The sequence below is a fragment of the Mustela putorius genome, unplaced genomic scaffold (assembly GCF_011764305.1).
Source record: "Mustela putorius furo isolate JIRA1106 unplaced genomic scaffold, ASM1176430v1.1 tig00537227_pilon_pilon_pilon, whole genome shotgun sequence".
Lineage (NCBI taxonomy): Eukaryota > Metazoa > Chordata > Mammalia > Carnivora > Mustelidae > Mustela > Mustela putorius.
In genome coordinates this window covers 6,312,801-6,448,695 of record NW_025422368.1, presented here as the reverse complement: position 1 = coordinate 6,448,695, position 135,895 = coordinate 6,312,801, and the positions used below count along the sequence as shown (strand labels likewise).

At 52.6% G+C, this 135,895-nt stretch overlaps 8 protein-coding genes across 23 annotated transcripts in view; 1 reads left to right on the top strand and 7 right to left on the bottom strand.

The window, feature by feature from the left end:
• The window catches only part of WNT10B (Wnt family member 10B), a 6,040-nt gene extending 937 nt beyond the window's left edge, over nucleotides 1-5,103 (bottom strand). Inside the window, exons 1-6 of one of the 2 annotated variants that reach the window (XM_004778900.3) lie at nucleotides 4,882-5,103; nucleotides 4,413-4,549; nucleotides 3,393-3,512; nucleotides 2,997-3,259; nucleotides 928-1,301; nucleotides 1-264 (exon numbers count right to left, since the gene is read on the bottom strand). The exon at nucleotides 1-264 is cut by the window's left edge and continues 937 nt beyond it. In XM_004778900.3, the coding sequence (XP_004778957.1) occupies nucleotides 1-264; nucleotides 928-1,301; nucleotides 2,997-3,259; nucleotides 3,393-3,466 (975 nt within the window). In that variant the 5' untranslated portion in view covers nucleotides 3,467-3,512; nucleotides 4,413-4,549; nucleotides 4,882-5,103. Of the gene's footprint in view, nucleotides 265-927; nucleotides 1,302-2,996; nucleotides 3,260-3,392; nucleotides 3,513-4,412; nucleotides 4,858-4,881 lie in introns of those variants that run through there. The other variant, XM_004778899.3, reaches the window with a different exon arrangement.
• Nucleotides 5,104-12,192: 7,089 nt separating this feature from the next.
• WNT1 (Wnt family member 1) lies at nucleotides 12,193-16,211 on the top strand. Its single transcript, XM_004778898.2, has 4 exons — nucleotides 12,193-12,296; nucleotides 13,016-13,269; nucleotides 13,997-14,262; nucleotides 14,762-16,211. The coding sequence occupies exons 1-4, from the start codon at nucleotides 12,193-12,195 to the stop codon at nucleotides 15,248-15,250; spliced, it is 1,113 nt and encodes a 370-aa protein (XP_004778955.1). The 3' UTR covers nucleotides 15,251-16,211.
• An 11,862-nt stretch (nucleotides 16,212-28,073) lies between these two features.
• DDN (dendrin) lies at nucleotides 28,074-30,905 on the bottom strand. The gene is made up of 2 exons (XM_004778890.3): nucleotides 30,658-30,905; nucleotides 28,074-30,239 (listed from the first exon to the last, which is right to left on the bottom strand). The coding sequence occupies exons 1-2, from the start codon at nucleotides 30,864-30,866 to the stop codon at nucleotides 28,337-28,339; spliced, it is 2,112 nt and encodes a 703-aa protein (XP_004778947.1). The 5' UTR covers nucleotides 30,867-30,905; the 3' UTR covers nucleotides 28,074-28,336.
• Nucleotides 30,906-33,984: 3,079 nt separating this feature from the next.
• On the bottom strand, nucleotides 33,985-47,894 carry PRKAG1 (protein kinase AMP-activated non-catalytic subunit gamma 1). Of its 4 annotated transcripts, none has more exons than XM_004778894.3 (13): nucleotides 47,775-47,878; nucleotides 47,434-47,541; nucleotides 43,470-43,518; nucleotides 37,048-37,157; nucleotides 36,766-36,847; nucleotides 36,609-36,667; nucleotides 36,420-36,465; nucleotides 36,279-36,333; nucleotides 35,882-36,008; nucleotides 35,409-35,574; nucleotides 35,218-35,255; nucleotides 34,813-34,959; nucleotides 33,985-34,676 (listed from the first exon to the last, which is right to left on the bottom strand). In XM_004778894.3, the coding sequence occupies exons 3-13, from the start codon at nucleotides 43,489-43,491 to the stop codon at nucleotides 34,572-34,574; spliced, it is 957 nt and encodes a 318-aa protein (XP_004778951.1). In that variant the 5' UTR covers nucleotides 43,492-43,518; nucleotides 47,434-47,541; nucleotides 47,775-47,878; the 3' UTR covers nucleotides 33,985-34,571. The 4 variants fall into 4 exon arrangements, with proteins under 4 accessions (XP_004778951.1, XP_044928941.1, XP_004778949.1 ...); XM_045073006.1 differs by having other exon boundaries at nucleotides 47,434-47,619; nucleotides 47,775-47,877; XM_004778892.3 differs by lacking the exon at nucleotides 47,434-47,541 and having other exon boundaries at nucleotides 47,775-47,894.
• Nucleotides 47,895-48,042: 148 nt separating this feature from the next.
• On the bottom strand, nucleotides 48,043-87,895 carry KMT2D (lysine methyltransferase 2D). The gene is made up of 56 exons (XM_045073007.1): nucleotides 86,700-87,895; nucleotides 82,338-82,423; nucleotides 81,964-82,090; nucleotides 81,558-81,781; nucleotides 81,324-81,433; nucleotides 80,981-81,143; nucleotides 80,554-80,719; nucleotides 80,339-80,453; nucleotides 80,043-80,200; nucleotides 79,710-79,855; nucleotides 77,991-79,583; nucleotides 76,789-77,897; nucleotides 76,208-76,321; nucleotides 75,745-75,855; nucleotides 75,015-75,119; nucleotides 73,824-74,005; nucleotides 73,492-73,656; nucleotides 73,291-73,400; nucleotides 73,142-73,189; nucleotides 72,252-72,473; nucleotides 71,885-72,004; nucleotides 71,691-71,795; nucleotides 71,334-71,464; nucleotides 71,104-71,251; nucleotides 70,841-70,906; nucleotides 70,571-70,681; nucleotides 70,202-70,339; nucleotides 70,013-70,097; nucleotides 69,524-69,765; nucleotides 69,352-69,425; nucleotides 69,092-69,142; nucleotides 67,151-68,962; nucleotides 66,855-67,037; nucleotides 66,635-66,771; nucleotides 64,526-66,411; nucleotides 63,037-63,160; nucleotides 62,801-62,885; nucleotides 62,628-62,694; nucleotides 62,282-62,514; nucleotides 61,108-62,184; nucleotides 59,197-60,933; nucleotides 58,921-59,061; nucleotides 58,658-58,825; nucleotides 58,342-58,501; nucleotides 57,637-57,712; nucleotides 57,287-57,462; nucleotides 57,058-57,188; nucleotides 56,269-56,401; nucleotides 56,066-56,193; nucleotides 54,777-55,917; nucleotides 53,798-53,934; nucleotides 53,574-53,704; nucleotides 51,646-51,931; nucleotides 51,344-51,417; nucleotides 51,108-51,216; nucleotides 48,043-50,949 (listed from the first exon to the last, which is right to left on the bottom strand). Exons 2-56 carry the CDS (start codon nucleotides 82,384-82,386, stop codon nucleotides 50,857-50,859), a joined length of 16,713 nt encoding a protein of 5,570 aa, XP_044928942.1. The 5' UTR covers nucleotides 82,387-82,423; nucleotides 86,700-87,895; the 3' UTR covers nucleotides 48,043-50,856.
• Nucleotides 87,896-91,633: 3,738 nt separating this feature from the next.
• Nucleotides 91,634-95,109, bottom strand: RHEBL1 (RHEB like 1). 3 transcript variants are annotated; one of them, XM_013049143.2, is made up of 8 exons: nucleotides 94,828-95,109; nucleotides 94,143-94,293; nucleotides 93,724-93,791; nucleotides 93,365-93,447; nucleotides 93,217-93,273; nucleotides 92,976-93,023; nucleotides 92,300-92,414; nucleotides 91,634-92,155 (listed from the first exon to the last, which is right to left on the bottom strand). In XM_013049143.2, exons 2-8 carry the CDS (start codon nucleotides 94,246-94,248, stop codon nucleotides 92,066-92,068), a joined length of 567 nt encoding a protein of 188 aa, XP_012904597.1. In that variant the 5' UTR covers nucleotides 94,249-94,293; nucleotides 94,828-95,109; the 3' UTR covers nucleotides 91,634-92,065. The 3 variants fall into 3 exon arrangements, with proteins under 3 accessions (XP_012904597.1, XP_012904596.1, XP_004778946.1); XM_013049142.2 differs by having other exon boundaries at nucleotides 94,143-94,214; XM_004778889.3 differs by having other exon boundaries at nucleotides 92,333-92,414; nucleotides 94,143-94,214; nucleotides 94,828-95,108.
• Nucleotides 95,110-109,913: 14,804 nt separating this feature from the next.
• Nucleotides 109,914-115,745, bottom strand: DHH (desert hedgehog signaling molecule). Its single transcript, XM_045073180.1, has 3 exons — nucleotides 114,209-115,745; nucleotides 111,259-111,520; nucleotides 109,914-110,979 (listed from the first exon to the last, which is right to left on the bottom strand). Exons 1-3 carry the CDS (start codon nucleotides 114,509-114,511, stop codon nucleotides 110,354-110,356), a joined length of 1,191 nt encoding a protein of 396 aa, XP_044929115.1. The 5' UTR covers nucleotides 114,512-115,745; the 3' UTR covers nucleotides 109,914-110,353.
• A 1,162-nt stretch (nucleotides 115,746-116,907) lies between these two features.
• On the bottom strand, nucleotides 116,908-130,172 carry LMBR1L (limb development membrane protein 1 like). 10 transcript variants are annotated; one of them, XM_004778884.3, is made up of 17 exons: nucleotides 129,768-130,168; nucleotides 126,308-126,392; nucleotides 125,210-125,240; nucleotides 124,047-124,186; nucleotides 123,749-123,852; nucleotides 122,777-122,903; nucleotides 121,757-121,825; nucleotides 121,551-121,615; nucleotides 121,161-121,233; nucleotides 120,986-121,069; nucleotides 120,814-120,890; nucleotides 119,955-120,032; nucleotides 119,735-119,808; nucleotides 119,408-119,498; nucleotides 119,240-119,306; nucleotides 117,709-117,870; nucleotides 116,908-117,505 (listed from the first exon to the last, which is right to left on the bottom strand). In XM_004778884.3, the coding sequence occupies exons 1-17, from the start codon at nucleotides 129,837-129,839 to the stop codon at nucleotides 117,438-117,440; spliced, it is 1,467 nt and encodes a 488-aa protein (XP_004778941.1). In that variant the 5' UTR covers nucleotides 129,840-130,168; the 3' UTR covers nucleotides 116,908-117,437. The 10 variants fall into 10 exon arrangements, with proteins under 10 accessions (XP_004778941.1, XP_004778940.1, XP_044929028.1 ...); XM_004778883.3 differs by having other exon boundaries at nucleotides 125,210-125,243; nucleotides 129,768-130,167; XM_045073093.1 differs by having other exon boundaries at nucleotides 120,978-121,233; nucleotides 125,210-125,243; nucleotides 129,768-130,169.
• Nucleotides 130,173-135,895: the final 5,723 nt, after the last annotated feature.

Genomic DNA, 135,895 nt, shown 5'->3' with positions numbered 1-135,895 from the left:
GCCCACGGTAGGGTCTCGCTCACAGAAGTCGGGAGACTTCTCAAAGTAAACCAGCTCTCCCGAAAGGCGACGGGGACGCAGGCGGGGTTGGAAGGCTCCGGAGTTGCGGTTGTGGATATCGATGAAGACGGCCCGACCTAGCCGCTCCCTCAGCGCTGCCCCCACCGCCCGGAACTCTGGGGCCGCCCTCCAGCAGGTCTTGAACTGGCAGCTGCCCGAAGTGCCGTGACACTTGCATTTCCGCTTCAGGTTTTCAGTTACCACCTAGAGCGCCGGGAGGTCGAGGGGGTTGGGGGGCGAGAGGTGAAGGGAAGGGCAGCAAAGGGGCAGGGCACAGGGGCACAGCAGAGGGGAGGGAACAGAGAGCACAGGGAGGGAGAAATAGAGGCGAGAATGATCATGGAATATCAGAAGAGAAAGGGCACTGCAGGGCTGGCTAACAGCTCAACTCCCTCATCTTCTGGTTGGAGGACTGAAGCCAGAGCAATTCAGAATGATTTGCCCATCTTTAATCCCTAGCCGGGAACAGAGACTCAGCTTAGACAACTAGATGTGAACAGAACTCAACTCCAGTTGTCCTGAGTCGCCATCCAGTCCTCTTTCCAGAGCAAGCACTAAAAATGAGCACCCTTCCTGCAGGAAGGCAGCTGTGATAATAGCTACCCTGTAATGAGCACCTGCCAAGGACGAGGCACTCTGCCCAGTGCCCTATTTGCTGGCTCACTCTTAATCACATCGTTAAGGTGGGTATCATTAGATTCTTTTTACAGATGCAAAACTGAGGTTAAGTGACTTGCTTGAGGTCACCTAGATGGGTGAGCGGCCATCCCCCACCGCGGCCCGTCCTCCTTTCTGCCTGCGAAGCCTCTCTCTTTCTAGCCAGGCCTCAAAAGCTAAGGAGACTCGGGACAAGTTGCACACACATACCTGTCGCCCCACCCTGTTGTTGTGGATTCGCATTCTTGCCTGGATGTCCCGGGGAGCTTCCCTGGAATCCAAGAAATCCCGAGAGAACTTCTCTCCAAAGTCCATGTCCTGGTTACAGCCACCCCATTCCCATGTGTCCTGGGGGCCGGGGCTGGGACCTAAGCCGGGGCCAGAGCTGGGCAGGGAGTGGGGGAAACTCTTGCCCCGGGACAGAGCCTGCAGCTGCAGCAGCTTGGCCCTCAGCCGGTCCTGCTCACCACTGCCCTTCCAGCCGCAGCCGCAGCTCGCTAGCCTGCCCAGGCTGCAGGCCGTTGCGACCGCGTGCATGACCCCTGCCGCCAGCATGGAGAAGGAAAAAGCACTCTCCCGAAAACCTGGGGATGAAAAGGGTGTGACGGAGGCATAAGGTTGACAGGCAGCTGGAGTGGGGAGGTGGAAGGAAATAAGCAGCCACCCTTCAATTCCGGGAATTCCTAACTGAATCCTGACCCTGTCATTTACCAGCTGCCTAATTTGGAAGAAAGTCACAGAGTAGGAAGGGAGCGGAAGCACGGAGCCTCAGTTTCCTCATTTATTAAGGGAGGGGCTGGCTGAGATTGATCTCTGAGCCCAAGCCTCGTTCTGTAAGTCTGGGATTTTCGGGTGCAGATGAAAGAACTAGCTGGAGGGCAAGAGCCCTGGGGTTGGCAGGTGACTGAGAGGGAGTCCCCGAGGTCTTTGAAGAAGTGATCACTGAGTTCTACATCTGAAAGCTTTAAAAATTCCCCAGCCCAGCAGGGAGCTTGGGTGGTGGGGTGGAAGCAGAGACTTTCAGGTTCTTTTTTTTTTTTTTTTTTTTTTAGGGCCCTTTAACAAACCTTGCTCCACCACCCCAAAACCCCAAAGCACTGGAGCTATGGCACTATCCTTCCCCTTTCCAGTTTCTGGTTTTCTATTTGCCCTTTAAGACTGCCCTTTATGTTTATTCTAACCTGCTATATTACTCTATAAAATGCTGGGGGGGGGGATGGGTGCAGGGTGATTTTCCCTGAGGCCCTCTTAAAATGTTGGTATCTTTGTTATGTTTTGGGGGTCACAGAGGCTCACGATGACAAGCTTTTCCCATGCTTCTCATTTGGGGGGCCCCTTACTTCCTTTTAGGTAGGGGCTTTCTTGAGCCCTGAGAGGATGAGACACAGCACCTCCTTAGGGTCCGGGCCTCTCCCACCCCAGGATGCAGGGTTTTTGGCCCAGCCTCCCAATCTCCCCCAACCTCAACCCTCCAGGGGTGAAGCTGTTTGCACATGTCTTGGGAATTCCCCCGCAGATGGCAGCTGCCTATTAACCCCGTAGTCCCTGAAGTACTGCCCCCACCCTCTAGCTGAGCCCAGAATGGATCTTTACTCCTCCAGGGAGGAAACACGGGCATGGCCTGGCAAGAGGCAATGATGCCTTCCAGACCATACCTCCCAGACCAGACCAGCAGTGACCTGTTCTTCGCCCCTCCAGCCGTTCCTCACCTGCTCAGATGAGAGCCACCTGGGGCCCCCACAGCACAGAGAAGGGGGCTGCTCCCCGGCTTCAAAGCCATCAGGGTCTTTGTTCCCAGCCTCTGCTCCTGGGAACCCCAGCAATTAGGGGAGTAGGTTTAACCCTTAAACGGTTGGGGGCGTCACCCCACCCCCGCTGAGGCTCTGGGGACACCAGCCTGGGCTTGTCCAAGGAGAGGGAGGGGGGAAGAAATTGGGGGAGGGAATGAGGGGGATGTTTGAAGCTTCCAGGGCTGGGGGCATCTCTGGCTCGCAGGTGCAACCCAGATGAGCCCGGTGGAAAAAAGAAAGGGGGGCCCTAGGGTAGGGGAACAGCGACCCAGCTGCCTTGCCGGCAGCACGCAGGTGGAAGTGAGGCGCAGGGACCCAGACGGGTGGCCAGGCTCAGCTCTGTGGCTCCTAGGTGTGTGTGGGGGGTGGGGGGAATTCCCGGAGAGAGGCCCCTCCTGGAGTCGTGAACCGGTCCCTTCCCGCCTCCGCTCGCCTCGGCCTGGCCCCCACCCCCGGCCCCAGCGGCGCAGACCCGCCGGCCCCGCTCACCGCGCTTGAGGATGGCGCTGTGGTGCGGCAGGCGGCCGCCGCCCTCGAGCGCGGAGCAGTTCCAGCGCTGGTCGCGCAGCTGGTGCTGACACTCGTGGACCGCGATGTGCAGGCCTTGAAGTGCGGATGCCGTCACGTCGGGGCTGCGCAGGCAGAGGCCCAGCTGCCGCTTGCTCAGGCCCGACAGCGTCAAGCACACGGTGTTGGCGGTCAGCGGCGGCTCGCCGGGCAGCTTCAGGCCCAGAATCTCATTGCTGAGGGCCCTGGGAACGCAGAAGGCGTTTCGGGGGTCTGTGGTCCAGGCCTCGCGCCCCCTCCGACTCCTCCCGTCCTAGGTCGGTGCTTTCAGCCTCCGGCTTTTTTTCGTGGCCAGGGTGACAGGGGGGATCTGCTCACCGACTGCACAACGCCAGGAACAGGAGACCCGCAAAGCCCGAGGGCGGAGGCCGCGGCCGGGGCTCCTCCGGCATGTCGAACCCTGGGCCCGAAGGCCCCGGTGGGCAGATCGATCAGGGCCTGCGGGACAAGGAGATTTGGGGGCTTCGGAATAGGATGGGCTGGCCCCGGGGCAACCAAGGATTCCTAACTCACCAGTGCGCTCTAGGAACCCTTCTCATCTCTCCCCAAGCAAAACAAGAAGAATCACCCCTAACTCTGGACCCTGGAGGAAGAGTCTGGTTGTCTCAGCTGGGGCTTAGGCAAGAGCCACTGGAGCTGGACCCAGCCAGACACAATGCCTGGCACACACACACACTCAAGTGCAAACTCAGACATAACTGACTCACAAACACCACTCCACCATCTTGCCACCGCTCCCTCTTTGAGGGCCCCACGACTGGCTTCCCTCACCCAACAGAGTGAGGCTCTCAGGGCTAGGGGGCGGGATTGGGGGGGCGGGATTAGAACAGGGTTCTGCACCACCTACAGATGGTGGGGTGTGGGGGAGGGTCACCTTCAGATGCCGTCGAGGGCAGGCAGTTTTGGTGAGAGGGGTGGAGGAATGGGTTCCCAATCCTGCTCTACCCACTTTTTCCGCAGTCGGGAGAGAGGGGAGGCTCCAGGTGCGCCAGACAGGGAGGAGACCTGGTTCCCGCCTGAAAAGGACCGCGGCGCAGGCTGAGTCCTCTTCCTCCTCGACCGCCTTTCCTAACTAGTGTTTCCCTCGTCTGCAATGCCCATCTGGTCCCCGCAGGTCCCAGGCTCATTCCCCACCCCTTTACTCCCTCGTTCAATGCCATTCTGATCTGGGGATATTCGTTTATTTGCTGTCTTTATCTCTGCCAATATCCCTGTCTCTCTCTGTGTCTCCATGCCCCAGTGGGCGGATGCGTGTCTGTCTGTCTGACTGACTATCCGTGTGCCTGTCTCGCCCCGTGTGCGTGTCCCTGCCCTCCCTGCTTTCCCGGCTCCGATTACCTGCTGCTCTGGTGCGAGGTGACTACCAGCAAGGTTGGGTCGCCTGGGCTCGGGCTTCTCAAACCGTGGGGAGACTGCGTCGGGTTCTGCCCCTTCGGCAGAGCCGCATTCTTCCAGGGCAGGGCCACTCCTCTTCGCTGCTTCCCCAGCGCCGCCGCAGCCGCCGGGAGGAAGGGAGGGAGGAAGGGAGGGAGTGATCGAGAAAGCTAGCGAGCGGTCTAGCAAGGAACTGGGGGCTCCGGCTCTACTCAACTCGTGCCGAGCTCATAGGCAGCTCTGCTGTGGCTGACAGAGCTGCGGCCCCTCCCCAAGCCCCGGGCATCCCCACCCCACTCCTTGCACCCCCCGCCTTGACCCGGGGGAGCGCAGGCGCTCCCCCTCCTCCCAGCCTACACACACACCCTCTCCCCCGACGCCTGGGTTCACGCTTGGCCCCACTGAAGGGGGTGGTGACCAGAGTGCCTCTCACCTGCTCTGGGTAGCCAAGTCTGCAAGGACGGTGCAGTGACCCAGACTAGGGAGACAGGACTCTGGTCCCACGTGGTCATTTCTCTTTGCCTCGGTTTCCCCACCAAGAGCTGGATGGCTGGTGAGTGCCTCTGACAAGATGAACACAAAGCAGGGAATCAGTTTCCCTCCCTGGACAATGTTGGGAAGAGCCCTCAGCGACAGAGCGCGCCTCAGAGCACTCAGAGCCAGCAGGAAAAGCTCCCTTCTGGGTGGCTTGGCCTCCTCCCACCTCTGAGCTCTGCGCCTGCCCCTTGGGAGGGGTCAGACTTGGCTTCAGAGTTCGGTCCTAGCAAAGGCTCGGGTAGCCCCAAAGATCTCCAGCTTTCTCCTATGCTTCCCTTGGCTTATAGGCATCCTTGCCCACAGAGTTCTCCTGCCCGATCCCGGGATCCCAGCTCTGCACTAGGAGTGGCCCAGATTTTTGCTCCAGGCTTTCAGACTTGCTTCACATGGAAAGAGGAGGGCCTTGGGATCCCAGACTGAGCCCAGCCTGAGGACAGCCAGGGAAAGTGTCTGATCTAGGGGTGCACAGACCAGAGCAAAACACCTTAGGGAGCTCCAGTGGCAGTGAAGGGGTTAGGCGTCACTGCGCTCCTGCCTGACTCACCCTCCCAGCTCTAACCACTGCGGGCTATTTTTGCCAGAGAGGGGCCCCAGGCTTCCCAGCCGCCCCCCGCCCCTGCCAGACCGCAGCCCAAGGCACGACTGGCCCCGCGCGCCCGAAGCTGGCACGTTGACTCAGAGACAGGCCCCCTGGGGAAGCAGAGCCACGGGGCCTGAAACCCACAGCCACAGTCATCTCTTCCTTGGTGGTGGCCTTGCAGCTCTTCTGGGGGCAGTCAGCCTTTGGCCTATGCTGCTGCAGGGCCTGCCCTGTGCTGCAGGGGGCGCTGCTGTCTAGGGGGCAGAGCAGTCCGAGATCAGTGACATCCGTGGTCATATTATTTATTGACCACCTTTATGCACCAGGTCTCCAGCGGGCTGGGAGGTAAAAAAAAAAAAAAAAAAAAAAAAAAAAAGCGCCATGGTTCCTAACACTGGACAGCTCTGGTGGCTTTTCTTTGCTTTCTCACCTCTGGGGCCAAGGAAGGAAGAGAAATAGCCCTAGAATTCCTGCCTCTCCTTCCTGTTCAGATGCCAAGACCCACACCATGTGTGGCTTTTGAGGCCACTAGAATCTGCAAGCTCTATCTCAGTAGCTTTCATCCTTACACCTGGATTCAGTGACCTTGTCCTCCCTCCTGCATGTCAGCCTGGGACTCCACTCAGTTCTCCGGAGGAAGGGGATGAGGTTTCCTATGCCTCTCTTCTCCCATGGACATTTGTATTTTTCCAGGTCTCTGGTTTTTTGTATTTCTCTCAGGTTTCTGATTGCTACTTCTGATTCTACCCTTGTCAGGCTATAGAACAGTCAGGTGTCAAGGAAGACCTAAGGTCAGAACAATCACCCTAGACTCCAACTTCTCCGTGGCTCCCGGGTTCCCCAGGCTGGTCTGTCACAAATCCAACGACCCACACTCCTGTTCCCTCTCCATGCAAAAGCCCAGCTCTGGGACAGGAGGCCACAGGCAGGCAGACTGGGTGGCCTGAACTGGCCCCCAGTGCCCTTGGCCCGACCGGCTGGCCTGAGCACTGACCCGCAGGCGGCTGGAGGGTGGTGGAGCAGGCGGGGTCTGGAGAGGGCTGTGGGTACACACCCATTGCCTAATACCCCAAGCACGCGGCCAGCTCCAGGAAAGGGGAGGGGCGGGAACCAGAGAGACCTTGACAGGGGTTGGGGCCATGACAGGAGGGGGAAAGTGAGGGGCTGTCATTACTTTGGGGAGGGAGTGGGAGCAAGCTGGTCCCTGTTCCCCTCAATGAGAAGATTGGAGGCTGCTTTCCCACCATGGGGATGTAGCAAGAACAAACAGAGACGAACACTGGGGCCCTGGAGGGCGGGGGTCAAAGAAAAGAGTGGGGGCCCTGGGAGATTGGGGGAATAGAGCAACTGAGGCGGCCACGAGAGCAGAGCAAAGGCTCGGAAGCCTCCTCCTCCCCTCATGTTTGCCTTGGCCCGGGGTCCCGGCTGACTCATCTATTGCTGAGCCGCTGATAGGGGCGGCCAAGCTCGGGGAACCCAAATTATAGGCCCGGGAGGGATGGATGCGCCCTCGGCGGTGAGCTCAGCTGCACTGCCCACCCTCCGCCTCTCACGCCTTCTGCTGCAGCACCACGGGCCACCACCCGGAGGCACCAAACAGTCTGCAGCCCCACTGCACTGGACTCCCTGGGGAAACCCCCAACAGTTAAACAGTTAGGCCCAACAAATCTGTGGGATTACCATAGACAGAACTTGGCCCCCTTCTCTACCAGAGGCTGATGTCTTCCCAGCACGAGGAGGGAGTGCCGCCTGCTGGTGCTTCAAAGGAAGGTAGGCCCTTCTGCACAGATTCTCAGTCCTGGTTCCCTGACTCCCCCTCACACTCCCAACAATAAGGTAAAGCCCCTTTCCCCTCCGACATCTTGCTCCTGTTCCCATTCCAGAGAGGTGGTTTGCTACTGATTTTCTACTTTGAGCCTTTAAAGTTCTCTGTGGTCAAAAGTGGTAGAAAAATAGAGCAAGGTAAAGGAGACAGGCAGCAGGATTCCATTTTATATAGGGGGAATGACAAAGAAAGTGAGGGAACCATTCTATGGAGCTATCTGAGGAAGGATCTTCCAGAACACAGAAAAGCAGGTGGAAGTATCCCGAGACAGGAACTTGCTTGGTATGTTCAGGGAATCAGCAAGTAGGCCAGTGTGGCCAAAGGAAGGAACCCACAGGGGAGAGAGTGCAAGCAGTGAAAGTTAGAGGACGAAGAAGGAGTAGGGTGAAATCATAGAGGGCTAAGTAGGCCACTGTAAAAAGCTCACCTTTTTTCTTTGACTGAGATGGGGAATCATTGGAAAATTCTGAGCAGAGGAATGAAGCGATCTGATTTGGGTTTTAGAAAGCATAGCTCTGGCTGCTATGTGGAGAAGAGAGTGTGGAGGGCAAAGGTAGGAGCAGGGAGTGCTGCCATGAGGCTAGTGCAGTAGTACAAGAGAAAGGGGATGGTGGCTTTGCCCAAGGATAAGAATGGGTCCAAGTTTGCATATATTTTAAATACAGAAGGACAGGATTTGTCCACGAACTTGACATGAAGTACTAGAGAACAGATGGATCAAGGATGACTCTAAGGTTCTTGTCCTGAGAAACCAAAAGGATGGAGGTGCCGTTTACTGAAATGGGACAACCAAAGAAAGAGCAGGTTAGGATGGGGGAAGAACCAGGCATTCCAGTTTTGACCATGTACATGCTTATTCAAGTGTTAGATGTGCAAGTCCAGAGTTCAGGGCCAGATGTATAAATTAGGGAGCGTGAGACTGAATAGTTCACCAAGAGAGTGAGTGTAGATTGAGAAGAAAGTCCAGATTGAATTACATTCTGAAGCTTAGAAATTGGTATAGAGGGTCGAACCAGGTAAGGAGACTGAGATGGTGAGCAGCTAGGGAGGTAGGAATGGTGTTCTAGAACCCAAGTGAGAAAGAAGGAGGAAGCGTTTGATTCTGTCTGCTGTTCCTGGAAAGCTGATTAGGCTGAAAACTAAGAATTGACTGTAGAGCAATCCAGAGGTCATGGATGATTTTGATAAGGAAGGGTAGCAGGTTCAAAGATGTGATCAGGGTGGAAAGAGAGAATAAAGAAAAGAAATTAGTGCTAGTGATTAAAGCAACCCTTTTGAGCTTTGCTGTAAAAGAGAGCAGAGAAATGGGGCAATTCTGGGAGGTAATGTGGAGTCAAATGAAGCTTTGGCAGTTTTAGATGGGAAATATTACAGCACTTGGCATGCTGATAGGTATGATCTGGTACAGAGGTAAATTGAAGATGCAGGAAAGAAACAGGAAAAACAACAGAGGGATGATTTGATCTAAACAGAAATTTGGGCCAGGTCACTCACAGTGTGACCCAGACTTAGAGACTTCCCCTCCCACTCTTCCCCACTACTCCTGGTGGGTGGAATGGTAGAACAGAGAATACTAGCTCTTTCTTTTCTTTCTTTCTCTCTTCCTTCCTTCCTTCCTTTCTTTTCTGTCACCAATGGCCACAGATGGGACTTCCTGTCTTCCAGTGCATCTCCACCCTCTAGGCGGTTTTATCAATCCATAGGCCAAAAAGACATGCTCCAGGTCCCAATGGGAATAAACTCCCAAGGGACAAAGGACAAGCTGCCCATCATTGTCTATTTACTTGAGCCATCTTGTACCCTCTCCAGGGTGTCCTCTGCAGAGATTACTGGCTTTTGGACCTGGGGAGGATGCTGGACCAATACACCTTGTCCTTCAGGGTTGAAATCTTGGAGGGACCAGGTACAGTGGATGGGGCAATAGGACTGGGAAGGATGTTGCCCTCAAAAACAACCTCCCTCAGGCTCCATCTGGGTTAATCAACATCTCATCTAAAATAGAATTGCCCCAGGAAGAATACTTAAACTCATCAGACACGTACTCCTTAGAGTGACTTCCCCACCTTGAAGGGGAAATTCTGAGACTTGGAACTTTTTTAGGATCAGACCTGGGTACATACTCATTTAGAAAGTACCCTGAAGGCAGAGGAGATGAAAAAGAGAAGATCCAAAAGGGAGACAGAAAAACCCTAAAGATCATTTTTATTTATCTGTCAATTTGGAGAAAGGCCCCCAGCTTTATGATTGCTGCACACTCAGAAATAGCTTGTAAGGTGGAAAGAACGTGGGCTTTGAGTCAAAATGATCTGGGTTTAATTCTAGATCTACCGTTTATTCATTTTTTAAGAAAAAATGTATTTATTTATTTTAGAGAGAGAGCGTGCACACAGGGAGAGGGGCAGAAGGAGAAGGAGAAGGAGAGGAGGAGAAGCAGACTCCCCACTGCATGTGGAGCCCACACAGGGCTCAATCTCACGACCCTGAGATCATGACCTGAGCAGAAATCAAGATGCTTAACCAACTGAGCCACCCAAGTTCCCCTGCCATGTATTCATTTTCTTTTTTTTTTTAAAGATTTTATTTATTTATTTGACAGAGAGAGATCACAGTAGGAGAGAGGAAGGGAAGAGATCACAGAGAGAGGAAGGGAAGCAGGCCCCCTGCTGAGCAGAGAGCCCGATGTGGGACTCGATCCCAGGATCCTGAGATCATGACCTGAGCCAAAGGCAGCGGCTTAACCACCTGAGCCACCCAGGCGCCCCCCATGTATTCATTTTCTAAAGATTTTACTTTTAAGTTATCTCTACACCCTATGGGGGGCTCCAATTTACAATCCCAAGGTCAACAAGAGTCACATGCTCCACCGAATGATCCAGCCAAGTGTCCCCATTTGGTCATTTATTAGCTGTGTGGACCTTGAACAATTTCTTAATCTACTTTTTCCTCTGTAAAGTGAGAGAAGAGAGAGACATAAAAAAGATCTTCCCTCTTTCCAGGGGCAATGTGTGTGTGCTGCTGGGGCATAATAACCAGGCTGGCAGTGCTTGCTATGCCCCACAGAGGGAACAGCTGCCACATCCTTAATAGGAGGCCAAGGTAGCCTTGAAACTGAGTTGGAGTCCCAGGGAGAAAAGAGAAAAGCATATAATGGATGAGACCCTTACAAGCATTTTGGGTATCTCAATGTAGTAAGAGTGGAAAGAGCCAGAGGTTTTGGAGGAAGATGGAAATTTGACAGAAAAATCCAGAAAGAAGCAGTCATATGGAGGCATAAGTTCTCTATTCTGGGCTCAGTTCAGCCAGCAGCTCTTCTCTTCCCAGCCCTCCCTCCTGCACCCCTACACGCACCTGTCATCTACTCCACTGCGCTTCCTGAGCCTAATCCTCAGAGACTCAGGCACACCGGGCCTTTTCTATCTTGATGCTGCCTTGGTTGCAGGCTCAGGCCCCTCCCCTAGTGACATGCACAGGTTGACACATGCTGAGGGTGACGCACCATAGGATGACACAAGGTATACATGGCGAGAGTGACACATATATGCATATTTAATCTCCCAGCACACACACACTCATCCACCCATCCACCCACCTCCACACACAGTTCCAGACACTCTATGCCTCAGTCAATCATCTGGGTCTTTCCTGAGGGTGGCTGCCACCTCCTTCCCCACAAATAGATGATGCGTTGTCCTAGGTGGTGGCTGTGACAAGATGACTCGATCGATTGATCCCTTCTGACATGAGCTAAATTCCAAGATTCCTTGGAAAGGTCCCTAACATCCCTCCTCGGAACAAGGAGTTTCCTTACATGAGGACACACATGGGTGTGCACCCTCACGACACACTCACACATTCTCATACGCATTCAGGTTTGCATTGTGCCACTTAAACACACACACACACACACACACACACACACACACAGTCACTTGTGCACGCCTTCCAGCCCACAAACAAACTGCCACTGTCCCCGGTTTCTCTCCACAGCAGGCTCTGTTTGGTGAACTTACCCCCAACCCACGCACCCCCTGGGATTTCACGACCCCAGCGGCACCCTCAGGCTCCCGCTGATCCTTCCCTGTCAAGCCGTCGGAGCGAGGTGGGGGGGGGTGTCCTGGGAAGGAGGCGTCTCCCCGGAGTCGCTGCCCAGAACGACAGCTTTCCTTTCCTTCCTCTACTCAGGAGTGGGGAGAGAGGGGACGCCAGCGGGGCCGGGCTGACGTCGAGGCACCCCACGGCCGGCGATGGCGAAGCGGCTGGGCTGCCGCAGACTCTCCCGGTAGCACACTATCGCCTCGCCCCCTGGCGGACGCTGGTCCCCGACGGGCTCCGGACGCGAAGAGGAGTGAGGCGGGCGCGCGTGGGAGGGCGTCCCAAGGGGAGGGGTCGGCGGCCAGTGCAGGCAGGGAGGCGGGAGCCACCGGGCAGGGGGCGGGGGTGAGCCCCGACGGCCAGCCCGTCAGCTCTCGGCTCAGACCGGCGGGAGCCACGGCCCCGCTCGCTGCTCATTGTCTGCGCCCCTGACCGGTGCGCCCTGGTGCCACAGTGTGGCCCGGCGGGGCAGCCTCCTATCGTCACTTCAGCCAGAGCCGCAACTATAAGAGGCGGTGCCGCCCGCCGTGGCTGCCACAGCCCACCAGCTGGGACCGCGAGCCATGCTGCCCGCCGCCCGCCCCCAGGGCTGTTAGAGCCAGACTGCGAACTCTCGCCACTGCCGCCACCGCCGCGTCCCGTCCCACCGTCGCGGGCAGCAGCCAAAGCCGCCCCAACTTCAGCACAGAGGCGGCGAGGCCGGGCAGGCCATGGGGCACTGGGCGCAGCTGCCCGGCTGGGTTTCTGCTGCGCTGTTGCTGGCGCTGGCCGCTCTGCCTGCAGCCCTGGCCGCCAACAGCAGTGGCCGATGGTGGTAAGTGAGCTGGTGAGGGGTCGCCACTTGTCCCGGGGCGCAGAGCCAGGGGCCAGCCCCAGTCCGCTCCCACGCTCTGGGATCCATCCGCAGACAGGCTCCCTCCACCGCACTGACTTGCCTCCGAGACACCGAGGGGCGCTCTGGAGCGCAGCTGCTCCAGAGAATCTAGTTCTGATGAGGTGGGTGAATGGTCCGCCCGCCGCGGCCCACGGTTCTCCAGGCAGGGAGCCCACTCCCATCTAGCACCGCCCTTCATCCGTGAGCCCCAGACCAGCCTCACGGTGGTAGCCACACCACAAGTTTCCCTGTCTCGGGCAGCGTAGGGCCAGGCCGGGGCTCAGAAAGGAGAGATGAAAAGGGTGGGACTCCTAAGCATTTCACCTCTTGGGTGGGCATGGATCCCAGGCCAGGATTCCCTCCCCACGCTGCCCTGAAGCCGTCCCTCAGAGCCAAGGTGAACACCTGGTCTTCATGTTTCCCATGCCTTCTCTGTCCAGTCCCCAGAGCCAGGGCCCCCAGTGGTCCTGAGCAAAACTAGGGACGCCCATTCTTTTCAGACTAGCTAGCCAGGGAGCCCGGAGTCTTTACCTCATCGCTGATGTCCTGTGGCTCTCCCAGGCAAATAGCCCCAGGAAGAGGACAGGGTAGACACGACTTTTTTGCTTAAGACGCAAGTCCCCTTGCAGAGCTTGAGCTCCTACCATGCACCTCACCAGGGGCATCGTGAACGTAGCCTCCTCCACGAACCTGCTGACCGACTCCAAGAGTCTACAACTGGTGCTGGAGCCCAGTCTTCAGCTGCTGAGCCGCAAACAGCGGCGGCTGATACGCCAGAACCCGGGGATCCTGCACAGCGTGAGCGGGGGACTGCAGAGCGCGGTGCGAGAGTGCAAGTGGCAGTTCCGCAACCGCCGCTGGAACTGCCCCACGGCTCCGGGGCCACACCTCTTCGGCAAGATCGTCAACCGAGGTGGGTACCCAGGAAAGAGACGCTTCCGGGGCCAGGGGAACGCAGGGTCACCCACAGGGCAGGGGCGGGCGAGTGTAGGGAAGATGTCCCGGGCGCCCACAGGTTACAAGATCAACCCGCCAAGAGCTTCATGCCCAGCGCCAGCTCTGGGCCAGACTCGTTCTGCCAGGCGTTTCCCAGCGGTGCACCTCGCGCGCGAAGCTGAACTTTTCTGCGCCACCGCCCGAGTAGAAGCAAGTTCTAAGTCGTGGACGCTGGCTGGCCCCCGCTTTCCCGGCCCCTCTGAAAGGCGCCCGGGAAGCTGATCTCTGCCAGAGCGTCTCGCCTCCAAGTCCAGCAAGGCTCGAATCGCTGACACGGGACCGAAAGTCTGGGCTGCGGAGAGAGGTCTTGACAGTGCAGAGTTCGTCCTCTCTCCTCTTCTCGGTTTTTCTTTCTTGAGCTGCCCCACTTCCACTGAGGAGCCAAGCGCGCCCCGAGTCTCAGAGTCTCAGGAGCGCGTGATCACAAGCGTGGTCAGGGTTGCGTGCCCACGCACGTGCTTTCTCTAGGAGCCCAGCTTCCCAGCGCAGCGGGCCGCCCGGCTCTCGGGACTCCAAGGGCGGAGTCGGGGCACCGGCCTCTAGGGTCCCGAACCCTCCATTGAGAAGGCTGGCCATCCCCCGCCCCCACCCCCCGACTCCCCTCGCGTTACCTTCTCGCTCATCCCCGCTCCCTTCCCTCACAGGCTGTCGGGAAACGGCGTTTATCTTCGCCATCACCTCCGCTGGGGTTACGCATTCAGTGGCACGCTCCTGCTCGGAGGGCTCCATCGAGTCTTGCACGTGCGACTACCGGCGGCGGGGTCCTGGGGGCCCCGATTGGCACTGGGGGGGCTGCAGCGACAACATCGACTTCGGCCGCCTCTTCGGCAGGGAGTTTGTGGACTCCGGGGAGAAGGGGCGGGACCTGCGCTTCCTCATGAACCTTCACAACAACGAGGCGGGCCGCACGGTGAGCAGGCTTCAGGGGTTCTGCCCGGAAGCGCAGTGGCGGGGATCTCCGAGTCCCTCAGCAGGGGCTGACCTCGAATCTGGGCAGTAACGGTGGGTGATAGGGCCAGGCGTCAGGGCAGGGAACCAGAAGAGGACGTCCGGAGGGTGCGGAAGTTTGGAAGGGAAGGCAGAGAATGGAAGAGAGTGCGCAGGTCAGGTAGAAGTGAAGAGGTTACAAGTCAGGCAGCCCGTGGGATGTATTGCCTACAGCCCCCTCCGGGTTAATAATTGAAAAAAAAAAAAAAATCGAGGCTTGGAGGCCGGGACCACGTCCGGCGTGGAGCGTGGAGTTGGGCCTGGTGTCCAAATCTCGGCGCGACGACTTCACGCTTCCCTTCCCCTTCCTTCCTTCCGCGCTTGCGGAGGTCCTGGCAGGGTCCGGGAGGGGGCAGTATCTGGAATAATGGCTCTGGCTGTGACAGTGTCGTGGGACCCACTTTCTACCCCTTTCCTCCCAGACCGTGTTCTCCGAGATGCGCCAGGAGTGCAAGTGCCACGGGATGTCGGGCTCGTGCACGGTGCGCACGTGCTGGATGCGGCTGCCCACGCTGCGCGCGGTGGGCGACGTGCTACGTGACAGATTCGATGGCGCCTCGCGCGTACTCTACGGCAACCGCGGCAGCAACCGCGCCTCGCGGGCAGAGCTGCTGCGCTTGGAACCCGAAGACCCCGCGCACAAGCCGCCCTCCCCCCACGACCTTGTCTACTTTGAGAAATCGCCCAATTTCTGCACGTACAGCGGACGCCTGGGGACAGCGGGCACGGCGGGGCGCGCCTGCAACAGCTCGTCGCCCGCGCTGGACGGCTGCGAGCTGCTCTGTTGTGGCCGGGGCCACCGCACGCGCACACAGCGCGTCACGGAGCGCTGCAACTGCACCTTTCACTGGTGCTGCCACGTCAGTTGCCGCAACTGCACGCACACGCGCGTACTGCACGAGTGTCTGTGAATCCACGGCGCGGACTCGCCTCCAAGAGCGCTGTCCTCTCGCCCGCCTCCAAACAGAACACCCACCCTCCCTTCGCACCCTCCGGGTCCCTCCAGCCGCACTCCCGGGGATTCCTACGTGCGCGATCATTTCCCCCACCTCCTCCTACCTGGGGACTCCTGAAACCACTTGCCTGGGCCGGCACGAACCCTCTTGCCATCCTGACGGACCTGCCCCGGACCTACCTCCCTCCCTCTCCCGGGAGACCCCTTGTTGCACTGCCCCCTGCTTGGCCAGGAGGAGAGAGAAGGATTCTGTTCCCTTCCCTGTGGGGGTCATCTTCTGACGGCCCCGTTGGACTTCCCCCACCGGGCCAGTGACCTCCTTGCCTCTCTCCATCTCCCCTTTAACCTCAGTTTTTCTCCAGGGCCCATAGTGCTCTTCCCATTCTCCTGCCAAGGGCCCAGACCCTGAACACACACCTGGGCATCAGGGCCTTTCTCCTCCCGGCCTATAGCTGAACCAGGAGGGGCCAGAGTGAGAGGGCAGCTGTGGTGATGTGGAAAACGAGGTTGGGGGGCCCAGGAGAAATACCCCCAATTCTCCCAGCCTCTGTCATGGAGCCATTGAACAGCTGTGAGCCATGCCTCTCTCGGCCACCTCCTACCCCTTCCTGTCCTGCCTCCTCATCAGTGTGTAAATAATTTGCACTGAATCGTGGATACAAAGCCACGAGTTTGGTTGTTGTAAATAAAACTATTTATTATGCTGGGTTCCAGCCTGGCTTGCAGAGACCACTTCCATCCACCCCAATTCAATCCCTCTCCCTTCTTCTCCCCTTTTGCTCTCCAGCCTCTTTTGGATCCCTCTTCCCCTCTCCCCAATTTCTCAAAGATGCTGTTGCCTACCGGAATCAGTATTTCCTTCCATTGTAGCTATTAGTGGCTCCTCGCCCCAACCAATGTAGTATCTTCCTCTGCAAAATAAAATCTCTATTTTTATCAATGACTTGGTGGCTTTTCCTTGAATCTAGAACACGGTATGGTTTACCTCTCTTAAACAAATAGGATCCCTTGTTGGGGGACTACTGTCATAGCCCTGCAAGAGGACCTTGGGATTCTGACCCTTGGATGACCTTAATGAGGCCATTGGGGGACCAGGTCTCCAGAAGAACCTTTCCAGGAGCCGAGAGACCCTGTAGGATTCTTCTTCCTATTGGAACACCAACTGGCTGTGTGATATCGGGCAAGTCCAAACAGCCTCAGTTTCTTCCCTCGCTAAACAGGGATCAAACAAACAAACAAACAAACAAACTCTGAGCCTGTCTTTCCTATCGGGAGTTGTGAAAATAGCCACAACTGATTGATAGCTATGACTGTGTTGTGAAAAGAAACCAAAGAAAGAGAAATCCAAGCAGAAAGGGTGCTGCTGTATAGTGTTTGGTCCCTGAAGCCTATCTGCTTCATCTGTGGTCAGGGTATGGAGCAGTGGGGAAGGTACTTCCCTCCCCAAGAGAAGGAAACACCTTATTAGACCCCAGCTCCCAACCTTGGGTTCAGGAGGATTCAGGTCACATAATGGGCTCTAGTTCTGAACCCAAAAGCTCAGAGTTGATGGTCAGGGAGCAGAAGGGAGCAGGAGGGCCAAGAATCCAAACAGAAGTTTGGGCTTAAACCCATGTAACCAAAAGGAAACCCAAGTGTGGTCCATAACCGAACCATTAAGTTAGCCATTCCCATAAAAAGCCTGAAAGAGGACTGTTACCAGTAATACAGATACCTCCGTGTGCATATTCACCAGAGAGGGCAGGAGTACTAAGCGCACCCACACCCTAAACCTTATCTCTAACCCTAATCCTCTCCCCAACCCTAGGTCTAGGTCTAACCTTAGCCTTAACCCTAACTTCAGACAAACACTAACCCCTTCCTAAGCTCTAATGCCTATCCCTAATGCCTATCCCTAATCTTAATACTTCTCCCCAGGGGAGGACATAAGGGCAGGGGGGAGCTATGAAATACCCGCCCCCCCCAGGGCAGCAACTGATCCCAGACAACTGGAGAATTTCCCCCTCTCCCCAGGACTCTTTTGCTGTTGTGGCCGCCTCCCACCTCCCCCTGGATATGTGAACTCTGACCCCTGTTGGCCTTTGGGGTATGTGTGGGGGTAGGGGAGTGGAGCCAGGATCTGCTCAAGCCTGCAAAAGACATCCCTTTCCCTTTTTCTGCATCTGCCAAGCCAGCACCAGCTCAGCTCTGATGGGCAGTTGGGGTGGGGGGGTGCGGGGATTGAAAACGTATTGATCCAGAGTAGAAGGCACCTCATAAGCCTTGGGTTTCCAGTAAAGAACCCCCTGCATAGAATGTCCAGTCTATAATCCAATGAATTATTAGGTCCCCGGGCTCCCAAAGCAAGAAGTTAATGGACTGCCAGAGGCAGGAGAGGGGGCTTGGGCCCCTGTTGGACAATGCCCAGAGTTGGGGAGAAGCAGCGGTTGGGGAGCTGAGGGCTTGGCAGCTGTCCTCGACCACTCTCACCTAACTCCGAACTCCAAGAGCTGGAACTCGTATCAGCTTTCAGGCCCACACGCGGGGGCCTCTGAGCAGAGCTGACATGCGGCAGCGGGAAGAAGGGTAAAGGGAAGCAATGATTCCTGGTCTGGCTCTACTTCGATTTTCAACAAATATGTTGTTTTCTCAGACTGCTACCTTGTCTATTGAACAGGGAGGGTTGTCAGTACAAGTCTTCTCCCTCCGGAAGGCGATGAGGTTCAGAGGAGATCATGTCCATGAAAATCCGGGTCATTTGAACACTGGCTGATGCCTCTTCTGTGCCAGGCATGTGCCAAATGCTGGGGATACGGGGCCCTAAGAGCCCACTGGGAGGAGTTTCCAATGTGGCCAGGGAATCAAGCACATCTATGCATATTGTTAGAATAATAGGGGGGTGCTGTGAAGGCTCGGCGGAGTAGAAAACCCTCTGCACACCCCTGAGGTTTAAGGACAGACCCCATAACCAAGTCTGCTGCGTGGAGGTCCTTCACTTCCAGGGCCTGGAAATTCATGGTGCATAGGGAAGTGCAGAATAAAGCCTGGCCCTCGAAGGGCCATGCACTAAGGAAAAAGTTGGGGAGACAAGCAAAAGGGGGATAGGATCTGCAAAACATTACATATAAGCTAATTCTCTCTCTCTCTCTCTTTTTTTTAAAGATTATTTATTTATTTATTTATTTGAGAGCGAGAGAGCATGAGCAGAGGGGAGGGGGAGAGGGAGAGGGAGAAACAGGCTTCCTGCTGAGCAGGGAACCCAAGAAGGGGCTCGATTGCAGGACCTTGGGATCAAGACCTGAGCCAAAGGCAGTTGCTTAACTGACTGAGCCACACAGGAGCCCCAAAGCAAATTCTTTTGATGTTCCAATCTTCTGTGCCATCCTCACGGAGGGTTGTGCCTAGAGAGGCTAGTGCTGGCGTGAATCGGCCCAATGCCCGGCTCTGCCCTATCTGCTCTGGTTATCCTTCCGCCCACCTTTGATCTTAGGTGCCAGGTGCCACACATCCAGTGGGACCCGAGGCTGCCAGGGACCCCGGATGCACGGTTGGCCTCAGCAAGTGAGGGAGGCACCAGTCCTGAAATATCCTGGGGGGGAGCGGAAAAGCTGAGAGGACTGAGATGGCAAGGCTGCACAGTCCCCAGGGGGTCAGCGAACCAGCACCACACACACACACACCCCACCACACGCACCCTGGAAAAACCCCGTCAGTGGGGCTGCAAATACCCCAGGGTCTAGCCCCCCCCCCCCCACCTCAGGCTGGCTCCGTCCTCCACTCCAGGCCAGAGGGAGAAAAATAACAAAATGAGGAGAAAATAAGCTGTTTGGCTGTGGTGTGAGCAGGAATATCCATACAGAGCTGCCCACCACTCACCCTTACTCACTCTTTCCACACCCAGCCGGGGCGCCCAGCAGGAGACAGACCACCCCCCGGCCCCCTCCCCCGTCTGGGCTAAAAGCAGACGCTGGTGAGCGAGCAGCAGGTTATAAATATGCCCGGGGAACTGCCGCCAACTCGCTCCCTTGTCATTCCCTGGGAGGGGATAGGGTGGGGTGGCTCCGAGGGAGGAGCCAGGGCTGCCCTGCTCCTGGGGCCCAGGAGGAAGTGGGGCTTCCAAGACGCTTCTGCACTTTTTTTTTTTTTTTTTTTTGCCCTTTTCAAAGCGAAGGAACCACCACCTCTTCATTTTTCCTGGACATTGGCTCATCTGCTCGGAGGTGGGGTTCCATTGCTTCCCCAGCCACAGTGGGGACCTCAGAAGGAGAGGGCCCAACGCCAACCTGGGTCATGGGGCAGCTCAGCACCCCTTCTCTTTCTCATACTCATACTCATTAACTCTCAGCAAAGCCAAAGTTCATTCATTCATTCAACGGGCACTCGCTAGGGGCTTGCTGAGCCTCAGGCCCCATGCATAAGCACACCAGCACCCCTGAGTGTCTCTGCATTCATTTGTGCACACACAGCAGCCCCATTCCCACATGTTCACATCAGCGCCAAGCCCCCCTATGGACTTCTGGACTTGAACCTGGCAGTATCACCAGGAAGGGTAAAGCTCCAGGCTCCCAGTTCTGCCTCAGCAGGTTGGCAGAGCCAGGCGGGATGTGGAGAACCAGGGCCCTCAAACATTCTTGCTCCCACTATTCCCTAGAGAAACGAAGGATCCTTTCTTGCCTCCCTGCCCAGCTATCTCCCAGGGTAGGCCAGGAAGAAAGAGCCACTCTCTGAGATGTTGAGGGGACACCTGCCCAGGCTGCCAGAGCCTCCTGCTTCCCAGCCACTTGCCAAGTAGGTGCCAAGTTGGGCAAAAGGGGGCAGTGCCACCCTGGGAAGCTTCCAGCTCTCCTCCCCCAGGGCTGAACCCCTCCCCTCTCCCTCCTCCCTATTAATCCTCGGAAGTGAAGGGGCCGTCCCTGGAGGCCCCTGGGCCCTATTGTGGCCCCTCGCCCTCCTCGGCTGGCGTCTAATTAACTCCTCCTGCCCCTGGTTTTGTGTGCCCCCCTTACCCCACCTTGTCGGCCCCGCCCCTCCGCTCGGCGGGCTCCCCCCCACGGACATTCCAGCCCGGCCGGGCTGGTGTGCTAGGGCAACCAGGGCCGGACCGAGGCCTAATCCTCCCGCCGCCTGGCCGGGCTGGGGGAGCCCCACTCACCTCCCCACTCTCTGGGGGCTGCCGGGCTCGGCTGCGGCGGAGACACACAATCAGGACAAAGGCGCAGCCCCCAGGGGGCTAACTCAGCCTTCACGCCCAGGTTGTGCGGCATTTGGGGAGTTTAATGAATTGTCCATCACGCCTTTCAGGGCCCGCCCGTCAGCCTGGATTAATCTTCGGAGCCCTGGTGGGGTAGGAGACACTAAGCCTGTATTTATTACTCTCCCATTGTCACTAATTGAGGTAATTATCTGTGACTCTGGCCTGGCCAACAATGCGGCATTCACTCCCGGGACCTCGATGGGCCTGGCTCCCACTCTCAGCACCAACCCTCCCTCCTCTCTTCTCCCAAACCCGCCAAGGGCTAAGTTGGGCCCTAGAGCATCTTGGGAAAGTGGACAATGTCCCACAATGCTTCACCTCTCAACCAGTGTCTCCCATAGCCATGACTATGGAGTTGCAGATAGGGAGAAGCCCGGTCCCCCCAAAGTGGATAGGAAAGGAAGGCAGCCTGGGACAGGTTTGGCTGGCAGAGCCCCAGGCCACACAGGGACATGTTTCTGAGATTTTGGTTTTCTCATCTCTGGACTGGTGACACCAGGGTCTCATAGGGCCCTTCTGCGTTCCACCTTTGTGTTCCTGTAGCCGTCAGATCTGCAAAATACTGGGAGGCCCTAATCCATACCAGGCATACTCTCGGGAGGTCCCTAGAGCCTCCAGAGCTGGCAGCATGGCTGTGGATGTGATGGGGGAGGTTGGGAGAGAGACTAGGAAAGGGCTGGTCAGGGAGATCAGAAAAGACAAAAGGAATCAGCCCAGGAGGGAACATCTAAGGGTCACACTAACGTGGCCATACAGTAACCTTAGGGAGAAACGTGGATTTGGGAGGGTGAGCGTGCCAAAGAGTAGATTTCATGTGGAGATGGCTTCCTAAGTCAAGGGCATTGGTCTGGGGAACAGGTGTGTGTATGTGTCTGTGTGTGCATCTCTGTGTGTGTATGTGTGTGTAAAAGAGAGAAAGATAGCAAAGGAAGATTTGGGTTTTTTTTTTTTTAAAGATTTTATTTATTTATTTGAGAGAGAGACAGTGAGAGAGAGCATGAGTGAGGAGAAGGTCAGAGAGCAAAGCAGACTCCCCGTGGAGCTGGGAGCCCGATGATCCCGGGACTCCGGGATCATGACCCGAACCAAAGGAAGTCGTCCAACCAACTGAGCCACCCAGGTGTCCCAGGAAGATTTGGGTTTTGATTAGGACTAGATGTTGAGCTCTTTGAGGGCAGGAACTATGTCTTGGTCCCTGTTGGTTTTCCAAGACCCTAACACTGTACCTGACACTGTAGGCACTGTCCAGGGAATGGATGGATAGATGAGGCCAGTTCTTACACTGGAGTTGGGGGTCTGTTGGCTCTTCTTTTCCATAGCTGCACTTAGCCTTTTTATTCTGTCTCAGCACTTGCTGGAAGGAAATGTCTAGACCATCCAGGGACAGTTCTTGAATGGGCACTCCTCCAACTGCGAACATTTTAAGGACCTTGGCAGAACGCAGCGCTACAGTTGGAACAGCGCCACCTTGTGGTGCCTCTTGGAAGAGCTCCTGGAGAGATTCCAGCAAAGGAAGCGGGGGTTATTCCCTATGCCAGGAGGGTGGGAACACAAGGCAGGAGACCCCTTCTCCTTCTGTACATCTGAGGCTGAATTGCTGTGCCAGTGTCCCTGTTACACGGTTTTATAATTTGTTCTTACCTTCTGCCAGCATTTACGGAAAGCCTGTTCCAGGTCAAGCCTGTAGGGGATATGGAGCTAAACCAAAGGCACTAGCCTTGAGCAACTCATGGTCCAGCAGGGGATTTCACAACGTAACAAGACCAGTGAAGGTCATAACCAGGCAGCAGAGAAAACAATGATATAGATGTTGAGGAGGCAACTGGGACATTCGCAGCTCAACAACTCTCTGACCCTTCTGTCTTCTTCAATTCCTTTCACTAAAGCTTAAACGTTTATCCTTGCTTTCCAGGCCGTTTCATGATTTAACCCACACACACTGTTCCCGAGTCCCTGCACCTCTGCATTCCCCAGTGCCTCTGTTCCCTGTGAAGCCTTCATGCTTTCCCACTTCTCTACCTTTGCCCATACCCTGGAATACGCCTCTACCCCATTTTCCCCATTGAAACCCATCTGGAATGTCCCTCCCTCCATCAGGCCCTTCTAATTTCCCTTGGCAAGATGGCCTTCCTGAAGCAGCATTTTGCAAGGCTTTGTTTAACAGCATATACAGGCCGTCCCGTAGAAGGTTATCTGTGTAAGTTACTTATCCTCTTACTAGGCTTCTACCTTCCTGAGGACATGGGTTCATGTTTTGTTCATCTTGGCATTCTTTGTGGCATGGAGCTAGGGACATCAGATGTCATCATTAAGAGAAGAAAGAGGGGTGCCTGGGTGGCTCTGTGGGTTAAAGCCTCTGCCTTCGGTTCAGGTCATGATCCCAAGGTCCTGGGATCGAGCCCCACATCGGGCTCTGTGCTCACCAGGGAGCCTGCTTCCTCCTCTCTCTCTCTCTGCCTGCCTCTCTGCCTACTTGTGACTTCTGTCTGTCAAATAAATAAATAAAATCTTTAAAAAAGAGAGAGAAGAAAGAGATGGCGGATGGTGGATAAATACATGAGTGAACGAATGGACGGATAAATGGCTGGCTGGATGACAGAGGGTTGGGAGATGGATGGATAAATGGATAGTGGGATGTATAGATGGGTGGATGCATGCTGGGATGAACAGAAGGGTGGAGGCATGCATGGATGGATAGACAGATGGATGAAGTAATTCTTCTTTAAAAGGGACTCATCAAGGGACGCCTGGGTGGCTCAGTTGGTTGAGCAGCTGCCTTCGGCTCAGGTCATGATCCCACATCGGGCTCCTTGCTCCGCAGGGAGCCTGCTTCTCCCTCTGCCTCTGCCTGCCATTCTGTCTGCCTGTGCTTGCTCTCTCCCCCTCTCTCCCTCTGATAGATAAATAAAATCTTTTAAAAAAATAAAAATAAATTTAAAAATTTAAAAAAGGGACTCATCAAAAGCTCTGTAGTATCAGGGGCTTCAAGGAAGGAAACCCACTCTATGTGAAGACATGGAGACGAGGGGCCAGTATCCAGACTGAGCCTTCCTACACTCAGTCTGGATGCACCTCAGTGACTCATCTCCCACTCCCCAAAGCCACCCATTGTCAGGGAACTGATCCTTCTCACAGGCTTGCCTAGATCCTCAGGAATGCCTTCATTAACATATATTATGTTGTACAGCCCACACTATAGTGATTTTGTGGGTTTCCTCTCCCATATCCCTTGCCCTGTCTCATACACACTCTAGACTGGAAGCTCCCTGAAAATAGGAGCCCTGTCTGAGTCCCTGGTGTGTCCCTAGGGCCTGGCATACAAGCTTAATGAAGGACTGACCAGATGAGTAACCGAGGGAGTGCTCCCCTTTCTCCACAGACACTCTCTACCCACTCCCTCTGTACTCATGTCCAGCCATCTCTCCTGGTCCTCTCTCCTCACACGCCCTATGCTCACTCCTGACCCTGGATCCCCTAAAGTCCCGGAATTATGGCCTGGTTCTTTGTTACCCATTTGCGGCTGATTGAGGGAAGTCCCAGGCCTCTCAGGAGACTGAAAGGAGAGGGAGTCCTTAGGCCCTCTAAAGCCGTATTAACCTGGCCCCATTCAGGACAGAAAAGGGCTTCCATGGAAAGAACCTGGCTGTTGGCAGGGTAGTGGCCTGTGCTAACCTGAGAGCTGCTGCCCCAAGTGGACCGCGCCCTCCTGCGTCGGCTGTCACTACACCTGACCTGTGAGGCTGTCCCAAGGTTGGGGGTGGTTGTGGCCTCCGTTTCTGAGAGGCTGGCCAGCTGGCAGACAAAGCCAGATTTAGAAGTCATTTTCACAGCAGGGTGCCTCCAGCCTCCCACCCACAGTGCCATGTAGGGCCAGTCTGAGATATGGCTCACCAAGGGCAGGCCCCCAGACCTACAGTCACTCCTCCTCTTCTCTCTGTCCCTTTCTCCCCAGATCTTTAGGAGCCAGTGCTGACTCTACCCTTAGGCAAAGATGTAAGATGTTCTGGGGAAGCAGGGTATGTTTCCTGTCACCCTAACTCCCCAAATGCTCCCTGTACACCATCCTATCATTCAAGGGACCGCGTCTCCACCCCAGGGCCCTTTTCTCCTCTTGACCTGGTCTCTGCTGCCTGCTCCTGCTCTTCCCAACCTCTACTTCTCTCCCTCTCCCCTTCTGTTCTTATATCCCCAGTACTAAAGAAATAGCTCTAGGCGCCTGGGTGGCTCAGTGGGTTAAGCCGCTGTCTTCGGCTCAGGTCATGATCTCAGGGTCCTGGGATCGAGTCCCGCATCGGGCTCTCTGCTTGGCAGGGAGCCTGCTTCCTCCTCTCTCTCTCTGCCTGCCTCTGTGCCTCTATGCCTACTTGTGATCTCTGTCAAATAAATAAATAAAATCTTTAAAAAAAAAAAAAAAAAAGAAATAGCTCTAGAGAAATAATAACCAGAGCTTAACCCTTGTATATCCCTTATTAAGCACCAGACATTTTTCTTTTCAAGTGCTCTTCATATTGAATGATTTAATCCTCCCAAGAAGTCTATGAATAAAAGCACTATTCATAACCCCATCCTGTAACTGAGGACACCAAGACACAGAGAGACTGAGTAACTTGCCCAAGGTCACACAGCTAGTGTGAGACAGAGGCAAGATCTAAACGCAGGCTGCCAAGCCCTAGAGTCCATACTCTAAACACAATGCTGCCCTATTTCACCGACAATGATAGCAGTGTGGGTGAACTCTTCGAAACTGACCTCTTGCTTGTTCAACCTCACAGAGGTTTTGGCTGTATGGCAGAGTCTCCCTCCACAGCGCCAGCCCCTCCACTACCCTCAGGGCTCACCTCTTCTACCAGCCTGGAGCCCCTGGGCTATAGCAAAATCCAGGCAGATGCCCTCACCACTGCCCTAGCCTTCCTCCGTCTTCCTCCTGGGCTCAAGTCCATTCTCTTCTCAAGCCCAGAAGTCCAGGGCACACACTCCTGAGGGAGCCAGGCTCGCCTCAGCCTGCCCTCAGTTTTCACACCTGTCATTATCTGAAGGTACCCTCAACTCCAGTCTAATCAGACTGGTAATTTCCTACACATACCCTGCTTCCCCACAACCATACCTCTGTTTATGCTCTTCCCTCTACTTGGAGCTCCTTTCCCCAAATTCTATCTCAGATGCCACCTCCTTCAGGGAGCCCTTCCTGATCTCATAAAATCCACACAATCTCCCTTGTTTGACTCCTGATAATACTTATCACTTCCTGCTCACTACTGCCATTATTGGTGTGTTTTCATCTTCATTCCTCTCTTTCCTGGAGCCCAACCCAGGGCCTGCTTCCTCTCAGGTCCTCAGTAAATGCTTAGTACTTAGAATTGGTAGTAGTTAGACTTGCAGGTGAAAGGTAGACAGACTTCAGCAAACTTTGATCTCTTCCCAAGGTGAACCTCACTTCCTTTACTTCCTCCAGCAAGAACTAACTTGATTGAAACGCCACATTGTGGGTCCCTGGCAGGTTCTGAGATGAACTCTCCAGGGTAATTTTGATCACTGCTGTCCCCTCAGGTTCAGAAGCCCAGAGAGACATCCCTACATACACACATACACACTGAACCAAGGTCAGCCTGCCCCAGCACAGGGTCCAGCCCAGGGACCTCCCAAACTTCTGTTCTCTCCTACCCCATCCTGACCTGTACCGGTCGGGAGTGACATCGAGATAACTGAAGACCAAAATCATAAATGGCTTGAGAATGGGGCTGGGCTCTGAACGCTGAGCGGGAGTTGGAGTGACTCGGTAGGGATGGGGGCAGAGGCGGCCGGCCAGGACTCTGGGACTGAGTCTGGGCGAAGCCCCCGCGCCTGCGAGTTGGCAGCTAAATTTACCCAGGCTGACTCAGCCCTTGCCCGGAATGGGGGGTGGGGGGAGTGCGCCGGGGCACTGGGAAGAGCCAGTGGGGGTGGGGTGGGGGGCAAGGAAGGAAAGTCCGACTGGGGGTGATAGGGTTGCGCTGGGAGTTTCCATCAAAGAAAGGAGTTCCCCCCCACACTAGCCCCCCACCAGGCGGGAAGAAACAGTGGAGTCCTGTGGGGAGACACAGGGGAGCGACTGGGCTGGTGAAAGGAAAGAGATGCCAAGGTTGGACAAAGGGAAGCTTAGATTTATTGAGCGCCTACTGTGTGCCAGGCACTGTGCAAGGCGCTTTACATACATTATCGCATAAAATCCTCACAACAACCCTGCGAGGTAGGTGTTTATAAACCCCCATTTGACAGATGAGGAAACTGAGGCTCAGGGAGGTGAAGTGATTTGGCCAAATTCACATGGCTAGTAAATAGAGACAGAACTGTCCAAGATTGGAGAGAAGAAAGACTTCAGTGTCTGGGTCCCAAGCCGGTTGGCGTGGGTGAGTACAAAGAGGGGCTCCGCGCGCTCCAGAGGCCTAGAGGCCAGAGGCCTGCTCCCGACCTAGCACGGCTGGAGGTGGCAAGGTGGGGGACCTGCGCGCAGAAACTGGGTATCAACTGGTTAACTAACAGTGCCCGGGTAGGGGGGACTCGAGAATTAGCTACTGGGGAAATCCGCGACCTGCGCGCGCCCCGTAGTGGCTACAGCGAGTATTACACCCCACACCTACAGGCTTTTTGGACCAACCTCCCCCTTCCACGACTGGCCAAGGTTTCTGGAATAGGCAGAGATGCAAGAAAGTTTCAGGGTTCTTCCAGACGAGTGATACCACCGGGGTGGGAAATCGTGGTAACGATTTAGAGCATCACTAAGGAACACTGGGGAGGAGGAAATGGGGGAAGGCCTAAAGAGGTCCCAAGCTGATTCACTGGCTGCCTTCCCTCCCCAGCTTGGACCACCACAGGCCAGGGACAGTGACAAGGCCACCATCCTGCTCTGCCTTGAGGAGCCCTCACCTACACTTAAGAGACTGGGATAGAAGCCCTTAAACTTGCTCAGATCTTTTGCAAATCCTGGACAGTCTCTTGAATATTGAGCATGAGTGCAGGTGACAATGAAGCCATCTGAGGGACACTTAGACTCTGTTAATTTATTCCTAATTCTCTTTCTTGGCCTGTGGAGGAGAGGGTGAAATAGAACCCAACCCACAGGACCCAAAGCATCAGGGATGAACTTATTCCAAGACAGGTGACTCCAAAGTGAGTCCTCTTCCTGTTTTGCTGGTTGTATCTGGATCCCTTCCTCTTCTGCCAAGGGTCTCTCCGTCACCTGGTTACCTCAGTGGGAAGCCTCTCCATCACTTTCTCCCTCCAAACCCCAAGATCCTGCCCTAAAGTTGCCCTATGACTATAACATCCCTGCTCCCCTACCTGATCCTGGCCAAGCCGCTCTGCTCTGCTCTGAACCCAGTGCATGAGCCCCTGCTGAAGACCTTACCCCAGTGCCCTGAATGGATCAGGTATTAAAGTCTATTGTTCATCCTCACCTGTCCTGAAAAAGAAGGAAAGAAAGAAAGAAAGAAAGAAAGAAAGAAAGAAAGAAGAAAAGGAAGGGAAGGGAAGGACAGGGGAGGGGAGGGGTGGGGAGGGAAGAAGTGGGAAGGGAAGGGAGGTGGAGGGAAGGGGAGGGGAGGGGAGGGGAGGAGAGGAAGGAAAGGAAAGGAAAGGAAAGGAAAGGAAAGGAAAGGAAAGGAAAGGAATAAATCGTGAATTGGCATATGTTCCCTTTCCTTTCATTTGGGCTGCTTCTATTTCAAGTATGGGAACGATTCTGGGGAAAGGGTAGAAGGAAGTCTGTGAGGAAAGAGGACCAGTGGGCCCAAGGATGGAAAAGTGGGGAACACAAATACAAGGAAGGGCCTGTCACTGCCGCTCCCTATTTCCCTGTGGGGTCCCCTTAGTGTCCCTCGTTCCGAAGAAGGCCTCCTCGGTTCGGCTGATGACATCTAGAATCTCTCGGATGCTGTCGCTCAGCTCTGCTGTCTTCCCGCCTTCCCCGGGCCGGGGTTGCTCATTTCGCCAGGAGGCGCCCGAGGCTTCTGTGTCGCTTCCATCAGAAGAGCCGCTATGGACGCTGAGCTCCGCAGCTTCGTCCGAGTCCGAGTCTGGGGCGGTGTGCCGGCGGATGCGGGATACGGCTTCCCGCAGGGCCCCGGCGTAGGGCCCTGGGGTCCGCGGCCAGCCCCGGCCAGCGCGCCGCGGGACCGCCGCCCCTTCCTCCGAGCCCTCGGCACCGACCGTGCCTCCTGAGGCCGCTGGGCCTGAGGCTGAGCGCTCTGGGCTACCCGACTGCGGAGGAGCGTCCTGAAGGTTTACTTCGCCAACAGGGAGCCCCAAGATGCGGGAGGCGCGCTCCTCCAAGGAGGAGTCCGCGGGCTTCCCGCCCTCAGCTTCGAACCCGTGCCCGCCACCGAGGTGGTGTGAAAGGCGACTGCTCAAGAGCCGTTTCTGGCAAGGGGAGGGAAAGGCCGCGGCTCCCTCGCCCTCCTCCTTGTTGGGCTTCGATTGATTAGGGGCATCCCCCACGACGCGCGGAACCCCATCAGGCAAAAGCTGTACATGCTGGGTTCGAGGGGTTGGGACATACTGTGACCGTATCACCACGCACGTGGCGTCAATGACAAAGACGCCTTCTCCACGAGCAGGGCCACGGGAACTGCGGGGTAGGGTGTGCGCGCGGCGTGTCCCCTTCCAACCCTCCAAGGTTCCAGGTCGAGCCCCCTCTCTATGACCCAGAGACTCTCTCCATCCCGTGCCTCCTGGAGCCCAGGGTCTGGGGAGGGTCTGGCTATGTCGGGGCGGCTGCTTTTTAAGGGAGGGAATCCAGCATTTGGGGAGCCAGCTCTGTTCCCTATTTTCTTTCCCTTCCCCGGAGCCCTTGAGATGGGGCCTGGACCTGGGAGCGGGACGCGGAGGGCTGGGAGTCGCAGCGGCCAAGCCCGCAGGAGCCGTCTCGGTGCTTGGGTTAACAGCAGCTTTGGCTTGGGAATGGCCGTCGCTACCACTAGTGGCCAGCCCCAAGCTTTTCTCCGCGGCCCCCTTGCCCAAGGACTCCAGCCTCGGCCCGGCTGTTCCACAGCCTGGGGATCCCCCCAAGAGACCCCGCCCCTGTCGGAGACCCCAAGCCCCGAGGACGTCCCGGTAGATCCGAGGATCCAGCCTCTTCTTTGTGCACCCTCCCTCTGTCCCGGCCGGAATCGGAGCAGAGGCTGCAGAGGCTGGCGCCTGGGAGGGCTCAGGGCCTCGCTTTGACCCCAAGGTCCTGTGGGGGCCTTCGTAAGAAGGTGGAGCCACGTAGGGTGGCGGGCGGTCCCAGCGTCGTCGCAGGGCTGTCCCGGCTGCGCCTCTCAGCAGCAGGTGAGCCTCGTAGCTGGGGGGCCCTGGCCTCCTACCTCCCCAGGGCCCCGCCCACGCCGCCCCTGGGTCGCTCTGCGGCTGCGCGGATGGACGGGGCGGTCGCCCCGCCGGCCCCAGGCGCTCGGGTCGTGAAGGAGCCGGGGGCCCTACAGGCTGGGCCACCCGAGGGGCGTTCCGAGGTTCCGGGCGGGGCCGACCGGGGGGGCTCCTTCGGGCCCCACCAGCCTTGCGCCTTTTTCGCTCGGTCTCCTTGGCCTCCCGCTCCTGCGATGCCGCTTTCCTTTTTTCTTGCTCCCGGGCTCGGGCCTCGGCCGGGGGCCCCGCCCGCCAGTTGGTCGCCTCCTGCAGCACCCTGGAGGCCCAGGGACGGCGGGGCGGCGGCTCAGGGGATCCCGGGCGCGGCCCACACCTGGGACAATGAGCAGGAACCCAGGTGAGCAGTTTGTGGGGGAAGGGAGCCGAGGCCCGGGGAGCTGGGAGCCCTGGAGACCATTTGGGGCAGCCGAGTGGAGGGGTGTGTGTGAGTGTGTGCCCGTGTGCACGTGCGTATATGTTAGGGCTGAAGTCGAAGGCGGACTCCTCACCATCCCTCCATGCACACTTTAACAGCGTCTGCCCCATCTCACCTCCTGCCCTTTCTCACACCCACTCCTGCCCCCCAAAACAATGCGGGAAGAGTCAGGCCCCAGGCCTCGGAATGGGGTAGGGGGAGGCGTGGGAAAGAGAAAGGGGACCAGTAGCACTAGCTGGTGCCTGCGGGGAGGTCCGGACCCCACTCCCCGCCCCACCACTCTCTTCCCAACACCCGTCTCCTCTCCTTCACTCACGTGCGGCTCTGGGGCCCTCGGGCCCAGTGGCTGGCTTGGAAGTCCATAGGCTGTCGAGGAGGGGCGCGGCGACTATAATGACAGGAAATAGTCTTCACTTCGATCACCAGCAGCTTGGATTTCTGCACCCAGAGGCAGCTGCCAGACTCCTCATCCTGGGGCTCCCGGGGGCTGTCGGGCCCCTCGGAGAAGAGCTGGCCATCCAGCATCCTGCCCCACCCCACCCCGGCCCCCCACCCTCCCACCCGCCCCGAGAGCCCCCTCCCAGCCCGAGGAGCCGGCGCCCACTGCAGAGCGACGGGCCCAGAGACTGGGGACTATATATACCCGGGCACACGTGTGTGCCTGTCTGTGTGTGTGTGCGCGCGCATGTGACACGGTGCGGCGCGGACGGCACAGCGCTGCTGCCTCCCCCATGTGCACGGCCGCCCCCTGGGGCCCGGGATTGGGCGCCCCTTCCCACTGTTCATGTCCCCCAAGCCTGATGGGACCTGCGCGAGTGGGCAGGGGACTTCTTATTTTTGCCAAGCTGATGCTGCCCTTCCCCCACCCCCATTTCTTCAACCTCCCGGCCGTTTTTAACCCTTCACTCTTCTGCTTGTGGGGTGCCCCACCACCAGGGTTCTGCCACTGACTTCCTGCCTCGGACTTCAGTTTCCCTAACAGGGAGGTGACAGGAATGGAACTCAAGGTCTCTGCCTGCCACCCTCTGCTGGTTTCCATGGGGTTGGGGTGCAGGGGGTCTATTTTTAGCGGCAGTGGCTGTTCGGGTGCAGAGAGATGAGTAACCAGCTTCCATGCGGTGGAGGGAGGAGGCGGTGGTTTTCACGCAGCTTTTATGTGACTCTGGGGGAGAGCTGCCTCCCCAAGCTCAGAAAGGGTGACCCCCCACACCTTTAACTCCTTGCCTTCTGAGTGTTGCAGCCCAGGGCTGCTGGTAGGACACAGGAGTCTGTCTTGGCCATCAACTGTCCCACGTTCCTATTCTAGATGTTTGTCCTTGGGCATGTATGGAGCCCTCTCCCCACAGCAGGCTCTCTCCCCCAATCCAGAAGCCAGGATCTGGGGGTCATACTGTTCTGTGCCCACACAGCTCTGCTCAGCCTTATGGAGGACAGACTAAGGTGCTTATGCATTTGCACTCTTTCAGAAGGGATGGAGGAGGAATGGTGTGCTCCCTTGGCAAAACCAGTACCCTAGCAACTGAAATGATAACGAGTGGCCCCCGCTTCCCAGCATAGAGCTGTCCATCATCACCACTACCACAATGCCTAGCTCACTTAGCCCCCACCTGAAGTTTTGCTCAAGATGCTCACCTTTTACACTCATTCTGCCCAGGGGCAGGGGGTGTTGCTTACATCCACATGCTCCCTCCCCCCAAGCCTACACCAGGTGTCCCCTGATTCACCATGGTAATGTTAGTGGCAGCACAGCCCACGCCAACCCTTCCATGCAGAGACTTAGCAACCATCCTGGCAACCATGGCAGCAGCTCCAGTGGAGGGGAGGGGAGACGGGAGGTGGGAGAAGAGTGTGTATGGCAATGGTTCCTGAGGAAGAAGGGATAATTTGCCTCTTTTGAGAGGAATAGTTAAGAATAGGCTATGAGGCTTTGTAATTTTGTTCCTTGTCTTTCTTTCTGCTCCATTCTCAGATTTTGAGACTGACTGGGCTTTAGGGGAGAATGGGAGAGGCAAAAAGATCATGCAGCCCTTTGGGTACAGACCCTTCCTTCTAAGAGGATGGGGCCTGGACGATTGTTGTGGCAGAGACTGACTTCATGAGAACCAGAGCAACCAAACCCAGGCTCCCTCCTCCCTAATATGAACCCTTAGAGATAACCCAAACAGCCCCTATGCCCTCCATTTGACCCTACTCCCTCCCCCACTTTTCACACCTACCAGCTGCACTCTGGTGGGGCTTTGCTTGAAGATGCTTCCTTCTACCCAGGTCCCACCAGAGTCCTAGGGCTTTTTAAAGCCCTTGCCTCCTCCCTAGACAAACCCTCAGTGATGGAATGTGACATAAGAAGACATCTGTCCTCTCCACCGTGCAGTCACCCCCACATGCATAAGTATACCCGAATTCTAATAACTTGGAAGCCTCCCTCCCCCAAGTCTGGGAATGTGCTGTGAGCTATGAAGAGGGGAATGCAGAAGCAGGGGCTTTCTCCAAAGCCAGGAAGGCAGCCCTGACAAGCTGCCTTGACACTTTTCCCCATGAGCCATGAGGAAGCCTACTTTGGAGGAACCGGTATGGTATGCCAGGATTCATCAGAGTTCTTAGGTAGGTAGGGGCTAGAAGTCCTCCAAGATTACTTCTGGTCTTGGACAGGAAATGGTTTCAAAACTGCAAGTCAGTGGTGAGACGGTACCCCAAATCTGGCTCAGGCCTCGGAAACTAGCAGTCTTTATGGTATTTGGTTTTGACTGTTTGGTTCACATGGTTTCAGCATTGGTGGAGTCTGCTCTCCACCCCCCACTTCATTCTCACCTTGGAAGAATGGTAAGGCATTTTGTAGGTTCAAAGACAGTTCCAGCTCAGCAAAATTCAAACAGAGTCCAACCTTCCCTAAGAAAAGTTGATGACAGTAGCACATCTCTCTGCCTAAAGGAGACCCTCAGTCTCTCTACTCAGATCTAACACTGTTAGGAGATTTTCCTGGGGTCTCAGCTATGGTTCAGGCAGAGGGGAAAGTAAGGTAATACGGAGAATTGCGGGGGAATAGGGTGGGAAACAGTTATGAATGGAAAGTTGGAAAGGCAGTAAGTCTAGTGTAGTGGTAAAGAGCAGGAGCTCTGGGGCCGGACTGTTTGGGTACAAATCCTAGCTCTACATTTTCCTAGCTGTGTGGCATTGGCTGGTTACTTAGCCTTTCTGCCTCAGTTTTCTTTTTTTTTTCAATCTGTAAAACTGGAATCATATCTACTATTTTCTGAGGCTTAAATGAATTAATAGATGTAAAGCACTAAGAATGGTGCCTGACACAGTTTTACATATATATGTGTGTGTATATATGTATGTGCCATTATTCCTGTTGCTAGTAATGGGTTGAAGAAGCCATATGAAGTAGAACGGTCGATGGGGCACCTGGGTGGCTCAGTTGGTTAAGTGTCTGCCTTTGGCTTAGTCATGATCCTGGGTCCCGGGATCGAGCCCCACACTGGACTCCCTGCTTGGCAGGGAGCCTGCTTCTCTCTCTCCCTCTGCGCACCATTCCCCTTGCTTTGCTTTCCCTCTGTCAAATAAATTTTAAAACATCTTAAAAAAAACATGTCGAACAGTTGGAACAGTAGTGTCTCTGAAGTGCAAGAATCAGACACTGCAATACCATGAAGAGGTTCCTGTCATTTTAATTAGGCTTGCCATGAAAAGTGATAGCCTCAGCTAATCGCTCTGCCTTCCTCCTCCACATAACCCCCCTCTCCCTTCATTTGCACATAGCACAGGAACCCAACGACCCTCCTCCCTACAATCCTCCCACCTCCCATTATGGGAAGAAATGTCACTAAATGGACTCAGCCTCCTCCATACAGCATGAAGCAGGATGAATAAAAATATCTTTAGGAAGAGTTTTGTTGTGCTATTATCTTAGGGTGGAGTCAGGGACAGAGAGAGAGGTGAGGTCTGGGGATCTCTTAGAGATCAGAATTGGCCTGAGGGGCACACAGCCCATCATTCACCCAGAAAGGGGGCTCCATCTAAGAGGTCAAGGGCTAGGATGGGCTAGGCTGTGTTAGGATACAGATAGCTAAAAATCCATTCTCCTTCCTCTCCCCCAACCCCCCGCACCCTCCCTAGCTCCCAAGCAGGGAACAGAGTCACAATTCTCAAGGTTTCATCCATGGTTGCTAGAACGTGGGGCAGGCAGTGAGTGGGGCATATCCCCTGGTGCTGCCTGACCCCTTCCCCAGCTCAGGGCTTCTCTCCTCCTGTGAGCACCAGGGCCTGCAGGATGTCAGACAGAGATACAATCCCTTTGACCACGTCATTCTCATCAACCACGACAAGTCGGTGAACCTGCATGGAGCAACAAGGGAGAAAAGGGATTTAGTGATAGCCTCAGTTAGGATGAACCCTGCAACCCTTACCCACCTTGCCAAACCCCACTCTCAAGCTGCACCCCCAGCTCCTTCTGAGTCACTGGCCTCCCTACCTCTGCTTCCACCAATCTGTTGATGATGGTCTCCAGAGTCTCATGCAGGTAGCACTTGAGGACTCCCTCAAAGTAATGGGAGCGATGCTGCAAGGCTTTGGTCACAGACACATCTAGGTTGTTGTAGGTCTTTTCTGCTGCCAGATTCTGGGGAGAGAGAGGAAGGTGCTTGCAGGGAAGCAAGGAAGTCAAGCCCCCAAACCCTGAGCCCACCCGACCATACCAGAGGGATTCAGGGCAGTTGTTAGCCACAAACCACACCCAACCTATTCCTTTTCAAACTGGATTTGAAAACTCAGAAGCTTCTAAAACCCTTAGGTCCCAGAAGAGACTCAATTCTTCTCCCTCTCCACATTCAACACCCCACCCCTTTCCCTACCTCCCAGCCCTTCCGCAATCACTCACGATAACATCAAACTTGGAGTAGATGTCCACCACACGCCCTAGGGGGACAGAGGCAGTTCAGCAAAGAGGATCTGGCATCCCAGGCTCCCCCTGCCTATAGCATCACCCTTCAGGCTGAGCTGAAGGACAGGAGATTTCCCAGAACCACCCTGATTTCCCTGGAGCCTTCCCTCTCTTGCACAATCTCTCACCTTTCTCATCTACTACTGGCAGTGCTGAGACTCGATGTTGTACAAAGATCCCCAGAGCCACGTAAACAGGGGTGGTGGTGCGGACCATAGCAATGTTGGCATAGGTGCCAATCTGTAGCTCTTCCAGAGACTTAGACATGAACTCTGGCTTGGGGAACTCAGTGATCTGAGGAGAGAACCATCAGGGTCATCTTCAAGAACCCCCCCCCCACCACACTTTGTTACCCCTCCAACCCAGTATATAAGAAGTAAAAACCAGGCGCATGCAGTGGCTCAGTCGCTTAAGTGTATGACTCCTGATTTCAGCTCAGGTCATGATCCTAGTGCCCGGTGTCAGGCTCTGCATTGGGTGTGGAGCCTGCTTAAGATTCTCTCTCTCTCTCTCTCTCCATCTGCCCCCCGACTCCTCCACCCCTGCTGTCTCTCTTTGGGGGAAAAAAAAAGGAAGTAAAAACCAAGCTGAGGACACTTACAAACAATTTGAGGAACTTGAGGATGCGCTTGTGGGTGAGGATGTATAAGGTGTTGCCTGATTCCGGGTCAATAACTGGCAGCCTGTGGATCTTGTTTCGAATTAATGAAGAGACAGCATCAAACAAGCTGTGGGAAATTGGGCATAATGGTAAGTCCCACAGTGCTGAGCTTGAGATGAGTAAATAGCTTCTAAGAGTATGTTTATAAACAGGGAAAACTGGTGATTGGGATAGGAGAGCAGTGTTCAAACTAGACCTTAAGAGTATGTGAATGTGTGTGTGTGTGGGAGGAGAGTCTTGTTTCTCTTCTGCCCCTGGATCTTTAGGTATCTAGGGCTTTAGCTTCACTGGTGGCAAGGCTCCTCCCCTTATGGACAAATGGATAGCTGGAACTCACCTGGCATTAGGAGAAATGCAGACGAGTGGTTTGAAGGAGTCCTGTAGGTACACCTCTGAAGGGAAAAGGGAGGTCCACAAAATACCAGTATGGAAAACTCTCCAGCCTTTTCCCTTTTACCACCCCCAGTTCCCTACATACCTCTCCAAGTTTCTATCTTGTGTTCTTCTAGCTCATAGATCTGTACCTGGAAGCAGAAGCACAGAACTTGAGACTTGATCTCTCTACTTCAAGGACCCCTCGTTGTTTGCTTGGAAGAAAGGAACTAGGAATGAGGGACTTCGGGTAGGCAAAAAAGGTTTGGTCATTGGGCTTCGGTACCAGTCTTACCAAGGCTGATTTATAGTAGCGATGCAGGATATTGATGAAATCAGTGATGGTCAGCATGCCTAGAAGCCAAGACAAGATTCCTCAGCACTGCTCAAAGCTTCTCTCCCTGCCCAGCACAAGATGCCAATAATACTATGTTCCAGGAAATTCTGCCTACCTACAAAACTTTGCTTCTTACTATCCCACAAAGGTGCAGCCCGTACACCATTAGTCACCAAAGCAAAGAAAGCTTTCTTCACCTGTAGCCAAAAGAGTCATGATCACAAAGGAAAATTCACAGGGCGCAAGACTTTAAAAGAACGGGGGTTGGGTATGTTGGGAAAAACATGAAACTAAACCCATATAAGGACAAGGAAATTACCCTTAGGATGACATAGGATGAGAGTTTTTGAACCAGAGGCTCCTAGGAAGGGGGATGGGAGAAGAGGATTTCACCCACCTGCAGGGAAGTGTCAAATACAACCAATTTGGAGCTTGTGGGAATCAGGTCATAGCAGCGATGAGACTTCATGAAGGAAGTATACACACTATTGTTGGATTCTGGGGTCTCTGCATAGGGTGGGATAGTTAGAAGCTTCCTTCCATGCAACAACTCACAATCAACAGAGGCAGAAAATAAAAGTGTAGCTGTTCAAATATTTATAGCCTGATTTTTTTAATAAGGCCCCTTTTCTATCTGTTTTGTTCTTACTGTTCCCACAAAAACTAGATATACTCCTTAGAAACTATTTCATCCAACCCCCATATCCAGGTAGGACTCTATCTATTGGCTCCTCAGGCAAAAGACAGCTACTAAAACAGAAAATCTATTAATAGCTTTCATTAACCTCTTCTAACCTAAAGGTTTTTTCTCATCTTTAACTCAAATTTCCCCTTTCATGTATTTAAGTGCATTTTCACTTGTTGTCTTTTCTCAATTAAGACGTAATTAAGCTTCTTAAAATGCAAGTAAGCTTCTTAAAGTTCTTCTAAGATCTGCAGATGAGAAAGTCATGGTCCAAGTTGGGCTGTTTCAGATCAACACTCAGTTGAAGCCCAGTGCTTAATTAACCTGGCTGCAAGCGCCCTGAGAGTCCATCTTGGGATGACCCCGTGAATCAAAAATCATCCCATTTACTCTAGACAAATGGGAGAGCCTGGCTGTGTTCACCTGTCTATTCCTCTGATTTTAATTGCTTGCTCTAAACTGGAGAAGCAACCCAGAAAATAATAAACTTGAAGGTGCTATGTACTATGCTATGTGTACTTTAAAAATATCACATCATTTATTCCTTATGACAAACCTGTAAAGCAAATACTGTCCTCATTTTTCAGATGAGAAAACAGGTGGGAAGCAGATAAACTGCTCAAGGTTGCACCATTAGTAAGTGGCAACACAGACTTACACACAGACCTGATTCCAAAGTTCACGATCGTAGTGCTCGCTTCGGCAGCACATATACCAAAGTTCATGATCTTAAATGCTATGCCAGGTGTTTTTTTTTTTAATTTTTTATTTTTTATAAACATATATTTTTATCCCCAGGGGTACAGGTCTGGGAATTGCCAGGTTTACACACTTCACAGCACTCACCAAAGCACATACCCTCCCCAATGTCCATAACCCCACCCCCCTTCTCCCAACCCCCCTTCCCCCAGCAACCCTCAGTTTGTTTTGTGAGATTAAGAGTCACTTATGGTTTGTCTCCCTCCCAATTCTATCTTGTTTCATTGATTCTTCTCCTACCCACTTAAGCCCCCATGTTGCATCACCACTTCCTCTTATCAGTATGCCAGGTGTTTTTAATGTTTAAGATTTTACCCATTAACACAAGTATACTGTTTAAAAAGCCAAGCCTAGAGATTTTTTTTTTAAGAAAAACTGCAGTCCATGTCACCTACTGCCCTGTCTTACCCCTACCCGAATTGATTATTTTGGTACTTATATCTAGGTCTATAAATAACAACCTTTTCTTTTTTTTAATTCCTCCATTTTGGGGCATTATCTATTATCATTCAAGCAATATGAGAATTTTTAGTTCTCCTTCCTACTAGGACCCCAACACAAACATGTACTTCCTATCTCCCCATTCTTCCAGAAATTATGTTGGCTATATTAGTATTAAAATAACTTTGACGGAATTCCTTTTTCGGAGTGAAGCCCAGTGGTAAACTCCTGACTTTTTTTTTTCTTTCTTTCACAACGTTGTTTTCCCTGGAGTTAATAACTGTCTTGTCTTTTTGTTTTTATAACTAATTCAAGTATTCATAACTAATTCAAATCCAAACTCTTCATCAGTTGTTTAAATCTCTTCAAGAAATTCAGAAACTTGGGGCGCCTGGGTGGCTCAGTGGGTTAAGCCGCTGCCTTCGGCTCAGGTCATGGTCTCAAGGTCCTGGGATCGAGTCCCGCATCGGGCTCTCTGCTCAGCAGGGAGCCTGCTTCCTCCTCTCTCTCTCTGCCTGCCTCTTTCCCTACTTGTAATCTCTCTCCGTCAAATAAATAAGTAAAATCTTTAAAAAAAAAAAAAGAAAGAAAGAAATTCTGAAACTCTAGATAGTCTCTCAATTTAAACCACCCAAAGAAGTTTCTCATGAATCTTTTGACCTGCTCAAATCTGGGCTGGTTTGCTGGTGTGCACAGCTGTCTTCCAGAGATCTTCGTTAATCACTATCCAGGGGCCCCCTTTCATGTCGTTTTTGTACTGGCACTTCTATGTCCTGTACTCTTGTGTTTTCAACTTTCTTTCTTTTTTTTATTACTTCCTTGTTTTGGTGATATACATCTTCCTGTAGCTTCCTGAGAAAGGGTGCATGGGAGGTAAATTTTTGAGACCTCACAGCCTGCAGATATCTTTATTTTACCCTCACCTTTGATGTATAATTTGGCTGGATATAAATTCTAGGTTTGGATTTATTTTCCTAAAGAATGTTGAAGGCACTGCCCCCATTGCCTTCTAGTTTCTGGTGTGTTGGAGAGTCCGAGGCAATTCCAATTCCTTTTATGTAACATGTTTTTGTTTGTTTGTTTCCTTTCTGGAAGCTCAGGATCTTCTTTGTTTCCACTGTTTTGAAATCTCATGATGATTGTGCTTTGGGCAGGTCAATTTCATCCACTATGCTGAATACTCAATGAATCTTTTCAGTATGAAAACTAATGTCCTTCAGTTCCAGGAAATGTTCTTGAATTATTTCCTTGATCATTTCCTTCTCTTTGTGTTGTCCTTTTCCTCTTTCTGTAACTCCTATTATTTAGAAATCAGACTTCCTAGACTGACCCTTTAAGGTTGTTTTGTTTTGTTTGGTGAGTTGTTTTTGTTGTTATTGTTGTTAAAAATATCTCTTCTAGTTTACACTTCTTTTTCTTTCCTTTACTTCTTTGATTTTGGGGGCTTTTTAGAAAGATTTTCTTTTTTAGTAATCTCTACACCCAACATAGGCTTGAAATCACAGCCCCTAAGATCAATAGCCAACTGAGTCAATCAGGCACCCCACTTTGTTTTTTGAGGGGGCAGAAGGGACAGAGGGAGAGTGAGAGAGAGAATCTTAAGCTGTCTCCACACCCAGCACAGAGCCCAACATGGGGCTCGATCTCATGACCCTGAGATCATGACCTGAACTGAAATCAACAGTCAGACGCTTAACCAACTAAGCCATCCAGGCACCACACTTCTTTGATTTTTAGTTCTACTTTTTGGGAGTCTTCCTCCACTTAATTTTCCAAACGTCCTACTTAGTTTAAAATTTTTCCTATTGTATTTTTAATGTCTAAGAGCTCCTCTTTGTTTTCTGAAAATTCTTAAAAAAAAAAAAAAAAAAAAAAAACAAGACATCCTCTATTTGTTGCATGATGGAAATAGGTTATCTGAGTATATATTAACATTAATTTTTTAAAGTTTTCTTCTCTGTGCATTGATTTCTTTCTGTTGTTTTTTTCCCTCTGTTTGTTCTTCAAGGGGGCAGTTTGAATCACTTTTCTTTTTATTTTAGAGGCATTTTTTACATCTCTGGTTATCCTTGGTTTAAAGGAGCATTCAAACCATATTCTAAGAGTACAGTCTCTCTCTCTCTCTTTCTCTTTTTAAGACTTTATTTATTTTGGAGACAGAGGACAAGAGAGAGCAGAGGGCACAAACAAGGAGGGGGAGAGGGAGAAACAGGCTCCCCGCTGAACAGGGAGTCCAATGGCTGGATCCCAGGACCCTGAGATCACAACCTGAGCTGGAGACAGATGCTTAACCAACTGAGCCACCCAGGCGCCCCAAAGCGCAGGCTTTAAAGTTGACTGGTAGCTCAAATGTACACATAAGTCTTATTGACTATGAGCTGTGTAGATGGAGAACATTCAGTACTTTTATTTTTAGGGCTTTCCCTTCAAGGGGATTCTGCAGAAGATTATTTACTCAATTTTGTGCTTAGAGGGTGAAGACTTCTGTCAGCATTCGGGAAATTAGATTGGGGAAAGGACTGGGATCTCAGCATCCAGTGTAGTTCATTCATGCTCCTGTGTTTAGTATAGTACTGCAGCCATCAGCTGGGCGGACCTCCTCTCCAGACGTCCAGTCCTTTTTTTTTTTTTTAACAGATTTTATTTATTTATATGACAGATTACAAGTAGGCAGAGAAGCAGGCAGAGAGAGAGAGAGAGAGGAAGCAGGCTCCCTGCGGAGCAGAGAGCCGATGCGGGGCTCGATCCCAAGGACCCTGAGATCATGACCCAAGCCGAAGGCAGAGGCTTAACCCACTGAGCCACCCAGGCACCCCAGACGTCCAGTCTTTGCCAGAGTTGGGAGGAGTTTCCTAGCTGCACTCAGCTAGGGAGTAGGGAGTCTCTGAATCTAACTGCTTCTTAGATCTTCAATTCTTCTCTTGGCTTTCCCTGCTGCTAGTTTGTAATTCAGTTTTCTCAGGTCTGCTAAATGATTTACCACTCGTGCATCTGTTTTCCCGCTTCCAATTACTAATGTCTCCTCTCTTATTCTCTCTATTCTGGTGGGTTTCTTCCTTTGGAAAAAAATTCTTTTGTGGTGGTTTTAGTAGGTTTTGTGAAGGAACGAAAGTAGATGCATGTATTCAGTCCACTATCTTTGACTGAAGCCTACTATTGTTTTTCAAGGAAATCTCTTATGGCCCCGTGCTGCTGGCGTATGTGGGTCTCCAGTGTCCCACATCCAGTGTCCCCCATCTGGGGGACATCCGGGAACTCCCCTGCCTTGCCCAAGGGGCTGGTTTAAGGAGTTCCCAAGAACGTGCCTTTTGATGCCAGTTTAAGACATGCTACACTGACAGTTAAATACCATCAATATAGGCCATAGACTTATAAACACATTTGATTTAGCTTTCTCAGTATTTTAAAAATTATTTATTTATTTATTTATTTAAATTTTTTAAAAAAGATTTTATTTTATTTTATTTTGACAGACAGAGATCACAAGTAGGCAGAGAGGCAGGCAGAGAGAGAGAGAGAGAGAGAGAGAGAGAAGCAGGCTCCCTGCTGAGCAGAGAGCCCAATGCGGGGCTCTATCCCAGGATCCTGGGATCATGACCTGAGCCAAAGGCAGAGGCTTTAACCCACTGAGCCACGCAGGCGCCTCTTTAAAAATAATTTAAATCAGTTTCTCAATTGTAAAAATCTGGAGATTGAGATAAAAATCCAAATTCTGAGCTTCTTTCAAAATCAGATCTTAGGCCTGAATTTCTGAAGAGTGATAACTGCCAAGACCTAGAAAGTTGCTGCGTCCTTTTAGATGTGACAAGATCTATAGGTTTTCGTAGTTGTATGCACCTACAGCACTGCTGGGTTCACAATTGGAGTTTTTGAGCCTTGCCTTAGTGCTACTGCAGATGTACTCAAACATAAAATAGGCACTAGTATCATGCGGCAGTACTCAGTTACGAAGATATTACCCAGATAATTCAAATATGACTATGTTAACCTTTTAGGATACCAACAAAATGAAAACAGAACATTTAAAAATTCTTGTGGAGAACTCATAGATCCTTAATAATACGTCCTAAGATCTCAGCCCATATTTCAATTTTCAATTCTCTGAGAAAGTGTGTACTCTTCATGCCATCAACATGTCCTGGGAAGACCTAGAGGTGTTCCTGGATAAAATCCTTTAAGGGAGGGGTGCCTGGGTGGCTCAGTGGGTTAAAGCCTCTGCCTTCGGCTCAGGTCATGATCCCGAGGTCCTGGGATTGAGCCCCACATCGGGCTCTCTGCTTGCCAGGGAGCCTGTTTCCTCCTCTCTCTCTCTGCCTGCCTCTCTGCCTACTTGTGATCTCTGTCAGATAAATAAATAAAAATCTTTAAAAAAAAAAAATCCTTTAAGGGAGGCACCTGTAAGTTCTGCTTCTTTCTAGATCGTCTACAGCTGGACCCTACCATTCTAACCAGTTATTTGTGCAGGTGCTAGAACTGCCTTCTCCTCTGCCCTGGATTTTAGGGTTTAGTGCCTCTATTTCTAGATTAGTTTTAAGGGCTTTCAAGGCCTTTCTATAATTTCTCATGTACACTCAGTGGCTTTAGTGAGCTCAATGGATGATAAAATCCTAGTGGCATTGTTTCAGGGCTAATCAGAAAATACCATTCACCACTGATACATGGTTAGCCGGCCCAGAATTGCCTATGGAGGTTTTCCCTCAAAAATTTCAGTGGTTCGATAATTGAAAATATTAATCATTCCCATCCTGCCCAAGATTTATTCCTGGGTGATCCTGCCAAATTACTAATCCTGACTGGTATGGTTTGGCACATTATCTGGCCCAGTTTTGATTTTTCCCAGGGGGCATCCTGAGAGAAATTCAAAAGCATCGCTGAGGACAAGTTAGGATTGGGCTATTGCTTTCGTAGCAGTTTCCTTTCTTCAGTAAACTTACCTTGAAGATGCTCATTTTCCATAGCTGGGGAGCTATCTGAAGAAGTGACCTGGAGAGACAAGAGGAACAAAGATTCAGCCTATCCTGGGCTCCATCCATTTTAGCCGAGCATGATGAGAAGGGCTAATGAACTAACGATGTCATTTAAAGCACTATGAAGCCCACTTAAAATATTACCTCATTTAATCATAACAATCCTGAGGTAAAAACTAATTAGAAAACTGAGGTTCAAGAAATATTAAACAGCCTGCCCAACATCACATGGCTGGTAAGGGAGGGGTACAATACGAGTTTGAACACATATCTGTATGGTTCCAAAGCCTATGCCCTTAACCACACTGCCTAATGAAACATTTGACTTAAAAGCTTAGACTAGAAAATCTGAGAATCCACAAGGTTCTCATAGATCTACTTAAAAAAACATGGAAGCCAGAGAGACAATACTGCTTTCCTCCAAATACTAAATCTACTCTTAAGACACTAGAATCATAGACATACCCCTTTACCATTAAGAGAGGACCACATCAGGGGCCTCGTGAGTTAACTGTCCAACTCTTGATTTCAGCTCAGGTCATGATCTCAGGGTCATGAAATCAAGTCCCACATCTGGCTCTATACTGGGCACAGAACCTGCTTAAGATTCTCTCTCTCTCCTCCACCACCCACCCTTCTAAAAAAAGAGAAAGAGAGAGAGACAGGACCACATCTGGGGAGGATCCCAGCAGCTGACTGTTAGAGAGAGTTAAAGTTTGACTGACTGAGGGGTGGAAGAGGACAATAAATGTTTTGAAACTGGGAACCTGATTCCTCTTACTGCCCTTATGAGTCAAAGGCTCCTACAACCCAGAGGATGCTGGTTTTCCAAGTTGATTTGACCACGACAGTCTGACATCAGAGAACTTTGAATACAGAGAAAGCTTCAGAACCATCTCTGGGCTCCCTCAAGTGGGAACATTTGGAAATTTTCTTGTTATCTAGGAACCCAGGAGGGGTCATGATAATTTTAATCCGCTGGAATCAACAGTTTTGGCTCCATTTGTTCTGGGTAACATACCAAAACTAACTTAAAAGTCGTACTTCACCTACATAGCTATGTATTAACATGAAATTGAAGGCCTTGGCTTGAACTTGGTAGGTTGGTGATAAACAGGGTCAAGTTTGCAGGACAGCTCTAAATTTCCCTCCTCTCATGGGCCAGGGTGGGGGCAGGAGGGAAGGGGAATAATCTCCCTCTTCTGTCTGGACTGCATAAGACTATCAGCTTGGCCCGGCATTTTGGCAAGGCTATCGGAACATACTGCCTCATCACTTTTAAGTGGGAGAGAGGGCTGTTCAGTGGTAAAGATACACATGGGATAAAGCAGTCTCACAAAGATCTATACAAAGACACAGAAACAGCTACTTGTGTAGCTGTTTATTATACCCATCATATAATACATACTGCATTGTGCTACAGTTTTTTTGTTCTTTATCTACCCAAACAGGTTTTAAATTCCCGGAAGCTAGAACTGTTTTATATTTCTTTGTATCACCCACACCACTTAGCATGGGGTTCTGCACATAAATCTCAACTGTTTTGCTCTTTAACTCTCAAATTGATAATGATAATGCATACTCCTGTGAAGAGAGAGGCCTAAGATTACGCTATAGAGGAAAAACGTGATGTACAGCTAGAGATACAGAAACCTACACAAGAGAGTGAGGCATTATTGAATATGACTTTACCTTTCTGCCTGTTTCTCCACGCAGGAGAATAATTACTTCTCTCTGCTTTTAATAGCATAGGAAACCTGGGAAAGTATCACTATAACACAAGTACAAAATATTATGGAGACACAGGCTAGATCTGACACATGGATTTACAGTTTCTTCTGAACTCCTGATCCACATTTTAAAATATATATATATATATTTATTTATTTTAGAGAGAGAACATGTACATGCTAGGGGGAGAGGGAGAGAAAAACTCAAGCAGACTTGGCACTGAGCACAAAGCCTGATGTGGGCTCACTCTTATGACCCCAAGATCATGACCTGAGCTAAAAGCAAGAGTCGAATGCTTAATCAACTGTGCCACCCAGTTACCCCCAATCCACATTTCTGATTGTTTGCTGGAATGCCACAGATATCACAAAAACTACTCAAACACTTCAATACAAAACAGCATCTGTCCTTTCATCCTATTATTCTTACTGGGGTTCCCTTCTCTGTTTTTTCACATTGCTCTCCTCTGAGTGCCTAGAACTGTAGTATTGATTCCTCCAAGAATGAGCTATGCCAATATGTCTGCTTGGACTTGCAGGGCAGGGCATGACCTAAACTTGTCCTTAATGTCTACCAACTAAACTGATATGTTAGAAATGTCTCAAATCCATTTCTCTCCTTTCCACTTTCAGTTTCAACTTGGCTTTTACCTCTCACTTCTGCAACATTCTCTAAACTGGTCTCCCTGTCCAAAATCTATCTCCTTTTCATCCTTCATGCTTCCTCCAAGTTCTCTCACTAAGCATCTCAGGTCTGTAAGGAACTTTTATCTCCAGCACCTAGGAGGTCACTACTTTCTAAAGTGACTCCATCCATCTGCAGAAGCTGCTAAGAACATTCCTAAAGCACACTCCCTGCTTGGGTCACAGAGCATCCATCGCTCCCCTTATTACAAAACAAAGTTCAAACTTAGTGTGGTATGCTATACCTTCAACCTGACCTCAGCCTACTTTTCCAATCTTTTCTCCCAAGCAAGCAAAATCCAAAGCTTGAGCAACATCAAGCCACTGGCTCACCCCCAATTAATCTCTACATACCCGTTTCTATGCCTGTGCTCACACTGTTCTCTCAACCTGCAATGCCCTCTCCTAGGTCCATAATAATTTCTCCCTCCTCTATGTTTCCACAGTCCTTTGTTTGCATCTTGATGATAGCATTCATTACAGTCTACCTTCAGTAACAGCTGTCATTGGTTTGCCCTCACCCCCACTCCAGGCAGGCTGAGCATTTTCAAAGCAAGGGTTTTCTTTTCTTCTTTTTAAGACAATTTCTATCCCAAGAACCTAATCAATACAAAAAGTGTGAGGACTAAATTAGAAAAGCTATGTAAAAATGTTCTGTAAACCATACTACATTGACAAGTAAGTAAAATAAAAATTGATACATTATTTTGCATTTAATGGACTCAGACCTTTTGTTAGTCTTTATTATTATTTTTATTTTTAATGTAAACTCTATGCCTAACATGGAGCTAGCACTCATGACCCTGGGATCAAGAGTCACATGCTCTCCTGACTTGAGCCAGCCAGGTGTCCCAGACATTTTATTTTTGTTCAAACTTCTCTTAGTCTGTAAGAGCTGACTCCCTTGCCTGGGTGCCCAACTGCAAATCACTTGACCACTTCTGTCTGTTTTCTCCTTTAAGACTTGAGGGACAGGACTTCTCTGCAGGCAGAGAAAGGGTGTGGTAAAGGAACTACTAAAGGCATAGGACTGACCCAAAGAAAGATGAACCTGCCAGTAACAGATGATAAAAACCAAGACACGGAAGAGTTACTCTGCCTGAGGGAGGATTATGGCTCCAGAGTATTAGAAAAGGCTCCTGATCGTCACACTGGATCCAAACATGTAAAAGGCTACCTGCAGCATCTCTGGGAGGATGACAAGGACCTGCCACAACTGGTAGTGCCTGCTGGCCAAGAATGATCTGTGCCAACACGCATGCTTAGAATCGCAGAACAGGGCATAACCTAAACTTGTCCAGGGACACAGCGGCCTCTAACACTGAAAGATTCCCTCCTTCAGGGAAAGCCCACTTTTCAGTCTTATTACGGCAATGTGACTTCGCTAGACAGCTCGAAGCAGTATAAAAGTCTTTCCCATCTCCCTCCTGCCAGGGACTGCAGGGCTCACACTCAAGACAACCGGGGGCCAGGTGCTACCTTGCAAGCGGGAGACCCTCAGAAGCCCCCTGCCTTACCCAGGAAAGCCGGATCACAGCACAGCCCTGCACTCTCTGGCAAACCTCTGAAGGTTTGAGGTGCTAAGAGGAAAGGAGGTCCGAGATCGCCGAGGTAGGCTCGGGTTCCTAACCGAGAGCAAAGAGTCACTGCCAGCTCGGGCTGAGAGTACCACGGACGTGAGGTAGGCATCGCGCGGCCCAGTCCTAGATGCGCCCAGCGAAGGAGCAGAGGGGCAGGGTCACGGCATAGGACAGACACCGGCTTCTCGTGCAGCGTCGGTCCCTGCTCAGGCCACCCTGTCCCCTAACGGGGGTCTCGGGCTCCACAGCGCCCCTCGCCGCCCTCCCGTGCTCCTCACCGTCTCCATTTCAAGAGGCGCTGACTGGGTTCGCTCGCTTTAGGAAGCTCTCTGATAGCGGGGCAGAAGGGGCGGAGGGGGCAGAGGCCCCGCCCCGCATCCGGTACCGCGACACCACTTCCGCCTACGTCAGATACACGCAAGCCAAGGGCGGAAGGCGGGGACACCACTCTTCCGGCGTGGCCTGGCCTGCGTAACCGCCCTCCCCTGGGTGCTCTCGGACTTTACCGATCCGCTGCCGGCGAGGGTGACTGGACGGAGCCGCTTGTATTTAAAATGTTCTTTTTTTATTTGTCGTTTAAAAACAAACTTGGAAGAAGCAAAATCCAAAACTTGCCCTTTGCCTCTTGCAACATAAATTATGTACAGTTCAGAATGATCGCTGATACAAAACATGCCAAGGACAGGGCGCTGGGGGTGGAGGGAGAGAGGGCGCTTTAAAAAAGGGAATCATTTCATCCGTTGTTACGAAGGACCAATCTTGCTGTACAGGATACACACAACACAAAATAAAGTCTTCACGGGATTCACACTTGTCAGCGATTTATTTTTTAAAAAGGGGGAGGGTCCTGAAGGTGAGGGGAGAAGACTGTAAAAGGGAAAAACTGAAAACTGAATATGTGCAAGTGTAAACCAACCCAAAATACAAACACGGGGGGGGGGGGGGGGGAAGGGAAGAGGAGGGAATTCAGATGCAATTATACAGGCGGGGTACTTTAAAAACAAAACAAAACAAAAAAAAACCAACAACCAAAATTCCAACCTTGTAGCTTGGGTCTGAGTTAGTTTATATAAAAATTAAAAACTGTATAAGGTTCTTCACTAAATTCTACAGGACTATCGGATACCTAGCATATGCTTACAAAGTCTGCCCCATCCCCTTTTCCCAATCCCAGGGCCCAAGCCCCAACCAGAGCCTAACTCACAGGAGCCAATCTCCCTCTCCCTGTAGCCTAGAACTTTTGCTCTTGGAAAAGGAATATCCAATGGCTTTGGGGGCAGCAGCCCAGTCTCCTCACTGCCTGATTTAATGACAGTGGTTTTTTTGTGGGGGTGGAGGATGCTCTTAAACATTTGCAGCTTGAAACAGTTGAGGAAGCAGCTTTAAAAAAAAAAAAAAATCTCCCTACCCCCATCAATCCGCAACCCCCCAAATTCAAAAACAAAACAAAACAAAACCTAAAATCACAACAGCGACCTTGCTCCCCCTCCAGCAGGCCCGCCCATCCACCGCCACCAAGCCCACCCCTACACTCCAGACATTTGATTCTTGAAAATATTAATTACAAAATGCCCTTTGCCCACAGCCCCTAGGAGAGAACTGCATATAAGCTTCATCTTCATCCCCACACTCCCTACTCAAGAGGGGTCTGGGGCCTCACCCACCCCCAACCTACCCCTAAGCCCCAGGAAGAGGTTCAACTGCAGCACAAGCTTGGGCAGAAAGGGGAAGGAAAGGGAGGCAGGGAACCCATCACCCTCTGGCTCCCCCTGGGGCCAGCTCACTTTTGTGCGTTATAACATAGTCCAACTATACAAGGGGGGTGAGAACTGCCCAGCCTCTATACCCCCACCTTACAGCAGTCACAGCCAGGGGGTGGGGAGGGGGTGAGGAAAAGGGCGGTAGGTTGGGTAATGGAGGGGGCCCCCCCACAAGGGGAGCTCCATGTGTCCGCCCCACACCCCCCTACCATTTATAAACTGGTTTTGTAAAAAGAAAATAGATATATTTATATAGAATATATAAAGCACAAAAATTAGTAGTTTTACATTTGCTCTCCCCGGGGGTGGGGGGAGAGGGGAGGGTTCTTACCTCCAGCCGGCTCCCCCATTCCCCACAAGACTATGTACAATCCCATGTATAAATAGATAAATACCCCCCACCCTCCCCGCGCTGACACTAAGCTCCCCACCCCCACATCACCACCCCTTCCCACCAGACCAGCAGCAGTTTGGTGACTGAGGGAAAGTGGGAGCTCCGGGCCACACCCTGCCTCACTGGGTATGGGCATGCCACTCAGGGATAGCCCTCACCCGACCACCCACCCACCCCATCCAGGGGCTGGAGGGCAAATGGGCTCATGATGGGGTTGGGAAAACAGGAGGGCGATATCCTGGTCCTAGGTTTAGCACACCCCTCCTGCCCCCATGTCCAGATGGAGAAGGAAGTCCTAGAGCAACTAGGGGCCAGTTATCCCCAATCTTCATCAGCATTAGCCTCAACCACCAACCCATGCCCATAATTAAAAACAAAGATGGATTTTTTGTTGTTGTTTTTCTTCCTCTTCCTACCCCCTTTCCACCCACTCAGAAGAGGGCAGTGAGGCGGAAGAGAGGGTCAGGGCAGTAGGGGGCTTGGAGAGGGTCTCACATTTCAAAACAGCAAAAAATCCAACACTTAAATGAGGTAGGTGTGGGTGCGGGGTCTCCTTGCCCGGCTTGCCTGGCTTGCCCTCCTGGGCAGCTGGGCGCCTCTTTCCCGTTCATGTTGCATTTGTCAGAGTGGAAAACAAGGAAACACAACCCATAGAGAGACAGAAACACAGAGGAGAAGAGGGAGACAGAGACAGATTGAGGGAAGGGGATGGGAGTGAGGGTGGGGGCAGGACCCGGCAGGCAGGGCCAGGTGTGGGACCCGGCCTTTGGGATTGTCAAGCTTAGTCAAGTCTCTTTGCAGCCTTGAGTTGGGCCGGAGAGGTCGGTGGGAGAAGCAGGGCTGTGAGGCCCGGCCACACATCCTCCTCCCCCCTCCCTGCTGCCTCCCAGTTGCTTCTGGGTAGTTCCCGGCCCATATCCCCCTCAAACCTGAGATGCCCAATGGCTGCTTCTGTCTGGCCCCTCCTGGAGCTGGGGGCAGAGATGCCAGCCTGGGGGCCGGTGGCGGGGAAGAGGGTTGCCCCTGGTGCCCAGGGTGGGCTTGGCCTAGGGCCCTCTGCCCCAGCCTCCTGCTCCAGGGGCTCCGGTCAGCCGGCAGCCCCAGCCCTGGGTCCTGGCTCTGGCTGCTACCTCTCTTCCCCCTCATCCCTTTCAGGGAAGAGGTTGGGGGTGGGGGGACTCCCCTGCCTGGTAGCCTCTAAGCTTCTTAGTTCATCCATTTTCGACAATTCCAGGCTCCACAGTGGCAGGGGATCTTGTGCTGATCGTCCTCAAAGTCAAACTGATAGTCATAGGTCAGCTGGAAAGAAAAGAGGGTAGAATCGATGCCAGCCTCCCAGAGGGAGTGGGGGTTGGGCAGAGATCTGATCTGACAGCACTGGCCAAAGGAACTTGGTTCTGGGGAATAGCAGAGAAGAGGGAGCTGCTTAGTCACTCACAAAGGACACTTCCTCTCACCTCCTCTCCTTTGGGGATTCGCCGGCTGGAGATGATGATGATTTTATCCTCCTTGTCAAACGTCACAACTTCCGCCACACAGTTAGGGGCACAGGAATGGTTAATGTACCTAAGCAGTGGGCCAGAGTCGGGGATGCCAGGCAACTGAGTCGGGATGCTTTTGGCTCCTTCTTGGCCCACCCTGAGTGTCACCCCCAGGGACCCCTAAAATTCCTCCTGCCTCATTTGTCTCTCACCTGGCAGGGCCTCCAGTCAACGTAGCATCAATCACATGTTCGTTGTTTATTCGGAACATGTAGATGCCTCGATTCTAGAAGGGAGGAAGTTGCAGGAGTGGGAAGAATGTCAAAGAATGGCAGCGGTGCTAGTGGTGGGATTGGGTACCAGACCTGGGCAGGGGGCTTATCTTCAGTTCCTATCCCGCCTGTTTCCCATCTCTCACCTCCCCCGCCTCCCACAACTTTCCACCTGCTCTCCTGACCTGACCCGGATTCACCCTCCCTTCTCCACAGAGCGGGGGCCATAAGCCAGGCCCTACCTGCTCCTCATAGATTTTCTCCCGCCGGTTGGCCACCTCATTGCGAATGATGGTACCAATATACTCGATGACCATTGTGTGCTTTTCTAGGTCCTTGGCGGCGTAGAGCCCCAGGCCCTGGATACGGGAGCGGGCCAGGTACACGTTGTTCTTCCACTCGGTGCGCAGGCGTCGGTACTGTGATGACTTGGAGTGCACAAACTGCTTGCTGTATGGGGTGTTGGTCTCGCCTGTGAAGGTGCTCTGATATGCCTTGGACATGCTGGTGCTGTTCAGGGTGTGAGGCCTGGGAGGTGACACAGGCCATGACAAGACAGCTCTCCCTCAGACCAAGCACATGCCACCCGCCTCTTCCCTGGGATGTGCAACATGCCGGCTAGGGGCATGTGCCGTCTTGGAAATGGGAGCGGAGGCGTGTGGGTCTTGGCTTTGGTGTGATAGCCACTAGTTGTGGGGACCCGTCCGACACCCTGAGTGGTGCAGAGAGCCCAGGATGGGGGACAGGGTGGGGGGGGCACCAATTCCCCTACACTGAGCCTGTTCTCCCATCTCCCTGCCTTATACCACCCTCCTGCCAAACACAAGGCCACGCTCCTCTGGGAGGTTTTCCCCAAGCAGCCCAGGCCTGGCATGTAAGCTCATGGTTTGTTCAAATGTCTGAGTTCTACCTCTTGCACGTATTAGAAGCCCTGAAATTGGGGGCTGTGCCTACCACACTGGGCTGGATTTGAATTAAAAGTCGCTCTGAATTCACAGCCGAGAAGGTGGTACCCATTCCTTTCTTCACACTGTCCCCTTCTCTGACATAATGCTGGGCTCTGTACAGATGGCTCAGTGCAGGGGAATGACTGCTGCCTGGCAGGGATGCCTCTTCACCACCCTAGGGCACCAGCCAAAATCTTGCCCATCCCAGAGCAGTGGTTTTCAAACGTTTTCGATTCTTTTTGATTTAGAAGAGTTTTTTTTTCTTTAATAAAATGTCATTGGAATTCCAATACATAAACTAGGTGAAAACACAATGCTTCTGGCTGAATCCAATTTGGGGAAGGGGGAGTTGTGCACGGGGAGAGCCAAGTTCTGCTCACTCGGTTTATGTGTTCCAAAACTTTCTGAAACACAGACAGTTTGAAAACCACTGTTGTAGAGCATCAAGGACTAGGGATGACTGGGTTAGTAGAGCCTGATGCTCTTTGCTAGCCCAAGGAGCAACAGAAGGCCTTTGTGAAAACCCTGATACCAAGATTCTGCCTCCCTCTACCCAGGGACCAAAGTCAGGCTACCATGGTACACAGAAAGAGCAGTGAACCACAGGTTGAGAGGTAAGTTCTGGTCCCAGCTGTGTGACCTTTGTCTAGTCACTTAACCTTTCTGGGTCTCAGTTTTCTCCGCTGTAAAACGGGGGTCATACCACCTGCCCTACCTACCTCATAAGGTTGTTGTGAGGATCAAATGAGATAATGGATGTGAAAACGCTTTGAAAAAAAAAGTATAAAGTGCTATACAAATGTAAGGTTTTATTATTTATCTACTATATTTCTAATTATTTTTGACACCAACTCAGCCTGGGGAAGGGAAGGTGACCCTAACCTTATGGGGTGTCTCAGGTTTGGGAGAATCACAGGCCCCCTGGAAGCAAAATAAGAGAGGAAGGAGGGAACTGGCTCCCTTATCTACTTGACAGAATTTCACCATTGTCTACCCAGAACCTTCCCAAGTCATTCCCAGGGTGCCCAAGGTAAGTCTGTCCCAGACCCCAGGTCAACCCAGAACACCTGAGCAGGGTGGAGGAGGAAAGGAATAACCTAGGTGATTCCTGCATACCCTCTAGCCAGGAGGCTTAGAGTGAACCCCCAAACCTTCATAACTGGCCGGAGGGCCCCTGCCAACCCCCACTCCCACATCCCACAGCCCCCACCCCAAAAGCTCACCGTTTGTAGTGTGTGAGGATCTTAGGCTCTGATCGGGCACAACCAGTGGGATTGATCATGAGTGGCAGCTCCATCAGGGGGTGGCGTCCATAGCGGAATAAATAGTTTTGACAGCTCTCCACTCCGGGCAGCTGTGGACACAGGTCATGCTTGCCTTAGCCTGAGCATTTTTGGGGCACGGCCAGTGTCCCCAGTGCCCACATGGCGCCTGGCCCCCTTCTTACTGATTCAGCTATGCGCAGCACGGCATGCACCGTCAGCCCAAAGAGCTCCTCGCCTTTCAGGTACTCAGGGAAGAGCCGCAGCATGTCGGCCTCTTTTCTCATGGCAGCCACGGGCTCAATGATGCGATTCCACACCGCTAAGAGGCAAGGAAAGAGAGTGGCCCTCAGAGGCAACTTCTGTTGACTGACCTCAGCCTAACCTTGATCCGAAGCTATGGTCCTTTTCTGTAGCTTGCACACCTCTCTGTGACAAGGCTGTGTGGTTCTTTAGGACTCCCCACTGGCCTCCCAGTCCCACTCTCCCTCAACAAGTCAGAAGGCCTCCTACCCTGGAGGGGCACCAGAGAGAGCTCTAGGACACAAACACATGACCTCAGGGCCCAGGAAACCCAGCACAGGCCACCATGCCTAACCGAGAGCCAGAACACCAGGCCTGCTTTAGAGCTAGGAAGACCTGGGTTCAGGTTCTGGTACTGGCTATGGGCCCTTATGCCAAATACCTAAATCTCTCTAAGGCTCTGGTTCTTTATGTATGCACTGGGCAATATGAAAGTACTCACCTTACAGGGCTGCCAGAAACAAAAAAGCCTAGGTCACTTACTTCAGTGTGTGGTGCACAGCACTTGCTCACTTATTTCTATCGTTAACGCTAGAGCTCAAAGCAAAAGAATTATGAGCAGGGCAAAGCAATCATAAGGCCCTCATGGTTAGGAACAGGGTGAGGGAGCCAGACGATGTGGTCTCAGAATAGTATTCCTTAGTTCCGCTGAGGCTAGGAAAAGGAGCTAGAATATGTGAAGCAGACAAGCAGAGTAGCTCAATCACAAGGGAACGTAAGACAACTCAGAGAGGCTAGAACACTGTCTCTGGGGCTCTTAGAAGACCTCCACCTGCCTGAAGCCATTGGGGAAGATGACTCACAAAGACCCCATGGACCCCTTTCACTTGCACAGGAGTGTTTTGAGGGCCCAGTGCTCACCCTGGGGTGAGGCGTCAGTGAAGACCAGGTCCTCCAGGCCCTGCTCCATGACCTTGACGATGAACTCTGGCCTCCCGTTGTTCTCGCCGATGGAGCAGCGGTAGCAGCAGCGGCGGTTGTTGGTGCGGAGGCTCCAATAGATCCGTGTGGCCTCATAGCCCACGGGGTAGAGGGCCGTGGCGCTGTGGAAGTCGGCCATCTGATGCGGGAGTAGCTGTCCAATGGCGTGGAACACAAGGCCCCCTACACGGAACATGTGCAGCCGCTCTCCCCGCTGGATGATGCTGGCGATCTGCTTCACTTCGTCCCGCTCGATGTAGACCCGCCGGAAGACAGCAAAAGAGCTCAGCTCCTGCTCACAGGGCCCCTTGATCTTGTGCATTGGACACAGCATGGTCTTATCCTTAAAGAACATGCACTTGGCGCGGATGGCGCAGGCAAAATGGTAGACGTTGGGGCAACGCATTCGATTGCAGCTGCTGGTGGCACCGGTGCGCTGGCACAGGGAGCACTTGGTCAGCAGCCCACGGTGCAGAGCCACCTCCACGTTCATCAGTGCCCCACCCTGGGTCTCATAGACCTCTGTGGACCACAGGGCGCAGTTGAGGTGCACCCAGAGGTCCAGGTCTAGGTTCAGCAGGCGGGCAGGCCCATCAGTGGCCCCATCACCCTCCTCGTGACAGAAGCAGCAGCGTCTCATGTCACGAGGCACCTTGTCGGGCCGCAGGGCTGTGCCGAGCTGTTCCATAAACTCCGCCACTTCCCGCTCATCCTCCTGCCGCCCGCTGCCCTTCTGGATGGTCAGTAGCAGCCGCAGCCGCTTCCAGCGCACCCCCTTCCACTTCTTGAGGCGAGGTGGCCGGGAATCTTCCCCTTCTTCGGGGGGCCGGGCTCGGGGCTTGGGTCGGGCCGATTCAGGGGATGAGGCCAGTGGCAAAGGCGACGGGACCGGTGGCTCAGCCAAGGGTTCGGTGGGGAGTTCTACCAGGGGTTCCGCAGGGGGGCTAGCCGGAGAGGGTGCCAAGGGGGATGGGGGCGGGGAGGGCTCTTCAGGAGGTGGGGCAGAGAGCTGTCGCACATCCAGGTTGGAGACATTGCAGGTGTAGCTGTGCTGGGCAGCTGGCTCTGGAGCAGGGCTCTCCTACAGAAGGGGACATGCCCGGTATCATCAGCGCCAGCTCCTTGCGTTGCAAGTCCCCTCCCTCCTCTTACCCAGGGTCCACTCTCCCCAAAGCCCTCTGCCTTCTGTGCTCTCCGCACACCCACCCTCTTTTCTCCCCCACACCTACCTGTTTCAGGAGGCTCAAGATGTCCAGCTGGCTCTTGAGGGTATAGCCGGGCAGCACTGCATCAAACTGCTTTAGCCAGTCAGGGCCAGCTTCCGGGCTCTTGCCTCCCAGACCCTTTTCTTTCCCTCCTACAGAAAGGAAGGGATCAGAACCTCCTAGCAGCATCCCTCCCTGCAGGTCCTGAGACTTCCTGCCGCACTCACCAGGGCCCTCAGCTTCTCCCTTCTTCGGCTCAGTGCCCGGCCGGGCAGGGCTCTCTGGGAACAGCACCTCATAGGAGTTGGGGATCTTCATGCTCAGCAGCTCTGCCACTGCCACCATCACACCATTCAGGTTCTGCCAGGGCAGGGAAGGGGCCAGGAAGACCGTGTCAGCAGCACGGGGCGCGCACTGCCACCACTCTGGCGGGGACACAACACCCAGAACCCTGCTCCCCAAGTGGCCCGTCAGTCCTGCCCTTCTCCCGTGCTTCCTTCACAGCACCTCTCCCAGACTGCTGCGGTCAGTAATTGGTGCTCCATGACAAGGGCCCCGTGCCCACCAAGTGTAGAAATGACACACCCTATGTTCACCACTTGGGAGACTCACAATACACATTAGCAAACGAAAGAATCTGAGAAGTCCTGTAGTAAAGAAACTTGTTTTGTGGTTTCAACTGGGATTTCCAATTTTCTTTGACCACAAAACCCTGTCAATGTTAAAAAATAACAGAGTTCCACCAAATGTAACTGGGGACATGCTGTCTTGCAGCATTCGTCGCATTCTGTGTGCTCCCCGACTGGTTGACTTGCATCTATCACTAGACTGTGAGCTCTCTGACGGCAGGGACCTCAGATGCTTTATTTACCCTAATCCTGCAGCCTTCAGCCCAGGCGCTCACACACAGTAGGTCCTAGTACATAGTTCTGAGCAATTGAACTTATCCACACACGCTCCAGGGACTGTCTTCTGACCAGGATCCCTTTGACCTCCAAGGAACCCCCAAGACACACCTTGGCCGCAGCAGCAGAGACTGTCAGCATGACGGACACCTCACTTCCTTTGCCCTTTTCCCAAGTTGTGGCAGGCAGCTTTCCAGGGGCCTCCGGGTCCAGGGCCCCATAAGGTTTGGTATCTGGGAAGACTGGAATGTGAGAGGGACCCATGTAAACTCCAGCTGCCTCTCTCTCCCAGCTTCAGACAACCCAGCCCTGCCTGGTCCATGCCCAGAGCAGCCTCTACCTGGGATACTGGCCCGAGGAATGATGGGGATGACAGGGGAAAGAGCCCGGTCTTCCTGCTCCCACCGGCCTGAGCCCAGCTGAGGGAAACGGGGAGCCTCCTCCCCCAAGATGCTTTCAGGGGACGAAGCCGGCACAATGCTATCAGGAGAATCGCTGTCCTCATCACTTTCCATCCTATGGGCCAAAAGTAGACATTTACTGGTATAGCCTTGTAGACATTCCCTCCCAAATTTAGAAATTAGTAGATGTCATAGCCTTATGTGAAATCTGCCCCTGGCCAAAGGAAAAAAATAGGCAACCCGCCCTCCATCCCTATTCCTTATCCCCATTTCCAGGCCCACCCCGTACCTGACATCCTCAGTCTGATTGTGAGGGGGTGTAGGCAAGGCGGCCAGCAGGTCTAGACTCTTCACCTCTGAAGCATCTAAAGGGTAGGAGGGGAGAAGAAAAGTCAGGCTGGTGGCCAGAGATGACGGGACAATCTGCCCCATGTTTCAGGCCTAACTACTACAAGACCTAGTCTAGCTCTCATAACCACTACTATCTACCCACCCACCTACCTACAACCCTGGGTAAATGAGCTGTATTTATCAAGACTTTCCCCTGGGCCAGGCACTGGGCTTTATTTATCAACTTTAACAACTCCTGCATAAGAATATTCTAACACCTATTTACAGTGAGGAAACTGTGGCCCACACAAGTCGGTCATGTTACTTAGCGGCGCTAATACAGACAGATGAATACAGGCACCAGAGAATTCAAATCCACAGCTCACTGTAGTTCTATACACACTAAGGCACTGTAGGCTGTGCCTCGTGAACAAAAGCCTCATCGACACCCTTCCCGCCACCCACCTCCTCTGTTGCCCGTGCTCTGGAGCCCTGGCTTCCAACGAATCCGCCCTGAAGAGGCCAGGCCCTTCCTTAGATCAGGTATCCTGTCCTGTGCACGCACAGGGCCACACGCAATCCTTCCCATCTCAAATTGAGCAACTTGGATCCCAGCCGCCAAATCCTACCGGAGGAGGAGAGGCCCACTCTGCTCCTGACTTACCCCTCAGCGTCCCTTCAGTATCCCGGGCAGAGGCAGCATCCTTGGGGTGCTCCCCCAGCTCTTCAGATGGGGTGACGCCATTCACCATCTTCTGCTGCACCGATGGGGGTGGGGTGGGGGGCAGCGACGAGGGTGGTGTCGGCGGGTTACTCAGGTTATTCTGGGGGTGGGGTGGGGTGTTGTGTGCAAGATGGCAGAGGGAGAATGACGTAATCTCCTGACCCCACACGACATCAGCAATTTCCTCATCTTCCACTCCCACCTCCACCTCCCCAAGAACCTCGTCAGCCCCAAAAGGTATTGCCATTTTTCTGACCTTGGTAAGCAGCTGGGAATAGTAGTCAGGGCCAGTGGGCAGTGCCCCACTTCCAAAGGCCCCCCTCAGCTGGCACTGCCCGTTGACCGGGCAACCACTGCCGAAGGGAGCAAAGAGGCTAAAATTGGCGGTGATAGTAGGCTCCGTTAGGGGCAGCAGGGACAGCTCCTAGGAGGGGCAAGATGACAAAGTTGGAAACCCGCAGTGTGTACATCTCTGCCACCCCACAGCTAGGGGCCAGGGGGCTGGCTCCTGGGGATTACCTGTTTCAGCTGTTTCAGCAAGGCCTCGCTGGCCCTGACCCCGTCCTCCTTCCGCAGCTTCTTTCGGGAGCTCACCAACCTGTCACTTGCCTTCTGTACCCGCTTGGGCTTTGGTGTCACAGGCTTCCTTGCTGTTGTGTCCTAGGCCAGAAAAACCCACAGTGAAGGCTGCAGTCTTCCTCCAAGTCCTCACCTCTTCTGGGTGAACCAGATCTGCTCACAGTGCCCTGGGTTGCAATCCCCTCTTATCTTCTCCAATCTCTCTAGAGCACTCACCTCTTTGTTGCTGGGGGTACCCTGTAGTTTCTGCTCCAGCCCAGCCAGCTTGCTGTCAATGTGCCCGTTGATCTCAGCTCGCAGCCCCTCGGGCCCCTGCCCAGTGCTGAGTTGCACATTCTTTGCGCGTAGAAGCTTCTGCAAGAGCAGATGCCCGGCCTCTGAGCGGGGGCCGGCCAGCAGGAGGTGGTTGCTGGTACCTGGTGCCCCTATTGGCTCCCCGTTGGCCTCCCTCTTCACCGCCTGGGCTCCCAGGGCACATGGCTCCTCCCGAGGCTCCTGCTTGATGCTGAGATGGGGTGGCTCAGTCACTGCCTGCCCATTCACCTGCTCCAGATGCCCAGGTACCAGGCTGCTCTGATCTGGCTTCCGGGCTTCCACTAGGTTGTCTGGGGGGTCCCAAGGTCCCAGCCCCTTGCCAAAGAAGGTATCTGCAAGCTGGGAAGCAGCAGGTGAGACCCTCCCAGGAGGCAGCTCCAAGGAAGGCCCCTGGGGTTTTGGGGTCCCTGGCTGGGTGGGGGGGAGCTGGGCCTCAGAGGGGAGCTGGGATGGGACCAGAGGACTGGCTCCGGGGGGCTGTGAGGAAGGTCTCTTTGGCTCTTGGGGGCTGGAGGGTGGAGGTGTGGGATGAACAGGGCCGAGGACCGGTCCTGCAGCTAAGGCTCCTTGTGGGGCAGGGAGCCGGGGTGGGCCCTGAGGTCGAAGCCCCGCCCCTAACTCCTGGAGAGGGCCTGTCTGGGATCCAGAGAAGCCCCCAAGTTGAGGCTGGCGACCCAGGAGGCCCTGGAGGGGAGAGGGCTGGGCCCCAGGCTCCTGGTAGGGTGGGGCCTGGCGCACTGTCTGACTCTGCTGCAGTTGCCGCTGCACGAGGAGTGCCTGTAGCTGCTGCTGCTGCTGCGGGCTCAAGTGCCGCAGCTGGGGGTTTTTGGCCAGGACCCCTTGGAGCTGCGCTCGAAGCTGCCCCATTGTTGGCATAACTCCAGGCCCGGGCAGGCCCGGCCCCGGTGGGAGGCCAGATCCTGCTTTGGCAGGCTGTGGCCCTGCGTTATTTTGCATGGGCCGCTCCAGTCCAAGGGGCTGTTGGGAGCCCAGAAGGTTCTGGGTCATGGTCCCAGGCTGCTCCCCTAAAGGAACAGAGGACTGGGCCAGCAGATGGGGCATGGATGAGGTCTCCGAGGATGAGCCACTGCCCACTGGCCCGTGGCTTCCCACACCTGCAGAATGGAGCAAGTTAACTTGCTGCTGCTGTGGACCTGGGAGCCTCAGGGGTGGCTGCAACTGTGCAGGGCCAGGCTGTGGCTGGGCCTGCGGTGGGATAAGCAGGAGCTGCGAGTCCCCGGACAATGAGGGCTTCACCTCCCCGGGTTCGGTGGCCGCCGACTCGGGAACAGCCCCTAGGGCTAGCGGCGCCCCTGGATGTGTGGACGGCCCCTCCACGGCCTCTGGAGGAACAGCTGTGTCTACCATGCTCTGCTCCTTGCCCGTCAGGACGGCAGCACCCAGGGCTCCGGGGCTAGAAAAGTGTTGTGCAGGCTTGGCGGGCATGCCGGGGCCGAGGGGCACCTGCTGCTGCGGCGGCGGCGGCTGCGGCGGAGACAGTAAAGTTCGACTCTGGTTCAAGAGGCCCATCTGCTGCTGCTGCTGCTGCTGCTGAAATTGTTGGAGCTGCTGCTGCTGCTGCTGTTGAAGCTGCTGCTGTTGGTGCTGCTGCTGTTGGAGCTGCTGCTGCTGCTGCTGGAGCTGCTGCTGTTGATGCTGCTGCTGTTGGTGCTGCTGCTGCTGCTGCTGTTGAAGCTGCTGCTGTTGGTGCTGCTGCTGTTGGAGGTGCTGCTGCTGCTGTTGCTGCTGCTGTTGCTGCTGCTGCTGTTGGAGGTGCTGCTGCTGCTGCTGCTGCTGCTGTTGGAGGTGCTGCTGCTGCTGCTGCTGCTGCTGCTGCTGTTGGAGGTGCTGCTGCTGCTGCTGCTGCTGCTGCTGTTGGAGCTGCTGCTGCTGCTGCTGTTGGAGGTGCTGCTGCTGCTGCTGTTGCTGTTGGAGCTGTTGCTGCTGCTGCTGCAAGGTGGCCATGGGCTGAGTGCTGAGTTTGGGCTGCCCACCGTGTGGCATCAGGCCCTGCTGCAGATGGGAAAGGCCTGCCATGGATCCCTGCTGTTGGTGCTGCTGTTGGTGCTGCTGGGCTGTGACCAGCCGATGTCCCATAAGGCCCTGACCCTGCTGTGCCAGCTGGGGGGAACTCAGCACCCGGGACTGGGTCAGAAGCACCTGTCTGTGAGGACCCTGGGGGCCCAAGGCTCCAGGGTGCTGCTGTTGCTGCTGCAACACTGCCACTTGGGCAGGGCCCAGCATGCCCTGGGGCCCCTGGGGTGGTTGTGGGGACAGTTGCTGGACCAAGAGGCCCGGATGGCTGCTGGGAGGCAGAAGACCCTGGGGCTTGGGACCCAGAGCTTGGTTTGCTTGTACGCCCAGGCTCTGCTGCTGTTGCTGCTGGACCGCCACCTGTCCTAGGAGGTGCTGCTGCTGCTGCTGCTGCTGCTGCAGTTTCTGGGCTAGCTGCATGCGTTGCTGCTGCAGCTGCAGCTGCCTTTCCTGGAGAAGTCTTGAATCGGGTCCTAGGCCTCGAAGAGCCAGGTTGCCAGGGAAGAAGCCTCCTGAGGGGCCAGCCAAGGGCCCAGCCCCACCAGAATGTTGCTGTTGCTGTTGCTGCTGTTGGGCCAGAGAGGTGTTGAGGAAAGGGCCACCAGGCTGTCCGGGGAGTGTCATGCCCCCTGGGGGCAGGCGAAGACCTGCAGCTTGCCCTCCCGGAGGCCCCTGCGGCGGCTGCAGCCCGTGGCCTGGGAGCAGCTGGCCGGGGAGCTTGGTGAGCAGTCGGGGACTCTGGGAAGGACTCAGGGCCAGCACGGCTGAGTGCTGCTGCTGTTGTTGCTGCTGCTGCTGCTGTTTACTCCGGTATTCTGCCATGAGGTTGGTGTGCTCCTTCTGCTGCTTCCGGACCTAACATAGGAGAGTCGGGGCTCAGCCTGGAGCCTGCCCACCCGTGGCCTCCCTCTTCTGGGCTCCTGGTTACCAGGCTGAAGTCTGCCTTCCCTACCTGATCCAGTTGTTTCTGGATCTTGCTCTGCTGCTCTGTAACCAGCTTGAGCTTCTCAGCATCAGCCTCTGGGAACTCACGGCCAGCCTTTTTGGCAGTGCGCTGCTTGGCACACAGAGCCTTCCGGGACTTGCGGTGCACACCAATCTGCTCCTCTAGCACCTTCAGTTGCATCTGTAGGAGCTGCTGGGTATGAAACAGCCACTCCTCATACTGCCGCTGGTCAGCTTCATCTGGGAAGGGAAACAGGATGTCAGGACCCACAAAAGGGAGATCAGAGTCCCTCCTCCTCCAACATCTGCCCCAAGCCACTCCCATGCACACTCCTCCCCATCCCCATACTCACTGATCACTCCCTGGGCAAAAGTGGGTGGGTTGGGACGAGGCTGGGAGGGGTCACCAGCACTCCGCTCCTGTGGTGAGAGAAACCGCTAAAGGGTCATTGTCACAATTCAAGCCCTAAGAAGAGTGGCCCAATTGTGGAAGACACACGTTCCTACTCCCACCCTGATCACTTACCTGGCCACTCCCAACTGCCACATGGTTCTGCAGATCACTGCCAGGGCCCCCTGAGAGCCTCTGGGCTAGAAGGGACACTTGTTGCCTGGAGTCCGCCAAAACAGAGGGGATGTGTAGGTCATGGGGAAAGTTGAAAGACAAAGAGATGGGACAAGTAAGGAGGGGGAAACAGGAAGGAGAGGCGAAGGACTGTTGAAAGGAAAAGTGCCAACCACGCCCCACCTCCCAAGTCTTACCTGTTCATACCAGGTGCCACTCCAATGCTGCCCTGAGCCATCACCTTCTTGATGCCCTTCAAAGCCACCATCTTGGCCTTTGCAATGGGATCAATTATATCTTCTGCTGCAAATTTGTCCAGATCTGGAAAGAGGAGAGCCAAGTAAGCTAGACATTGGATTCAATACTCCGCTCTACATCTGCTGTGCCTTCCAACACCTTGATCTCCACCGAACCAAGTAGAACAAAGGAATGGCAAAAAAGTGGTGGGAAGACCACTAAGGAGCCAGGCAGCATGGGTGACTCAGCTTTACTATTCACAAGACACATGGCCCTGTTTTCACTTGCATGGTGCTAAGAGATACTCAGCAAGTATCTGTAGGGCCAACACATCAATGTCACTTGATTTCTCTGACCCTCAGTTTCCTCCTCTGACAGAACTCATGTTTCCCTACTCTGCCTTCCTCATGGAACTATTGAATCAAATATGACCAAGACTGTGAATGCACTCTACACCCTAGAAAACATTCTTCAAAGGCAACTACTGCAGCCCCAAAACCCAAGATATGGGCACTGTGCCAAAGTCCTAGATGTCAGAGCTGTTTTGGGCACAACATGCATCACCTCCGGCCACTTTCGTGCCTGTTCAGGATGCTGGGTAAAAAAAGGAGGAATAAGCAACCTCCCAAAACAAAATCTTCCTAAAATGCTGCACAGTGTGTATTTCTCCACTACTCACAAAACCACCTCTCCATTTTTTAAAGGATCAACCAAACTCCCTCTCCTCGTATTTTGAGGCAATAAAAAAGTTAAGAGGATCAGAAAGCCAGGACTCAGAACTCTCACTCTGTCAGCTGTACAATCTGGGCAAGACACTTAACCTCCACGCCTGCATCCCTTTCTATAACTGAAGACAACAGCAGTACCTATTTAATGAATTTGCTGTGACTCAATCAGATAATGGGCACAAAGTACTTGGTACACTGTTTAGCAAACAGGAATTCAATAAATGCTATTATAATTTGAGATCTCCCACAATCTGGCCCCTCTCTCACATCCTCAAAATCAGGGTAGTGCCCACTCACCTCCCGCCACAGAGTCCACTCCAGCCTAGCCACTCCACTGCTGTATCCAAATGTACCCACTGGCTCCCCACCAGCAGCATCACGCAAGCACTCACACCTACCTGGCCTGCTCTGCCCCACACCATGTCTCTCCAGCTCCTCACCTCCTGGTCTCGCCACAGCTACGAAGGCTTCACTATCAAGATCCGCACACTCATTCCATGCACTCCAACATCTGAATGCCTGCTATACGCCAAGCACTGTCCCTCCCTTCACAAAAGCTACGCCACCTCTGCCTGCACTGTTAGCATCGCATTTAGCTCGTGCTCTGTGTGTCCCACTTCCCTTAACTGGGGATTATCTTAGGTCTCCAGCTTCGGTGTCCACTTGGTGGTAACAGTGATCAGCCCTGAGGAACTAAGCCAGTGGCCCTGGTTGAAGTTACCTGTATCCGGGAAGAAGCTGTTAGCCAGCTGCTGCTGCATGGCCAGCTGCTGAGGTTTCATGCACATGGAAGGTGGCATGGTACCCATGGGCTTCTGTGCCAGCACTGGCTGGGAACTCTGCTGGGGCACCAAGCCTGCCTGCCCCCCATGCTGCCCACTTAGCATATGCCCTTGACTGGACACCATGGCCATGGATGGGGCCAGGCGCTGCTGCAGGGCATGTGCAGGTGCCTGGGTGGGCATCAGGGGTTGGGCCAAGCCTGGCTGTCGGGAACCTCCAAGTCCTAGGGCAAGCTGCTGCTGGGGCCCAGCCAAACTGGGAGAAGAGCCCTCGTGTGGCAAAGACATGGTCTGGGCAGGGCCTGGTGTGGACAGTAAGGAGTGCTGTTGCTGCTGTTGCTGGGCAGGCTGAAGCTGTGCTGAAAGCTGCTGCTTCTTCTGCAGCTCCTTCTTCTCATGCTCCAGCAGGTCCTCAATGAGCAGGGGTAACTCACTGGCTACAAGTGAGCTCTCCATCTTGTCCAGCTCATCCCCAGATGCTGCATGGCCACTGGGCAATGTCAAAGCCTCACTTTCTAGCTCAAACTTTTCCAGCAGGGAGGACCCTCCTGGGCCACTCAGAGGGCTGGGGGTCAGCAGGTGAGCTGGTGGTCCTCCTGTGGCCCCAAAGGGACCCTTCTCAGTTGTGTGCCCACTGCTGGAAAAGGGTCCTGTGCCCATCCGGGTGTCCCGGATGCCCATCACGCTCTGTGCTGGCTTCAGTCCCAGGCCCAGGGAGGTGGTGGCAGGTGCTGGCTCTACCTTGGGGGTGGTAATGGCGAACTGGCAAGGGGAAGGGTGGCGCCCACCTTCCTCCACCTTGGGCTTCACCTCAGGAAGCCCTGATGCCAGACGGGGCTCACAGGCATCAGTAGCAGGAGGAGGGCGCTCCTCAGGACCCAAGGGTACTGGCTCCACCCCTCGTAGCAGGGCCTCCCGCTCAGCCTTCTCATTGGCTGACTCCACCAGCCTTAGGTGCTCATTGAAAATGTCCTTCTTGTCCCCTGTGTCCAGCTCAGGATCAGTATAGGCCAGCAGATCAAACTCATCCCCGTTAAGCAGGTCATCCAGGTGGGGGTCATTGGTCTCCAAGTTTTCCAGGGTGCCCAGCTCATCATCTCCCTTGGCCACGTCCACACCCAGGCCCAGGTGAGCAAGCTCCTCATCATCCTCTAGGGCCTTGTGGGCATCAAAGTCATCGTCCAGCTCGGGATCCTCGCAGGGTAACTTCCCAGCTTCCAGGGCCAGAGGAGGAGGGCGGCCAAGCTCAGTGCTTGAGGGGGGGCGGCTAACCAGCTCCAAGCCAGTGGGCAGGGAGGGACCTTTGGTGTGAGGCATTGGATGGAGACTGTTGCTCAGTTCAGGAATCGGAGGAACTGAGGGTTTCTGTGGGGGAAGGCCAGATACTGCTAGGCCTCGAAGCCCTTCAGGAGCCATTCGGTGGGAGTCCTCATTTACTGGGTAAAAACGGGGTCTCTGAGGGGGGCCCTGACCAGGAAACGGAGCCCCCCCGGGTCCTAGTCCTTTCTGTACATTGTGCCGCAACTCTATGAACTGGGCCGGGCCAGCTGGACCAGGTACTGGCTCCCCAGGGCCAGGCAGGCGGGTGGGAATCCCTGCCAGGGAGGAACCTAGGGCTTGGCGGCCAAGTTCAGGCCCAGGAGTTGATGGAAAGCGAGTAGACATGGCAAGTCGCATGGAGGTGGCAGCTGTTGCCTGCTGCTGCTGCTGCTGCTGCCACAGTTGCTGCTGCTGCTGCTGCTGCTGCTGCTGCTGCTGCTGTAAGGGCAGGGACCCAGGGTAGGGTGCTCGCTGATAGAAGGCTTGGGAGCCTCCCACCAGTTGCCTGGAAGAACATGCAGTAGTCAGTACGATGAAATCAGGACGATGAGCTAGAACATGGGCTGCGGGCAGCGGGGAAGGATAGAGTCGCCGCAGTCAGAGGGAACGGGGAAGAAGAGTAAGTGACACTGGACGAGGGTCAGCCACGGGAAAACCAGGGGCAGCACACTGCAGTGGTGAAGTCTGTTCCCTTGCTTTACCCCGAGGGAACCCCCTTGGAGCCTCACCGGTTGTTCACATCCATAGAAGAAGGGGTGGCTGGTGGAGGGGGCCGGGAAAGTCGGTCGTCACTGGGGAAAGCCCCTGGCCCCAGGATGGGACCACCCAACTTGCTTGGGGGGAGCCCCACAAGGTTACTCTTGTCCTAGGAGAGACAAAGGTAGATGAGGGTGGACACCTTCAGCACCTGGGACAACCCCCCCCCACACCCTTTGCCACTTTACCTACCTGGGTCCCGGTGAATGGGGTCTGGCCGCGACTCAGCTGCTCAAAGGCAGGGCTGCTGGGCTCAGCACCCCAGCTGCCTGGGGGCCCTACCACTCCTGCAGCTGCCGCAGCTGTCTCCTTCTCCTGCCGCAGGGTGTTGCGCTGGATCTGCTGCCGAATCAGCAGCTCCCGGAGTCGCTGGCGCTGTGTGGAGGACAGACAAGCGGGGTCAGTCCATTCTATTCCAATCACAGGGCTGGCATAGGGACAGCAGAGGGATGGGGGTGTGGGAGGTTCACTCCCAGATGTCCACCCACCTGCCGCTGCTTCTCCAGTTCTGTTTGGCTGAGGCTGGACATGCCCGGGTCCTGGGTACCTGGAAGTTCGGGTGCCGCCAAAGAGCTGCCCATTCCAGCCCCTGGGTCTTCTCGCTTATCGACCGGTGAGGTGATGCCTGCCCGCTGTGAGGCTCCATGGGACAGGTAGGGGAGGGATCCATCGGGTGCAGGTGGCGGTAGGACTGATGGGGGGCGTAGTGGGGACAGCCCAAAGCCCTCTCCTGTGGACCCGCTGCTGGATCCCAGGGGGCTGCCCGATGGGTGGAAGTTCCCTGTGGCTACTGCGTAGTTTGTGCTTTGAGGCTTGCCCAAGGTAGGGCCGGGCCCAAAATGGCTGTTGATCCCATGGGGTGGAGGGAGACCAGGCTGAGGGACAGGGGGCTTTAGGGAAGGCTCCCCTACTGCCTGAGGGAAAGTGAAACGCATGGGAGAGGGAGTGCCCACAAAAGCACCCGTCCCAGGGGACCGGACGAAATTAGGTGGCTGCCCACTTGGGACCTTAGCATGGAGCTCACCTGCCGGCCCTGAGGGCAGGGCTGCTGGGAAGCCCCCAGCCCCCAGAGGAGTGTGGGCTAGAGGACCAGCCTTGAAGGCAACTTCAGGGGGCTGGGGTCGGGGTGGCTTATGCAAGGGGGCAAATGGGTCACGGGACTGAGGGCGTGAGGGTGGACGGGAATAGGGATCAGGGGACTGGAAGCGAGGGGTAACGGGGGATGGGCAAAAAGCCTCAGCAGACAAAGGACGGGGTGTTAATGGGGACTGGGAGCTGGACTGGGACTGGGGACTGGCGGGCACTCGGGAGAAAGGGTCTGAGGGCAATGAGCGAGGGGGCAGGCCACAGCAGCTCTCAGGGGGTGGGGGTTGGGGCCGAGGGGTCAATGGGGGCTGGGCATAAGGGTCAGGGTAGGGGCCAGGGCGATAGATGTCCGAGTGGCTGGGAGAAGAAGGGGCCAAAGCCTGGGCAGGGGGTGGCTCCTGGGGCCTTAGGCCCAAGCCCGGGCTCTGGGGCTCTACCTGAGATGCCCGAGGGGTTAGGGGGGCTTTGAAGACATCAGGTGCCTTTAATTCCAGGCTGCCCAGGTGGGGGCCTGAGGAAGGTGAGTCAACAAAGCCTAGGTTTGGGGGCCCATAGCTAGGAGAGGATGCCCCGAGCTCTTCCTTCTTCACCTCTAGGGCCTTCCGAGACTCCCCAAAAGGTGGGGGCGACAGCAGGGGCTCGGTAGCCTTGCCTCCCCCTATCCCTGGGCTCTCAGGCACAGCCAGGTTGTCCAGTGAGGGGCAGCGGGGCTTGAGAAAGGGGTCAGGTGTGGAGGGCTGGTGTCGGGGGGTGCCAGGTGGGGTAGTGTGGAATTCCCCTGGCTGGCCAGTCCCAGGACGAGATGAGGAGCCCAGTGTCAGGGGCTGCGCGGGGGCCCCAGTCGGACTAGGATAAGGAGGATAGGTAGGTGGTGCCGTGGGGAAGCGGGGCTCCAGAGCGTAGGCGGGGGCCAGTCCAAAGGGGTCCTGCGAAGGCACTTGGGCGGGCACCTGGGGTGGGAGCTTGAGGAAGAGCTCACCGGGCGAGTCGGGGCCGGGCACTGTGCCCGCTGGCGGCTTCAGGAACCCATCCGCAGAGGTAGACAAGCCGGCGGGGGTTGTGGGGCTGCCAATGAAAATGGTGGGGGCAGCAGCAGGGGGCGGACTGCCCAGTGCCCCTGGCTGGGGGGGAATGCGGAGATGTAGGGCTGGTCGGTCAGTCTTACGGGCCATGTCGCCCACCTTGGTCTGCTTGTTGATCTGGCTCTCAGCCTGCTACAGGGGGAGACCAGGCACAGAGCAGTCAGGCTGCTGGGGCAGGTGCTATGTCCCCCATACCCTCCGAGAGGCCCCCAGCTACAGGACATGGATGGCACCGCCCAGCCCAGCCCAGCCCCCACTCACCTTTTGCACCTTGTTAATGCGATGAGCTGCCCGGTTATCTTTGGCCTTTTGCTGAGGGAGACAGGACACAATCTCAGGCCTACCAGGGCTCAGTTTCATGCCCAGCACCCATTCCTCATGTCCCTCACTCCCTACCCAGAAGGGGATCCCTTCTGGCCCAGTCACTTTGGGAGTGGGGAATAGCAAGAATTGAGGTGAATTTCCCCAAGACACCCCCGAGCCCCAGTTCCCACCCTGACCCAGGCTCCCTTCCATCTAACCAGGTAGGGGGCTTTGTCAGCAGCTGGAACTTTCCTCCAGAGCTTCATGATTTGTTTGCAACGGCTAGACCAGTCTGAAGGGCAGAAGTATCTCATTAGAGGAGACCTGGCAGGTGACCCCTGTGCCCACCACATTACCAGGTGGTTTCCCCTGCCCCTCTTCCATGGGTACCTGGGTAATCCTGCTTGAGGTTGGGAAAGTTAATGTTGGCATAGAGCACAGGCGAGATGGTGGAGAGCTGGCCCAACTCCTCATCCTTCTCCCAGCGCTGAAGGCTCCGCTGGTTATAGGAGAGCCCGTCGCCCTCACCCTCCGTGGTGGGGGTGGTGGGGGTGGAGGGCGTGGTGCCCCCCGAGCCTGTCCAGGGGCTGTCTGGCTCACCGGGTTCCGGGCTAAAGAAGCCCCCGCGCTCCCTGGGGCGCAGGGGCAGAGAGTCACAGAGAGCAGGGATGCCAAGCCCCACACCCAGACAAACTGCCTGGAGCCCCCCCAGGCCACTGCCCTGCCCCTCCCCCACCCAGAAGGGTCACTAACTAAGGAGCAGAGGGACATGCTGCTACAGTAGCACGGAGAAGTCCAAGGTCTCCTCCCTAAGCATGACCCCAGTGGGAGGGAAGGGACAACAGGGACTGCCTATTGAGGTTAAGCACAGATACCAACCTAGAATCCAGGAATGGGGACTGGCAGAGGCCCGGGTAGGAGTCCATTGGGCTGCTGGAGGGGAGATTGCCCAAAGGGAGTCCACCTACAAGAGGCACAGGATCAGAGAAAGGGAGGAAGAGGCCCATCCTGGGGCAAGCTTGCCCAAACCTGGCCACCCAGTCTTCACTCCACTCCCATCCACATCACCTTGAAGGAAGGGTCTCTGCAGCGGTGTCCGGCTGCCGTCTGGGCCAGGGGTCCCGCAACCCAAGTTCTGCTCTCGTTCAGAACCCAGAACATCCTTGAAGAGCTGCTGCAGGTCCTTAGATTCCATCTTGGGCAGTTCTGTGGGGGGATTGATGAAGGATGCCACTGAGGAAGACTTAGAATTTGAGGGGACACCACAGGCTACAAAAGGCCATGGTCAGGGAAGGTGCCCAGGACTCCCCACCAAAGACGCTATGCAGATGGCAGTCCCACAGGTAGGACCTTGTCCTTCTCCCACAGAAGACCCTTACCCATCTTCTTTTGGAAGATAAGCCTATGCCCTACCAGATTCCCTCACCATAGCCTCACCTTCCGTGGGAATCCTATCTAAGTCAGAGCTGAGCATCCCTTCACCCGGAGTGCCTGGCTTCTCGGGGTCACTGGGTACTGGGGATGCCTTGATGCCTCCATCTTCAGGTCCTGCAATTGCCAGGACAAACCCATCAGCCAAGGACAATGCAGAGGCCCTAGCCCGGCCACCCTGAACCACAGAGGGCGGGACACAGCTGCCAGCCTCCAAACCAGGTGGTGCTCAGTGGCAAAACCAAGACAGGACACAGTCCTCCCAACACCCCTCACCTGGTGTATCAGCCTTGCCCTCAGGGCCGCGGGATTCTTCATCTGCAACATCTGGGCCATCATCTCCTATGAGCAACAGACCCCACTCCAGTCAGAGATGCCCCACACCTGGTGCCCAGAATGGGCCTCCAGCTCCACATGCCAGGGCCTAGGTCCACCTTCACTTTTGGAAGATAAGCCTATGCCCTACCAGATTCCCTCACCAGCTCCCAAGCACAGGAAAGTGGGATCCCTTCAGACCACCTCACCCCCACATGACTGACCTTTCTGTGAGGTAGGGAGCTCCTTCCTATCTGAGCCTCCATCCCCCTTGGCTTTGGGGGTTCCTAGTCCAAAACTTGGCCGGCCCACCCCAACTGCAAAAAGGGCCTTTCGGCTCAGGTCCAGCAGCTCCTTCCCAAAGAAAGCTTCCTGCAGGAGAAGTAAGAGAAACAAGCTTCTTCACGGTCTGCAGGGCAGGTGCTCCCCTCCCCACACGGAGCCTCAGACCCACCTGCAGATAAGCGGGAAACATGTCTTCCAGTTTGCTCTTCTTGCGCCCTCGCCGCTGCTGCTTCTTCTTCTCATCCCCGTCAGCTAAGTTCTGGTCCACAGGGCCCTCAACAGGCAAGTCTACAGGCATCACTGGGAAGAGAAGGGGGGGTGTCATCCCCTTTCAGGGGATATGAGGCATGTTGCTCCTCACTTGGCTGAGGGTTGCTCTCTGCCTATTCTCTCCCCAATGGAATTGAACCCACCAACCTCTCAGCCCTTCGTGAGCTGTCACCCCCTGGGCCTCCCTGGCAGCGCCCCCTAGTCCCTGTGATCCCCACCTTCTCCCAGACCCCACTGGAGCCCTCACCCGTCTCACCCTCGTCGGGCTGCCCATCCCCACTCAACACCTCCGCCTGTGCAGCAGGCCCCTTTTTCACACGTGTGTGAGATTTCCGCTGTCGCACCATGAAACCACCGATGCCTATGAGGAGGCAAAGCAGAGACTGAGAAGCTGCGGGGGACCTGGTAAGCTCTCTCTCCCCACGCACCTTTCCCATCCCTGGGCCTCACCAGGCCGATAGGGTTTGCGTTTGCGTTTCTTGCTTTCCTCTGTCTCCTCTCTGCCAGGCTCCACATCAGGGCTGATGGGGCCCTCCAGCTTCATTTCACATTCCATGTGCTCCACGCCACCTGTGGTTGGGGATGAGAGAGAGACATGGAGGGAGAGAGAGAGGGGGGAAGATCAGAGCCATGGACCCTTTTAACTTTGTCATCCTGCCATCCAAGAACACAGAGCCCAGGCCTTGCCACAGAGCCACTTAGCAAGACCCAAGTGGCTTGAGGGAGACCAGGAGTAGCAATGCTGCCCCACGCAACATCCCACTCTCCCAGGCATGTTCCTGCTCCTTAGCCACTCCCTGGGATCCCCCAGCCTGACCTTCACCCTTCAGCAGCTCATCAGTGTCCAGGTCCCCATCCTTCTTGTCATCAGGGCCGAGGGCATCCGAGGGCTCAGAGCCCTCCAGCCCTGCCTCGCCTGGAAGGCCAAGCCGTCCTCGCCGCTGGCGCCGCTTGTGCAGAGGGGACATGGTCAGGTTACGCAGCACGGCCATGCCCGTTTCTGTCAGCCACACACCCTCGAAGCGGAAGTACTGAGGCTCTGCACAAAGGGGAAGAGTACATCACCCCTGGATGGAAGCTCCAGAGAAACCAGAACTCCCAGTTCCAGCCTAAGTCCCCAGCTGGGACAAAAGCAGCCAAAGACCGACCAAAACCAACACTGGGGTGTGAGCGCTGGAGAGACAGGCCACCAGCGGGTGCCAGCTGTGGCCCGAGTGCTCCATCAGTGACCCAGAAGGGTTCACAGGCTACTACAGAAGCCTGACTTTGCTCATGACTAACACTAGTTCACCAGTATATTCTCTAGAAGCCTGGGCCTGCAGAATGCCAGCACATGGGGCCCTGGATGCCAGGAGTAGTGCCCACATCATGACGGAGGAGGAGATGGCCCCAGCCTCCTTCCTGGAGAAGAACAAGTCATTTTCTGTGCTCTCTGGAAAAGAGATTCTGGCAGTGCAAAGGCCATGTTGCCTAGTGGAATGAACTTTGCCTGGGAAAATGGAAGCCTTGGTTCTCATCCTAAGCTAACCAATAACCTACTGGGTTGACCCTGGGCAGGCCACTCAACCTCCAAGGATCTTAGTTTCCTCCTCCGAAAATGAGGAGATGAAGCTGGTGGGGGCGGGGTGGAGGGTGGCTGGTGAGAGCCAGACCAGACAGTGTCTGGGTCTCCTCCGGACCTTGGCACTTGGGATTTCTGGGACTCACCTGGCTCTTTCACCTTCATAGGCACCAACTCTGGGGGGGCAACAGGCGCTGTGGAAGAGAAGCAAACCAAGGCCGCTTGAGGCCCTGCCCCAAAGCAAGGCAGCCCTGCCCTGACCTCTTTGCCCCTCTCCCCAGCACCTGGCACTCACCAGCAGGCTTTACCACGTAGGGCTGGCAGGAGACACAGTCAAAGCCCTCGTCAGCAGCCTGCTCCACATCGTCTTCCGTGAAGAGGCTCTCGCAGCCAGCATGCATCCACCTGTAGGAAAGGAGACAGGAAGCAATAAATGTAGACAGCGCAAGGAGGAGAATAGGGAGAAGGCCTCTATGAGGTAAGGGGGCAACCTCACCGTTCACAGTGGCGGCACTGGATGAGCAGGTCCTCTTCCACATATGGGGCATGACAAATAGGGCAGGTCACCAGGCTGGCACAGGGCCCGCAGTGTGTATAACTGTTCTGCCATTCACAGTGGAAGCCAGGGGAGGCGGCCCCACACTGCATACAGGACACACACCTGGTGGTAGCAGACACACAGCCTTCAGCGCCTAAGCTGCCCAAGGCAAGCAGAGGCACCGAAGCAACCAGCCCCTGGCTTTCTACACCCAGGCTCTGTCATGTTAGCAACATCCCAACCCTCCAGCATCTCTGGCCCCGGCCCCTCAAGAGCCCAGGCCTCCTTACCACTTGCACTTCCAGCCACCCTTGGGTACAGTGAGCAGTGGCGGGTCCAAGCAGTATGTGTGGTAGCTAATGTCACAGTCATCACAGAGCAGCAGGCGTGAGGGGTCCGAAGCTTGGCCACACACCTCACACACGATGCACTCCACACAACGCCAGCCCTTCAGCAGCATCACCTTGGTGATCTGGTATACGATACAGCAACTCCTCAGAGTAGGACACACAAGACAGGGCAGACTGCTCGGGGCAAGTGGGACATGCCATGGGAGGGTTGAAGGACCTCAGGGCTCATCTCAGCACAGGAAGGCCATGCCGAGCACACTCGTCCCCAAAAGCAATGGTTCTAAACTTAGGCTCTTGGGGATCGCCACCAATCAGAGAACAGCCTCACCCAGCCACTGCCTCATGACCATCTCTCACTAGCCAACTCTCCAGAAAGACAAAAAGACTGTTGGGTAGAATCAGATTGTATTTCCCCCAATTTTTCTTAAACATTTAGAACCTACCACTGTTAAAAGTTAATGAATGTTAGCAGTGAACAAGTTCTAAATTAACAACAATGAAAACCCCAAAACAAGTGATCCCACTTGGGTCAAAAGCAGTGCTTTCTCCTTGTACACACGTTGTTTCTGATTTTGATTTTATACTTTATCTCCAGGCCATATCACGTTTCCTATTAGTAAAGCTCTCCCAGCTTATACAATAGATTAAATTATACCAGTAAATCATGGTCTACCACTGAGAAACTTAATAAAGACCACCATGATTTCCAGAGTACTTTGCCCCATGATGAGTCTGATAACCACTAGTAACTGGTAAGAAAATTCTATGACCAAAAGCCACTTTAAATAGTGTGACCATGGGGCGCCTGGGTGGCTCAGTGGGTTAAAGCCTCTGCCTTCGGCTCGGGTCATGATCCCAGGGTCCTGGGATCAAGCCCCACATCGGGCTCTCTGCTCAGCAGGCAGCCTGCTTCCTCCTGTCTCTCTGCCTACTTATGATCTCTGTCAAAACAAATAAATACGATCTTAAAAAATAAAGTAAAATAAAACAAAATAAAAATACTGTGACCACGTATCAACTCTACTCAAATTTTTAAAAAAAGAAAAAAGATAGTATGATAAGAACCGGGGCCTAAGATGAGAAGTAACTGACTCCATTCCCTAGCCCAGGCTTCTTGGGCCTTGAACTCACCTTGCTGTTGACACAATAAGGGTGATAGCACTGAGAACACTGGGAACAGGCAAGAAGGTGGCCCTCTGCCCCCCGGCCAAAGCTGCCACATACCACGCACATGTCCTAGAGAAACACACAAAAAAAACCCCAATGACCTAGTCTCCTCATCTCAATCAGTCCCAGAGACCAACTACAACACTAATCTGAAAGGAGGGAGTCCCACACCCCATCATCAAACACTTAGCCATCACCAACCTGTTCCTTCCTAGCATGCCTTGCTCATCTGCCCATGACCATGTACCATTTGAATTGGTACATCCTGACATGGGTAGAAGGAAGGAGAAGTAAAAGGAAAATAAGAAAGGTAAAGACTAGTCAGGATGAGAGAATAGCATATCTGACAAAAGTCTATGAGCTCTGAGATAATTCAGGTAAGAACGTACGTGAACCTCCCTAAACCACAAGCTTCAATAAGGCAGGTACCATTTCTTGCCTTTTCCCTGCTATACCCCTTGCTATCCTAGTTCAGTGCCAAGCTCAGAGAAGACACTAAAGAGAAATTTGATGGATGGACAAACAAATGCACACCATGATCCTGATTCACTGTTTTCTCATTATCTCACTATCCCCAGAGAAGCACGTCCTTGGTTTGGTTTTCCTCATTTACCCTCCCACTGCAATACGCACACCCACTGCTGGGTCGGGCAGGTCTCAATGCTGAGGACAGGACACCAGACAGGTACAGTACCTGCATGAGGACAAACTTGTCTGTGTTGGAGAAGAGAACCACAGTATTTTGCATGGTGTCGTCATCGTCGTCTTCCTCCTCTTTGCTGGGAGAGCTATCGATATCAGCAACCTTACAGGCAGAGAGTTGTGGCAAGTGAGGCAGCTGGGTCTCGCCCCACTAAGCTGCTTTCCCCTTTGGTGTTGGGGGAAGGACGCGTGAACCTCTGGCTAAGATGAAGGCCAGGAGCCAGGACTAAGAAGCAGAAGAACACCCTAGCTCCCAAACCGGGCCTCAGCCTGACAGTAGAGATTTCAGAGAAGCCTGGGGGCCGGGTGGACAGAAGGAGCACAGGCAGAGCTGGCCAGGCCCTAGGCTAGCAGGTAGGTAGGTGAGCGTGCAGGGGACTGGCAGGATATAAAGGGTGTTTAATCCTTAAGGGACCAGCTGAAGCATGTTTGGGAAATGGGAAACCTCTCCTTACTACCAGAGTCTCAATGGAAGAAGTAGTTGATTTTAGCCGGGCCCGTCCTCTCCCACGTCCTCCATGTGCTCCTCCACGAGGCCGGCGTCTTCCTGGGAAACTACTGCTGCGACCCTGAGTGATGGAAGAGGATGATTACAGCAAGTCAGGAGCTTGTCATCCCACAGGGTGTTGGTTCCATGGGCTTGGGGGGCGGGGAGAAAGGAAAGGAGTGGACAGAGCATGACAGGTGATAAGGCCCAGGAGTCCCAGTCTGGGCAGGGGAAAAGCCAAGCTCTCAGTCCAGCTCAAACCATTCCCCTGTCCCAAGGAGAAAGAGTGGCCAACATGGCACAATGAGAAAAACAGTAGCTAGAGAGACCTGTATTTCTAGTCCTTACTCTCTTACTGGGTAACCACGAACTCGGACAATTCACCTCCCCCTCTATCAGTATTCCCCTTATAGAAGTTACAGAATGAACCAAAGGATCTCTGAGAGTCTACGATTCAATAAACCAGGTGGAAAGCTAACAGTGACGCAGGACCACACCCCTGAGAGTGGCATCACACTGACCACAACCAGCGGCCAGAGAGTCTCTCACCTGTTTGATGCGGGAACGAGCTGGGGAGCTGCGCCGCCTCCCCTTGTCCCCCTCAGCTTTGCCTCCGCCAATAGCTGTCCCGGCATCACACAGTAGCGAGTCATCAGTCTCTGGCAGCGAGTCAGTACAGAGCCGCAGGGAGCCCTCATCTCGGGCTGGACTAACGTCTGTAGATACCCCCAGCTCCATGGACAAGGAGCCGCCCCCCTCGGGGTCGGGAGAGCCTAGTAGGGGCTCTGAGCCAGGAAAACTGGCACTGGCATCACCCTGGCTCAGATTAGAAATCTCATTAACGATGTCGGACTTGATGAGAGTGGGTGGGGTAGGGGCCACTGGGATACGTGGCTCCTCTTGCTCTTCACAGGGTGAACCCTGCCCTGCCTGCTTGCCTTCTGGGCCATAGACCTCCATAGGGGTCACAGGGGCCAGCTCCTCGGGGTCCAGGAGCACAGGGGAACCCTTAAGTTCACTAGCCAAGCTGCCAGGGGTCTGTCCAGCCTCTGGCTGTGAACCAGGAGTGTCAGTCCCATCCAGGGGGGCTGTGTCTTCCCCCAGACCAGAGAAGTCATCCAGAGGTGGGGCAGGGCTGGGTGCAGGGCAGGACAGGTTCCCCATGGGGGAGGGGAGAGGACTAGTAGGGCTGGGTTCCAAGGCTGGACACTCAGGCTCTGGGACTTTCTCAGTCTCCATCTCATGTGGCTCAGCCTCCTCTGAGACCTCCACTGCCTTCTCCATGGGACTCAGTGGGGAGGGAATGGACAGTGGCAGAGCAGGAAGAGAGCACTGGGAAGGAGGGGAATTTGGGGGAGGCGGGGAATGCTGCAGGAGTGGAGAACACCGAGAGGGAAGTGGCTCCATCAGGATGGGAGAGGCTGGTCCCACCGGGGAGCCTGGAGATGGGGGAAGGATCATAGGGGGTACAGGCTCAGGGTCAGTGCAGTTAGCTTCTGGTGGGGGGCTGATGGGCGTCTCAAGGATGGGGGCAGCCAACGGCGACTCAGGGTCACTGTCCCCTTTGGCACCAAAGGGGTACTCTAACTCCCCCAAAGGAGACAGAGCCGGCGGGGCCACAGCTGTGATAATGGGTGAGAGCGGAGGAGGAAGAGGATCTGGAGAGAACGAGAAAAAGAGAGGCTCTTAGATTAGATGTGCCATAAAGAATTAAGACTGTCCCAGATAAAGGGTTACTAACTTCCCCTTACCTGGTGGCATCAGCTGAGGTGACAGGGATGGCTCCCCGGATGGGGACACCTGCAACTCCTCCGGTAGGGGGGACAGAGGTGGTTCCCCAGGCTCAGACAGGGTCGGCTCTCCAAGCAAGGGGGATAAAGGTGGCTCCCCAGGTGGGAGGAACAAGGGCGATTCCTCAGGTGCAGGACATAGGCCCGGCTCCTCAGGGGGCTCTTCAGGTCGAGGGGACAGGCGTGGTTCCTTAGTCTGGGGGGACAGGCCCAACTCCTTGCACTGGGGGGACAGGCGCAACTCCTCAGGCCGGGGGGACAGTCGTGGCTCCTCTGGCTGGGGGGACAGGCACGGCTCCTCAGGCCGGGGGGACAGGCGTGGCTCCTCAGGCCGGGGGGACAGGCATGGCTCCTCAGGCCGGGGGGACAGACAAGGCTCCTCAGGCCCAGGGGACAGGTGCAGCTCCTCAGGGGCAGGGGACAGGCATGGCTTCTCAGGCCGGGGGGACAGACGCGGCTCCTCAAGCCAAGGGGATAGACACAGCTCCTCAGGCGCGGGGGACAGGCATGGTTCCTCAAGTACAGGGGACAGGCGGGGCTCCTCAGGCCGAGGGGACAGGTGCGGCTCCTCAGGCCGAGGGGAGAGGTGGGGCTCCTCAGGCTGAGGGGAGAGGTGGGGCTCCTCAGGCCGAGGGGACAGGCACGGCTCCTCAGGCTGGGGGCAGAGTCGTGGCTCCTCAGGCAGTGGCAACAGGGATGACTCCTCTAGCGGTAGGGTCACAAGTAAGTCCTCCGGGGGTGGAGAAGCAGGCGAGTCGTCAGGAGGCGGGGAAGTGGGTGAGTCCTCAGGTGGTGGGAATAGGCGTGAAGCCTCGGGTGGAGGGGACGTAGGAGCCTCCTCAGGTGGTGGGGACAGGGGAGATTCCTCAGGTGGTGGGGACAGGCGTGACACCTCAGGCAGGGAGGACAGGCATGATACCTCAGGTGGGGGGGACATAGGTGAGTCTTCAGGTGGTGGGGACATGGGCGAGTCCTCAGGTGGTGGGGACAGACGTGATGCCTCAGGTGGTGGCGAGAGGGGAGACTCCTCTGGCGGCGGGGAAAGGGGTGATTCTTCAAATGGTGGGAACAGACGCGATGCCTCAGGCGGTGGAGACATAGGTGACTCTTCAGGTGGAGGAGACATGGGTGACTCCTCAGGAGGTGGAGAGAGGCGAGATGCTTCAGGTGGTGGGGAAGTGGGCAACTCCTCAGGTGGGGGAGAAAGGGGAGACTCTTCAAATGGTGGGGACAGGGGTGACGCTTCAGGCGGTGGAGACAGGGGTGTCTCAAGTGGAGGAGATGGGGGTGACTCCTCTGGTGGAGAGAACGGTGACTCCTCCAGTGGAGAAAAAGGTGATGATTCAGGTGGAGGAGACAGAGGAGACTCCTCAGGCGGTGGAGAGAGGGGTGATTCCTCTGGTGGTGGGGACAGGCGCGATGCCTCCGGTGGAGGGGATGTGGGCGATTCCTCAGGTGGTGGGGACAGGGGTGACTCCTCAGGTGGGGGCAGCAGTGGCATCTCCTCGCTTAGGGGGCCCTCCAACCGGGGCTCAAGTTGGGCCCCTGCTCTCCCTGCAGACATAACACACTATGTTCCCACCTAGCCCAGCTCCACTGCACAGAGTAGGCAAAGCAGACACCACCCCTTGCCACAGAACAGACAGGAATCACTTTCAAGGACCCACAAACCCCACTCACCTAGTGGTTTGGCTTCACAATGCAGGGGCCCCGGTTCCTTGGGTTGCATGGAGGTCACGTGCCCACCCTTTGGCTGCCCTTGGCATGTAACATACAGAGCTTCAGGTTCATCTGTGGGGGTATCACCAGGCTCTGAGGGTGAGAACCTGCAGAGGGTACAGAGGGTACACCACGGCTCTTGTCAATTCTCAGTCACTACAGAGCACCCTGGAGCGAGGTGTGAATCCTGTGGATCCTACTGCCCACCTTGGGGCTCTCCTCTCAAAGCCACATGTCCCCTGCAGATCTCAGTACTTCCAAACCCCCCAACTCTCTCTCTTCTGGTCCATTTACCTGCTACAGGTGGGGCGATGCTGCTCAGCAACAGAACCAATAAGCTGTCCTCCCTGGGCTTTGTGACAGCGGTGACACAGTGAGTAGTTTTCAAACCACTCAGAGTTGGGATTCAGCTCGGCTGAGCCTGCCCCACAGGCCCGGCATACCCGGCATGCCTAGGGGGAGTAAGCAGGTGAAACAGGCACTGGTCAGAGAGCAGCCCGGAAAAGAGCGCAGGACTCTGCACAACACAGAAACAGGAGGTTGTAGAAGGCAGAGTTAGGGGAGGACGGCTGGCTTGGGGGGACAGTCACCTTGCACTTCCAAGAGTGAGCAGGCAGTTCCTCCATTGGTGGTTTTAGGCAGAAAGTGTGGTATCCTTTGTCGCATGTCTCACAGACCAACATCTTAGAGTCATTCCCAGGTTTCCTGCAGGAACATGGGGCACACAACAGGGTCCCACCTCCCCTTATTTTCAACCCTAACTCCTGCTTCACCTGAGGGTTCTCTCCTGGCCCCCTTGTCTTACCTGCAGGCTTGGCACACTTTGCACTCAGGGCACTGCCACCCAGCACGCTTGCGGGCAGTAAGAGCAGTGTCCAGGCAGGCCCCGTGATAGTGATGACCACAACTGGTGCAGAAGAACAGGTCACACAATTCCCCGGGCCCCTCACATACTGCACAGCGAGCCTCCTCTGGAGCAGGAAGACAGAGGACATGGGTCAGCTATCGGTTCCTTGCAGGACTCAGCAGAGCGCTCTCTCCATCAGGCATTCCGGAGACACAGAATGAACCAGGAACACCACCGTAAGGAAGACAGGCAAGAAGTCCCTGTGCTCACAGAGCCCCCCTCTATTCTAGTGAGGCATACAGACGGTGCTCTGCAGAGCACAAAGCCCCGGGGGGAACACATGGCCCCCTCATGCGCCCTACGGCCAGAGGGCAGGGCTTCTTACCCAGATGTGCAGCCCCCTCACTGTGCTCTGGGCATAGCAGCTGCAGTGTTTTCATGGACAAGAAGGAACCGCTGGCAGTCGCACAGGGGAAGTGGTAAAGCCGTGGACATCCAGGCGAGCGGCAAGGGATGGAGGCACCGAACCTGGTGCAGTGGGAGCAGCGCTGCCAGGTTGGAGACAGAGTGTCAGGCTACCACCCCCTCCCGGCTCTCTCCAGAGCAACAGATCAGGCACCAGCTCCGCCTCCACCTACCCACTGCCCTTCTCACCCTACCCTCTCACAAGCCCACTGGCCCTGCTCGCTCTGCCCTTTGCCTACACAATCTCTTGGCCCCAGCCCCACCTGTGAGATCCCTGAGAAGATGGCCTTGTCCACACCACATAGTTCTGGGCCCTCCTGCCCCCATACGCCTGCCGACCACGAAGCACACCAATGGTGAGCCCAGCAGGACCCTGTATAATGGAAAGGGGTAAACAGAAAGGACAGAGTTAGCAAAAAGGTAATCACTGGCTCAGGACCAGCCAGCCCTTACCCCCTTTGCCACCCAAGTCAGCTACCCCTCTTCCCCTCACTTACCTCCAGGTTCTCCTAGGTGGGCAGGTGTCAGGCCCTCAGGGAAACCGATCTGTGACAGGTCCTCACTAGGCAGCGCTGCCTCGTTGGGCCCTGGGTTCCCCCCAGGGGACACCACTGGACACTGGGGCCAGTCAAATGGCAACTCAAAGCGCCGTAGTTCCCGCTGCCCATGTAGACTGGGCTCCCCACAGTTACAGAGAGCACAACGCCGCGCTGGACCCCCACTGTGGACACACAAGCGTCAGCACCATCGCAGGCCCCTGCCCAAAGGTGACCCTAACAGCCCCGTGAATTGGCATGCCTAATTCCCAAACACTCATCTTCCTCAATCTTCCTCCTTAAAAGCTGAGACCCTCAAATCAAATCTTTGTGTGCCCTTATATCCTCATTTCCCCAAATTAGTTACCTGCAGTCCTGGGGAGGATCCTGAAGCCTAGGACCGCCAGAATTGGGCACAGAGACCTCCCCCACATGCGGGTTGGGAAGGTCTGCCTCAGTGGTGCCTGACTCCTCAGAGGCCACAGGTCCATCAGCTGAATGAACAGACAGAGAAACATAAGCATACATCCAGCCTCATCCTCTGTGTGATGTTAGTCCACCCATCAGACCCATGAGAGTAACCAAAACCCTTGGTGGATCACAGTGATGGCAATTTGCCTTTTGTTCCAAACAACAAAGTCCTTCAATTACCCATCTATTACACAGACTTAGCTCCTGAAACCTAAGGTTGCCTGGGGAGGGCAGAAGGCTACCAGCAAATGCAGAATTTGCCCTACTCACCTGCCGGTTCTGAATCTTTATCCTCACCAGGCGGCTTCTGGCTGTCCATCCCTCTCTCCGACTGGGCAGGGCCCTCTCGGGGAGACCTGTCAGAGCCAAAAATAAAAGATCTACATGTATAGTAAGTCTTCCCAACTAAACACTTTCCCCAGAATCCTAGAAGGAAAACAGCTATTGCTAACTAGACTTTACAGAAAGCCGAGAAAAGCTATACCTACAAATTCCTGTTCTAAGGACAAGGAAGGTCTTTCTCCCTAATCCTTATCCCACTGCCTTCCTTCTTTCCCAGATAAACTCATACCCTATTCTCCCACTCTGGATTCTCAGGGGATCCACTCCCCTCTCCCCCTTCCTACCTCCTGCATAAGAATTCCCAGGGTAAGAGCATCCAACTAGAAGCACATCCAATCTATATCTAGTACCACCCTTTGCCTCATGTCTGAGTTCTTGGCTCCTGGTGGGCCCTATTCCCTGGAGTTTTTCCTCGGATCTCAAGTCAGCTACCATCCTAGAGGTATGTCAGTGCTAACCCAAGGGTAGCCATAACCCAGAAAGTCTTAGTCCAGTCAAAATCCCTCTCCCAGAGATAGAGTCTGAGGCCTTGTAGGATGGAGAATACATTACTGAAACTAAAGCCCAGCTAGGGATGATCTCTCCCACTTCCACTGGTTTCAACCAGGAGATCCCAATCACAACAGAAGAAACTCCCCAATTTCCCCCCACCGGACTGCCTATCCAAATCCAGCTCAGACCCCTGCTGTGACTGAGCTCAGGATCTCACCCAGCCTGAAGGCCTCAGGTCGTTGCCCTTAGCAACGCCAACTGCCCTTCCTCCTCAGATGTCCCTAGTAGTTAACAGAAGTGGGCCTTAAGAGTTACTGAGCATGTGTAGCCAGGCCTGAGGCTAAGGCATGCTGGGAGTTGTAGTCTCAGGAAGCACACCACCACTTGGAGGAGTTCTAAACCAGGGAGGACACAGCAGAGCAGACTAGCTTCCTTCCTCTTCCGCCAAGCAGGGTTTCCACACACACTATGGGGGTGAGGGGTAACGGTCCCCTCTTCTACAATATGCCTGCCTATATCAATCCAAATGAAACACACTAAAGTTATACCTAAGAAGGTTGAGACCCACCTTTTGGGCATATTTTCCTAAACTCCAGAGGGAACTAAGCACAGTACAAAAAAGAGAGAAGTGAAGAGTTACAGAGGTGAGGAAAAAAGACATCTTACAGAAGAAGGAAGAAAGGGATAGGTGCCTGTAGCTCTTAATAGGAAGAGTAATGGTTTAAGCAGAGAAAGAAAGCATAGTGTTCCAAAGGACTGGGGGGAGTGGTATGCACAGGAAGGGGGAAATCCCTAAAATAACTCTAAATAAAAGTTTGAGAAATTTATCTCTCCCATCTTTTCCACTCCTCTTATTTAACTAGAGGGATCACACAAATCTTAGTAAGGACAAGTGTCTCTTCCCAAACCAAACACCCCAGTGGTTGGCCACTGGGGTTGAGTGACGGGGGCAGATGAGATGGGGAACCCTCACAGGTGGCCAGGATTGGTAAATCAATTTCCCAAGAACCACAATTATCAATCCTCTTTCTCTGAGCTCACACTCCATTTCCAGAGACTGGCAATGCACCTTCTGTGACTTATCACAGGAAAAGAAATTTTATCCCCCCCCACCCCGCCCCACTATTAGAATCTACTAAATTGAGAAAGATACAATGTTACTTCCTTTCCCAGGTCATCTCTTTCCCAAACCTGCCACACAACCACCCCTGAAAGGAAAGTAGGTTGGTCATCTGGCCAGCCCACAGAAAAGTTGCTCTGGAACTTCAAGGGGCCCTTAGAAGCCACTGCTGGGAAGCAGGGGTTGGAAGGCAGGGCACCAGCCAGGCCCCTCTTCCTATTGAGTCCTTCAAGGCCTGACCACACCCAGAGACTTCAAAGTTGCCTAAATGTGTGCATCTTACTGTACCTTACCACTACATGCCCCAAAGATCCTCCACCAGCTCTGCTCTCAAAGTTAAGGCCAAAGGAGTCACAAACAGTAAGAAATAAAAAGCAACAGTGATAATATAGGAGGTGGGAGGAGGACTGCCTCACACAAGGCCAGAGGGACAAATTCCTCTGCCCTCCCCCGAGCGCAGCCCTCTCAAGCTGGTAAGGGGAGGTACTGCTCGGGGAGGTACAGAAACCACCTTTGTCCAACCTTGGAAGATAGAGTACCAATATCCTCCAAAGCCAGAGCCTCATTCATGGGGCCATGGAAGACAGACCAAGAAGCAAAGAGTATAATGTCCTCCAAGCTGTACCAAAAAGAATCTAGGGGTCCCTCCAAGAAGCCTGGGCTCCATTTCTCTACCCCCGCAGTCTAGCACCTGCACCCCAATGCTGAGTCCCAGGTCCCTGAATGGATCAAAACAAATAAAGACCACAGGTTCCCCTGTCCCATCCTTCACAGCTATAAACCACACACACACACACACACACACACCCTCCAAAGGTTTTTCCCCTTGGATCTAAATTGGGTTAATGCCTACCTAGCCTTCCTCTGGGGAACTAGAGATCCCAGACAAGCACAGATCTAGGGAGTAAAACTGTGCTGGCTTCCACTTCCCTTAGTCCTGGGCCTAAGAGGCCCAAAACAGTAAGGAAGGAGAAATGGGTTCATCTCAATCCACTCTTCCCTCTGCCTCCATCCCAGACCCATAGCTTTAACTCCATTTTCCCAGCCAAAGGGGAAATGGAGACTTGGAGAGGTGAAAGGCTGAAACAGGCCCTTGAGTGAACAGCTCTTCTGTAGGACTCAGGACTTCCTGGTTCCCAGCCTGAGAATCAAACCACACCTCTCCCCACCCCCATTTTGGGCCGGCCCTCCATTAAGAATCCAAATGGCAACACTGGCCCTGTGGATCCTCTGGACTGTCTCTGGGTCATCCTGGGGTTAGCCAAGCTAACAAGGAGAGGTCCCTCCTAAGGAAGTTCTCTGGGAACAGACAACAGAAGGGACGCTCCTGAGGAGGCAGGGGCAGAGAGCATGGGTGACAGCTAGTCTCATTCCACTACCTCTACAGTACATCTCACCCTCAGGGTTATCACCCAGAAGTCTTTCAAGAGCAAAATCCCTATTTTCTCCTTTCCAAGACCAGGCTGGAAGGGATCTAGCATATGTATGTTAGAGACAGTGGAGTGAGGGAGCAAAACACACCAGGCAAATCCCTGCTGGGCAGCATGACAGCTGTGAGAGGGGCTGTCCCAGCCCAGGGCCCGGAGGCATGAGGTTCATGCTGCACCCTTCATACACTCACATACACACCCCTTCTCCCCAACACCTCCTGCCAGGGTTGGAAACACAGGCTTCAGCAGAAACAACTCTGATCTGGTCATTTCTTCTCTAAAGAGAGACAGGCCACCCTATTCTGCAGCCTTGGGACAGGATCAGAGGACCAGTTAACATTCCCTGATTGAAAAGGGTTGGAAAGATCTGGGAGGGGCCTGTGGGACTGGCCAGAGACTTACAGGCAACAGCTCTCCACACCAGGCCCAGAGAAAGCGGGAGACAAAAGCCATTTTTTGCAGCCCACATTCGCAGGGAGCAAATCTCAACGGCCTCCTCTATAATCCCCTAGAGATTATGTCCATCCCCAGAGGAGGGGAGGTAAAGCAGGCTAAGACAGCACTAGGCCTCGCTGGGGTCACTTTGCCAGGCAGGGGCAGTTTAAAGTTGAACAGCAAGGCCAGAGCTGACCCCAGCCCCGCCTCCTTCTTGCCCCAGCCACCCCCTTCCTCACACTAGTCAATTTCCACACACTCTACCCTCTGCAGAGTCAAATAAGGCCTGGTGAAAGATCTAGGGTTCCTGGAGTCTCCCAGACCCTGCTTCTGGGTGCCCCGATGGGCAAGAACAACCTTAAAGTCCAACCTGGCAGTAAGTCTGACCTGGCAGTGGCACTCTATCCTCCCTCTTAAAGTTGTTCTGTTCCCAAGGCCCACAAGGAACCCTGAGGGAGAAGCAGCCAACTGGGATTGGTGCTGGCATCGGGGCCTGGGTCCTAGTTTAGCAGAGCTTCCCCCCAACACAAAAATAAACAGGCAGAAAGGCGATCTGGCCAGGTTCCCAAACTCCCGTGGTTCCCTGAACCCCCAATGTTTAAAGAGGCACACCCCAGACACCAGGCCTCAGTTCTGCCTCAGTTCTGCCACAGCGACTGGCTCAGGTTCCCTTGACAGACCTTGCCAAAGGAACCCTCCTCAGCTCTGGCACCCCTTTCTCCAACCTAAAGGCCAGCTCAGGCCAAGATAGTCCATCTGGCTATGCCCCCAGTCCAACCCTTTCTGGGCCCTGGCCGGGCAGACTTCACTCACCTCTTCACAGGGCGATCCAGAAATCTTCATCCGAGAACATGGCCAGAGCCCGGGCCGCTCCCCGACCTCCAACCGCCAGAGCGATCACAGCCGCCCCCCGCACGGGGGGGCTTAGGGGGGCCAAGAACGGTAAATCCAGGTCGGAGTGGCCACTCTCCTCCCCCCAAAAAAGCAAGACGCCAAAGAGGGGTTCTCTGCCTCGGGTTCCAGCAGTTTAGGTTTCCATGGACAGCCCCAGGGCGGCGAATCCCGAGCGGACACAAAGAGAGCACCGGTGGCTTTGATCTTGGGCGAGCAGGCTCCGCATCCGCGTCGCCGGGCGGCCTCTCAGTCCTAGGGCCGGGCCAGCGCCCCGGCCGCCCGCGCCGGGCTCGGGCGGAACGTCGAGGCTCTCCAGATGGAACGTCGAGGCGCCTCCCCAGCAGCCCGGAAGGAATGCCGCGCCGCCCCGCGCCGAGCCCGGATGGAACGTGAGACCCTCGCTGAAGCGCCGAGTCCCTCTCCCCGCCCGGGCCGGCGCCCCGGGGCCGCGCGAGCTACGGCGACGCGGAGCCGGCGGGGCCGCGGGGCTGAACCTGACACACACCCAACGCCGGGCTCCTCGACCCCGAGCGCTCGCCCTCTGAGGCTTCGAGCCCCCCACCTTCTGCTCCCCCCCGGGGAAGGGAGGAGGGTAGGTGGGCGAGGAAGAGGAAGGGGCGGGCGGTGCGAGCCCTCTGCCCGCTCCCCTCCGGCCGCTCCAGGCCCTGCGCTCGCCTCCCTTCCCCTCTGGCCTCGGGAGCTGCCCCGCCCCCGGCCTGGCCGGCTCTGATCGGCGGCACCCCCTCGACCCCCGGCTGGCTGTGATCGCGGGGGGCCTAGAGGTGCATGGCCCAACCCCGGCTCCCGGCACCGGGGGGTCAGGAAACTGAGCGGAAAGTGGGGAACGAGGCAGCCATTTGCAACCGGAGAGGAAAGTAGTGCAGCGCGGCGCCGCTCCGCCTCCCCCCCTCCGCCTCCTGTTCGGCCGGTAGGGTGGTTCCTGCGAAGGGGCTATTTCCTGGCCCAAGATCTCGGCAGCGGTCGTGGAGATTCAGGAAGCCTCCGGCGCGAGATCCGGGGGGGCCTTTTGCCTGGGGAACCCCACTCGAGAAGCGGAGAAAGGAGAAGACGCGGCCCTATTTTGTGTTGGAGCGGAGCGGCGGAGGGATACGGCCCTCTCGGAGGAAAGGTTGTGACTCTGCAGTTCTACGCACACGCTGCGGGATCCCTCCGCCTCGGGTTAACCCCGACTGCGCCGGGCCGGCCACCGTGCAGACACGTGGGAAAGAAGCCCCCCTCCTCTGCACCCCGGCCCTGGACCTGTCTCCTTCACTGCCCGGCTGGTGAAACTAGGACTCCGGGCACTTTCTAGTTCCGTTTCCTTGCAGTTCTCGGTCCCTGAAAGCACCTGCCCCCTTGCCTTGGCCAGGGGCAATCTTTCGCGGGAGGGGGATGGAAGAAGAGCCAGGAGATTGGCCGCTGCTCTGCATCCTGGGAACTGGAGTCCGCAAATGGAGAAAGTGAGGCAAGGCGCCTGGCGCTGCAATGGGTGGGTTCTTGCCACGTCCGGGGGCCCGAAGGAAAGCGGGACAAGTCCCTATTCGTTCTTTCTACCTTTCAGAACCCCTCGTGAGGAAAGAAGAGCCAGTGCCCCCAGAATCACCACACACACCTCCCCCATCAAAACATAAATGTGGAGTTTCCTTCCTTTCCTGGGTGCTCCCATTCCTAACCCCAGTCTTTCCCTCGGGACCTTCAGGCCCTGTGTCCCCTTTTTTAGTAAACAGAGGGGATGTACCTTGGAGCCTTGCTGCTACCTGGCCGGAGTGCTGTTACTCTAGACAAGAAACCAAAACACTACTTGCAGGCATTCCCCCCCACCCACCCATAAGTCTGGGTGAGATGGGATTGGAATGCCTTTTCTGCATTAGCTGTAACCACGGATGACCAGAAGGAGACAAATTAACTACGTGCTAGATACTTTATATATTCTTAGTTATTTCTCACCCTCATTATGAACTACGTGGAATTAAGTCTATGAAGATGAGATTGAGGCTAAATAGGTAAAATTTCCCAGTGAACCACGTCGGGTGACCTCCATGATTCAAACCAATGGCCATGTTTTTCCTAAGATTATATATATTTATATATCAGAAAAAAATTTTTTAAGGATGTGGAGAAAGAGGCAAATCATGTACAGGGCTGGTTTTGTGGGAAAGGGTTTACAGTGCTGTCCAACAGTATTTTCTGCAATGATGGAAATGCAGTATAGCTACACTGTCTAATTTGGCTTAGCCACATGTAGCTGTTGAGCACTTTGAAATGTAGGTGGTGCAACTGAGGAACTTTTTGTTTAATTTTAATACTAAATTAAACTATGCAAATTGTAGCTTCCAAATTGGACAGTGCAGAAAACCTAAATCCCTACAGACCAGCCAGGTTCATAGGAGGGATCAGAACTAAGCATATCCTGTGCTAGCCACACAGTGGCATCATATAACCCGCTCTGACCATGCAGGTCTAGTTCAGCAAAAAAGTCCCAACAGTGACTCCGCACATGTCCCAGCTATACTGAATAAATTAACGGAGATAGAAGTAGGGAAATGGGAGCACCTGGCTGGCTCAGTTGGTAGAGCATGTGACCCTATCTCGGGGTTATAAGTTCAAGTCCTACATTGGGTGTAGAGATTACTTAAAAATAAAATCTTTAGAGATGCCTGGGTGGCTCAGGTGTTAAGTGTCTGCCTTCAGCTCAGGTCATGGTCCTGGGGTCTTGGGATGAAGCTCTGCATAGCATCCAGCTCCCTGCTCAGCGGGAAGCTTGCTTCTCCCTCTCCCACTCCCCCTTCTTGTGTTCCCTCTCTCACTGTGTCCCTCTCTGTCAAATAAATAAGTAAAATCTTTTTTAAAAATAACATAAAATCTTTAGGGGCACTGGGTAGCTCAGTCAATTAATTGGGTGTCTGCCTTTGGCTCAAGTCGTGATCCCAGGGTTCTGGGATGGAGCCCTGCAGTGGGCTCCCTGCCCATTGGGGAGTCTGCTTCTCTCTCCCCCTGCCTCTCACCCTGCTTGTGCTCTGTCAAATAAATTTATTTTTTTTTTAACTTTTAAAAAATGAAAATCTTTAAACAAACACTTTTTCTAAAAAGCTGGGAAATGGAAGGTCCCTCTCTATACCTGGAGGCAGGGAGGCTGACCTTCACCAAAAAGACCTCCAGTAGCACTATAGCCACCGTTTCTTAAGGATTATTTATGTATGAGAGACTGTGGTAAGCATTTCATATATCACCTCAATCTAATTCTCACCTCAACCCTATGAAGGTGTAACTACACTTTATAAATGAGAAACTGAGGCTCAGCCAGGCTAGTAACTCTAAGTGACTCTCAGGGTCACACAGCTAAGTGGAAAAGCATTCCAACCTAGCCTTTAACTACTATTCATTACTTTCATCAGGGCTTTGAGATTGCTTGACACACTTTTAGAAAACGTCAAACATTTGTAAATCTATCCAGAACCTCATAGAAATGGCAGCAGGACAATAGATAACCTATAATGAATATTCCAGGTCAGACATGCAAAAGGACTTAATTTTAATGTAAGGAAAGAGTGTGGTGACAACCTTATAGAGAATCCTAAACTACTGAGATTGCTCTTTGGAGAATGCTTCTTCCGGCAGCCTTTATTTTTTTAGATTATAGATTAGAGATGCAAAAGCAGCTGGCAGAACTTCAGAAAACTAGCATGATAATCACCCCAACTGTAAGCCCAACTAGCCTAGAGTTGGTCACTAGCAAGATCACAGCTGAGATTTTGGCCATTCTCCACAGCTAAGTGCATTGACAGAGTACCTCAGACTTCCCTCAGGTGGCAAGAGAAGTCTGTGTTCTCCCTGTGAAGGATGCCATTCCAATAACCCTAAGAAGTCCTTGGAGGAGGTATTGGGCCAGTTAGGCCCTATATCTGGTGGGGATAGGGGTAAGCAGAAAGGGTAGAGGCAGAGAGGACCAATTCTTGTTAGCTGAAATGTCCATCCTCCCACTGAGATGACAGGTCAATAAGAAAGAGTAGAAGTAGGGGCGACTGGGGGGCTCAGTTGAGCAGTCGGCTCTTGATTTTGGCTCAGGTCATAATCTCAGGGTCGTGAAATCGAGCCCCTGGAATCTCCTTGAGAGTCTCTCTCTCTCTCTCCCTCTGCCCCTCCTTCCCCAGGCTCAGGCACATGCATGCTGGCTTGTATACACACACTCTCTCTCTAATAAATAATCTTAAAAAAAAAAAAATAGAAGCAATATCTTTTGACAACTAAAAAGGTAGCATGATTCCAAAGGTGTGAAGGGTGTGAAAAGGTCACCCAAGGTATGAAAAGACCAAAGAACATTGATAGAATGAATGGCTCTGAGAATATGGGGAGCAGAAGGATGGATATACACCGGGAGCATTATTTCTTACTTTACTCAACTCTCTTAGAAAGCCAAAATCTTCACCAACACTTCAGTCCCTGCCTCTATGCTCCTTTTCTATTACATCACTAGGATGAGGGGCTTCCTTCCTCCCTAAACCTTAGCCTCTCTCTGAGGGCCAGCCAATGTCAAGGCCCCAGGAGGGAAGCTAGGTCAGCATGTGGCAGCTGGCCACTAGAGGGTGGTGTTTCTGTAGTTAAGGGGATCTTGAGAGTCTGCAATCTTGGATGGGAGTGACTGCCAACTGGTACCTGTAGAGCAGAACTCAGCAGAAAAGAAAGGTGAAAAAAGCTAAGTAGTAAGTCTTAGGGTAATGGTCCTCCCGAATGAGTGAGGAGTAAGGAATAGGAATGAAGTAGGAGGAAAGCGTTAGCCCTGACTCCCCACCAGAAGTCACAGTCCCCACTCCTTGGAAAAAGAGATATTGGCCCTGAGCTCTCCCCACATACAGAGAAGCCAACGACAAAAAGATTTCTCAGTTTATTTGCATATATACATGGTCACCCTAGGGAGCCTGCTCCACTTTAGGAATCCCAAGCTCCCTTCACCCAGCCAACACCCAAAACCTGCACAGAAGAGTGGGTCCTAAATAAACAATGCTTAGGACTCACAGTGCAACCCCGCAGGTTGTAACAATTCATTTAGCAAAAACAGAGGACTAGAGGCCAGAGCCTATGAGACATCCTTGGCCCATTGTAAACATTGACAACCAGGCCACTGGAGCCTGTAAAAGTGTGCAAACATGAGGGTACCACACTGTGTGACCTCAGAGGACTGGGGACACAGCTGGCAACCATACCCGTGAAGTCCTAAGGGCCTACACCCATTGGAGCCTGGCAAGTGCCAGGGGCAGAATCAAGGCAGCAACCCAATGCCTGAGGGCTCACATGAGCTGGCAGCGGCGCTCTTGCCCATAGGAATTCTCCACCCGGGCAATCTCCTGGATGACTTTGGTAAAGATGCCTCGAGTCAGCTGCAAGGGACAGAGATTCATGGCAAAAAAAAAAAAAAAAAAAAAAAAATCAGTTCATTGCTAATACAACTCAGCTCTGAGGTGTATACCCCACTCCCCCACCATCCTCACCACCAAGCAGTGCCATAAGAAAAACACCGCTACCCTGATTTTGCCCATAATCTTCAGGCCAAACACCTGGTTCTCTCGAGCAGATGACTCCATAAACGTCGCACCCCAGGACTCTGCCAGCTTCTTCCCTTCAACTGCCTGGACCTCCCTAGAAGCAAATTTGGCACATGAAGATGGAAGATAGCAATGTCCCCAGGTTCTCTGCAAAATCATTATAGAATCTAGACTTCTTTTTTTTTTTTTTTTAATTTATTTGCCAGAGAGAGAGAGAGCAAGCGAGTACACACAAGCAGGCAGAAAGGCAGGCAGAGGCAGAGAGAGAAACAGGCTCTCCGCTGAGCAAGGAGTCCAATGCGGGACTTGATCCCAGGACCCTTGGATCATGACCTGAGCCAAAGGCAGTGGCTTAACCCACTGAGCCACCCAGGCATCCCTAGAATCTAGACTTCTGACCCCTCTGTCTTCTAAGGTCTGAGAGATGGGTTGGGGAAGGAGAAAAATAAAGGAGACCTCAGAAACCTAGGACTGAGACTGGAAATATGAAATCATAGCTTTTGCAATAGAGGGGGTATCTCATCTTAAATTTTGAGTTAGAAATGAAAAGAGGTGAAATGATTTGTTCAAGTCCATGACAGAGCCAGGACTACAGCCTGACTGATTGCTAGACCATCTCACTTTCCTTTGCCTTGAGCTATAGAGATCTCTGTACCTGTCTGGAGAGAGATCTGCCTTGTTCCCCACTAGCACCACCGGCAGCCTGTGAAGAAATAACAGTTACTACTGGATCCCCTCCCACTCCCCATGGAACCCAACTTCCTTCACATCATGGCTGGACAACTCCTCCAGAAGATCAGACAGGATCTGTCCTGGCCTCCTCCCTCACTTGGACTCTCCACTCTCTTCCATCCCCTCATGTCCATACTAGGTTTCAATCTCCCAGGGCCGCTTACCGAGTTTTGCCATGGCCTTCATGTAGCTTTTGGTACAGACTCTCAATGACTTGGAAGCTTTAAACATAAGAAATGGAGCTATAAACTTACTCTGGGACAGCCCTCAGATCCTCCCAAGTCCCCTCCTCTCATAACCTTGGTCACTTACCTATGCAGAGAGGTGACAGAATACACAAGCACATAACCATGGACCCCAATGATGAATGAATAGGGCAGAATGCTGTACTCATCCTGACAAGAAACAGAAATATCAACACCTAGATACACAACACTCAGATGGCAAAGGTTGGTGGGTTGCATCCTGGGGACCCTCCCTGGGGCGCTCCCTACTCCAGTCATTTCTATTCAACAAGTATTTACAGAGTAGCTCCAATGTGGATTGAATACTACCAGCTGCTAAAACACTTTTCTTTTAATACCACTTTACAGATGAGCCACAGAGGCAAGCAGACCTCATCTCCCAAGATTGAACTGCCACATTTAGATTACCCTGCCCCAAACTGGTACCTGCCCTGCTGTGTCCACCAGGTGTAGGTGAAACTCATCTTTGCCAAGAGTCACTATCTTGCTGTAAGCTGAAAAGAAAAGAAAACTTGACTGTGAGGTGCCTTGTAGGGCTAGCAATGTGTGCCCCGATCCGTTCTTAACCCTAGAGGTGATATAGAGATGGACAAGGTCCAGGGAGCTCTCCAGACAGCTGGAGAGACAATGTTAAGGTTCTTATTGTCTGGTCTACACCATCCTGGATGCAGTATCCTGCAAAATCCACACTCTAGCTCAACTAAGAGAACAGGATTGCTAGAGAAGAGATTAGATTTAATGGCTAATTAAATCAGCCCCGTGGCACCAGGAAAATCCCAAATTACGGAATTGGATGGGGCAACAAAGACCTCCCTGCCCCACCCCTAGGGGAGAAATCTACTCACTGTTCTCCACTGTAGGATCATAGCCTTCCAGGAACTCGCCCTCCACAAACTGATGTGCCAAAGATGTCTTCCCTGTGGGAAGCAGTGGTAGTCGTATCCAAATCATCCGTCCACATTTACATCCTCTGTCCTTTCGGGCTGTGGCCCAGGACTAAAGAGGACCCCAAATTAGCACCCTAGCCTGTGGGTGCCATGCAATATTTTTCCTTAGCCTACCCTCATCCTCTTTTCGCCTTGGGTCTCTGCACCCTGGCCACCGGATGCATTCAGTAGCGCCGCAGGAAGCCTTTCCCGCTGCCTTTCCCCACCCACCCCTAGGAAGATCCGGGATTCCCCTAGGATCAGGTCTGCCCCACACCCGGACTCCTGAGACTTGCCATCCACACAGACCGCACCCCCGCCATCAAAGCCTGACCCCATCCCCACCCCTTCCAAGGTAACACTGGGGACCACTCTGGTGTTCCTGCAACCAAGCCCACGTTAACCCTTACATGCTCCTACTTCCTGCAGCCCTCCACACACTACCACCACCCCAGGCTTTCCTCCTCCATCCTTTCAATCCTCGTCCTACAACCCCGTTCTAACGATGCCACCATTCCTCTCCGGGTCGTGTTCCCGCGACAGCGCGCCTCCTCTGGCCACAAAGCCGCGGTGCGTTCGTGCTCTCCCCAAGGCGGAGACTCACCTACAGAGCGGTACCCGAGGATGACCACCTTCCTGTAGCGAACTAGCGGCATGGCAGTAACCGGCCCCGAGGGGCTTGCCGAACCGCGGGCTGAAAGAGCCCTAAGAAGAGGAGATCTGAGTGTAAGACAGGCGCAGCAACCGGCACAGTAAAGTCGCTCACCCTGAAGCTGCCAGGGACAAGCTAGAGGGAAACCAAAACAAGCGCCGCGCCCGGAGCTGGCCACGTGATCACAACACAGCAAGACTAACGCGAGGGAGTCTGGCGCCGGGGGATCTACAGTGCCGCGCCGCTCCGGGCTCCGCCTCCCAGGTCGCTTGCCATTGGTTCATTAGAAAGGATAAGGGCGGGGCCGCCAGCGGGAGGGAAGGGTGAGCCTCACGTGGAGCCGGAGAACCAGGAGCTGCGCCTGCGCAGACTAGAGCCGGTTCATTCATAAAGAAACAGAAAGGAACCCGGGGTCCTAGAGGTGTTTGCGCATTTTCAACCTAGCAGAAGTGGCCGCTAAGAATTGAAAAATGGCAAAATACCCGTTGTGGCTCGGTTGGAATTTCTTCTGAGAAGATTCTAGGCTTCCCTTTTGCAAGGTCTCTGAGGTGCTGGGATAGGGGGAAAAAAGGGCCCCAAATTCCAATAGACTACCTCTGCTTCCCCTAGACTTTGGCCCCAGATCTTTTATCGTCAATTTCCATAGTCTACCAGGATCTTCGGAAATGCGATTCTTATTCTTGAGAAAGTTGTTAGGATTTGTGGCCAGGTCGTCTAAAGTTTTATAGTCATTCTAATAATCAATGCATTCATTTATTCAACAAATATTTATTGTGCATATACTATATGTTTCAGGCATTGTTCTAGCTTTGGGGATAGAGCGAAGAACATGACAGACGGCTCTCTGCTCACAATGCTTTAAGCCTAGTCTGAAGAAACAAACATATAATTAAGGAAATATTAGATAGTATTACGTGCTATAAAAGGTAGTATAAGGGGCACCTGGGTGGCTTAGTGGGTTAAAGCCTCTGCTTTCAGCTCAGGTCATGGCCCCAGGGTGCTGGGATGGAGCCCCACATCGGGCTCTCTGCTCAGCAGGGAGCCTGCTTCCCTCTCTATGCCTGCCTCTCTGCCTGCTTGTGATCTCTGTCAAATAAATAAAATCTTAAAAAAAAAAAAAGGTAGTATAATAAGAAATGGCCACATTAGATTAGTAATAAATCCTCTCAAGGAATCCCTATTTAAACTGAGGTCCGAAAGACAATAAGGAGCCAGAGAGAACAAAATTCTGACAGAAGAAACCATTAGTGCTATGGGTGCTACAATGAAAATAAATTTGTTAAATTCCAGGAGAATGGGAGGGATAGAGAGTGTGTGCATCAACCTAAAGCAGGTGAAATCTAAGAGGATGGCAGGGTCCCGGCCATGTAAAGAAGTTTGGGTACCCAGAAAGCAGATGATGATCTGGATATCTGAATTGTGTTTCGAAAATATTTCCCTGGTTGAGGGACGCCTGGGTGGCTCAGCCGGTTAAGCTGCTGCCTTCCGCTCGGGTCACGATCCCAGAGTCTTGGGATCCAGTCCCGCATCAGGCTCCTTGCTTAGCGGGGAGCTTGCTTCTGCCTCTGCCTGCCATTCTGCCTGCTTGTGAGCTCACTCTCGCTCTCTCTCTCTCTCTAACAAATAAATAAATAAAATCTTTTTTAAAAAAAAGAAAAAAGATTTCCCTGGTTAAAAATAAATAAATGAATCTTTCTAATTGTGAAGAAATGAGGCGAACAGGAGCAAGAGGGGAAGAAGATTAGTTGGGAGACTTACTTGTAGTCCAGGTGAAAGGCGAAGCAGGCTTGACCAACGTGGTAGAGATGAATTAAGTGGAGAATTCTGGTTGCATTTTGAGGCTGAGGTCAATCTGACTTGCTAAAGGATTGGATATAGGAGGTGAGGGAGGGAAAAAGAAGAAAGAAAACAGCTAGGTTTATGGAGCTCTGCTTGGTGCCAGGTGCATTTTATTGTTATCTCACTTAATATTCACAACAGCCCTAAAGTTGGTAATTGGTGTTATATATCCATTCATTAACAAATATTTATCAAACAGTCATCATATCCCATGCACCTTTCTAGATGCTGGGAATAGAACAGCAAGCAACACAGACAGGGTCATTTGCTCATAAGGACCAAGTATTCTTTTGGAACAAGACCAACAATCTACAAATAAATAATAAATAAGCTGCAGTAGAAAAATAATAACTGCAGTGGGAGGAAAAGCAAGGTGTTAACGGGCTAAGGAGTAATGGGGTGTAGTATTCCTCTTATTTTATATGATATCCTAGAAATCCTGAGGAGGTGACATTTGTACCTGAGGCTTGAATGATGGGTAGCTATTTTCACCCTTATCTTACAGATGTGGAAACTGAGATTTGGCCATATAGATAGCACACAGAAGGTAGTTCTTCTGGAAGGGCCTGATGAGGTGGGTATGCAGTAGTTAGATTGTACTGGAGGGGAGTGCCTGGGTGGCTCAGTGGGTTAAAGCTTCTGCCTTCAGCTCAGGTCATGATCCAAGGGTCCTGGGATAGAGCCCCGAGTTAGGCTCTCTGCTCAGCAGGGAACCTGCTTCCTTTCCTCTCTCTCTGCCTGCCTCTCTGCCTACTTGTGATCTCTGTCTGCCAAATAAATAAAGTCTTTAAAAAGTAATAAAAAAAAGATTATACTGGAGGACACACTTTGTATAACTGTGGAACTGTCTAATACTTTAGGAAGTCCAGATCTACAAGAATTGTTTCAAAGAGCCACTTACTCTGGCCTCAGAAAGGAACCTAAATAGTTTCTTGACTGGGTAAAGGAAGTTCCTTGCAGACCAGCAATTTTATGTTGAATTATTTGGCCTAAGTGGAGGTTGGTGGAGATTCCAGATTGGGTCTTTTTTTTTTTTTAAGATTTTATTTATTTATTTGACAGAGAGATCACAAGTAGATGGAAAGGCAGGCAGAGAGAGAGAGAGAGAGGGAAGCAGGCTCCCTGCTGAGCAGAGAGCCCGATGCAGGACTCGATCCCAGGACCCTGAGATCATGACCTGAGCTGAAGGCAGCGGCTTAACCCACTGAGCCACCCAAGCGCCCTCCAGATTGGGTCTTAAAGGCACTGCAGGGTAGAACAAAGAACTAGATTCAGTGAAATTCAGTAAAAATTTGTTCACCTCCTATTTTGTACCAGATAGTCTCACCATGTGTCATACAGCATGGATATAAAGATAAGTGAGATGCCTTTTATGCTGTTTGTCTTTCTAGATTAACTCTCTATTTTGGGGGCACCTGGGTGGCTCAGTTGTTAAGCGTCTGCCTGAGGCTCAGGTCATGATCCCAGAGTCCTGGGATCGGACCTTCCAATGGGCTCCCTGCTTGGTGGGAAGCCTGCTTCTCTCTCCCCCTTGCTCTGTTCCCTCTCTGGCCGTTTCTCTCTGTCAAATAAATAAATAAAATCTTATAAAAAAAGAGTCTCTATTCTTTTTCACCCAGATTTGTTTCCAGGAGACACACCTGGCCCCCTGGATCTCAGCAGAATTCAGCCTAAGGGAAGCCCTCACAGAAGGTCAGATGGAGTGGGGAGAGTATCTGTGACCCCACTGAAGGTCCTAGAACCTCTCAAGTCACTCCCTCTACACACACACCCCCAACGCATACACTTCTCTCGTGCTGTTTCTAGTTGCTCCCTCCCCTTCAGGCCTGCTTTGGTAACAACTTCTCTGATACTCACCCCAATAATACTACTGTACCCCTGTGGTTTCCCTATACCTTTGTAAATAATCTCTTTATTAAATCATTCTCAAATTCTCTTGTTTTCAATCAGGAGGAAAACAAAAGGCCTAAGACAAAGGGTTTTCTCCTCTTGTGTCTTCTTCTTTTTATACAAGAGGAGAAGATCTCACAGCAGATTTTCACCTCCATCTCCTTAAACCAAACTATTGAATGGCTATCTCTAGCTGCAAGGGAGCGTGGAAATTTTAGCATTTTCTTTTCTACCCTTTATAGTAAAGGAAGGCAAAAGAGAGGTGGTTAAGAATAAATGTTCAGTGAGCCAAATCTATAAGACCTGCACACCTCAGGAACAAGATATTTGTTTATTAAATATCAATCCCCTTAAAGATTAATGCATAAATGGTTACTTTGTAGATATCACAGATCACCAATACAGGATCAACTCAAGAAAGTAAACCACTTTTTTTTTTTTTTTTTGGTCAGAGAGAGAGAGAGAAAGCGCGCATATGCACACAAGTAGAGGAAAGAGGCAGGCAGAGGGAGAAGCAGGCTCCCCACCAAGCCTGACGTGGGACTCGATCCCAGAACTCTGGGATCATGACCTAAGTCAGAGACAGATGCTCGACTGACTGAGCCAGGCATCTCGAAGGTAAACTATCCTAATGGCAGGTAAATGGGCTTGGAATAAAATTTCTAGTGACAGCATCATATACCTTGCTATGTCTCAAACAACTGAAATAAAATATAGATTAAATACTCCCAGAAAATTGTTTTAAGTATCTCTATGAAAAGTGAAAACATTTTTACTCTGTTTGTATCAAAAGTATGGGTTTTGGGGCAGCTGGGTGGCTCAATTGGTTAAGTGATCAACTCTTGGTTTCACCTCAGGTCGTGATCTTGGGGTCCTGGGATCGAGCCCTGTGTCAGGCTCTTCGCTTAGTGGGGAGTGTGGTGGAGATTCTCTCTCCCTTGCTATCTCCTTCTACCCCTCCCCCTTCTTGTGCTCTCACTCTCTAAAATAAATAAATAACTTTATTAAATATATGGGTTCCAGGGATACCTGGCTGGCTCAGTCTGTAGAGCATGCAACTTGGGGTATCAAGAACATGAGTTTGAGCCCCACACTGGGCATAGAGATTACTTAAAAACAACAATGATGACAAAAACTTGGTGGTTTAAAAAAACAATGTATTATTTCTCCTGACTCTGTGGGTTGAACTGGAAACTCTTCTGTTATGTCTCTTGGACTCACTTCTGTGATTACCAGAGGCCACAGACCCATTACTTCAACTACAGCTACTTACAGCTCTCTCTCTGGGTTCTTGTAACCCTTCTTCCCTGGTCCCTTCAGGTTTAGGGGTTACCACTTATTTTGTTCCTCAATGATCCCAGACTCAACGTTTCACCACTCTGGAAGATATTCTTTAACCCTACCCACAACTTTATGAACAGTGTGAACAGCTCTTTTGTTTTATTTTTCTCAGTTCCCGCATTTGAGTGTGCAGTCTGTTTTCCCCAAGACTCTGAATGATGTACCTCTGAATGTTATAGAGGGAAAATGATCAAGTAAAAGACTAGAGGCAAAATTACATTAAGTCTCACATCTCAGTATGAGTAGCGAAAAGTATAGAGAAAGAAACCATTCTCAAGAAAAAGAGAGAAAATAAGGAAGAGAAGAGGGAGGAAAGGAAAGAAGGAAGAAAAGGAAGGAGGAAGAGAAGAAAGGAAGGGAGGGAGGGAGAGAGGGAAAGGAACCCAGAAGGAAGGGGCTTGATTCTGTCTGGAAAGATCAGAGATTTCACATGGTACTTGACAATTAAGCCAGACCTTAAAGCTTGAGAAAGCCCTAGAGAAAAAAAAACAAAAAGTTAAGGGAATACTGTGTCTGGAAATACAGAGTGCACCCTGCAGATCTTTGTGTATGGGCTATGTAGAAATTAACCCTGAAAATTAGATTTGGGATCAAATCAGGGAGGCCTTTGAATGCCAGGTTTAAAAATTTGATTTGGGAGAGCACCTGGGTGGCTCAGTTGGTTAAGCATCTGACTCTTGATTTCAGCTCAGGTCATGATCTCAGGGTTGTGGGATGGAGCCTCACATGTGACTCCATGCTGGGCATGGAATGGAGTCTGCTTAAGATTCTCTCTCTCCCTCTGCCCGTCCCTCACCCACCAGCACACACTTTCTCTCCAAGAAAAAAAGAATTTGATTTGGGGTGCCTGCCTGGCTCAGTGGGTACAGCGTACAGCTCCTGATCTGAGAGGTCATGAGCTTAAGCCCCACGTTGTGGGTAGAGTTAACTAAAAAGAATTTGATCTTTGGGGCACCTGGGTGGGTCAGTGGGTTAAGCCTCTGCCTTCAGCTCAAGTCATGATCTCAGGGTCCTGGGATAGAGCCCCGCATCAGGCTCTCTGCTCAGCAGGGAGCCTGCTTCCCTCTCTCTCTCTCCCTCTTGTGATTCTGTCTTTTGTCAAATAAGTAAATAAAATCTTTTTAAAAAAGAATTTTATCTTTATTTTGTATTTTTTAAATATTTTATTTATTTACCTGACAAAGAGAGAGACACCGAAAGAGGTAACACAGGCAGGAGGAGTAAGAGAGGGAGAAGCAGGCTTCCTGCTGAGCAGAGAGCCTGATGTGGGGCTTGATCCCAGGACCCCGGGATCAGGACCCAAGCTGAAAGCAGATGCTTAAAGACTGAGCCACCCAGGCACCCCAGAATTTGACCTTTATTCAGTATCCAGCATTCTTGAAATATACCACTAGTGGTATGTAAGATGATTCATGTAACATACACACTTTAAAATTTTGTTTTGTTATGTAATTTTTTAAAAGATTTTATTCATTTACTTGACAGAGATCACAAGTAGGCAGAGAGGCAGGCAGAGAGAGAGAGAGAGAGGAGGAAGCAGGCTCCCAGCAGAGCAGAGAGCCCGATGCGGGGCTCAATCCCAGGACCTCGGGATCACGACCTGAGCAGAAGGCAGAGGCTTTAACCCACTGAGCCACCCAGGCACCCCTGTTATGTAATTTTTAATGTGTGGTGGGAAAAACAATAGTCATAACGTCAAAATTATGATTTCCCAAATATTCTTGCACAGAAGCTAAAGCTGATAGTAAGAAAAGCCAACAGAATTTGAGAAGAGTAGTAAACATTTATAGGGGTGGACAGACACTATGGACATCATCATGAATACAGTACAAGGCTTCAGTAGCACTGCAGTGAGCGATGGGATCTTTGCCATTACATTCGTGGGCTAATGGGGAGAGGCAGTACCACAAGGAAAGCTGGGCTTTATGATGTAGAGGATGTAGGACCAAGAGAGGTTGGGGCTGGAGGTGGAAGTTCTATTAGGAGGCCAATACTCAGAAAGGAGATGATGGCCTGGACCAGGTAACAACCAAAACAATAGTGGAAAAAAAAAAAAAAACCAACAGTGAAGACTCATAGAGAAGGCACTCCAGATAGAAGTTGTGAAATTAAAGATCTGATTAAAGCAGACGAAAAGAAGGAAGATGGCAATTCCATAAACAGGATCAGAAGACATGGGAAGAACAGGAATGTTTTAGCAGGGGTAAGGAGAGAGAGTACTGAGTTAATGCATTTATTTTTGACATATATTTGATATTTGGGGCTCCTCCAGATATTCACATGCTGATGGGCCAATGAAGGATGTGTGTCTCTAGCACTCCACAGAAAAATAACCAGGATATACATGCAGGCCTCTTCCTTGCATGTTCCCTAGGTCTGGTTCTCCTCTCACTCCTGCACCTACACCTGACTTCTGCTAGTATGGAGATGATAAATACCAGTCCCTTTCAGGAAAATGGGAAGTACTTAGGTCCTCTCAGGGGAACTTGCTCAATCCAGGGACCATAAATAGCAATATGCAAAATAATTGAATCTACCTATTAGAGCTGGAGGATCTTGGTGATGACCTGGTATCACAATTTTCTCCACACTATAGGCTGAGAAGCAACAGCCTGGAGAAATAAAGTAGTTCACAGCAGCAGAACATAGTGGAAAGAACATGGATCTTGCAGTCAACCAGACCTGGTGTCAAATCTTAACTTATTCCCTATGAGATCTTAAGCGATTTACTTCACTACTCTGAGCCTCAGTTTCTCACGATAGCAGATGTCTGCCATTCTTTCTGGCTGCTGGCAGAAAGATAGAGGTCCCGGAGGCCCATGGCAGTGGTGTCAGCAACACCCTCCAGCATCCGTGGCAGAGTCAGCATTGGGCTGTAAGCTACAGTGTCCAGTGTTCAGTGGCGGTTGCCACAGTGCCCCCACCGGCTGGGTTCAGTGATTTGAGGCATTTTTTCTGGCTGCCTAGCCTCAAAAACGCAGGTCTCCAGTGGTCCCTGTGACCTGCTTAAATCCTTCTGGAATCGAATACTTATTTTTGCACAACGGTTGTGAGAAGTAGATGTGATCCTGTATGTGATATGTATTTCTTAACAGAGTATTACGAAGTATTCTATTAAGAAAGAGTTGGTACTCCCTGAATTAACGCCATCATAATAACTGTCATTATTAGTCAAAAAGTGAATTCACAGTTCGGCTAGAGAGGTATGCCCAGAGGAAGGCAGATGGGCGGGCTCCCTCCCCGACACCACCGAGAAAGATGATACTGGGAAGAATACTCAGTCTAGCCAATTTGCAAACTGGACTTGCTCAGGACACCTCCAAATATTTGTATGCCAGGGAAGCCTTGCAGTAATTCCCAAGTTCCTGATCTGGGTCCTCCCATGCCAGTGTATCCATCGCATTCTCTATCCACTGCCCAGAATGCCTGTGTCCTCTATCTAGGGTACTATCTTTTCTTTCTTTTTTTTTTTTTTTTTAAGATTTTATTTATTTATTTGACACAGAGAGAGACAGATCACAAGTAGGCAGAGAGAGAGGGAGAAGCAGGCTCTCTGCCGAGCAGAGAGCCCGATGTAGGACTCAATCCCAGGACCCTGAGATCATGACCCGAGCCAAAGGCAGAGGCTTAACCCACTGAGCCACCCAGGCGCCCTGGGTACTCTCTTTTCTAGTGAGGTACCAGATTGCTGCCTGATGAATAGAAAATTAGAACTCTCTCAGTGGGGTATTTCAGAAAGTCGTCTGGAGGCCTGAAGAACCATTCCTGTCCCACCAATGACTATGTTGGGTACCTCTCTCATCAAGATCATTCTGGGCACATAGTAACTATTCTTATTGACTGAGTTACTCATGTTGCCACACTCCATTTTGGATTAATAGAGTGATATTAGCTGATCAATTATTCTTTCTCATCTATTTCATTTTATTTTTTTAAGATTTATTTATTTATTTTGAGAGAGAGAGTGAGCGGGGGAAGGGAGGGACAGAAGGAGAGGACCTTAAGCAGATTCCATGCTGAGCATGGAGTCAGACTAGAGGCTCGATCTCATGACTCTGAGATCATGACCTGAGCCGAAATAAAGAGTCAGACACTCAACTGACTGAGCCACCCAGGTGCCCCCTTCTCTTTCATTTTAGATACACTAATATCACGCAGTCTTTTTCTCCTCCACCTTACTCTTTGCTCCCTACTTCATCCTATGAACTACTAGGTCCTACCAATTCCGCAAATATAAATATTGCCTACAACTGTCCCTTCTCTCCATCTCCACTGCCATCTCTTTGATGAATATCTCCCAGCATCATCTCCCATCTGCACCACTGCCCTACCCTTTCTCCTTTTGCTTTCCTCCCTGGGCTCACTAACTCCCTTCTAGTCTGTTCTCCACTCAGGAACTAGAAAAATCTTTCTAAAATCCAAACTTGATCAGGCCATTCCACAAAGCTAAAACCTAATTAAATTAATTTAATCTATTCAAATGACTGTCTGTTTCTCTAGAAAAATATTTTTTAAATATTTAGCATAGTAAAATGTCTATTAGTACTTGCAGAGGCCTAATAAATATTTGTTGACGGAGGGAGTCAAATGTCTGAGCCTGGGAGGAAATGCCTTGTTCTTTTGTGTGTTAATTCACCTTGTTCAAATCTCAGGGCACCTCCTTCTTTCCAACTACTTGGAAGTACCTCATTGTGGCCTCTGGCATCTCTTACATAGTGATTTCCTCAAGGTCACACAGCTGGTGCAAAAGCACCAAGTAGAATATACAGCCCTATTGTTCGCAACTGTAGAATCACAGTTAAGGGAGAAGCAAGTGCGGCTGAAAAGTGACAACCACCTGTATGAGGTCTGATCCTCCTGCAACACTCCCACCAAGTTTCTAGGTCTTGCTATAGAGTTTTTCCAAGATAAAGGACATCTACCTCCTCATCCCACCAAAGCAGCCCCTTCTTCTTTAGACAATTCTAACAATTATTGAAAAGCAGACAAGTCAAAGAATAATCCATCCTAGCCCACTTATCAGAGAATAGAGAGAATGAGGGAAAGAAGGTTGGGTGTGACAGAGACCCACATCCTCCTTCCTGGGCTGGTCCGAAGGTGCTTTGGGTCAGCTTCCTCTAAGAGGAAGGTGGATGACTTTGGCTCTAGCTTAGTTTACAGGCAGACTTGTGACATTTAGCCTCAAAACCTCCAAGATATACTATAGACTAGCCAGGGTCTAGAACAGGGAAGGGATGTGTGTGGAGGAAATGGGATTAATCCCAGCTCAAATGTTGGGTGGAATCCCAGCTGCTGCAGCTGCTGAGGGCTTAACCAGCTGTTTCCTGGGCAGCTGCAATGTCCAGCCCAGGCCTGGCTCTCGGAGTGGCAGCTCTGCCTCAGCTTAAGGCCATCAGCTCTAAACTAAGCCAGACTCTGCCAAGAGAATGGCTGGAAAGCAAAAGAGAAGAGCAGAATAAGAGTTCCCAGTCCCAAGAGCTTCTTCTGTTTGGACACCACGTGGTGTGAAGTCAAATAACTATGTTCTTAGGTGATGTGGTCCCCAGGAGAGAAGCTGAGAAGATAATTTGGGTTTAGGTTTCGGAGAGAAGCAAAGCCAGGGCTGGAGGTATCGCCTTCAAATCTGTCCCCATCTTATCCTGCCCTGCTCCAATATCCCTATGCTGTCCTCCACCGTCTGACTCCAGGCCTTTGAAGATGCCGTTCCCTCTGCTTGAACAACTCTTACCCATCTTTCAGGTCTCAGCTTCAACACCACTCTTCACCTTCCACCACATTCAACAACCGTCTGACCACTATTTCTTGCCAGGTGAACTGTGAGAGCCATGCCTGCCTTACCATCCTCTCCCCAAGGTAGGAACTCAGTAAGATCTGCCTGAAGATATCCCCCCATCTAATGGGAGATGTTCATGTGCATACAACAACCAATTCACATACAAAGACAGTAACAGGTAGGAGAGGAGAGTCTGAATGTGCTAACCGCCCACACAATCCCACAGAGAAATACCCTAACCAGCCATAGCCTTCTTCCCATAGACAGCTGCTCTAGTCTTCCAGCCAGGGAAGGCTTCCTCTAATAGTAGAGACCACACAGGTACCGTCAGGGATAAAGGCTCTAGGTCGGAAATGCTCACTTTTCAGAGTTCATTATATTCACTAAATAAAGACCCCATCTTGGCACTGGATTTTTTTTTTTTACTTCATACAGCTCTGGAAGATTGGATTAGTCCACTACGGCTGTCATAACACAATACCATCAACTGGGTGGCTTAGACATCAAACATTTATTTTCTCACTATTTTGGAGGCTGGAAAAGTCCAAGATCAACGTTCTGGCCAATTTGGTTTCTGGTGAGAACTCTCTTCCTGGCCTGCCCATCGCTGCCTTCTCACAACGTGTTTGCATGGCCTTGCCTTGGTGCATGCAAAGAGAGAAAGCACCTTTCTGATGTCTCTTCTTAGGAAGACACCAGTCCTATCAGATCACGGTCCTACTCTTGGGACTTCATTTGACCTTAGTTACTTCCCAAAATAGTCACACAGGGGCCTCACCTCCCAAAACAGTCACACAGGGGCTAAGTGGCTCAGTGGGTTAAGCCTCTGCTTCAGCTCGGGTCATGGTCTCAGGGTCCTGGGATCAAGCCCCACATCAGGCTTCCTGCTCAGCGGGGAGCCTGCTTCCCTCCTTCTCTCTCTGCCTACTTGTGATCTCTGCAAATAAATAAAATCTTAAAAAAAAAAAAAAGTCACACAGGCATTAGGGTTTGCCCATGTGAATTTGGAGGGGGAAGCATCTATTTAATCCATAACAAAGTATGATCTCCCCTCTCCTCTAATCTGCAGGATTTCCTTTATTGGCTAGATAACTTTAGTTAAGGAAGGCAGTGATCCAGACAGGAGAAAGAAGAGCCAATGAAAATGAGAAATAGCTGTCAAAAAGCTGGGACTAACTAGTGACTCAGTGAAGGGAAGGAGAGTCCAAAACTTTTTATTTATTTATTTTAGAGCAAGTGAGAGGCAGAGGGAGAGGGAGAGAATCTTCAGCAAACTCCCCGCTGAGCTCAGAGCCCGACACGGGGCCCAATCCTGCAACCCTGAGATCATGACCTGAGCCCTAAAACCAAGGTTCAGACACTTAACCGACTGAGCCACCCAGATGCACCAAGTCAAAAACTTCTTAAGGCCCTTTCAGATGTGGTCTTTTCCATCAAGGCAGTCTTATTTCTTGTTATTCCTGCTCCAGGTCTCCCACTTACTAGCTGCGGTCACTTGAGCCAGTGACTTAAACCTGTCTTTGCCTTGGTGTCCTCTTCTGTAATACAGTCCCACAGGGTTATCGTAAGGAGGAAATGAGAATGCATGGGAAGAGCTAGCACAGGGTCTGACATGTAGTAAATTCTCAAGAAACATGAGCTACATATAGTTACACTCCCAGATCTCCCACTCTAGCCAGCTTGCTAGAATCCAGATTCCAAGTGCCTGTTCATGTCGTTACTTCTGCCTGGAATGCCCTCTCTGGTCTCCTCCACCTACATGCTTCCACATCCTAGCCAGGCCCTACTTTCTCCACAAGGCTTTCTCTGTACTAATATGACATTTTCCACCCATTCAGTTCACCCTGATTAAGTAACAGTGTTGTTTTGGTAGTTAAACATCTTATACCTTTCCTCCCAGAGAGAGCTCTTTCTTAATATTTTGTGTGTTTTTCATGTCTAATGCAGCGCTACACTGTAGATGTCCAGTAAATCTGGCTTGAAGAGAGGCTGGCGGGGGGGGGGAGTCTGGATTTTGGGGGGTTAAAAAGGTCAACTGAACCTTGAAGCGGTGGTTCTCAAGTCTGGTTTCCCAGGATGCAGAGAGGTCTTGCTGAGATAATCACAAAATACTCTGTAAATTCTCAAAACAAGATCACTTTAAATTATTCTTTAGTTCTAAAGCAAGCCCAACTCTTTCACACAGCACCTTCTGAAGGAGTGTTATGAAATCAAACAATTATGGGGGCAACCCCCCCCAAATATTTGGGAACCATGGATAAATTCTGCTTCTAGTGGAGTGGTGAGGAGAGAAGCACACCAAGCAGCGGAAAACAGCAAAGGCAGTGAGAAATGGGAGCAGAGTGTAGAAAACCTTGACCGAGTGCCTTGGCCACACTGGGCACAGACACTGATCTTGTCAACAGTCCTTCTGGGGAGGCGTCAGTATCTGCAGGTCTTCCTGACTTTCAGGCCATGCTCTGGGAAAGATCCACAGCTTGGACTGTGAGATCAGAAGAGGGGTGGGAGGTGGCAACAGGTACCTGGTAGGGACAGAAGGAAGTGGTCGGTGGGAGGACACTAAAGTTAAGGTAAACTTACTCTGCTTCCTGTTGCTTTTATCAAGCACTTCCTGGAAACCTAAGTATGGTTTTATCTCTAGACATTGAACTCCAGGGTCACAAGGTGAGGGAGATGCACAGAATCTGGCTACAAGTATACCTCCAGTTTCTGGGAGCCATAAAGCTAAACCAGGTAGGAAGGATACAAAAATGCCAGGCTCCGACGGGTTTTCACAAGGAGAGGTGTGTGGGCTCCTTACCAGCTCTTAACACCTGTGGCTCAGCCCTGGCAGCTTACCAAGCCCCACCCACCATCTCAGGCCTCCTGAGACAAGTTCTCCTCCGCGCAGGTGCAGTCCACTCATCCCTGCAGTCTGTAGTTCTCTCTTCTTTGGTCTGGAAAAGAACTAATCTTGACGGCCACCAGAGGGCGGTGTATAGCAGGGACCCTATGGACTGAAACCGCATAGCTGCTACGGGCCAGGGCTGGCTCCTTGGTTTCACCACCAAACTTCTCTCCCCCTGAACCCAGACATTCCGCTTCTACTGAAGTCCAACTTCCTCTGAGCTTCCATTCTTTTTTTTTTTTTTCCTAAGATTTTATTTATTTATTTGACAAAAAGAGAGAGAGAGATCACAAGTAGGCAGAGAAGCAGGCAGAGAGAGACGGGGAAGCAGGCTCCCGGACAAGCAGAAAGCCCAATGCGTTACTTGATCCCAGGACCCTGAGATCATGACATGAGAGGAAGGCAGAGTCTTAACCCACCCAGGCACCTCCCTCCGAGCTTCCATTCTAGCTCAGGAGCACCTGACTGTCTGAGTTCCTGCCTGTCTGCTGCATTGGAACCTGAAGGTTCTCAGAATACCCAGCCCAGGGAAGCAGAGCCAGGAGAAGAGGAGAGGAAAGAAGAGGGGTGGGGTGTGGGGTGTAGGAAGCCAGCAGAAACAACAACTAGGACAAGCGATCAAGAAGAGGGTTCCAGTTGTAATGCCTATATGCTCCTTGCTTGGAGAGCCTCCCTATCTTCCCCTAAACACACACACCAGGGCTTGAAGCTGTTCTCTGCCCCCAGGCCTTCAGGAGAGAGAGGTTCCAGCCCTCTGATCCCATTCTTTCTCTTGACCAAGAGTGTGTGGGGACTATCAGTTATAAATTAACTGGGGATTCCCACGGATCACCAGTTGGTCCAGTAACATCCCAGAATAAAACATCACCCCCATTCAGACCCTGGCACCTGATTCAGGGCCTTCAGGGAGGGACCAAGACTGCAGGCTACCAATCATGGGCCAGAATTCTCTGAGTATCAGTAATGCAATAGCCTGTGACCTCGCTGGAGCCTCTGTAAATGAGAAAGGACATGTGCAGACCCTCTTGCTCCTTCAACAACCCTGGCCCCTCCAACATTCGGTATGCAAGCATGCGGACAGAATGCTGGTCCTCTCTGGGTGGGAGAAGGAACCAGCAGCCTAGAAAAGCACACGACTCTCTGCTCTCTTTGCTGATCAATAGGGACGCCCCCTCCGATGGAAGGAAGCAGGCAGGAAGACCTGCTGGGCAAGGAGGGAGGAGTCGGAAGTAAGGTATTGACTCAGAGTTGGTCCCCTTCTCCCCTCCTCTCGAGGTGAATCCCCCTCTGAACAGAGATATTTTCCAATAAGCTCCTGCAAGCCTTCCCTTTATTAGGCCACCTGTAGGAAAATGTCAGACATCAGATTGGCTGGCTGTGTCAAACAGTGTTAACGCCGTGCCCTGGACCCTCACCTTGCCAGGCGGGGCAAGCAGATCATTATATTACAATTTATAAATAGAAAATAAAATAAAATAATTGGTTGGGGCTGAGGCACTCGGGAAGAGGTGAAATAGTCCTCTTCAAGGAGTATCCACCATCGACCCCAACTACCTAGGGCTAGGGATCTCCTCTCCGCTCCGGTGGAGGTTGCCCCTAAACCAAGCAGTCCGGTCTCGTGTCCATTTTTCTCCCTATCCCCTCCTTCCTGCCTTCCCGAGTCAGCATCCTCTGCTGCCCACACCCCCAGATCTCAGGCCACACGGCCGGTTTCCTCGGGCGCCTCGAGGTTTCTACGCTGGACGCATTCAGCCCAGTAGCTCCTCCGCCAAGCGGTAGAGGAACCGAGAGTACCAGTGCATGCCGGTGGGCTGGACTGCCCCGCCCGGAAGCAGCGCCCCTAGCGCGTGCAGCAGGCGCAAAGGAGCGAAGGCGCGGTGTGCCCACTGGTGACTCTCCAGAACCGCATAGCACGAGGCCAGGACGTCGTTGACCAGCAGCGTCCCGTGTGCTGTGAGTGGCGCGAACACACCCACGGCTTCCTCGCGCGCCACGCGGGCCACGCGCGCCGGCCGGAGCGCGTCCCCGCCGGGCGCCAGCACCGAGTCCCCCGCGCGCAGCCGGCGCGCGAACACCGGCGCAAAGTCGCCCGGCGCGGGAGCGGGCCCTCGAGCAGCGAACACCAGGTGCCAGGGCGTGAGCAACAGCTTGCGCGGGGGCCGCTCGGTCTCCACAGCCACGAAGGAGGCCCGGCGCTGCAAGTCCCGGTCCAGGAAGAGCAGAACGGGCGTGGGCACCACCCGGCCTGCCGCGTCTGCCGCCAACACCCAGTCACCGCGGTGCAGTTCTCGAAGCCCCTTCCGCTCGCCGCTCCTCAGGCGCACAGTGGCATTTCCCGGAAAGCAGCCGCCTGCCCTGACGGCCAGGGAGTTATCTGCAAGGAACAAGCACAGCGATGATTGAATCAAGACCGGAGGTTCCGGGATGTTGGTACGGATTCTCAAAGATGTGGGTCAAGCCCAGAGCAGACCTCGCCAGTCCTGGGACATGTAATTTCTCACGGATCTGGCCCCAACATGGGCAGAGATACAAGGATGGTTTACAACACTAACGGCCAGTTGGTCTCCCCTAGGGTCGCACTAGAGCTACGCAGCCTCAGTTTCCCGGAAAGAGCCCCCTTTGGGCGGACTTCACCACCCACCCCCTACTGTACCGGCTTTGACCGACACGTGGACGTGGTTGCGGGACTCGTAGTAGACCCAGTCGAAGCCGGCTTCCACTGCCAGGCGCGCCAGCAACCCATACTTATTGCGGTCGCGGTCAGACGTGGTGATGTCCAAGGCACGACCTTCGTAGTGGAGAGAGTCCTGAGCATGGTGGCCGTCCTCGTCCCAGCCCTCGGTCACCCGCAGGCGCACTCCGGGCCACATATTCATCACGGCAATGGCCAGCGCGTTCACCCGCTCCTTACAGCGCTGGCGGGGAATCAAAGAGTCAGTCTCCTCACTACCACGACCACCGCAGGGGCAAAAGGGACCTGAAAGGGAGGGTCGATTCTTCTTTGTTTTCCTGCCCCCACACCACTTCCTCCCAGCTTTTCAGTGTCCCGGAGAAGTGAGAACCCGAAGAGGTGGCGTCGTCAATACCCACTCCCGTTTCAGAGCACTGTGGGAGAACTGTGGGGTCACCTCAGAGATTGAGAGGGGTCCTGTACCTAACTCTTTCCCTACTTTGGACCCCTGCCCCTCACTCATTATGGGATCTCGGCTCAACCTGGGAGAGGGCAGGAGCTGAAAGGGCGGGTGGAAGCTCTGTCAGGGAGGGTTGAGCTGCCTGGCTCCCCGAGAGGAGCCCCTGTTTTGGCCTGGCCCCCGCCCCAAGCCCCGGCTGCCCTCCCTCCGCCCTGATTCATCTTTTGTTTCGTTGCCTTCCCTGGCACCGGGCATCGCTTCCTTCCTTCCTTCCTCCTCCTCCTCCTTTCGGCCCCTAGCATTAACCCCTTCGTGGTGCGAGTACCCCCCACAGAGGTGCCCAAAGCGTAGCCGTGCGGGATCAAGGCTACTGGAAAAAGGGTTTGGATGGCGGGGGCTGCGCGAAGTACAATGGCCATTCTCCGGGATGACTTAACCGAGCGAGAATCCCGGGCCGAGGCCGGGGACTCGCCGGGAGAAGCGGACTCAGCAGCTCCATCCACAAAGGCGCTTTTCAGCCGCCCCGGCTCCGGGAGAGGAAAGGGCAGAAAGCCGCGCCCCCCATGCCTGCTCCCGCCCGCCGGGGCCCCCTCCCCCAGTGCGACCAGCCCTCCCAATTCCAGCCCAGGCTCTGCCAGCCCTGAGCCCCCGTCTCTCCATCTCTGTTCCAGATGCAGCCCAGAAAGGCGTGGGAGTAGCACCTGAGATTAATGGGAGCTGCCCTAGCGTGGACCTGGGAGGCCCCCTGCAGGGTGGGAGTGGAGAGGAGGAAAAGCAGCGGGCTGGAAGCCTGCACCCGGGGGAGTGAGATCGCGGTTATCTGGGCTGCTCTAGTCTGGGAGCCTGAGACCTTGGCGCGCACCATACCACCGACGCCGCGGGAGGAGGCGCAGAGAGGACAGTTTCCTTTTCTTCTCCCCGCTCCGACCTCTCACCTCAGACTTGGTTTTCTCCTAAGTGCCAGAGGGGCATTTCCCTCCTTCCCTTCTTCCCGCGTTTTCTACACCTCCGCAGGGTTGGAGAGCAGGGGAGGGGAAGACAGGAAAAGTGGTAACTCCATCCAACTTTTTGTCGTTTTGTCCCCTAAGGAGGCCCTGAGGCCTTGACCTGCGGGGGCAGCAGCCCAGTGCAGAGCCAACTCAATGGAGGCCTTTTGCAGCCAGGGTGTGGGAGATAAGCAGGACGGAGGGGTTCCCAGGCCTTGTCAGAGCCCCTCCAAGGCCTGTCCCTTGTTCTGGCTCCTCTGCTGCAGGTGGCGGCCAGGGAAAAGGGCCACAATATTCCACGGCCAAGGAGGGAAGGAGTGTCCCCTTCCCAATCTCTGAGTAGTAGTAGAAGGAATTCTTTCTCCCCTGGACAGGTTTTCCTAACAAAGTAACCTGGAAAACTATGGCAATTAATCAGAGGAAATCCGTCCCCCTCCCTCTCCCCCCACTTCTCCACTCCATACACAATTAGGTGGTGTAATGGAAAGTGTATAGACTTAGAATCAGGAGTCCTGAATTCTAGTCCCAGCCATGCCACTAATTAGTTTTAAGACTTTGATTAAATTGCTTTTCCTCTTGGGGCCCAGCTCTCAGCCGCAAAATTAAAGCGAGGAGGTGGAAGAATGTGATTTCCAAGTTTCCTTCCAGGTCTGACTTTGAGATCACTGGCCAGAGATGGTCCTTCACTCCCAAGGCATTGCCCACCTCATCCTAGGTCAGCTGGGTTCTAGTTGCAGTAGATGCTCAATACATGCTAGTTGAATTTAATTCCAAGGAAAACCTCTGAGCTAAGCTGAACTTGAGGGATGTGGGAACACTTTGATTCTTAGGTGGGCCCATCTGTTTTTCCCACTGAGAACTACTTTTCACCCAAAACAGTCATTTAGACTCTAGAATAGTCTTGCCTTGCTTCTAGGACTCCCCCAACCCCCATGCTGAAGACAATTCCTGCCCAGCCCCTTCTCAGGTACATGGCCTGGTGACCTAACCCTTGGCCATCTCTTTCCCAGCCTCCTTCAATCTCTTTAGCCCACAGATCTTTTCCACAATCAGGTCAGGAGCCAGGCTAAGGGTAGAGCTTTCTGTCTGCTGCCTCGCCAGCTCCTGGCCCCCAGCTCACCCCAGCCCTTCCTGCCTGGCTCGGTAGCTGACCCCCGGTCCACGCCTCAGCCATTTCCCGTCTCGCCTGCCGCCATCCTCTTTTCCCCGCCCTCGCTGTCTCTCCCAGCTTCACTCTCACTAGTCCCTCCTCCCCTCCCCATTCCAGCTTCTCCCCGTTGGAATCGCTCCTATCACTGAGCCCAGTAAGCACTGGTTTAGGGTCTTTTTTTTTTTTTTTTTTTTGGTTGGGGGGGGGGGAAGGTGGAAAGGTAGGGAGAGGAGATCTTTGGGATTAAGGTGTCTATAGATGAAGCCCAGCTTACCCTCCCAGGCTGCCACAGGAGTTGGCAATGCCCTGGCGCAGGTGGGGAGAGGTCCTCCTTACCTCGGTCATCAGGCGGTCTGCACCACTATTCTCCTCATCCTTGAAGATGATGTCGGGGTTGTAGTTGGGCACCAGATCCCGGAAACGCTCAGAGCCCCTTGCCACTCTCCCCTCGGCAGGCCCACTGGCGCCCAGGGTCCGCTCAGGCACGCTGGGCACAAATTGCTTGTAGAGCAACGGCACGAGCTGCTTGCGCACGTAGCGGCGCCTGCCAACCGGCCCCCGGCCGGGCCCGCAGCTCTGAGCGGGCAGCGCCAAAAGTGCCAAGCAGCACAGGGGCACTAGCCTGGCCGGCAGCGCCATGGATGCAGAGCACTCGGGCCAAAGGGAATGTTCTTGTCCTCACCAGCTCGCCCGTCAGTTGGGCATTTCCCCAGGCACCAGAGAGCGCAGCAGGCAGAGCTGCCCTCAGAGTGCCCTAAAGCTCTTGTGGCTCTGCGCACCTGGCTGCCGCTAGCTCAGCCTACATGCTCCCGGGGGGTCTGGAACCTGCTACTGATGGGCCATCATAGCAGGGAAGGGGGGTCGTGGGTGAGTGCCAGCCCAGCCTGGCTCTGCTGCCCGGCTCCTGCGCTGCCAGAACCAGGCTCCGCCTTAAGTGGCCCCTGGCCCCGCCCCCCGCCCTTCTCCCAGGACCGTCCCGCCCCCTCCCACCGGGGCGGGGGCTCTAGCCGGTGACCGCTGGTCCATTTCGCGACTGAAGCGTGTTCCATCCTGGAAACCAGGCAGGCACCTGTCTAAGAAATACTAGTAGCTTTTCAATCCTTAGCTGCCTGGATAAGCATCCTTCTACTTCCAAGCCTAAGCCTGGCATCAAACCACCCTCCTCTGATACTTGAATTGGATCTTTACTCTCCTAAAGCCTATCCTGGCAGGCCATTGTCCTCTGCTCTCCTCCAGGAAGTATGGGTTCCAGTTTCCACCTAAGGCTAGCCAATCCCTTTGGGCATACAACCAGAAACTTTCTTCTCTGTGGTCCTCCCAAAGCCTCCCCCACTTTCATCTCTCCTTGGCAGTAGTAACCAGAACTGGAAGGGGTGGGTACCAGTGGACCATTTTCTCTGGTAACTTTGCAGCCTTCTGCTGAGAGCTTCCCCCAGAATCAGGGACAGCTCTCTGTAGTTATAATTTGGTTCTGGACTTCAAACGTCTGCCCCCTGTCTTGTCCTTGCCAGACATCCAATGGCTACTTCTTTTCAAATGTATAACCTGTCAACTGGAAGATTCTGGAGGGCAGTGGGTACTTAAGGTCATAGTCTTAACAGGCTAAGGGGCTCTTCCCTTCACGTTCAATTTAGGCACCTCTCTAGCTTTCACCCTCTGGACCTCCTGGGGCTCTGCTTCCAACCACTCAGGTCTCATCTCAGAGGCCTGGAGCCTGCAATACTTCACCCACCAATTCACTATTGTTCAGAGGCTTCTGCCTTTGGCTTGCATCACAGTCCCAGGTCCTGGGACGGAGCCCCACATCGGGCTCCCTGCTCAGTGGGAGGCCTGCTTCTCCCTCTCCCACTCCCCCTGCTTATGTTCCCTCTCTTGCGGTCTCTCTCTCTGTGTCAAATCAATCAATCAATCTATCTATCTATCTTTAGAAAAAAAAATCACTTTCTCAGGGGGCCTGGGTGGGCTCAGTCAGTTAAATGTCTGCCTTTGGCTCAGGTCATGATCCCAGGGTCCTGGGATCAAGCCATAGATTAGGCTCCCTACTCCATGTGGGGCCTGCTTCTCCCTCTCTCTCTGCCTGCTGCTCCTCCTGCTGGTGCTGTCAAATAAATAAATAAAATCTTAAAAAAAAAAATCACTTTCTCTAATAAGGCTTCCCTGATGTCCTGACACTGCCCAGCTGTTTCCCTGAGAACTAGGAATGAACTGCCAACCATCGTGGTGTTAGAATTGTATCACCCTTATTAGACAAAGCAATTCTTAAACATGAAACTGTTTACCATGAATCCCCACAGCTCAATGCCTGGCCTATAGTAGGTGCTCAGTTAAGTATTTGTAACATCCACACTTTTTTGCTGTTCAATACCCACCCCCCAGCTCCATGGCTAGCACATAGAGCAACTCTGTATACATTAGAAAAAAGTGTTCCTTCCTCAAGACACCTAACTGCCATCTGCAAGAAAATAGTCATAGCAACTGTATATAAGACTACAAGGTGAACGATACCGCTCCAGAAGTTGCACAATACACAAATCTGTATCCTCTTGAGCAGAAACTTTGTCCTTGCCCCTCCCCCAGCACAGAAGGGGGGCTCACACAATCTTCTAGGCACTGACAGCCTCTGGAAAGACGGAGTTATGTTCTTTTCTGGGAACCACAAACCCATGTCAGCCAGCCGCTTTTTACTTTGCGTCCAACCCAAGTCAGGGAGGAAAGGGCTGAGGATGCTGTGTGTATACAGGGAGAAGTTATCCCATTCTTACAGCCATGCCCACTTACCGCCAATAACCAAAGCACAGAAACAAGCTGTGAGTACAAGAGTCAGGAGACCAGCCAGCTTTAAACAAGGCTAAAGGAGGAGGAGGTTCCCACTGCCTAATTGTATGACCTAATACTAGACCCAAGTCCCTAAAAGGTACTAAGAATGCAGATGGAGGAAAGGGTAAGGATGGTAGGCAGGATCTCTCTGTTCTTCTCAGCTGGTAGACTCAGAATTGGTGGGAATAAGGCTGTTCAACAGACACAGAGACAGGCCCTTTAAAAAACCAACACAAACCCTGGGATCAATTTTATTGCTGATGGTTGTGGTCTCTTCTTTCCTACACCCTTGTCTCTCTGATGGTCCAAAGCCCCTGAAGGATAGCACAGTGCTTAGGCTCTGCTGGGCCAGAGGCAAGGGAGACAAGCTGCCTCCCAAGTCTGCCCCCAGCTCAGTTTCTCCCCTGTCCCCACCCCACCCTATTGCACATCAAATCATGTAAACATGGCTACGGGCATGGCCCTGAACAGCAGTGAGGCAGATTGATGTGTAAACAGATTTGGGACCAGGAGCCAGACCCAGTCACCCAGCCCCACCCCAAGCTGAGGCCCTCAGTTACATTTGGAAAAGCAGGGGGGCCTGGTCCCAAACTCTGGCTCAGATTATGCAACAGTGCAGACAGCTCAGCTCCCCTCTACCACCCTCTCAGATTCCAGGTTCTGAGGTCCACCCACCCTTGGGCACCCCTCCAGGCCTGGGCAGCAGATGGCAGTGTCCAGTTTTCTCCCTCCCACCCCCAGCTGGAAGTCATTGGTGCTGGCTCTTCCGAGATGCCCGGGGAAAACCGGAGACAGGCAACGGCAATCTGTCCAGCCCTGGAGAGGAGGGAGGGTGGGCAGTCAAAAGCAGGGCATAGGCCCAGTCTCAGGGAATAAGACAACCAAGCCATAGAAGGGGTATATGAAGTACATAACAAACAAAGCAGACAGCATGCCACCTCTCCTGCTTGGATGACCCCAGTTCCAGAGGGCCCCACTTCACAACCACACCATTAGCCTGCGCCCCCACTCTCTCTCACCAAAGGCCCGGATCAGCTCTGCCCGCACAGCTGCGGTAAAGGTCTTCACCAGACAGAGAGTGGTGAGGCCTGCGAAGGCTGCGTTGTAGAGGAACACGATGTAGAAATTGCCCAGCCAGTTGAAGCGTCCAAAGTCACCCAGCAGGTCAAAGCGAGTGAGCCCTGAAGTACAAAGGCCGGTATGGGAGTGGGCTCCCCAGCTCCAACTTGGCTCAGAGCCCCGTTTTCTGCTGCCTCCTAGTGGCCACATCTCAACACTGCGTTTGACAGGCTGGCCTTTCCTATGTATTAACTCATTCCTCCTTCCCAACTTGTTCTCAGAGGGAGTTATGGCTGTTGAAGAAAGTGTCAGCAGCTAGGCTTGCTCCAACTTCCCTTCCAGAGTTCGGCATCTTCTCCAGTGGGACCCCCTCTGGCACCATGTGTCCTGAAGAGCAACCTGGGCCCGCCACTTGTTCCTGGGCCAGAAACCTAAAAGCTGGTCACCCTGTGTAGAGGCTAAAGAGCTTGAACTTAGATCAGGCTGGTTTGGTTCAGATAAAACTCCACCCCTAACTGATTGTGTGATCTGCAGCAGATTCCATAAATTTCTGTGCCTCAGTTTCTTGGACTATAAAGTAGGGAAAATAATGGGACTGTAAGAATTAAATGAAACAACACATACAACACATACAAAGTATGTGCCAGGCACTATTCTAACACTCGAGTCCTTAATCATTATAATAATGTTATCACAAGTCCAAATTTTGGGGCCATCACCCACTTAAAAAATATTCTTACCCGCATCCAATTTAAGGAACTAACTAGTGGACCCATAAGCCTAGTTTCCTACTGAAAACCCATGGCATAAATACAATGGTACAGTGGAGGCAGTGTGAACAGAAAAGAACCAAACAAAACTGATGTAAATACTAAATCATTTAGGAAATGTGGTTCATGATGTGGTGAAGGCAGAACTCCCATACTACCCTAGGGAGAACTATTACTTTTGAACTTTTGAACATTTTTACCAGGAAATTCTAGATGGTAGCTCTGAACATGGGAGAAGGACTGAGTGTGTTGTTCATGTCCCAGTGTGTAGAAAAAGCACTGGACTGGTGTTTAAGAGACACTGAACTGGTGTTTAAGAGACAAGGGTTCTAGCCTGACTTGGCCTTGCTTTAAGTGAGCTGTATAGCTAGGTACATTGATCAGCTTCCCTGTTTTTTGTCTTTAGAAGATGAGAATGTTTATCGAGGATCCAGCTCACAGGAAGATTTGGGGGAAAACGGTGCTTCTCCACCAAAAAATGGAAGTAAACAGGGGAGGCTGTGGTATACAGCTAATGGGAAGATATGAGCTTTATAGCAACACTATTCTGAAGCTCAACAGAGGCATTTTACAGAGCCTCAATTTCTCCATCTCTATAATGGGGGTAATATCTCCTCATAGGTTGTTGTGGGAATTAGAGAGAGAATATATATAAAATGTATGCTTAGCACCAGTAGGTACTCAAGAAAAGCCAATTCCCTTACCTCCTCTTGGTACTTACCCAGGGTTCGAGAAAAGACAGGAAGTGCTGAGCTTAGGACCAGGAGACAGACACAGTTCCCAATTATCTAGGTGGGAGTAAGGAAAGGGAAGGTGAGGGTAGCAGAGCTGTCAGTACCTCGCACCCATGCACGCCCCCAGGAGGCTTCCTTTATTCCCGCCTAGCTACCTGTGTCATGGCTGTGTCGTGCCATCTGGGCCGCAGACTCCGGAAGAATGGAGAGCTGTAGAATCCCACAACTGAGGATACCATCAGGTAACTGCCACGAAGTTAAGGAAAAACTGGCCAGGTCCTAAGGATGAACGCCTCATTTCAAAGGGAATGGACCTCTCCCCTAACCTTCCTTTCAAATAAAGTCTTTTTTTTCCTTCTTCCTGAACTGCAAGGTGGGTGAAGACTTGCCCCCTTCCCCATCATTCCCACCACACCTCCCCACCACAGTCCCAGGAGACAGGTTCAGTGAACAGAGGCAATGGTGGGTTTCCAGAAGGATACAAGATGAGTATAACCTGAATGACGGCACCAAAGGCGCCCAGCTTGGAGAAGGAGACCTGGCCCAGGGAGGCATCCTGAGAGATAGAGTGGCACCACTATGGAGTACTCCCTGCCAGGAACACCACCCAGCACCCAGTACCCAGACTTCCCTCAGGTCTCAGCTTCTGTCTCCCACCCCAGCCTTTCTTAAGCCCTCCCTAAAAGATACACAGTCCAGTACCTGCATGCCCCGGGGCATGGCAGCCTCATCAATGAGCAGCTCCAGGATGTGGATGGCCACAATGAGCACAGAGAGGCCCTGTGGGAAGCAAGGTCATGGACTCCCATTCCTGCCCCAGCCCACAGCTATACTGAGAGCTGAATGTTAAGAACAGACACTCTAGGGGCACTTGGGTGGCTCAGTGGGTAAAAGCCTCTGCCTTCAGCTCAGGTCATGATCCCAGGACCCTGGGACTGAGCACCGCATCGGGCTCTCTGTTCAGCGGGGAGCCTGCTTCTCTTCCTCTCTCTCTGCTTGCCTCTCTGCCTACTTGTGATCTCTGTCTGTCAGATAAATAAATAAACAAACAAACAAATAAATAAATAAGAACAGACACTCTAGTCCAACATTCCCTTTCCCACTAGCTGTGTGGGACCTCTTCAAGGTTATTGTTAGCAGAGCACCTTGGAGGGTAGTGTAAGACACACCTTTCCCAGTAGGAGGATGGCAAGAAATTTGACTAGAAAAACATACCTCCTCCCCCAGATTGATGAAACTTATTTCCAAGTCCAGAACATGGCAAGTGGAGGGATGGACTGATTTCAACCCTTATTTTCACCCCAGAGAAAACCTGTGTAACTACTCAGTGGCCATCTATGACCTTAGGCAAACTCCTTCAGTCCTGTTTCTTCACCTACAAAATGGGTATCAGTGGGCTCAGTACAGGGCAGGACACAAAGGAGGCAATAAGGGAGAGGCAACTACTATTATTGATGATAACTGGGTCCATGCATCTCCTCCCTCCTCCCTCCTCCCTGAGAAGACCTACAGTAGTCAAGAGCCTGCCATTCGTCACCCCCACCAGGAATGGAATACCTACCGTCAGCACCAGCAAGCACAGCATGGCCAGAGGGTAACCCAGATTCCGCTGCCAGGCTGAGGCCTTCCGCCGCTTCTCTGCATGGAGATGGAAAGCTGTAAGCGAGGGCCTAGACTGACGGGCTACTCTCCCTGGGGAAACACAGGTATCCTCATCCTACCAACCTACATACCCAGCAGGACCCTCTGTGTCTGCAGAGCCAGGACCTGTCTGTGCAGCAGCTCCACATCCAAATGCAGCCAGCAAGAGGTGGGATCTGAGGGCAGAGAAGATGGGGCGGCCTCCCAGTCCTGTAGCCCCCACCCAAGCCACAGCCCCTATCCCAGCCAGGGGGAACCACGACTCACTGCAAATCCTGCGGGTTAAAGCTGCCTCCTCAAAGGCTGAGCAGTACAGCTGCTCCTCTAGGTCTTCTAGCAGCTGGGGACAGGGGAAAGGGAGGGACTAACTGTCAGAGGCTCCCCGATCCTGAGGGCACCAAGGAGACCCCTGCTCATCCCAGGCTCCACAGTCTCATTCACCACCCCGTGGCCAGAAGCTTGATCCAGGCCCTCCCAACTGCCTTTTGCTCTTGCTTGCATGTCTGGTGACCAGCCCCAGATGGCGGGAAAGGGTGAAGGATACAGGAGCCAGCAAAGGCTGTGGCCTTCCTCAAGGTGTGTACTAAACAACTGTAGGGTAGCTTCACTGTCTGGCTCCAGCTTTGCAGGAATCAAAGGGCAAAGAGCACTACATACCCGAGGCTTGACCAGTAGCTTCCCAGTGACCGAGAACATGCGGGCGAGACCTAGTGGAGTACACACTGTGGGGACAGAAGCCAGTTACCTCCCAGACCCTTCTCTCCACCACTTCCCCTACCCACCCTTCTATTCCCTTCTCCTTCCACCCTGGTTACTTTGATCCACGGACCTTGCCCATTCCCTCCAAGACCCTCAACACTCACCCAGGAGTAGCAGGACTCCAAGAAAGGAGATACAGGAGTAGAGGTAGGGGAGGTAGTACTCCCAGAAGTCTAAGGGTAAAAAAGAAGTATGTCAGTTTTTCTTCCTGGGGACTGCTGGGCCTCAGCGACTAGCAAGGACACCATACATAAGCCTACAAGGGTTAGGCTAGTAATGGTGAATGAGGAAAGCTGGCCTAGTGTCAGCAGAAGAGGGAGCAGTGGGGCTACAGCAAACTGCAGGCCCTAAGACGTATCTACAGAACACAGCTACAGGGGTGCCAGGTGGCTCAGCCGGTTAAGGGTTTGCCTTTGACTCAGGTCATGATCCCAGGGTCCTGAGATCAAAGACTGTATTGGGCTCCCTGCTCAGTGGAGAAATTACTTCTCCCTCTCCCTCAGGCCCTTCCCCTTCCATTCATGCTCTCTCTCTCTCACATAAATAAATAAAATCTTTAAAAAATAAGATGGGAGGGGTGCCTGGTGGCTCAGTGGGTTAAAGCCTCTGCCTTCGGCTCAGGTCATGATCTCAGGGTCCTGGGATCGAGCCCCGCATCGCGCTCTCTGCTCAGCAGGCAGCCTGCTTCCCTTCTTCTCTCTCTGCCTGTCTCTCTGACTATTTGTGATCTCTGTCTGTCAAATAAATAAATAAATAAATAAATAAATAAAAAAGATGGCAGGGAAGGAACATAACTGCTATTAGGCCCAGCCCCCAGGGTCTAGTGAGGCTGGATCCTCAACTTTGTCAGGCAAAGCCACAAATCTGGATACTAATGTGAAATCTCTCCACTTTTGCATGTCAGCAACTGACTCATTTATATTTTTAATCATTGCGTGGGCCTGAGGGATCATTTCTGCAGGTTGGACTTGTCCTGATGTCCATCAGTTTGAAACTTCAGTCGAAGGAACACCGTCCCAACCTTCCCCACCTGAGAGGGATACGGTTGCTCCAGGCAGGGGAGTGCATCAGCCAAGTGCAGAGCCACTCAGCCTGGAGGGAGGGGAGGAAGGCGGCCCTCTCACCATAGAGTGACTCCCTGCTGGCCTTGTTGTTGTCCACAATGGCCGATGCCACCCATACCATACCCAGCACCAGTAGGGTGAGGAGCATCAACATCACCACCGTCTCGTAGACCCGGCCCAGGACACCCTATAGGAGGAGGCAACACGTGAGGAGCAGGATCAACACCAGGGGAAGGAAGGAGACATGGGCTGGCACGGGCTGGGGAAACCAGAGATGGCTGGATTTAGGAGATAGGGAAGGGCATCTCCCTCTTATTGCGCCAATTTGCTCCGTCCTCCGACCCTACATCTAGGGCCAATCCTCATGCCAGACAGTCCTCATGGGCAACCCCCACTCCCCAGATCCCTTCTGCATCCTGCATCCTGCCTTGCTGTGGGAGGCTGACCCCAGAGGGCTGCATCACACAAGCTCTTTGCCCTCTGGTTCAGCCTGCCCAGCGAGAAGGACAGGCAGGGCAGTGGAATGTAGAGAGAGAGGGGGATCGGGGTAGTTCAGTTTCCCTCAATCTTTGTCACTATGGTTTTGGCAGTAGCTGTGAAGTACCTCCCAGCTCAACTATCAGCGGGTTCCAGAAACTATGTTCTCCTTTCGTTCCCACAGGCCTAGGGGTGGTAATGACTTCCAGCTAACAGTAGCACCTCAAATTCCTTATTGATCCCTTTAACTCTGACTGAACCTCTGCAAATAATCTTTGTTAAAATCTCTTCAGTGGGGCACCTGGGTGGCTCAGTCAGTTAAGTGTCCGACTCTTCTTTCGGCTCAGGTCATGACCTCAGGGTTGTGAGACTAAGCCCCAAGTCAGGCTCTGCACTGGGTGTGGAGCCTGCTTAAGACTGTCTCTCTCCCTTTGTCCCTCCTCCTCCCTCTCTAAAATTAACAAATAAGATAAAATTAAGTAAATCTCTTCAGTTGACCCATCTGAGTAGAATTCTGTTTCCTGCCTAAATTGATTGATATATTCCCCCACTCACCTTTCTGGAGCCAGCGAAGCCCTCAGACTCAGTGAAGAAGTATGCAAAGGGCATGAGGAAGATGAGGGACAGGTTGGAGAAGAGAAAAATGAGGTTCCAGAGGCCTAGAGCAAAAAAGGAAAAGCAGAGGTGGTTGGGCGGGGGGGAGATGGGGCAATGACTTATGGGGGACTGACCAGGTGGTGGAGGAGGGGGCAAGGACAGGGTGATATAGGACTCATTAGCTGAGGCTGCCCATGTCTGCATGAACCTAGGCTGTTCCCTATCACCATCCCAAGCTGCAATCTGAGCCACGTACCATGGATGAGGGAGCCATTAAGCCACTGGATATAGTAGTTCCGAGGCAGTGAGAGGAGCACCTCGTTGCTGATAATGGAGAAGGGCAGGAGCAGGACAGCACCCAGGGCGACGGCCAGAGTAAAGGTGCAGAGCTCGAGCCTGGGCAGAGAATGAGTAGTGCCCTTGCTTAGTTCAGACACTCACTTCCCTGGGCCCAAGAATTCCCTGCTCATCCCCCTCGGTACCTATGTTTCTCCTGAACTACCTGTAGCAGCGACAGACCGAGGGAAGGAGCCATGCAGCTGAGGCTCTACCGACTGCCCCTTAACCTCCCCCCTGCCTCAGCAAAGTCTTGCCACAGGGACGGGTACACCTTAGGCATTCATGTCATGGGTCATGACACTTGCCCAGACTATCCCCAGGAATGCAGTTCTCCTACACACACCTGCCTGGTACAGTAGGCATGCCAAGCTAAGGGGCTTGTCTTCTATTCTCTGCTCAAAGATATGGGTTTCTGAGTTTGCTTTCTCTAGCCTAAATAAGAGCAGGGTCACCCCATATGGCTAACCCCTGCATGAAGGCACCAGGCAAAGGGGGAAAAGAAGAACCTGAAACCCAGCTTCATAGCCAAGGCTTGTGTCCGTGGCTGCCTCAGGTGAAAAGAAGAGGCACTTTTACTTAGTTGGCCCACCAAGGGGGAAGGTTGCCTTCTTTTAATCTGCTGACTGGAGGGGTCGTCTCTGTATTTTCCCTGTATGTGCTAAAGAATAATAACAGCCTGCAGCAAGGGCCATCCTGTCAGAACCAAGCCCCCCTGCCCCTGAGGGTTCCACCTTCCACATCCCCTGCTCTAGTCCATTTGTCTACATCCCTGCCCTACTCCTTCCCTGATGACCACTGGGAAGCGAAGCCAAGCTGGAACCATTTCCGGTGACTCAGGCCCCAGCTCACAGTTCCTGGCCAAGAGGCTCCCAGAAACTCCTGGCCTAACTGGGGAGACAGGAACAACAACTTTTCCAAGCGTCCCCAGGGTGAAGTAAAGCCGGAAGAAGCCAGAAATGGGGTGGAAGCAGGAACCTTCTCTTCACTGTGTGACACCCCATTCTCCCCCTAGCTCCAAGAGTCACACTATCCCAGCTTCTAAAGGCTCCTAGTACCAGAAGCTGGGGCAGCAACACTTACGCAATCTTGTTGACTGTGGCATCTTCATCGTCTACTACGAGAGAGAGAGAGAGAAAGAGAGAGAGAGAAAGGCATGGGGAAAAGGCAAGACATCAGTGGGCAGCTCTGGGGACCATCTGTGCTGCTGTGTGCCCTCCTGTCCCCTCCCTGCCCCAGAAGAAGGGCCTGGGCCACACAGGCAGAGTTGGCCTGAGGCTCTGGGAGAGTTCACACTATGAACCCCGCAACATATTCTCTGGCCAAGGTGGCATGTTAAAGATCTGTGTCCCAAGTGGAAAGAGTACAGGCCAGAAATTCTCTCACTTCTGTCTCTCCCCATTATCTCTCTCTTTGTAGGTTCCTCTTTGTAAGCTGGAAATATCAGAAACAACCAGTCTGGGCAGCTGATGACATCAGTGGCTGGGGGCAGCAAAGGGAAATGAGGCAGGTGGGGGGGCAGGATTCACAGGGAAAGTCCTCAGGAGAATTATACTGAGGAGTAGCTGCCTTCTTGGGTGGGGGTTCATGAAGCCTTCTGGAGGGGAGGAAAGACTGAGGCCAGGACAGAATGATCTGGACAGGCTGGGGCTAGGAACTGGGGCCAACGTGCCCCCCAAATCGTACAATGCCTACAGAAGGAAAGCTCCAATCTGAGCACATTTATGCCCTCTATAAAGAGAAAGGCCACCATCACCAGGTACTAGGGTCCCCAGCGGTCAGGTAGGGCTCTGTTCCTGGGTATAAGTGCTCTAGATGAGGACAGACTTTGTGCCCATGATTACACTGTCCATTTTAGGTTCCCAGAGGGCTTTCACATTAACTATCTCACACGAGATCAGTGAACTGGTTAGAGACTGTTAGGCCCATTTTGTAGAGGATGGAACTGAGGGTCAGGAAAGTTACAGGACTTTCCCGGGGGCTTTATTCGTTGCAGACCCTTCTGTCTAGAATACCACCTTGCCCCAGGCTGTGGAAGAAGTGAAGCAGAACAAGCGAAGTTTCCAGAACAGCCATCCTTCCTTTCCCAGCAGGCACCATGGGCCCACTCCCCTGAGGCTGGCCCCATGGCAACAGGAACATCGGCAACGAGCAGGGGAAAGGGAGGGCAGTCACAGGTACCTGTGGTGAACTCAGCAGGCTTCCTGAAGTGGGTCAGGGCGATGTGGCAGAGGATGTAGAGTGTCGCAAACAGAAGTGTTGAGATCTGCGGCAGAGTGTGAGCTGGGATGAGAAGCTCTTATCTCCAACATATTTCCAGAGCCCCACTGGCCTCTCTGTTAATTCTATGGAGTCACTTTCCCAAAACAAGGCTCCACACTTCTAGGGGTTTCATCTTTCTCCCCAGCATTTCCTTCTAGTCAGGGTCCTCAGGGACTTCTAAGAAGCAGCAGAGAGAGGATAGGGAGACAGTACTATGTCCTGCCCTATGAAGCTTTGCCCTGGAGAAAACAGTTTCAGCTGAAGCCTGGTTGGTAAATAGAGAAAACCCTTAGAGATGCACAAACACACATACCTGAAACAGGCCACAGAATCAGAGGGAATTTACTCCTGGCACATTATTGAAAAGGGAAGTAGGTTTCAAGGAAGAAGGGGATGTGTGCACTGTCCTGACACCCTGTTCCTCCTCCCATTCCTCCCTTGCCCCTGCTGCCACTTTGACCCAAGCTCCAGGGAAGAGTAAGTAGGAATCATGTTCCTAGACTAAGTCAGAATTTCTAGGGGTGCCTGGGTGGCTCAGTCAGTTGGGCATCATCTGCCTTTGGCTCAAGTCATGATCCTGGGGTCCTGGGATCAAGTCCCGTGTCGGACTCCCTGCTCCACGGGGAGTCTGCTTTTCCCTCTCCCACTGCCTCTCTTGCCAGCTTGTGCTCTCACTCTCTCTCTTTCAAATAAATAAATAAAATCTTAAAAAAACAAAAAAGAATTTCTACTCTGTGTTTATTCAGGGGCCCTGAAAGATCAGGTCTGCTCTGGGCCAACCCAGAGCCTCATTTAATCCCCCACCCCTAAGAGTAGACCTTAGTTGGGGCCCAACATCTAAAATCTACAATGTTTCTAGAGCCACATCAGACCTTTTAAAGGCTGTCAATTCCTGGTCCTTATTAAGTGACTTCCAGCTCTAGAGCCAGGCTGACCCATGCCCCTGGGCAACTGGACTTCCAATCCACAGGCAGGACTTGGCCAGGTTAGTCTGCACATGCATGCATCCCTACACTGTTCCAGGTAAGCTACTGTTGCAGAAGGGAGGAGTCGCCGGTCAGCCTGGCCCTACAATCAGTGCCAGAGAGCCTTGAGATATTATTGCATGTATTTTTTATTTTTTTAACTAGTTTATTTAAGTAATCTCTACAGTTGACATGGGGCTTGAACTCACAACTCTGAGATTATGAGTTGCACACTTGGGGCATCTGAGTGGCTCAGTCAGTTCAGCATCTGCCTTCAGCTCAGGTCATGATTCCAGGTTCCTGGGATCAAGCCCCATATTGGGTTTCCTGCTCAGCAGAGAGACTGCTTCTCCCTCTCCCTCTGCCTGACGCTCTGCCTACTTGTGCTCTCTGTCAAAAAAAAAAAAAAAAAAAAAGAGTTGCACACTCTTCCAACTGAGCCAGCCAGGCACCCTGCCATGTTATTGCATATAAAGTATGCCAAGAGGGGCGCTGGGTGGCTCAACTGGTTAAGTTAAGCCACCTGCCTTTGGCTCAGGTGATGATTCCAGGTTCCTGGGAGTCCCTGCTCAGCAGGCAGCCTGCTTCTGCCTCTCCTCTGCCCCTCCCCACCCCTGCTCCTCTTTTCAGTCTCCCACTCTCTCTCATTCAAATAAATACATAAAACCTTTTTAAAAAATGAATAAAGTAAGCTAAGAAAGCAGGATCAGTCTCCTGAGTCCTACAGTCTCCAAGAGGAGCTGACCCCACAAGGAATCTGCACACACATATCTACACAAGGAAGGAAGAAGTCAAACAGACCCAAGGAGAGTGACAGGTCTAGAACAAAATTTTAGCTTTTAGCATTAGGGAAGTGGAGTAGAATGAGTTACTCAGATTGTACTGAAGATTTTCTACTGGCTAGTGCTCCCTCTGCCCTTGGGCTTGCGTAATAGCCAGGAAGGTGGGAGGGCTCAAAAGGTCAGGCTGGAGCTCCACGCAGTTTCAGCAGAGGCTAGGTCATTCTCTAGAGCAGGGGATGGGAGCCAGGTGGGGGAGGCACCAGAAGTCTAAAAGCTGCCCTTGGCCAGCACTGATGTCCTCAGCTAATAGGACTAAAGAATGGGGGAGACATTTAGGAGGCTGCTTCTCTGTCCAAGGTCTCATCCCTCCCTGTTCTCTAGGAATGTGGGCCTCTGTCCCTACAATGTTTCAAGGCCTGGGTGTGTCTTCACAACATGCCCAACCTTACCATGTGGGACTATCCATTAAGGATCACACAAGGAAAGTTGATCTGGAGTTCCACACATGGACAGGTACATTCCCTACCTTTCAGTCCTCCCAGATAAGAACAGACCTAGTTAGGTGGTGGCTCACTTTGCTCCTCCCTCCAGTCTGAGGCTGCAGGGCAGACTGAGGAAAAATAAAGGATGACCCTATCAGTGGGTTCCCTCTACTCATTAATACGTCTATCCTTCCAAACCTTTCCTTTTTTCCTTCCATTTAGTGTTTGGGGGTGAGGGCTACTCTGACTCTGAGGAAAGACATAGGGGAGAGATGAGAATTGAAAGCAGGCCTGAGAAATCTGCAGCTCCCTAAGTACCCCGCCCCGGGGGTTCCCCTGGGCCCCAGAAACAAGGAGTCCATCGCTGTGTGGCAAATTCAGCTGTTGCACAAGGTGGCAGTGGGGGAGTGGGGAACACAGCCTGCTGCCTCTGGAGCTCTGGGGAGGAGGGGGACCACTCAGAGGGAAAATCCCTGAATGGCTGGGGAGCTAGAAACCTCGGCTTACGGAGTTTCCAAAAAGCATCAGTGAGGATGCAAAGGAGGAGATAACTTAGTTGTTCTCCATCTCTACACAGTAAAATCCACCCCACAAGAGGCCTTCCTTCCGAAGTGGGAGACCAACCAAAGTGCCCCGTTCCTCTGGCATGCCATCCCTAAAACTCCCAAGTCTTTTCTGGAACGTAGTTCAGCTTTTGGACGTCTCCGCTTCGTCAAACATCAGCGGAATTTGCGGGGTCTCCACAATTAAGCCCATCCCTCTCAGACTATCCGATTACGAAATCACTCGACTCGCAGACCCATGCCCTGAGGCCCCGCAGGCCCCGCAGGGGCGGGGGACCGGAGGGCGGGTGGGGGACCGGAGGGCGGGCGGGGGGAGGGGCGTGCAGACGGGAGGAACGGAAACCGACCCGCGGCTTTGTTTATCGCGCAGCTCCCCAACTGATCCGATCTAGAGGTTCACCAGCCCGAGCGCGGGTCTTTCTGTCACACCGGGGCCATCCGTCGCTCGCCCCTAGACCACGCAGGACCTGACGGCGCTCTGAGCCCGGGTGGTCGCACTCCAACCCGAACTTCTCCCTCTCCCGCGACACCCTTGCTTTTCCCCCGCTCGGTCCCAGGTACCGTTCCTGCCCAAGTCCCGTACTCACAATGCACTCGCGAACCCTCTCGTGGAAGAGCTGCTCTCGCACGGATAGCACTTCGTAGTCAGCTGCTTCCATACTCCGTTCAGCATGACTGGGGCGGGGGTGTCTCCGGGCCCGGGGAGGACGAGCGGGGATGAAGCCGCCGCCGCCAAGCACCCGGACCCAACCAAGGAGCCTTTCCTCGCAGCCTGCGACGGAAACTCGGGGTAATCTGGAGCTCAGATTCAGTCGTCCGGACGCCTTAAAGGGGCAGGTACTACGCGCCTCGTTTTAAAGGGCCCCGGCCCCCTCCGCTCCCTCCCCTTTAAGGTCCGGACTCCTACAACTTTAACGCAAACACCCTCCAACAAGCTCGCAACGAGGAAGCGCAGGTGCTGGTTCTATCTACCGGAGATCCCCTGACGCCACAAGGGATGGGCGGGTTTCTTCCAGAGAGCGGGGTTCATTGGCTTCTAAGCGCTGCCGCTCATCGCTAGAGGAACGTTGATTGGCTTGCCTCGAGGAGGGAGGCGGAATCTTTGGGGCCTTTGAGCGCTAGCTCTAAAACTAAGCAGCCGTCTCCTTCAGCTCCTGCAGTTGGAAGAGGACGGTTCCTGCATTTTCGGAGCAAGCAAGATTTTAATTTGACTGTGGTTAAATGAACCATTTGGATCCGGCCAGCCAGGCAGGATGTGAGGGCACCAAGGGGGTTCCGAAAGGTACTGCTGCTCAGTAACCCATGCCCTGTAGCAGCATTTTCTGAAACCGAGTTTCTGTTGGTGCGGGACCCCTCCCCTCCACTGCTAGGAGTTTTCACGCAGTCACTTTCGTGGGAAGCCTAGTGCTTGCTGGAGCAAATACTGAAGAAAAGTGGGTAGAGAACCACAGGAATATCCTTCTGAAACTTTGAGGAACTACCCCTGGGGGACTATTGCTTAATGGGGCTGAGTCAAATGTTAGCTGACCTCCTATTCTGTGCCACTCACCTTACAGACTTTTATCTCCTTTGGACATCACCAGCCTTTCAGAGGAAGGTATGATTAGCATTGTAGAGATTAGAAAATGGTGAGACGTTGTTACGTGCCAAGGTCACACAATGAAGGAATGCCAGTTACCTTCCTGAGACCTTGGAATATGTACCGTTGGGGAGGTTCCACGTTGGGGAGGTTCCACCTTTATGGACTTGAACGCCTTCCTCTAAATTGGATAAGCAAGGGAAACTCAAGAGGACAGAGTTTTGCAAACTGCCCCAGTGATGGGTAAGAGCCCAATTGTAAAGGCATAGAGTGCATCCAGTTATATCTGAACGAGAGTCAGAGGCCAGAATTAACAGCTGAATTCTGTACCCTGGTAACTTTTCCAGAGCAAGTTATTTTTGTCCCTTTTTTGCTTCCCCACTGATTTGCAGTTGAATCGTGGGAAATAAAAAGCATGTACTTAAAAAAAAAAAAAAGCATGTACTTGTATATATGTATATGTACACAGATATATATCTGTGTATACACATTTGCCTTTAGTGATAGCAAAATAATGAGAGGAGGTAAAGAGCTGATTTCCCTCTTAGCAACCAAGCTTGGGGTGAACTGAACTCCAGCAGGAAGAGTGGGTAGTTACAAAGAGATGAAGCTAACTGGCTGGGTCCTGGCATCTGCTGGAAGGAAGAAAAGGAGAGCACAGGGAGGCAGTTTGGGCCTATCGAGTGTGTTTTAGGAATAAACATACTGTGTTTCATTTGGCTTAAGGTGTATTTTTTTTTTAAGATTTTATTTATTTCTTTGACAAACAGAGATCACAGGTGGGCAGAGAGGCAGGCAGAGAGGAAGGGAAGCAGGCTCCCCGCTGAGCAGAGAACCTGATGCGGGGCTCAATCCCAGAACCCTGGGATCATGACCGAGCCAAAGGCAGAGGCTTTAACCCACTGAGCCACCCAGGCTTAAGGTGTTTTTAACAAATCAGAACAAACATTTAAAAATCAGGATACCGGGGCGCCTGGGTGGCGCAGTGATTTAAAGCCTCTGGCTTCGGCTCAGATCATGATCCCAGGGTCCTGGGATCGAGCCCCGAGCCCCAGGGAGCCTGCTTCCCTTCTCTCTCTGCCTGCCTCTCTGCCTACTTGTGATCTCTGTCAAATAAATAAATAAAATCTAAAAAAAAAAAAGGAAAAATAAAAATCAGGATACCTTAGGGGCGCCTGGGTGGCTCAGTGGGTTAAAGCCTGTGTGCCTTTGGCTCCGGTCATGATCCCAGGGTCCTGGGATCAAGCCCCACATCGCATAGGGCTCTTTGCTCAGCAGGGAGCCTGCTTCCTCCTCTCTCTCTGCCTACCTCTGCCTGCTTGTAATCTCTGCCTGTCAAATAAATAAAATCTTTAAAAAAAAAATCAGGATACCTTAAAAATTCAGATTTCTGTCTCTTAGAAGATCCGGCAGAACTGGGCAACAAGGACATACGGCTCAGTAGATGGGGCAGGATGTGCTCCGGTCTTCCACAGTCCCTATCACTTGGGTAAAACCTCCCCAGTTTTTCCATTTATATTGTCACCCCAGCTGTGCATTGGAGGTTGTGACCTACGCTAACTCCTCTCTACTGCTTCAACTTGCTGCCATCTTCACCCCGGCCTTTGGTCACTTCTGGGTGGATCCTGCCAAGCTCTTTCCTTCCTTAAGGTTCTATACTTGATACTTCCTCTTCCCCTTCCCCTTCCCAGTTTGTTTTGGCTGACTTCAGTCGCTTTCAGGTTAATACCTGTTCAGTCTTCCCCCACTACATTATCTAAAGCAACCGAATTTTGTCACATTATTTATAACAAGTTACCGTAACTTGATTTGCTTGCATTTGTTTGTCTGCCTCCTCCATATAGGCTTGTAAAGGGAAACAATCTTATTTGTCTTTTTATTTTTTTTCCAAGTAGGCCCCAGAATGGAATCCAATACAGGGCTTAAACTCATGACCTTGAAATCAAGGCCTGAGCTGAAATCGAGAGTCAGATGCTTAACAGACTGAGCCACACTGGCACCCCATATTTGTCTTGGTTGTAGTTATTTCCCTAGACCTTAGCCTGATACACAATACATGTAGACACTCAAATATTTACAGATGTGATTAGAAAAGATAGCCGGCATTGCTGGTAATCAGAAGAGCTGGGTTCTGGTTCTAGCACTGTCATCCTGGACTACACTTAATGTCATTTGCAAAGCTAGAACAGCCTTCAGATTGCTTCTAAATCTAAAAATCAAATGTTCACAGTCCTTTGCAGTTTACAAAGTGCTGTGACATCACCAAAACGACAGACTATTAAATCTCATTCGTACAACAACTGGTTAGTATAGACTCTGCTTAGAGATTTATCATCCAGAATGTACAGTGATGTACAACTGAAGTAAACTTTAAAAGGCAAAATATCAATAAACATATGAACTTGGAACTGCATAATAGAAGACAAGCTCAAGGTCAGAACAGAGAGAAGAAATCTAGAATACTTTCTAGAGAAAGTAGTTTTGAGCCCAGTGACAATCATTTATTTGCTCACAAGTCCTTGAGCCCTTGTTTACAAATCCACTGGAAGCCCAATAACTTTCTTTTCAATGCCTATGTTTAGGGGTGAGAGATTTTCTGGTTACTGTGTTACTACTCAAAAACTATGCAGAAAGACACTCCATAATACATTTTTAAACTTATCACATCCCACTTAGTCCAAATCCTATCTACTTGCAAGGCTCAACACTAATAATGTCTTCTCTTCCATTCTTTCCTGAAGGGATTTCTGCCTGTATAGTTTCAATTATTTAGTTCGGTGAACAATTAGGCATATATGTGGTGTTTCATAACATTATCTTGAGCTATTATTTAAATCTTTTGTATTGTTTAAATTTACCTCCATTTATGTATTTTCTCCTTTCCCCTCTCCTTCAAGAATTGGAAACCTGTATTTGGCTTCTAATTAATTAATCCCTTTCCTGCCAACCTCAGTGCAGTTCTCATAGTAAACACTCAATGTTTGTGGATTCAATCTGCTTATGAGATTAGTAACCCATTCTTCATAAGGAAGAGGCTACCCTGATTATGGAGGGTTAATTTCAACTTCTTCAAGCAACACAAAGAATGGAATTAATCCATACTGAGCCTCCACCAAGTGCTAATTATTTTTTTTAAGATTTTTATTTATTTGACACACAGAGAAATCACAAGTAGGCAGAGAGGCAGGCAGAGAGAGAAGAGGAAGCAGGCTCCCCGCTGAGCAGAGAGCCTGATGCTGGACTCGATCCCAAGACCCTGAGATCATGACCCAAGCCAAAGGCAGAAGCTTAACCCACTGAGCCACCCAGGCGCCCCCTCAAGTGCTAGTTATTAATAGATACTTTACAGGGGCGCCTGGGTGGCTCAGTGGGTTAAGCCTCTGCCTTTGGCTCAGGTCATGATCTCAGGGTCCTGGGATAGAGCCCCACATTGGGATCTCTGCTCGGCAGGGAGCCTGCTTCCTCCTCTCTCTCTGCCTGCCTCTCTGCCTACTTGTGATCTCTGTCTGTCAAATAAATAAATAAAATCTTAAAAAAAAAAAAGTAAAAAAAAATTTAAAAAATAGATACTTTACATAGATTATTTTGTTCAGTGTCAAAAGGACCCTAGAAAATAGACTTTATTGTTTTTAGAGATGAGGAGGAGTCAGTTCAAAGAGATTGAGTAAGGTGTACAAGGGCCAACACCACCAGGTGGTGGAGCTAGGGTTTGAACTTGGCCTGTTTGATTCCAAAGCCTGCCTTTTTCCTGGTATTTTGCTGTTGCCTCTTAGTGGATATATCCCCCACTTCTGTATTCTCCTCATTACTATATTGCTTAGATATTCAGTGTAGTAGAAAGCTGAAACTTGAACTTCAATAACTTCAAGAGCCCTGGAACCCTTCCATCTATATCTTTGAGGCCACTTTTGAGCTTCTAAAGATTTACTGCTGAACAGCAGCGTGAGAGGAGCAGATAGAAGGCCAGAGGCATGCACTCCCCAAGGTGACTGGGGCAGGAGAGGGACAGAGAGGAGGATTAGGAAAAGTTGCCCTTTTCTTTAAACAGAGATTTCAGAAACCTTCTAGATTATGGATTATCTTCATTTGCTCTTTGCTTACCTACATTTCCTAATTTTTCCCCATAATTTCCTGGGTCCTCAGGAAGAGTTCCTCTGGGGTGAAAATGCTATAGGCTAAGCTATTTTGTGTGAATTTTGTTTCCAGGTGTCCCAAATTAATGGTAGTCAAATTATACCTCAAAAAAATTCATATTTTTAAAAAAGATTTTATTTACTTGAGAGAGAGAGCATGAGAGGGGAGAAGGTCAGAGGGAGAAGCAGATGCCCCGCTGAGCCAGGAGTCCGATTGATGCAGGACTCCCCGATCCCTCGACTTCAGCACCACGATCCAAGCTGAAGGCAGCAGCTCAACCAACTGAGCCACCCAGACGCCCCCCGACAAAGTGATGATATTAGGAGGTGGGGCCTTTAAGAGGTAGTTATGTTTAGATAAAGTACACCTTCCTTGATGGGATTAATGTCCTTCTAAGAAGAGAAAGAGACTAGAACTTTCTCTCTTCGTCTTGTGAGAGTAGAGCAAAAATGCAAGCCAGGGAGAGAACTCTCACCAGACACTGATTCTTAAGACTTCCCAGCCTCCAGAACTGTGAAAAATAAGTCTGTTGGTTAAGCCATCCAGTCTATGGTATTTTGTCATAGCAGCCCAAGCTAAGGCTGTAAACCTCCTTTCTTTCTGATGGAAATTGGACCAGTTCCTAGAAATGGACCAGCAACTTTGGGATTGCCTTCCTCTCTAGGGTGCCAGGGAAGCTAGAAAACTAGAGGTTTCTTTTAGGTAAGAACTACCTGGATCTGAGAGCCTGTTGTTGTCAGCAGGGGGTGGGCAAGTGTTTAAGAAACATGCTTTGAGAGATTCTGTTCCTTTGTCCCTACCTATCTCTGGCTTTTCAAAAAATATTTGAGAGGATAGTTGTAATGAAAGATAGGCTTGAAATAGCAGAAAAATTTGAAATCCTGGACTCTGGGAATGGAGAGGGATCTTAGAAATCTTCAGTTCTCCCTGTTTGCCATTCATGACATGGATGGCACAGTGGCCCACTGTTGATCCTAGCTGATTATTAGAATGTGAGATGCA

What these genes read in the sequence shown, in the direction of transcription:
- RHEBL1 (XM_013049142.2), bottom strand. Translation starts at nt 94,879, where the DNA reads ATGCCGCTAGTTCGCTACAGGAAGGTGGTCATCCTCGGGTACCGCTCT. An exon ending in TCTGTCACCTCTCTGCATAG is followed by an intron (nt 93,274 to 93,364) that starts GTAAGTGACCAA and finishes TTATGTTTAAAG; the next exon opens with CTTCCAAGTCATTGAGAGTC. An exon ending in GCAGATCTCTCTCCAGACAG is followed by an intron (nt 92,415 to 92,975) that starts GTACAGAGATCT and finishes ATTTGCTTCTAG; the next exon opens with GGAGGTCCAGGCAGTTGAAG.
- DHH (XM_045073180.1), bottom strand. Translation starts at nt 114,511, where the DNA reads ATGGCGCTGCCGGCCAGGCTAGTGCCCCTGTGCTGCTTGGCACTTTTG. An exon ending in CAGACCGCCTGATGACCGAG is followed by an intron (nt 111,521 to 114,208) that starts GTAAGGAGGACC and finishes ATTCCCCGCCAG; the next exon opens with CGCTGTAAGGAGCGGGTGAA. An exon ending in CCACGTGTCGGTCAAAGCCG is followed by an intron (nt 110,980 to 111,258) that starts GTACAGTAGGGG and finishes TGTTCCTTGCAG; the next exon opens with ATAACTCCCTGGCCGTCAGG.
- PRKAG1 (XM_004778892.3), bottom strand. An exon ending in GGAAAATGAGCATCTTCAAG is followed by an intron (nt 37,158 to 43,469) that starts GTAAGTTTACTG and finishes CACCCTATGCAG; the next exon opens with AGACCCCAGAATCCAACAAT. An exon ending in TGCATTTCTCCTAATGCCAG is followed by an intron (nt 36,009 to 36,278) that starts GTGAGTTCCAGC and finishes AATTTCCCACAG; the next exon opens with CTTGTTTGATGCTGTCTCTT.
- DDN (XM_004778890.3), bottom strand. Translation starts at nt 30,866, where the DNA reads ATGCTGGATGGCCAGCTCTTCTCCGAGGGGCCCGACAGCCCCCGGGAG. An exon ending in CGAGGGCCCCAGAGCCGCAC is followed by an intron (nt 30,240 to 30,657) that starts GTGAGTGAAGGA and finishes TCATTGTCCCAG; the next exon opens with GTGTGGGCCGCGCCCGGGAT.
- KMT2D (XM_045073007.1), bottom strand. Translation starts at nt 82,386, where the DNA reads ATGGACAGCCAGAAGCCGCCTGGTGAGGATAAAGATTCAGAACCGGCA. An exon ending in ACGCAAACCCTATCGGCCTG is followed by an intron (nt 71,796 to 71,884) that starts GTGAGGCCCAGG and finishes GCCTCCTCATAG; the next exon opens with GCATCGGTGGTTTCATGGTG. An exon ending in CACTGACGCCTCACCCCAGG is followed by an intron (nt 53,935 to 54,776) that starts GTGAGCACTGGG and finishes CTTGCCTCTTAG; the next exon opens with CGGTGTGGAATCGCATCATT.
- LMBR1L (XM_045073093.1), bottom strand. Translation starts at nt 129,839, where the DNA reads ATGGAAGCAGCTGACTACGAAGTGCTATCCGTGCGAGAGCAGCTCTTC. An exon ending in TGGAGTCCTGCTACTCCTGG is followed by an intron (nt 121,616 to 121,756) that starts GTGAGTGTTGAG and finishes CTGTCCCCACAG; the next exon opens with TGTGTACTCCACTAGGTCTC. An exon ending in CCATGCCCCGGGGCATGCAG is followed by an intron (nt 119,809 to 119,954) that starts GTACTGGACTGT and finishes TCTATCTCTCAG; the next exon opens with GATGCCTCCCTGGGCCAGGT.
- WNT1 (XM_004778898.2), top strand. Translation starts at nt 12,193, where the DNA reads ATGGGGCACTGGGCGCAGCTGCCCGGCTGGGTTTCTGCTGCGCTGTTG. An exon ending in AACAGCAGTGGCCGATGGTG is followed by an intron (nt 12,297 to 13,015) that starts GTAAGTGAGCTG and finishes GCACCTCACCAG; the next exon opens with GGGCATCGTGAACGTAGCCT. An exon ending in CGGCAAGATCGTCAACCGAG is followed by an intron (nt 13,270 to 13,996) that starts GTGGGTACCCAG and finishes CTTCCCTCACAG; the next exon opens with GCTGTCGGGAAACGGCGTTT.